The following is a 111268-nucleotide window of genomic DNA, read 5'->3' as shown; positions in this document are numbered from 1 at the left end:
TAACTACAATTTAAAGAATATCAAATTCCTTGCTTTTAAATGATAGAGGACTTGATACTCTCATATTTTACCATCTTTGTGAAGCTCCATGAAATAAAATTATAAGCAATTCTCTTTATATTCCAAAAGCATATCTGCTCTTTGATTACTACCTCTTACCTTTCAAAAGAACTATCTGGACGATGTAAAAAATAAAAGTCAAATAAGCATACACTAAGTTACAACACAGGGAACAAGGAATAATATGAATGGACAGACACAAACACATTAGATATATCTTCAAATATTCTTTCCTTGAGTTTGAATTTCTTACCTGCATCTGTTTGTATCTAGTTATGCAATATACCATACAACATTTTAAAGTGAAAACAAAATGACTCATATACGTACATGTGCAGAGTAAACAAAACTTCAGCCTCCAATTATTGTAATTAAATGTATGTACTATAAGGAAATGTGGATGAAAAGAAAACCAAGCAAAACTAAAGATGGAACTGGTTGTAGGGATGAACTGAAATGTTTGAAAAACAGCAAGAAAAAACTCTACTCTAAAGGATATCCACTGGTAATTGAACCTGCCTTACAGAGGATTTGAATTGTAATATTGGGGAAAACATATCAATTGTTCTAACAATGAAGCTATAACTTCCAATTCCTTCAATATAAACCCAAGACTTTATGATAAGTTAAATGGAAAATTCCCACTTGCCTTGGCTTTCAAATAACATAAAGGGGAGACAGACATACAAACAAGTGTGTTTACAATGTGTATTACAATTGAGTAAAAAGTTTATTATGCACAGCCACTTCGGCGTCATTTTCGAGTTTCGGTTAATGGCTGCTTTCGCTTACCAGTATCCCGTCGTTAACTGGGGACTTCCTGTATACATATATATATGTGTATAAAAGGAAGAGTAAGCAAAGCAAATACACTACAGTAAGGTCTGGTATATGAAGACATAGTACTTCTAATCGCACGCCTTATAGAGAGAGAATTAGCAGAATATTCTAGTAAATACATCACAGCATAGAACCATGCTGCTAGATAAATTTTTAAAACTTACGGCAGTTGGGATGATATGCCTTCTAACTGTAAGTCTAACAAATGAGTGTTAACCAAGTCTTTTTTTTCCATAAAGCTACCTTAGAATGATGTTGGCAAACAAGTTTGATTATTTATGAATGCCTCAATCATTAACGTACTGTGTGACAGTGTTATGGTTACACTACTATTTCATATTTTTCATTCATGATTGCCATTTCGTGGAAAAGTCCACAAGATAAGACTGAGCTGCTGCTGGTTGGCAAAAAAAAAAAAAAAAAAATTCCACACTAAGATGGACATAAGATATAATTCAACTGATTTAAAGTTAACAAATGATCACGTAAACCTGAATGTCAGTAATATAAATGCAATTATCATTGTGCATATAAATTCCACAAAGAATAAAGCACAGAAAAACATGATTGTCTAGTACTCCTTGTGCTTCCAAAGAACCATGGAACTATGAACGTCAGTCAAAGATTCACAGCATTCAATTTTCAACACTACCAACTGCTCCAAATGAAGCTTTATCTAAAAAGCAAATAACTGACTGGGGAAGCTAGTTAAAATAAACAGCTGAAAGTAAAGAGAAAATACAAACTACTCAGTAATTATCAAAGTAATTCAAGAAAGCAATATTACAGCAAAATTGAGGATATGTAACCTTCCCTTGGTTTTTTTCAGGCACTGCAGATTCCTTTGCATCGTGTCGTTTAAAGGTTAATGCAGTAATGTATTACATCTCAAATAGAGGAACCTTCACCGACATAGTACAGATAAATTCATGACAAACTGTAAAATTGCCTGAAATATAAATTTTGTTCCCCAAAATTAACTTCTGTCAACAATTACCCAAGAAGAACCTCAAAACATTTCCCAACCTTACATATAGCATCTAAGACCAATCTCTAAAAAAAAAATACCAGGAATGTTTACCTTTTCAAGGCCTCTCTAAGAAAGTTATTTTCTGTCATATATGTCTATGTGACTGTTAAGCACTCCTACTTCAACCCCCTATACCATTTTCTAACACAACTTGGAGTGTTAACAAAATCACCTAAAAATTTAGATAATTCTTCAAAAAGGGTTTAAAACGGTTATCATTTTGTGTTAAATAATTTACAATAATAGAACTTTGAAAATAAACATGGAAATATCCCTTTTTTATGTCCTCAGAGGCATTAAAATTTGTACCCAAAAAATGTACTCGTTAATCTACACCCAACGACATCAGGAAATCTCTAGTACAGCAGACACATTCCATTTTAATTTTCATATTTTCAGTAATCATCTGTCAATAATATAAACAGAAATTATAATCTACCTGACTTTCTAGATAAAATAATAATCTTTGAAGTTTCTGGCAAATTTTCTTTAATGGTTTCACTCCAAAGATTTGCCATTTGCCGTCTGTTGAAATTAGGAACATCTAGCAAAATGTGTTTGAGTGTCAAGACTGCATTCACCAAATAACCACAGGCCAAATGAGTTAAACCAACTTCAAGACCAGCTTTAACCTCTGGAGTGATACTGAAAACTGTACATATACTTGACAACAATACAGGTACCATAGAAATTGTGCAGGGCTTTTAACCTGCCACTAAAGTAATAATTTTCTCCACTCATCTACTTGGAAAAGTATCAAAGATCACTTCCAGTCTGTCATAGGCATATCTGCTTCAAATCTAAGTCACTGAACGCATGACACAGCTCACGATAACTTATTGATAAGACCAAGAATGATTAACCACAACTAAATGAAAAAAGGAATGTTGGACCAAATACAGTTGTCAACAGGACCTAAAAATGTTTTTTGCACCATATTATAGTATACCTTTGAAAATAGCAATCAGTGCTGTACAACCTCCAATATACATAAGCCAGCAGTGGAAAAATAATTCCAGGAATGACAAACAACAAAGCACTTTCATATGAAACCATCTGATTTGGATATCTAGTAAATATTGAAATCTATACGTACACAGTAAGACTAACAAAACTTAAAATGAGAGCCTCAAAACTTTTATGTAATGTCCTAATTAGTTCTTAATAAAGTTTAACCACGCCACCAAAATAAAAAAAAATCTTAATTCTCACTGCACTGCTGAAGGCCTCAGCCATTATTAGCCTAAATTTCAGCATGTTGAACAACTAACAGCTTATTGTAAACAAATATATATCTTATACAATGAGGACGAGCTCTTATAGTAAATACTATGAAATCCTGATTCCAAGAAATTTGTTGGTGAAATTAGTTTTCCTAATTTGTGCACTGTACTTTTACGTATGTTGTTATTACCAAAAACTATTCTTCAACCAGGCCAAGAGCAAGCATTCTTTTACCTGACAGGCAGGTCCCAAAGATTGAAGCCTGGCCCAAAAATTTAGACCTAACAGAAAATTGATCTTACCCAACATAAAGCTTTCGAGAACAAATTTAATGATCAGGTAAAATGGAAACGGAAAATCATTAGGAAAAATGAAAACCACTCTGAACATGGTCCATTACATATCAATAAACTGTGGGTCACAAGTTTTACAATTTTACTAAGGACACCAGTGACCTAATTTATTCCATATCACTTAGTTCCTCTAAATAGCTATGAAAGCACCATATCCTAAGACTTCAAATGAACTGGACTTACAATCTTAGATTTCTGCAGATACCATTTATCAACACATTTTCTCTGTAAAATCTCTTGAACTAGCAACCTGATAAAAAGAGAACTTTTTCTTAATCTGTATTCTATGAGCCTTGGACAAGTAAGGGAATACGTAATGACAATACTTCTTTCTTGCCCAAAAATTTATCAACAGTGAAAGCCATCTTCCAAAACTGCACCAACCTATACCATTACAAGTCACCTTATCGAGATGTTGAGAATATGATATGAAGAGCTTCATTATCTGTCCGATCAATTATGACCTCCACCCCGCCAACATAGCTTAAGTATCACAGGTAATCAAGAAAACATCTGACATTCAGAATCCTAGAATCTGCAGCAAAATGGACCTATTCACAATGATTTTTCCAAGCCTCAAGACAAAGCTGATTATTTCATGTCATGCAGCAATCGCAAAGTGCACTATATATGATACTCCCAAAAACAATTTCCTAGGGGCTTAACAACTGATCCTTTAAATATATGCTGGTGTCACAAGTACAGAAGTTATCTGATATCAAAGAAAGTAATGAACCACAGTATAAGAAAAGAATATTTGATGGCATCTAAAAACACAAGTATTCTTATGTATCAGCTGTAAAATATGTAACGTGCATCCAGAGGTACAATTAAGTATAGAGAGCCATACTTTAGTCTTAAATGGCAAGAAAAAATCCTTTCTATGTAGCATTAGTGAATTTATGAAATAAATAATTCAGTGTCACACACCCAAAAACCCTTTTAAATAAAGTGGTAAAGAAGTGACTGCTTTCAACACCATAATTCCAAAGTGAATAGCATTCCCAATTCAACAAACGACCCCAAAAAACGTTTAAATGAAAAGTAAACCACAGGGGTACAAAATATCTAAAATTGGACTTACGGTGAAGTGCTTGGAATTCTTTGGCTAATAAAATCTGTAAAGTTTGAGGGAACACAGTAGCATGAAAAATGATTGACTGTCGGAGTCATTATTTTATAATTCACAACCAAATCTTAAATATTCTAACATCTAACTGTAAAATTATGTTGTTGGAGAAGACCAATTTGTACTCATATACAGGATAGGCATGAGAAGCATAAATTATCTTGGGTGATGGATAAAGATAAAAACACAACAATGCTGAAGGCACATAAATGAGAAAAAAAAATTAGCCAAATGTCTTCTTAAATAACCTCTATATCAGGATTTATAAGCTTTTAGTTTGAGGATCACCATATTAAAAGCTAAGTTTCTTGGCAACGTAATGATTTTCCCATCTCTTGAGGAAATTTCTAAAAGTACTACCTGTGAAAAAGAGTGATATACTGTATTCATTTTAAAGTCAAGAACTCATGTTCTGTGTCTGATGCCTATCTTGTAGCAAAGAAAGCCAAGTATAAATGGGTAATACTTAATCTGCCAGTGATGAGAGTTCCTCTGTTAACTTCTAACTTAACTTTTAGAAAACGATACATTACTAAACTTAATGGGGGAATGATGACACAATATTACAGTGAAAAGGAGAAAATAGAGTACATATCCCTCTGTTGCTGTTTTTTAAGGGAATAGCTCTTACTGGTATTGAAACATACTGAGTATACTAAATGGTGGTCATTCTCAATTTTGATGATTGAGACAGATACCTCATATGCACAGTATCACTTAATTTACAGGTACAAGAGATTCAGCTCCTCAGTTTCTTAGGTTTGTCTAGACTTCTTATGAGTCTGAGAACATCCTGTCAGCTATTGTAATGTACCTTGAAAGATATCTCCAAGTTTAAGCAAGGTGAAGACTTGCAGATATAAGCACATTTTATTTTGTGCAGTCCAACAAGATAAGAAAGATAAACTTTCCAGTCCTCTGAGCTGATGTTACATACATCTTAAGACAGAAAATAACTTCACATAAGCAGGAAGTGATCATAAAGGAAAAGTTAATACTACTAAGGAAATTGACCTGACTACCCTTTGCCATCTCGGAAAAAAAAATTTCATCTTAACTGTGAAGAACCATGGACACCATAAAAAAGGAAAAAGAAATGGAACACTACTTGTCTGTATCAGGCGAGGAATGATATTAGGGTGCAAAATGCATTATGAACTACATCAAAAGTTCAACAAGAAAATACCTTCAGTCAATAAAACACAAATAAAACTCTACATCAACCAAACATATGGTTAACTGAACCCCTGCCTGTAGTATGCAACCACAGTTCCTAATAAGAAATCATTATTTATGCATAATGGCCCAATTCCTGCAATGAAAAAATTACTGCACTGAAACTGCAACACTGGGTGCACCAAATAGAGTCAGACCATCGCTAGGCATGGAAGTACGTACATATTCCCAATCACAAGGAATATAGAAAACCAGCATGAAAGAAAAAAAGATGACTTGGAAAAATGTGAACAATAGTACAACTGCAAAACCAATACCTATAGTAGGTTAGGCTGAGTTACACCACATGACTCGGGTAAAGTTAGGATTTTGGTTCTTCCAAAGACTATAGTATATGAAAGCATAGATTCATATGCATGTCTGAACAAAATTACTGCACTGCATGCAATATCTAATGCGAACAATATGTCGGCAAACTTACAGGGCCTATGTACATTACTTATTTACTTAAGGAATGTTAACTATCAAAGAAAAATACCTTCAACGATACATCTTAAAACACAAGTCTTAAAGAGCAGATTTAAAATGGGTTTCTTCCACTATAAATGATATATTAACCCTTAAGGGACAGGCTAAATATATATGAAGCACACCCCTAGACCGGCCAATCTAAGAAAAAACACATCAATGGAAAGAGGAAGATATGCAAATGGACATAGTATATAAAAAATAAAATTCCAAAAATTTTTGTATCCTCCATGGAAAGTTGAAGGTGAATATTTACAACCGTGTACAGGGCCTCTTTTCCAAGACACTCATAAATTTTACCAAGTAATAATTTACAAAATTATAAAATTATAATTACAACTCACACAATATCATAAGAGATAAGAACTAAAATATTTACGCAATTTATACCAAGATTGGGAGATGCCGTAACTATTTGTGAGGTGTACATATTTTTTATAACATTTCTTTGCAAAATTAATATTAGAACTGACATATACTATCATAAAAGCTAAGAACTAAAACCAACAGCAATCCCTGGGTATATTTATGAGCAGATAAATAAAAAAACGTCACGGGATAGAGAAGGGAAATACTTTCCCCATCAAATCTCAAGGCATATTGATCGTCCTGTCCTGTGCTGAAGTGATATGAACAACTTTCCTGCTAAATTCATCCAAATTTTATGGCGCGTAGTATTAATACTCATATGAGCTAGCTCATCCATCACTTAAAACCTGTTATGGATACTCATATAATGATGCCCGTCCATTAAGGGTTAACCTTGTCAAATATCTATTCTCCATATATGTAATTCAACTTCAATTACCAACTATTCACAGCAGACTCAGTAAACATCAGTTTAATTTATCACACATTATGAGCTTTCCCAGCATAATAAAACACCAAAACTACAGCCGGTTTTCATCTAACCTTGAGCAAAATATACCATGGTTTAAAATCTACAGAACCTTAATCTTTGTACTTTCTATTTTCAGCAAAACCAAAAAAAAGTCCTTCAGAATCAAGTTACCATATGGCTTCTCTCACACCAAGAGCAATTCTTTCTAAACTACGTTCACACACATAACTATCACAAAGTGAAAAACTACTATTCCCAAAAAACCTCCAGTTCTATTCTTACAACCAATGACTTTCCTTTCCCACACACGAGCTACAGCTACTTCTTATGTCTACAAGAATCATAAATTGCAATACACAAAAACTTGCTTTCATAAGTGAACCATCTCAAGGCATTCGTGAAATGTAAGTACATTCAAAAACTTAATCTGGATGCGAGAAAGTGACTCACAAAAATTCTTCAAGTATTCTACCACTAACTAATTGGCCCTAGACTAGACACATAATCCTGGGTCATCTGGTTCCACAATTTTTGTGTAATGGGATGAAATAGGTGGCAGGGAGAGTTTTCATTAGGTTTACCTTCAATGTCTCACTAACCATCACGGATGAAGGTTGTGATATTTATTTTTTGATATTCTTTCTGAAATCATATGACAAGAATGGGTCCCATGATTAATAATAATAATAATAATAATAATAATAATAATAATAATAATAATAATAATAATAATAATGAAGTCCCTTTCTTTGTGAAAAATTATTATTACTAATACTACATTTGGTACTATTGGCAACCTGGAGGATTCCAAGAAAATCTACGGAAATAACGCCTTACTTTTTGCCTCTCACAAAAGTGTGACCATGGTCGATGCGCATTGCTGGTTTCCAAGCATTTAGGGTCACCAAAAATCGTGTTAACAATATCTAATCATCAGTGAACCTTACCTCATAATAATTTTAAAATCCCATACTAACTGTATTTCGAGACACCTTGGCTTAGCAGCCTCCTGAAGGGCCTTTGATATGATAATGTGACAAAGGGAAAAGTTAAGTATATCTTAGTTTAACCAGACCATTCAGCTGATTAACAGCTCTCCTAGAGTTGGCCCAAAGGATTAGATGTTTTTACGTGGCTAGGAACCAATCGGTTACTTAGCAACGGGACCTACAGCTTATTGCATCCGAAGCACAATGAGAAATAAATTCCTGATTCTGCATTGGCAGAGTGGGGACTCAAAACCCCGACCTTGAGATCAGTAGTCTAGAATGTAATCAACTCGTCCAACAAGGTACCTGTGACAATGGGAAATTTGTCAAGGTAGATTAATAAGCTTTCTCCCACCTGCAAGGTTTGGGATGTCTGCCAAAAATAGCCATGCTCATTACATTTCAGGAGATAAACACCACAGACATACTTCTCCTAGCTCTTATCTAAAGATATATCTCGTGGGTGTGGCTCTCACCAATAGGTCTGTTAACTAGATGAATTTTGTCTTTTAATGAGATGTAAACTCATCAAGTGGTAGCTGAGAGAGAGAGAGAGAGAGAGAGAGAGAGAGAGAGAGAGAGAGAGAGAGAGAGAGAGATAGAGAGAGAGCGAGGAGAGAGAGAAAGAGAGAGAAGAGAAGAGAGAGAGAGAGAGAGAGAGAGAGGAGAGAGGAGAGAGAGAGAGAGAAACGTATTACCCATGATACTTTAACCTGATCACTACATTAATACAGCTAAGAGCTAAGGGTAATCTTTGGTTTCATGACACTAAGCTAAAATATTCAATCATTACATGGCTGGCCAAAGAATTTGTTTTCAGTAAAGATATTTACATTTTACTTGATAAATTATGATTTCTTTACAATATAATTACTGGATTAAAACATTGTGAACATAATGAGAAAAATTCCTTAGTAAATTTCTTACCAAAGCCTGACGACATTCTTTCCTAGCTGATATTCCGCAGTTAGTGTTAACCTACAATCTCTGCATACAGGCATCAGATCAAGTAGCATCCTCATAAATTAATTGTGAGTGCAACCGATGAAGAGACAACATGGAATCTTTATGGCTCTCTTTTTTGTTACGAGGAATACAACTATCAAACAATTGATTTGATCTTTTTTAATTAACTGCTTAAGATTCCGTATTCCACTACCCTTAATTAAAGGTGATCAGTTGATGTAGTCTTTCAATTTAAGGTGAAATAAAAACAATTTCAATAAGTTCTAAGCAGAAAACTAACCCTGATCTAATTTCCATTATATCTGGATGAAATTTTTTTTTGAAAAAGCGCAACCTATCAGATGTATCCCAGGCCTGCAGTTCACATCGTTATTTACCCAGAACAAAATACTTCCTTACAAAATCTAATAAAATATCTGTTGCCCAGTAAATGATGTATTGCTTGTACATCTCTGAATTATCATTTTTACTTGTCAAGTCAAAAATTACATCAATATTTTCAAATGATAAATAGTTGATCTTAAATGATTTCATAATGTTTTAAAGAAAATCAAGACGACTTTGGCATTTTTCCTTAACTGATGCTTCCAACACCTGACACTAGACCTACATCATCTGCATACCGGAATTGGGTCCTACAGGTTATTCATAAAAAATCCACATGGGTAAATATGAGCGACCAATTCACAGACAAAACAATTAATTAACTTTGTTTTGGTTTGATTAGAACTACACTGCAATCCAACAATAAGCTTGAACTTATCTATTTTTTTTTTTATCACCATAAGGTTCATTATTGCATGAAGTCCTCCACTTATTCCATAAAACAATTTTTTCTTGCAAACCATGAGATCTTATACATCCCTGTAATTTTGTCCTCAAGAATCCCAGAATCATGAGTATTGAATCTGTCCAACAGAAATTAGAACCACTAAGCACAGTCTTAGGCAGCAGGATTCAAAGGTATCAGGGAGAGAACTCAATATGAGATTGAAGTTTTTGGAATACAAAATTTGTGGGTTATAAAAACTTACTAGTACTGTACTGTTTCATCACTACCCAATAAGCATATAAATAAATGAATCTCTATTTAGGTAGGAGGTTGGATGCCTGAAAGTACTGTATATTCATTTACTCCTGTAGGACCCAGAAGAGTGCCTAGGGACGAAAGGGAGTCATAAACCAAGTTCTAAAAAAAAAAAATTTCAGAATATTTCCGTTGATAGGTCCCAAAATGAATTCCTTCTAGTATTATGATCATTAAATAACTTACAGAGACCACTGATTGAATTTGGCATGGTTTGGTACTGTGTGATAAAACCTTTGTATAAAGAGGCCTCTTTACTCCAGAAAAAATTATACTACGTAATAATTATGCTTCCATTCATCACGAGGAAAGGAAAACAAAAGTATCAAACATTAATCAACAATAATTCTTCCTGATAATGAACTACTTACATCCTGGCTAATACAACTAAAATGAATGACACTACAGCGTGTATGTGTAAATCCTTCGAGACAAATCATATATATCAGTGTACTTCACTCTCATTTCTGGAAAAATGCTTCATATGAATATACTGTATGCACATACACACACATATATATATACACTCAACTTCGCTATTACACATAGCTCCATAAAAAACCAGCACTATATTTAAAAAGCTCTATGCTATATCTATATTGGTCCCAACCAATGAAAGCATTTTCGTATTCTTCCACAATCATACAATAAAGCAGGCGCACACAAACTTGGGGATACAACCCTAAATATATCATGTAGAGTTGAAACTGGGCATGGTCAGAGTACGTATGGGCAACCTTCAGTCAATGTCTTTTATACAAATATCTTGTGGTGAATGCCAACATAACTAAGAATCTTTTGCAAACATTTCTTAAGATTTTTTTGGTACTGGAAGTTTCACATTTTGTACTTTGCGTCTCATTCTAGAGAAATTTTGCATAAACATTATTCCCACCGAACTCACATAACCCCGAACGCTAATAAGACGAATCTTCATTGACAGTATCAGTAGTTTGCATTGTTATCTTGTAGGGCACAAGTTTGAACAGCCATGGGGAACTGAAAGCCTTGTCAGCATAAAGATGAATGATATACAAGTCAGCCAGTCTCCAATTGTTTGTTTGTTTGTTTGTTAGTATGGTGTTTTTATGATTGATTGATTGATCATGGAATTTAGGGCATAGCCCAAGCGCAGGGACCTGCAAAGGTCATTCAGGTTTTTACATTGCATGAAACTAGTAGTTATTCAGCAATGGGACCAACGGCTTTACGTGACTTCCGAACGACGTCGAGAGTGAATTTCTATCACCAGAAATACACATCTCTGACCCCTCAATGGAATGCCCGAGAATCGAACTCGCGGCCACCGAGGCGGCAGGCAAAGACCATACCAACCACGCCACTGAAGCACTGCTAGTCTCCATTACACAATGAACTTGTGAAACACAGCAAAAGTAAATAATCATTATCAATCAAAAAGGACAAATTTTTAATCCTTTTGGTCTTAACAATAGGATAATCTTCTTGCGCCAGCTGGATACCGGTTAAAAATAATCAAAGATTGTAAAGGAAGGAATCTGTGGCATCTGGAAACTCATACGTATACGAGGTGGAAGCTGGTCACCGACCAGGCATAGAAAAGGAAGAAAAATGTTAAAACAATAACTATTACCTAACTGAATTAAGTTTTATCAATTAAATTAGAAGTTTTGCCTATGACACAGTCCAATTAAACATGCTTCACCACTTCAGCCATGAACAGATTAGCAAATAAAATGTTAATTGTTTTTCTACAACAAATTACTACAATGTATTGTGTTTCAACTGCCTAATAAGAAAGACTTTCATGTGACCACATGACAGAGGTGGGGTGACGAGTGCAAAGGGGGGGTGGGGGAATGAGGGAACAATAATAGTGGTGAACAAAGATAATAGAAGGAAAATTAAATCTTAATACAAGGGATTCACCTTTGGAAAGGGGAAATGTCAATTTCAACTACTTTAATGGTAGGGAGGACATTTACAAATACAGTAAAATAAAAAAATAAAAACTTAACATTCTACCTTTAATTGATAATTTAGCATACTATTAATGACCTAGTATTGTTCATACACTTGACCACGTTTAAACTGCTTTTATGTACTAGATACTGAATAACCTCAAATGGAAAACTAAAGACACAGAGCAATGGAAGAATGACATAGGACAGGCTGCTATGTAAAGGTATTATTTAACCTAGGAAATAACCTCATTACTACTAGAAAACCATGGCTCAAATCTCTTGAACATTTTACCCCAATAGCATTTATGACCTGCAATGTGATGCCAGAGCTACTTAAAATATGTAGGGCATAAAGAGACAATTAGCAACACCTATAAGGCATATTTTGCAATGTGAAAAGCCACATTTCCTCTGCACACATCTTTTCAGAACCCTAAGGCTTATGTAATCCTAAACTAAATGTTACTAAAGAAGGGACTATATCTAGAGGAAAAAGGTGAAACATTATGATACAAGTTGCTTTTGTGTTAAAACAATAACCTGATCAAAACTAATCTGCGTTCTGATACACCAGCTAAACATATTCACAATTGTTACAAAACGTTTAACTTTAGAACAAAAAATGTGTGTGCGTGTCATAATATTTTTAATCTTATAAAGTCAGTCTAACTAAAAAACATCATTAGATTTCTCCCTACATAAATAATGTTCACAAATGACCTCCATACAGTTAAAAAATATCAACCTTCACTTTTGTAACAAAACTGACCTTTCATATCATTCTTATTTTTCCATCATCATCAGTCAACTTGAAACATCTGTGGATATCCTAAACATACATTCTGTCAAACTCAATGCAAGAACATTACCGTATCAGGCAGTTAAAAAAACGACATCAGCATCCAAACAACTCTTTTAAGGTCACTGTATCTATGGTACATTCAATTCCTTGTCTCAATTTGATGCAAACTGCACATAAAAACAAGCCATTATTATTTATAAGTAGTACTGGATGTATTCTAAAAATTTGCCATTAAAATCCAAAGCATAATCTATCCTAGCATTTTCAGCCTTTCATGTCAACAAAATATATGTAACTGATAAACAAAAAGCTAATTCAGAGAGCAATGAAAAGTAACTATCAAAATCTATTTCAGAATGGCAGTCACTTAATATGACAAATTTTCTAAGACAATTTGTATTTTTCATAGCTACAAACCTGAGGTCTTAACAATAGGATAGGCGCTAGAAATGATCCTATTGTTAAGACCGAAGGTTTGTTTGCATACGAACAAAAAGAGAGTTTAGCAAGACTATCCAACTATCAAAATCCATGAAAACCTGTTGAGTTAGTTGCTCCTAACAAGGATCTACTATGGTTACAAAGCCTATAGCACATGGAAATTTTACCATGACAGGTTTGCCTTTACCAGTTTACTTTGCGATCAAGTGAGAACAAAGACTAAAAAGTTAGAAGCGGAAATCTCGCTCGTTTTTTTTCATACACAATAACAATAACTTAAGAAGGATTCTCACTTCTCATCTAGTCCTTAACTGCAACTGTATACAACAAGTCATTTTAGAGTAATTTACCGGTAATGGAAACAGTGAATGGGTTTAGGATAAAGGGAAATCAGGGGCCACTGAAATAAACAAGCATAAAAAATTATTCAAGCAAGCTAGCTACACAAAGATAAGCTGTATATAAAAAAAAAATTATCCTAGGAGCATTCTCTTTGACCAAAAAGGTGATATATAAGCAAAACGAGGAATTGGCACTGTCTACATTTGTACTATACATTTTTAAGATTGTCTTTACCTTGCAACTTATATTACGATTGCTCATATTAAGAACAAATACTTAAATTTTCAAGATCAAGTTACCAGTTAAGGAAAATTGCAAAATTAATTTTCTTTTTCAAGTAAAATAATCACAATAATGCATATAACACTGCTCTTGTATTGTAAAGATTTAAAAGATTTCAAAACAAATAGCTTCCGTACTGTCTTTCAACCTTAGATCTATGATGTACCCACAAGTTCAGCACAGATGGCATGTACTCCCACAGTGGACAATCTCAAATTTCTCACTTTATACTTGGAGGTAAATATAACTGATGATGGTACAAAGAGAGAAGTGGTCATTCATTGTACAAGTGATACAAGGAAGTCACAAATGTGTTTGCAAAAGACTGGGAAAAGACCTTACGTATCTTTGGAACCCACAGTTGGAATGTACGGGGGACTGGTGAGTCAACTCTGCTTTATGGAAGTGAAGTGTGAATATCAAATGATAAAAATAAAAATATAATAAAAAGATAAATAAGTGTGTCTTGAGATGGTTCAGTCATGTAAAAATAATATACAAAAAATATGATAGGCTTTTGTGGCCAGGAAATGATTTCCAAACCATATGCAAGATAGAGGAGAGTGGTGCAGTGTGCTTGTTGAGGGTTCAACTTATTGTTGATGAGCATTCTGTGTAGTTGTATGGCACAGATAAAGTTTTGGAAATTTTGTGTAGTGGAGGAAGGGGAGGGGAGGGGAAGGGGGAGGGGGTGTAAATCAAAATTCAACGGCTGAGAGTGTGAATATGGCAGTACCTAATTCCTGGTTTTCCTCTTAGACTAACCCCCATCAGGGGAAACAACTTAAATGTGGTAGGGCACTCTGCCTGCAATTGAAAGGTTCATGGTTCAATCTTAGCCTGCAACCCACCAGTCAACCAAGCTGTGAATAAGTACCAACCAGATTCACAGTTTCAGATGGGATGTGACACAGGCATGAGGATAGCATCCACATCCTTACAGAACTCTGCTGTGGACTGGATGACGCCCTTAAGTGAGCTGCTCCCTCTAAACTGGACAAATTGCACATGGTGACAAAACCTATATAGCATAGGCACACATTATACATGCAAACATGTCTGTGTTATGTCCTTTCCATTCCACAGGGAATTACCAATCTCCCTTTTTTTCATTTAAAATGATAAAGAGAAAAATCACTTCTTTTCTAGAGTGCAATATATAATTTTATTAATAAATGATTTAACCAGACCTCTCAACTACCAATCTAAACTCAGGAGATTGTAATAGTTTATTGGCAATGTAATAATGATTTCTTTTCAAAATCTATCTTTCGGCATTTTGAATGTAGTGAACCTTGCCATTTCTAAAAAGAAGCCGTGTATCATTTTACTTATGATTAAATGTTCTTACAATAAAAGCAAGTCACGAGAGATTAACGGTATATGTTTATTTACCAAAGAGCTGACATGAATGTAAATCCAGTACAAAATTAACATTCACACATCAAAGTAATGATGCAAGGACTTGACAAAAACTTGTAACATAACTCATACAAAGAGAAAACAACAGTACATTCACGTGGTGTACGCAGTTCAATAAAGAGGTTAGGATCTTATCCCGAGGCTAAAACTAATCATAAAGCTATTTTCAAGGGCATACACGCAGCGTCCACATTTGTACACTTACACAATCATTTGGAAAATACACCCCTGGAATGCATCCTAAAACAGACACATGCTCCACAAGAATAAAGAATCAAGAAATGTACCCCATGAAGTACTGTCTACACAGTGCTGGGTTTAGAAATGTTTGGGTCATCTTCCACACAACTGCAAAGTATTCATTCTACTACTAGGTAAGAAAATTCACAGTTGCTTCCTTCAGTTGAAGCTGGCAAAATAAACAAAAGTCACAAGAAATTGCCATCTATATAAGATGAGTTTCATAAGACTTCACGTTGTAAGAGATATAAGAGTTGAGGATATGGAAAAAAAATAAAAACTATCATTTAGAAAAATAATTTTCAATGCTAACAAAGATTTATACTACTGTACACTTAATCAATAGACATTTACCCAATCCCTACAAATTTTTAACAAACATAAGAGAATCCATGTATGCATGATGTATATTCATAGGGATTCTAATCTATCCATTTATAGACACATCCAAATCATGAACTTCAACTAAAAAATCAGGTTGTCTACGTACGGTAGATAGCATTTAGAATAACAAAAATACGTATACGTATAAAAAAATTCCTTAAGTGCCACTTAAAAACTTTTTGTCATGGGTCCAGAGTTACGCAGTTAGGAGATTAAACAGTATGGTATTATATTTAGGACTACTATTACATAGTCTGATACTATTACCACTATGTAGGGCATTCTTACTGTCACAGAGATTCCTCAAAGGTTTTTGTCCTTGCAAAAAGGACCGCTTCTTTACTGAATACTTTACAACTTTACAAAAGCTTTGATGACTGGATAGTGTCAATTGTTGAAAGATTCGGACACATTTTTTTTTTTTTTTTACGAGATTTGTGCCTGACTAACTGTATATTAGTGTTCATCTCCCCGATAATTTCCTTCATATTAGACTATTTTCTGTTAGTACCAGCCTTCACAAATGAAAGACACACAGGACAAATGCCAGAAACCCAAATAAGAAAGGAACGATAAGCTGATGCAAAGGGTTAATTTCAAAAACAGGTAATCGACACTCACAGGAATCAATAACGACAAATCAAACTAAAAATGTATATCGGCAGGTGTTCCAGACTTTCTTAGTGAGGAAAATAATAGTACTTTACTTAATAATACAAGTGTAGGCTGAGTTGGACACTCGTTTTCACCCTTACCATAATATGTCTTTTTAAAATATGAGCTGATTAGCAATCAAACAACTGTAATTAAGAAAGAAGTCAAAAAGTCAAATTACAGTATACAGTATTGAGACAATCTGGGACAACATTCTGAAATTGCTTTTATACGAACAAAGCACAAAAAATTATGCAAATCATTAACTTTTCAAAAGCAGTCACAAGAAACTATTTCAACTTTTGCTGAAAACATATATGTACATACATATATATTGCAGTGTTCTGTTTACAAAGAAAAAGTAACATTTTAATTATTTCCAAAAATATGAAAAGACAATTGAAAATCGATCACAGGACCACAAACTCAATGAATGAGGTAATCATGACAGCCAAGGGCATAAAAAAAAGTTTAAAGATTATACCTCTATGTACTATAACCTAATCCCTCTGAAATGAGATAATTTTTGAGCGATTATGTTATAGAATGCACACACCACACTCCAAAGATTAAAGGGCAACAATTTTGTAATAGTTCTGCAAAAATATCAATGATGATAACGTCAGAGAGATTAAGTTTCCATTATGTAATAAAATAATAGGAGAAAAAGGTCTCCAGTTTAGCAACTTAACAGAGCAACGTGATGTAATAACTTTAACTCAAGTTTCATGGAAGAAATCTGTAATTACGTTTTACAAAATTAAATTTTTCGAACCAGGCTCTCTAAAACTATTGAACAGTATTATCTATGAACTGCATTTGGAGAAAGCATAAATTCCATCAAATCAAGGCATCATTACAGAAAATGACTAAAGTCATGATGAGAAAAAGAAGTACTACAGAAGTATAGGTCATTATACTTGATGATATTTTTATATTTTACATCAACAAAATATATATATATATAATATTTATGTACACTTTCTTGTAAACACCTCCACTGTAATAAATATAAAAAAAAATTTTCTTGTGCTTGTGTTCTTTTGTCCAAAAACTTAGAATGTGGAGGTCAATCAATTACCAACACCAAGGACTAATATTGCAAAGGGCATTCAAATAACTTGTTTTCCCCCAACCGTTTATAATCCTTGTGGGACTGGTTTAACATAAAACAAAACAAACACAAACTACTCACTGAACAGTGGTACCTCATTTAAATATATTTATATTAAGTTTTTTTCATATCTAAATATAATGAATGTGACACTTAAAATAAAATTTTTAACAACTGACAATACAAAAACAACCCCATCTCAATATATTATATGGTTAAACATTTAAACATTACTTTCTTTACTGTATAGAATGTTGCTGTGCTTAAAATCCATGTTACAGAAAAAATATCTCTCTCTCTCTCTCTATCATATACAGCTACATTAAATGAATACTTACAACAGAATAAAACTGAAAAAATTACAAAAGCAAAGTATCCTTGCTATGTAAAATGAAACCACATGAGATAACAAGAATGCACACCCTGTGAATCATCCACCTTCACTGGAATAGCTATGCATACTCAAGACCAAACATAACTGAGACCATAATTGCGTATGTGCTTCATATCACCAGACCAACAATTCAGAACTAACTGGAAAAGAATACTTTACTCCATCTGAAAAATCGCACTCAAAAATTCTTGTTGTCATTGCTCCGAAACTCAAATAACATACCTTTGAAAGCCTTAAGGTGTTTATGAGATCACTCTATTTGACATATCTATATCTAATCATTTTAGGTTTACACTGAATTGTCAACACAGTAGATAAAACACTACAAAATCTGACATCCAGACACATAAGACTGCAGGAATATCAAACTAAGACAGCAATGTAAAACAAATTTGCTGCCACAAATTTGGCAAATAATTTCATGGAAGTTTAAGAGCTAATAAAATAAACTATGCATTAATGGCTGCTAAACAGGTGCTCAAGACTGTAGGACAGGTTATTTTACAGGAATGAGTATGGTTGGTGAACAATTAAAAGAACTCCAATGTCTTGTAACTAATTTGTCAAAAATTAGGGTGGGAAAATGACAAAGCTCTATCATTGGGCAGCAGGAGACTCTACTGATAAAACTACGGCAAAGTTTGCTGCGAAGAGAAAATGCTGCCTTCTTGCTATCAAACGTTAAGAGGGGAAAAGACAACAATAGGCGAAGATGTAACAGCAATATCACAGCTGATTATAAAATTATAACTTGAGAGAATTTTTCCAGTAACCCAACTGAAAACAATTAGGATTCCTTAGCTTGTGTGTATATCCCTGTACAACACACACACACACACAAAACAATGTGGTTATATACAGTAGCCCCTTTACACACGTGTCCAAGATCTGCTGACAATGGGAAAATCTAAATGTAATTTTCCATAAGACTGAAAGCTTCAAAGGTTTCCACCTGCCTATAAGCAAGTACATACTATATGATTAAAATTGTTTCCCACACCCAAGCAAGCCCATTTCCAAAGGTGCATTTATTATGCCTTGAGTGTTCTCACTGTCTGCTTTTGTTCCTCCTGTTTATCAGTGTCTTAGCACTAAAAAGCCCTTATGTGCTGTAGTCACATAGTCACAAAAGTCTGAGTTCTAGTAATGATGGTGCTTCTATGCTGATGGGAAAGCATTGATCTTTCTCTCAGTTGGAAAATAAATGTTGGAAAATAAATTTCTCTTTATGATTGAAAATGGAAAGTGAATACAGCAGTTGCCAGGCAGCGAGTTAAAAACGAGTCTTTGATTCATGAAGTGCTAGAGCATACAAAATGATATTTTGTGCTACCTTTGCTGTTATGCCGAAGGCAGGAAAATTACCAATTGAGTTTGAAAAGACTTGAAAAGAGGTGGAAAAGGCATTAAATATCTGGGTTTTGAAAGATATGAATTGGAAATAAACAACAATAGGGTAAAAGGACAGAAGCCTTTTTGAGGACTTGAAAAAGTGTGGAACAGAAGGGAAAACCAAGCAATTCAAAACAAGACAGAAATGGTTGCAAGGGTTCAGAAATTAAAAGTTAAGCTGCTAGAGAGACTGCACCTCCCTTAACTGTTTCTACTCTTTTGGAAAAAGGTGCCTACCAGAACCAGTATCCACAAAAGTGAAGATCAGGTGCCATGCCTTCAAGCACAGAAGGACATACTTATACAAAAGGACATATGTTACAACCTGGCATTGTTTACTGAAAAAAAACCTTTAACATTTCTCCAAACATAAGACTTGTTAATGTTGAGCCGCCGCCCCCCCCACTTTTTTTTTTTTAGTCATCATTGAATACTATTTAATACATGCTAAGTTTCCTTTGCAGTCCTCTGTGAACACTTTGTGTACTGTTTGTATAAGATGATACTGTCCTGATCATAACTGACAGTTGTTTGGGTGTCTACTGGTCTGGGAAAGTTATTTTGCTCGTCAGAACACAGAAGCGACAGGATTTTGCAAGGTATCTCCAGTAAATATGTTTATAAGACTTTTTATAAGTAGTGCTACAAGGCTTCATTTTTCTGACTGTGGATTTTATACGTTTTACTAACTTAATGTCTGTTTACACAGAGGAGTAAGTAAATAGCAAAGTTAAGTTAAAGTTTTGGGGCAGACTAGCATATGCTATGCATCCAACATTGACCTTCACCTACAATTTACAACCTTTCTGACACCCCTCTGAATGTGTTGTTATAAGAAAGTGAGAGATTTCCATACAGCCTTCATGAATTACTATACAGAAACTCTTTTTTTTATTCTATTTATGCTTTATCAATACCTATGGCACCTACTGATGCTGATACAAGAAAAACTTGAAATAATTACCATATAAAAACCATGCAAGAAACTTGTAAGCAGAAAGTGTACACAGCAACGAGAACTTTTCACATTTTCACCGAGTTATGATCATGATGCCTGAGTCCAACTGTCAAACATTGACTATGCTGGACCATTTGGTATACCTTCTTTCCATGACCATTTCCTATTACAGCCGACATCAGCTAAAAAACCACAATACGTTGAAACACAGTCACAACAGTATATTGTACTGTATTATAATGTATCTTTATTGGCAGATAAATGTGTGCCTTTATTAAAGAAATAACTAGGAGCACAATATATTCTGGATAGTAAAGTTCACCCATTAGTCCACAATTTCACCTTGTTTTAATTTAATGTTAGCTCGCTAAAGAAATAATACATCAGGTTTGATGTAGTAAACAAATCTTGTGATTCACATGATGGCATTATGCAAAGAATACGCTACCAGTGTCAAATTAGCAAATACTTTGGAGGTTTTTTTGTTCTATACTCATCTAGAAATTTTAAATATTCAACATAACTATAAAGATGTATCTAATATAAAAACCGATTAGATAAACTAGAAATAGAGGAGTTACGATGAGAGCTTAAGCATGAAGAGGTAGACAGGAAATGTGAAGACTTGAAAACCTATAAAACCTATATTACAAAGCCTCCCAAACTGTTGGGAAAGTGACACTTAAAGAAGGATAGCATTAAGCAGCCAGGGAGCTCTGAAGTCCAATCTTCAAACTGATAATTAGGAAGGGAAAATAACAGCTTTTAATCTCGCAAGAGAACAAAAGTTTGAAATGATTTTATCAGTTGAGATGGCTTGCATTTTCAGTCATGACACATAACAGCAGATTTGAAAGCAGAGTTAACTATCTCATGTCATTCCAGTTGTGATGCTACTTTAAGAAAAAAAAAAAAGTGGAGAGTACATAAGAACGAAACATAATTTTATTGAAGTTGTCATCGAGCCCTACGGTAGGCGGGAGTCCAGTTACAAAGGAGAATTATTTCTCCGGATATAATAAAAATTATTCTATGAATAACAAACACAGTGCATATTAACTTAGGCCCAAATACCTATTTTGCAGTCCTTTCTTTTTCAATCCCTTCAAATTGCAAAATTTTGAATGAACTCTCACCGCCCCTACATGAGTCAAACATGAACACATTTTTTTACACCTTCAGCCCAATAAAGTACTTGGTGAAAATCATTTATTTCTCCTTTTCTTCTTGGCAAAATCCCTTAAAAGAGAAAAATCTACACAATTTTACCCTTTCAGATTAAAGAACAACCACATTTTGTGTCTTGTAAGTCCAGGCATATTGTGTGAATTTTTATAGGTCGTAAGTCTTGATTTGTAATAGAACTGGCCTGGAATGACCATGACCTAAATGACTAAGGTTTCAAGGTGACTGAAGTGATTTATGTGCTTCCACTGCCCAGGGTGGGGGAGAAAGAGGTGCCATTATCCATGATTGAAAGAACTTCTCAGTGAGAGATCATGGTTTCCAAAACTGTAATAGTTAGTTTAAAAGCCAATCTTTCTTAAAGCAAAGCGCCTAAGTGGTACAGACAGCATAGTCAATACTGACCGTGACTCGTTTTCACTGAATATATTTTTTGTTATTTTCTTTTTTTCTTTTCTCAATGCTTTCTCTTTTTAATGTTGATGTTTTCAACGTTGTTTTTCCTACTTCTGGTTGTGTATCTTCATGGAAGTTCAGATTTCCCATGTTCATTACAAACGTTTATTCAAGAACCTATGAATCTTTTAAGTTTGCAAGTGACTAAAGAAGTAAAAATGTTACTGGAATAAAATGCAAATGATGCTTAAATTTATCGCATTCATAATGATAATACCAATAATGATAATAATAACTATCATTATTGCTATTATTAGTTATTTTTTATCACTGCTATTATCAAAATAAGAAGCCTAACCTCTATAAAGTGTGGTATAAAGTACGAACAAAACAAATACACAAAATAAACTTCTATGAAAACTCTAAAATAAATAATATAACATAATATAAAGAAAACATAATAAGGAAATTAGGAAATAATAATACTATATATATATAGTTAATCTAATCCGCAAGAACACAGTGGCTAGACAAAAGCACCGACAGAGAGGCAGCCAATTCGAACTCGCAAGAATTCAATAGTTTATAAAATCCACAGGGGTAAGAATAATGACACAGCAGTAAAAAAATAAGTTGTGTTAATGCACATTTTGCTTAACAAACCCATAAGTGCCTGAACACATCAATCTATCTCTCCTTCTCTATTCTGATGTTTCTTGTCAACTTCACGAAATAAAAGATGAATATGCATAATGAACTTATGGAAACCTACATAAAATAATCATAATACTCAAATTGTTAACAACAAGGAAAAGATAATCCCAAACTGTTTATTTCAACCTCTGAACTATTCAGTGGATAAACGAACACTGACGCAGACACCATCCGCTGCCTCAATTGTAATATTGCCAAAATGCTAAAAAGGGTAAACATTTTTACCTTTTAAATACATAAAACCATTTTAACTGCTAAGCATAGTTGAGCAAATCTGATGTTTTCAGTTTATCCTATGCTTAAAGAATGTTTGTAAATATAGAAAGAAAAAGGGCGATTGTATGTCCGTAAACGTGAAAGTTAGGAAATTACTATACAAAATTTCTTAACTTTTCAAACTTTCTTATTCCTTAAACTAAAACTGCACATTTTTAAAAAGAGGGCCCTTTTCAAATAAAATGAATAAATATTATATTTACCCAATTCTGAACTCCATATCACTTTTATTTCTCAAAGGCTAACACAACATATTTTTTTGCCTTTCCCAGTCGACCGCAGAGGAATGACTGACAAGGAGGGACTCATTCTATCTCTCTGTGGCAAGATATTTGAACTGGCTTCTTCATTTTACAAGCACATTAATGCAGATGAACACTATAAGTTGTTTCAGGATAAAAAAAATAGATGATGATTTACCTCTATGAACACAATATGAAAAAATATTGATGAGATTTGAGTATATTTATAGTTCAGTGTATTCTGTGGTTAGAGAACTTTCTTTAAAAAATTGTGTGACTTTACAATAGTAAATACAAAAGTCGAGAAATTATATATTAAAAAAAATTGTATATCTTTTTCTAACTTTCTAATCTCTTAACCTAAAACTGCACATCTCTTTTTACACAGGGCTCATTACGCAAGCACAAAACTTACAACAATCGATTTTGCCAACTCTGGTTAAAGATTATTTTTTCAGTACAGTATTTAAATTAAATATTAATGTCTGGCTGTTTGAATTGGGAGCTGGTCCTTCTCTCTCTCTCTCTCTCTCTCTCTCTCTCGCTCTCTCTCTCTCTCTCTCTGTGGAATGTTCAATAATTTTCTTATGGCAATTTTATTTCTATTGTACTATTTCAATTATATTTCAGTTCTTCATTACATAATATTTTTCCACAAATTAATAAGTTTTCAGTTTAATTACATATTTCAATTCTTCACTAAATAATATTTTTTTCTCCAAATTAATAAGCTTTCAGTTTAATTAAATGTCAATGAAAGTAAAGTTAGCCGTATCACATCTGGATACCACAGGTAAATCCAGTCAGGGAAGCTAAGCATTACTGGGATTGTGTCAGGTGACAATCAAGATATGCCATACCCTGTCAACACAAGATCCTTGAAGATCCTTGGGACTGGGTGTGGTGTTTGCAAAACCTCATCTTAAAATGTCATGCTGGGGAACTGAAGGCTTACATAGTCTGGAGCTTCTACCTTTCATGGGAAAAGCTTTTAGTAATATGTAATGCCATGGGCCTCAGTGAACTTCTACCACACTTGTCTTTTCTATGCTTGCAATTCCACAGACCTCCACTTGATCTCCAGCCTCCAGTCTCGTGTATCTTACAAGTAGGTCTAGTTTGCCAACTCATTTGGTGCTCACAAGAGCCAAGCTGACACTATCATGTACCATTCTCCTAGGGTGGCATAAAGCACATGTCTAAACCATCTCCATCTCTCCTTCGTCATCAGCATCAATATCCCAGGTGTTGTGACGCTACTTTTAGTTTACATAATCGTTCTCCGTTATTATGTCACGTGCATATGGAACATCCGTGATACCCCTTCAATCACTTTTCACTATATCCTGCTAACTGACACCTAAAATTCCTCTTAAAGCTGTTCTCAAATCGATAAAATCTCATATATACACATAGTTACACTGCCATACTGTGACTCATATCTGCACGGCAATAGAGATTGTAATGACCTATGTGCAGTTCACACAAATCTTGCGTATCTAATTTCCATATCTTATACAGCCAGCATATCAACTTGAAAGACCCTTTCCTCAGCCAGTGTTAATTTATACCTTCCCACATATATACTCTGTCATTAAATTATTATATTTTTACTCAGATTTATCTCGTTTCCTCTCTGAAATTATGACTCATTCTCTTAAACACTGAAATTTTGTGTTACTTTTGCTAATTAAAACAGTAACAACTGCATACCTTACATCAGTTGCTCCCACCACCCTCTGCCCAAGTCTACCAAAAGGTGTCCTTTCCAACTGCCAAACTGCGTACCTTTCCTAACTGGTGATTTCAGTCTTTACCACTGTCTACCTGCATGTATACTGTACAGATGGAGAACTGTAACTCTGCAACATCTTAATTTTTTGCATAATTTCATAAGGTTACTTTTAACATGGGTACTGTGTAAAATTGAAGAGATGCTAACGAGCTGCGACATTTTAAATATGATGTGCAGTTATACAAGCACACTTGAAATGTTATAACAAACTGCAGTACATTACACTAAACATAAGAGAAAAAATATTGTACTTTTCCATCTCTGCTCCATGGAGATCACCCCACAAATACAGTGCTTATATAGAAAACATTTTTGATTCTGACACACTAATGAAAACATTCACTGTCATCAAATCCTTAAAGGTAAGTTACATTAGAGCTTACAACCCTACTGAAAGAGAATTTATCCTTGTTTTAATGAATTTGACTTGAATGCCCTTCATAATTCACTTAAAAAAATCATATTCAAATTTTATCGTATCTGTCCACTTTCATTCAAAACCAATCCATGGATCTTCTACAACTTAGGTCTTTTAACAATTTACCCCAAAATTGAAAAGTGTAGTAAAAAAAAAAAAAAAAAAAAAAAAAAAAAAAAAAAAATTCTACTCCTTTACTGAATAACCTAGAGAGTTTGGTAATTATTAGCAAATGACTCAGAGCAGACTGAATCACCTACAACCATAAAAAGGATGATCAAGCGCTGGGACACTGAAGTCAAAAAGATTCCATGAGTTTCTACAGTATGTGAGAGAGAATATGCATTAAAAATGCAACACTGAATGAAATGACTGTAGGTGCAAGGATTCTTGGTAGTATGAGAAAAATGACGTACTGTAACTCAGCCGTCAGGCATGAAGAAAAATTTCTTATTGCATGAGACATCGAAGCACCTTGTGCAAATGAGAAAAAAATCTTTTGAATGAAGAATCTACTTGCACATCTTTTTTTTTTTTTTTCATGGAAGGAGCAGTAAGAACACATACCACCGTTACCTGCAAATAATATGGATGCTGCTCCTGAAGAAAAGTTGAACACACTCTTATCTCATGTAAGGTGATGACACATTGATGTGCGTCATCCAGACATATCTTCAGTGGCTACAAACACATTAAATGAGCTGCTGGTAGTTGGAGGTGGCTTACAAATGCACTAAAGCCTTGCTCTACGCCTGCTTCTGGCTTTGTGTTACGGGGAGCCAAACGCCCACCTTGACTGAGGCAAAGGTTAGGGACCGGACGACGTGGATGAAGCAGAACGATGATCCCTTCGGAAACTTTCTTCTGTCTCTTGGTCGACCAGTAGCTGATCAACTGCGTTTTGATCCACCATCATGTTCAATTCATTCTCATCTAATCTGCTGAAAATTTCAACACGTTAATTTCACTGCCACGATAAGTTTCATACAATAAGAAATATCATCCAGTTTCCATCAAAGACATGAAAAACAAAATGAACTTTTTTGAGGGTAAGTCTCTCTACAGATTTACAAATGGAAAAATTCACTCAACAAATTACAATTTATTCATAAATAATAATAAACCTACAGTACCCTATCAGCAAATTAGTTTCATATTTAGCAAACTCTTCATAATTGTTAATGGCCCTATAGCTTCACCCAACATTGTCAAAGTACATGGGAACTAAACTTAAGACTTCTAAAATGTCAAAACTTAGAAATGTAAAGCAATAGCTTACACTTTATCATATTACATCTTAAGTCCTGTACTCCTGAATGAAGCTTTCTTTCAGTCAACAATAAATATGAGCAGTATAGCATGTGTTGACTTTAAATACATACCTGTCTGATATACATACACCTGTTTTACAAGCAGATGTTATTCCAAGATATCTGTAGCAATAATCTCTACCTGTTAAACCTAGGCTAACCTCACATTGCCTACTGCAACTTAGCTTAGCTATGTGGATTCCTATCTTGTATGAGTCATTAAACCTCATATCTTCGGCACTTGACCTACCATCAATGATACAGGCCTATTGAATGCATGGTAATTATTTTATCAGTTTTTCTAAGTATGTCTCATAAGCTGGCAAATACAATAACTGATGCTAAAAAAAAACTCATCGGTATATTTTTCATAAAAGTTTAGAGTTGTTGCATCACTTCAACTTCAATTTACAGTTACAGACTTATATAATGTTTTCTTTATACAGTTTGTCTTGCAAACATTCCATCACCCAGCAGCTTGACATAGTTGCAGAAGATAAGATTAAAGACTGCAAGAACAAATTAAAGAACATCACATGCAAGTTACTAATAATTACTGAAATAACAAAATCGCCATTTACCTCATGTTTTCCAATATATCGGATTCAAATGAACCTTGCTCGTACGAGATTACTGACCCAAACATCTCGCTAAAACTCATTTCGTCTTGAAGTAAACGTTCACTTTCAGTTCCTGCCTCATCTGAAAATGAGAAAAATCAAAATGAGGTCATAAAAGTCCAGTAGGTTACTAAATAACAAACCAGTTGATATCCTAATAGATATAAAAATCTAGCAAAATATACCTGGTATTCTTAAAGCACAACTTCAAAGCTCTTACACTACCTTAAGAGATCTCTGAGCGAATGAATTGTCCTAAGAGTCAACCCTACGATCAAATGAAAATCAAAAGAATTGCCATAAGAGTTAATCTTAAGATGAAGCACCCAATAACGAGAGTAATATCTGAAACTTAGAGGAGTTCTACATCAATTTTTTATTATTATGTGGGGAGCAGGCGGCCCCTAACCCCCAAAGTTTCAAGGGACAACTGTACAATATTTGCACAGCACTTTATAGAAACTTGATTCACTCTGCTGCATATACATTAATGAATAATGCCCAGATTGGTTTTAGATAGTAGAAAACACAAACCTGTTACTGAACTTGCAATGATGCTTCAACATACTTGAGCTTTTTTTGCTGATTTTGCCTTTAATTTTGCATGTGGGCCAATAGAAATAAATGTTATAAACTTTTTCATTTATTTCTCATCCATGCATGAAGGTATGGTCAAGGGATAAAATGTTGACAAATTCTTTAAGGTGGTCCACATGATTAAATATTGTGACCAGATAAAATGTCAAGATACAATGGAATTACCTATATCCACAGAATACCTTTTACAAAGATACCTAGAGACAATGCATTTCATCAAGATATCAATACTCTTATTAAAGAGAAACAGGCAATTTCCATGGGAACTTTTACCTCTTCCTGTAACATACCACTAAGTACTGAGTCCTAACAATATGGAAAAATGTAACTGAATTAAAGTTGGTGGTTTCAGGTTATCCCTTACATGCACCCACTAAAATTTTTCTTATACAGGACAATTGACTGCTTAAGCTGTAGGCCTCTCCATAAATTCTAATTATGCATTCCCTTTATTCTTTTTTGGGTAAGCAGCAGTACTGTATACACTCCCAGCCTTACCAATGCCAGATTACAACTTCCTGAAATTGTAACTGTGTAAAATATTTTCTTAAAAAGTTGATTTTACACAATATCCATTGCAACTAGTCCCTAACATACAGTACAGACAGAGCTGCTTACCAGGCATTGTTAGGACGACCGAAGGAATCAGAGTCGGAGTTTGTGGTGTTTGTGGCGTTGGTGGATGCTGGATAGATGGTGGATTCGACTGCGGACTCAGAGGCCCTTGCCCGGGTGACGGTGGATGCTGTGAAGATATGGGCTGGACGGGAGAAGGTGGGTGGTGTGAATGACTGGGAGACTGAGAAATGTGCTGTGGATGAGAGGGAGAGGAGTGTGGTGGATGTTGCTGCTGCTGTTGCCTATGTTGGTGGTGCTGTGATTGCTGTTGTGACTGCTGATGGTGAGTAGATGAACTTGAACTAGTTTGAGGGTATGGAGGCGGAGGCCCAGAGGGTTGGGAATGAGTTTGAGAGTGTGCCTGAACACTTTGTGAGAGATTTTGTGTTATTTGTTGGCTGGATACGTTGGGATAGGCAGGTGGAGGCCCACTTGGACTTGACGATGCTGTATTACTGAAGTATCCGCTACCACCACTTTCTATACTTATCTCCATCAACCTTGTCTACAATTGAGAAAAATATTGAATACATCAAAGAAAGGAATCATCAAAATAAGACATTTTTATAAAAGAAAATAACATTTTACATATACTAACCAAGTAATTACATAGCTGACAGTTCTAGTATCGGTACCTAAAATTCGAAATTCGCGTTAGCGATCTTTTGTTTTGGCTGCAGGTAACTAGTACCGCCCACTTTTGGGAAGAAGAGGACCAACTGAGCCAGGTATTTCAATTGTAACTGACCAAGTAATTACATAGCTGATTCCACATTGACCAGAGCTGGGATACATGGACTATTATACCCCAAACCATTATGCACTAATGAATTAAAAAAAGGCTCACATTTGCTTGTAGTTTCCTTACCCTGTAAGAAAGCTGCTGCAGGAAGACACTGTCTCTGGTTGGCACGCACCTTACATGGTAGAGGCCCAAGGGCAGTTTGGCCCAGGTCGCCTGCTACCTCAGTGGAAGCTTTGAAGCAAAGATTATGATCTAACGCTTGCAAAGACTAAAACATAATGCCACTGCCCAGGGTGCAATACGAACAAAAGACCAGAACAAGAATGTTACCTACACCACAAAACTTAATTCTAACCCTCAACCATAAAATAAAACTGGTGGGTATCCTAATACAAAGTACCCCCTGACTCCCAATAACTCAAAACCTTGATTCAAGGCAAAAAAAAAAAAAAAAAAAAGGATGGAGGGGATGCTTCCTAAGTTCCCTTTCCCAACACCATGCTAGGCACTAATAAGGGGCCTAACATACTGCATTCACTATACATGGTCTCTACTTCTTTTAAAAAATAGTTTGATGCAAACACAGACTTGCATCTCCAAAAAGTTGCTTGAAGAACATCCATCAGGGATAGGTTCTTGAATACTAAGGATGTGGAAGTCACTGATTTCACGCTCCTTTATTTTGAGGATTGGAAGACACTCCTCATCTACTTAAGAATGTGATTTTCTAATCACTTCCCTTAAAACGATCTGATTCCTGACTAGCAGTCAACCTGTCTTGCTTAATACTAGCCTTCCTCTGTCTAGCCCTTGCTAATTTTAATAGATGATAAGTTAAGGTCTTTCACTGCATGTTATCCCATCCCTTACATTCAATAGAAGTCTTAACTACAGAAAAATTTTGCCCCCTACAGTTAACACTAATTGTGTGAGTGTCATATTTAGCAGATGTTAACCTAGTCCTGCAGTCTTTGCTGCAATGAGTGCTAGATATGCTTAGTGTCGGACATTGTTGTTTAGAGTGACACAGGCAGTCCCCGGTTATCGGCAAGGGTTCTGTTCCCGAGGGGGTGCCGATGAGAAAAAACTGACATTAACCGAAGCACAGCAATTTATGATGCCTCTGCTATGTTATGGCGCCATACGGAGCGCCATAAGGCACCTTATGGCGCCAATAACCGGAACTCGGCCTGTCATGGCGCCAAGAATTGCCAATTTTATGATGCTAGACGAGTGCCATAAAACCGGATTACCGATAACTAGGGACTGCCTGTAGTCAAAATAAGTAACCTGTGTTATATTTCTCAATTCTGTTTTAATTTCTAAGGATTATCAACAACCCCTAACTAAGTAGGTAAATGCCAAATGGGTGAAAAAAAGAAAAAAAATTACCTCACCGATTTTCCAGGAAAACAGCCAAGAATTCAAATTTCAAAGCAGCTGCTGACTCACAATCTCATTGTAAACTGGCAGAAACAAATTAAAATACCTGGCTCAGTTGTTCCTCTTCTTCCCAAAAGTGGGCAGGCATAGTTACCTACAGCCAAAAATAAAAAATCACTCCAGCAAATTTTGAATTTTAGCCGCCAATGCTAGAAACTGTTAGCTATGCAATTACTTAATAAGTCAGTTATGTAAAAATTCCATATCTGTGTTAGATTACAGAATTGTATCTACAAGAAAAAAAATTACCTGTTGTAAGGTAGTATTTCCAGATGTGTAGCTATTATTAGACCCAGGAGAGTTATCAATCTGTAAGTATAAAAAAGGTGTAACTTAAATATCACTGACAATATAAAAAATCTCAGCTCCAAAGCACATTTGTCAGAACAAATTAAACATTTAAAACAACTTTCCCCTTACCATATTACACTGCTCAAATTGTTGATTGAGCTGATTGGTTTGTGCGTGAGTGGGATATTCATAGCTGAACGGCGTTTTAGAGAGGGAGACCCCAGGTGACGATGCAGGAGAGGCCTGGGGAGCACTAGGGGATGGCGGAGCACTACGGGAATCGCTAGGACTGTTACTACTGAAGCTTCCTAGTCCCCCAGTCTGTCATGGAAAAGTTACCAACTCTCAATAAAAAAGGCGGCCAATTAAGGATACAATTTACATGTACATGATTATTAAAGAATGTTCTGTGAAAATGTAAAGTAAAATATGTCAAGATATAATACCAATCGTAGTTAACCAAAAATCCTTCTAAAATCTATCTAAATATAAAATACTTTACAAAAACACAGGGTCAAACAATCTTGCCCCACCATACCAATGTATTTTTTGTTCAACTATAGTAATACAGTACTCTGTACCTTCTTCTCATTAGAAATAAAAGGCAAGAAAAATATATTATCAACAATGCTAAAACAAGAATATTGTACAGAAAGAATAATGTTGAAAAATGACACCCTCTCCACTGCAAGACCATACTCTATTCGCAAATACTGACATATTACAAATAAATTTAAAAACCAAATGAAATCTGATCATAAGCAAAGATTACTTTATGTATGATATGAGGGTCACTCAAAGGTTTCAGTCCCACCCAGAATGAAGTGGTAACCAAGGTGTGTCTTTGTACTATAACCCCTTCTGTCACTATATGCAAATCTTCAACTGCCTGCTTTCATCACATAGCATGTGAGGTCCTCTAAAACTCACTAGGGGAACACACTTTCAAAATGGATGCAAATTGGGGTCATAGCAAGAGTACTGGCAGAAGAAGGATAACACCTCCAAAGATGTCTGTGAAGACACGGTCGACAAACTCGAGAAGGGTATCACCATCCACCATTAAGAAGTTGGTTGCTCAACTAATGGGGCAGAAACAGCCTAAAAATAGCAACCCATTGGGATATTCCAGGATCCGCTACAGATGTAACAAGCAGATGCCATTTATAACAATTTTAAATGACATATATTTGGCTGTCCTACAGGCATTAGTGGGCAATACCTTGACTAATATCTTGATGAAGAGCCAAGTCTATAAGATGGTACCAAGAATGTTGACATCAGAACTTCTAGGATCCTTCAACTTATTTCCAAGCTGATCCAGATAATTCCTATCTTCCTCCCTGACACTGGTAACCATGGACGAAGCACAGGTTCACCACACTGAACCTGAACCTGAATTTCAGTAATGGAACACAATGGTTCTACATCTTCCACAAAAATTACATGAAAAAGGTACATTTTGGGATTCTGAAGTTATTACCACAATAAACAACTTGATAAAGAGTATTACTCCATAAAATTATGACCAAAAGCAAATAAAAATATGGTTGCATTTACTATATGACCAACAACGAAAGTTTTTTTAATAGAATAAAGTAAAATTCAACCATGGTCAACTCTTCTATTTAGACACAACTATCTTCACTTGTTACACATCCAATAATGATGTCCTGCTATTCAGAGCCATAAGGTAGACACTACAGTCGAACCTCTTAAAACCAGCATTCTATGGTCCGGGAACTCCTGTGGTTCGGCTTGATTTTACATCAGCCGCCATTAGTTCATTGCACCACCACCCTGATGGCGCCATGTATTGTTTACAACTTCAAGACTGCACTGTGATCGCCGAAATTCATCCATTATTTTTTTCATCCCACTATCCTCTACAATCAAAATAAATCATGAATAAACTAGTAGTGATAACTATGAAGATATGAAATTTAGGACATGAAATGATAATGTGCAGATTCTGAGAAAAGTTTAGTACTGTAGTTGACTTACGATTAGGCTAACTCAGGAATGTAGGCGAAATGTGTTAAATAAAGTACAATAAAGAAAATTATACTGTATAAAGTTATAAAATGATGAAGTTAAAATATATGAGTAATAAAATGATAAAAAAGTGTCAGAACGTAGCCAAGTAGTAAGCTAAGTCAAAAACTAGGCTATTTGTATGTGGAAATACCTTGCAAGACTATGTTTACCTAGACTTAATTTTTTAGGGATGTATTCTATATTCCAGGATCCTCTGTGGTCCGGCAATGGCCTGGTCCCAAGGTTTCAGGATTTAAGAGGTTGGACTGTACTATGAACATACAAAACTGTAATCACATTAAGTGAGCAACACCAAAATGGAAGTTCAAATATATCAGACTGTCGTCCGAAAGATACCATCTTCGAAAAATAAGGAGCCTTCAAAATTCGAGTCTGAACTGGCCTTACCCTCTCCCCTGCTAGCTTATCTCCTTTTTCTTTCCCACTGTTGCCTTCTATCAAAGGCATCAACCCCCATCAAACCTCTTCTCTCTATATCTTCTTCCTTCACTTTATCTCGCCATCTAATTCTCTGTCTCCCTCTCCATCTTCCTCTAACAGGTTCTTTCCCTCTCCCCCTTTAGACAAAATCACCATCTAAACTTATGTGTAACAAGAGAATTCTCTTCATCATTGCAAAGTGGTGCTTAAGTGTTTCCCTTATAAAACATGCCACCTTGGAATGCTAAAACAAATAAGCATATTCTTCACATTATTAAAGCTGGTAAAATTAATAGTCTTCACCCCACAGGATATTGTTTCTATTCGAAAATTAACATGATCGCAATATGTTTACAATTACAGGTGCAGGGGCTATACAAACACACTTACAGAAGAATTCCTATGTAAATAAAAGTATATCAATGCAATACAGTATGCTTTAATTAAAGATATCTGAAATAAAAATCTGACACAAATAAATTAATTTTGCTGAGGATATGCAATTATTACATGAGACTGGTTTATATGGGAGTGTGATAACAGAGAGAGAGATAATAAAACAATGTTCCTACATATGTATAACACAAGTATATACAATCATGACTTGATACTGAAATACCCATCATCATAAAAGTCCTACAAATCACAAGCTCAAATTGTTCAAGCTTTTTGTTTCATCATTTTCACTAAATCACACTTTACAAAAGAATGACCAATGCTAACTCAAAAATGTCTTTCAATCTATACATTAAAAAAACCAGCAAACTACTTACATGCAATGTATGGCAGGGTCCAGGCGAACTTCGTGGACTAAGCTGTGGGCTAACAGGATTTCTATACTCCAAGAAGGAGAGGTGATTCTGTAAATGATACATCCATCACAAGCATTACAATTTCTACTCGTGCACACATGCCAATCTGTGCAGGACATGAGCTGCCTATCATGAACAAAATGCTTCTTTTTGTAAATTCTAGCACATTTACCTGTATTTGTTGAATTAATACAGTGGTGAACTGCAAAAGAAATACAATCTTTAATCTATTCTCAGAATAAAAGATGATGACGATGAAAAGGGATAGGGACTGAAGCTTATAAGCCAGCAGCCCACACTCATAATCAGAAGGATTTGTGAACTTTTAATATCTACGTAATCAAAGAAACGCACGAACTGGAGAAACTCAAAACAAATGCGTGCTTCTAAAATATACGGAAGAGCTCCAAAACTGAGGTTACTGAATTGCATTACGGCCATTCGCATTCAATCATTTCAACACCCTGCAAACATAATAAAAAGTTGAACATTTAGGGTAAATCATTGGCAGGCTGTTTCTGTTCTGACATCAGTACATTACTGAACAAAACACAAATTACATTCAAATGACAAATTTAATGGTAAAACCTAACTCTCTGTTGAGAGACTGGAATAAAAATTATAGTTAGCCCTCCCTCCTGGTTTGCAGGTTTGTCGGGACACTAATGAATAGAAACTGTAAAATAAATGTTACAGAATTTGGCATCCAAAAAATTATTTGTAAACAAAACTTCAATGAATGATTTCCACCAAAAGAAAAAAAAAAAAAAAAAGGGGGGGGGGGGAATTTTCTTTTTTGCCACTGAAATCTGACATCTGAGGCTACTCTGTGTCCTTTTGACCTTAATATAAAATGATAAAGTTACATATATCTAACAATAAAAAAATTTGTTAATCATAAACATAGTGTTCAACTAAAGAAAGGGGCTTGATCCTTTTAATTTAGGTAAGAGGATGCCTCAACATTAACCAATATACTGATGGATGCACAGTCCCTTTTTTGTGGGTATAAACCAACCAGCTGTTGCATTAATTCTACACTGTACTTTCCCAAATTTCATATATTTTTCTAGGAATATGTAATACAGAGCCAATACATACTGTTCACGAACTAAACTCACAAAGTAAATGAACCATAAACAAACAAAAAGAGCCATCTGTCCACAATACACAGCCTGTACTCATGAAAAAAATTATGATCAATTATAACAAATCATTTCCATCTGATGCTTCTTAGAACATTAAACAACATGAACTGACAATAACCAAATGTGATAAAGTTCTGACAATAACGGGACGGGACAAACAAAAAAACAAGAAGAGCTTCCAGAGACTGATCTTTCACTAAAAATTGTCTGGGCAACCTTGACGCTAACAAAACGACAATCAAAAACTATTTTTCATAATGCAATTTGAACTAAGTAGACTAATTTTTTTTTTATATTCTTCACAGTAGGCAGTAAGGAGGGTAACCTTCACAAATAATATAAATGCTACAAAAGACACACACAAAGCAACATTGTCGTTTAGCCTAAGAGAATTTAAAATAAACATAAGAAGCACAGCTACAACACTCACTATACTATATTAACATCAAATGTCTACCTCATAACAGCAGGTTAAAATGCAACGAAAACTCCATTTTAGTCAAATTATACCAACCTATAAACCTAGATAACCTATTAGCTTTGTTTCAGTTTGTCAAATGCAAGCATTTTCTTATCACTGCACAAAGTAAGAAAAGTAATTTGGTCTATTCCTTTATTTTACAGTGCTCTATGTCTATGAACAGTAAGCTCAAGGAGGATTAAAATGTATTCTTACCTTCACTGTCATGAACAAGAAAATTCCAAAATAAATATTTGTTAACTTGTACAAAAAAAAGTGTGTCAAACTATACCACACCTTCCTCTCTATCAACATTCCCAAGATACCTGAATGATGCTACCTCAATATGACATGGTTCAGATAGCATAAATACCTGGGTCCAGAAGCAGCAACTCATCTCTCACATAAAAAACATGGAATTTCTCGACAACTACATTCAAAACAAAGACTGTTCTAAATATGCACAAAACAAACATTGAACTAAGGTACTGTAAAAGCCATGGCTTTCAGTCAAATGAAGGGGGAGTTTCCAAAATAAAAAATATATATATATCATTAAGAAAATACATAATATATATATTATCAAGAAAAGGCAAACTGCATACCATGTAACTTCTCCTTTCCACTGTAAGGCTAACACCAGAGACAGGACTTGTTTTTTCCAGAGAGCAGCCAAAAAACGCTTACTTACCGGACTGGCTGGATGTGAGTTGTTCGGTGACAAGGGCTGACCAAAGATATTCAAGCCAGAGTTGGCCCGATGGGTATCCACTGTTGTGCTACTGTTATCTATCGTCATTCCCTATAACACGTAAGTAGTCACAATTAAGTACCTTAGTAACATTCATATCTTTACTGAAGCAATAATGAAAACCAACACCTAACATTTATTAAACATTAATTGAATATAAGAAGCGCTCGTATGAAAGGTGAAAGGAGAGTTCGTAGCCACTGAGCTTTCGTGTTAATTTCAATACCTGGCGTTACAGTTACAGTGTTCAGGTCTTGAAATACAGATGAACGCTCAGTGTCTACAATATTTCCTTTCACCATTCCTATGAGCGCTTCTTATGTTTATAAGCCATGGGACCATTGTGGTATTGGATGATTTATAGAATAATCTTTAGTTATACAGATGTTAATAGCAGCATCAATAGCCTTTCATTAATCACTAACAAACTACAGCTTATAAATCTGTTATCCACATGGAATCTATTTCTGTCTAGTTCCAGGAAAAGTGACTGAATGATTAGGCTGTCAAAGTGGAAAGGTTAATGATGCCAAAAAATGACAATAAATATATTCAAGGTCCCCATCTGAGTAATGCTGCAAGGAGAAATAAGCAAATTCAACACAAGCTTTCGAAATAACAAACACCCAACAGATTAACCCACATATCAAAGCCTGTCAGCCCACAGAAATAAAATAATTCTCACCCTGTTTAGCCAGTTATATATTATTTTGTTAATTTATCTCTGTTTTCTGATAAAAGATTTCTTCTTTCTGTATTTCCTGTTTGTTTTCTAATAACTGATCTCTTCTTTCTGTACTTCCTGTTATCTTCTGTCATTTCTTTCAAATGAATTACCTAATTGTTGGGAAGCTTAAATTCCAAGTTTTTGGCTCATGTAGACTTGTTCCCTTTATTGAATAGAGTTCATCTTCTGATCAATAATAATAATGATAATAATGATAATAAAAATAATAATATTAATAATAATGATAATAATAATATGTTTTGATAAAGAGGATGGCAGCATCAGTGGAATTCATTTTATATATGGTATTTTCAATTCTTATTATTTTCTTCTCATATTTGCTAATAGCTGATATTTATATTCTGGTTAAGGAAGAGTGAACCAATCAGGTGATGACCCCATCTACCGGCAATGACCTTCCCAATACTACCCTCCCAGTCTCCAGCGTCCGCAAGTGAAGATCAGTGCGAGCATCCACCTCTGGGAGACGGTTTGACTTAGGGACTTAATCCCCTGTTCAGCCAATGAAACCAGGGACACTATAAATACCATCAAGCAACCCCATTCCAATCAGTTCAAGCCCACCCTTCCTTGAATATGAACCGAAGATACGATTGGAAATGTTGGAATTCCGCTACGCCCTTAGACAACGAGAACATCCCGATTTCCAAACTACAATTTATAAACTCTACGGCGACCATACATCACTTTAAGTTATCATATTGATAAGTTAATATCTTTAGAAGACATTTCCTTAACCAAAATATGAACATCAGCCAGCTATTAGCAAATATCAACCCTGATGAGAAGAAAATAATTAGAAGAATTGAAAAGACCATATATAAAATAAATTCCACTGATGCTGCCATCCTCTTTAACAGAACATGTTTGAGAGAGGGTCTCCTTCCTTAAAAAAGAAAAAATAAATATATAAATATATAAATAAATAAATAAATATAAAATAATAATATAATATAATAATAATAATAATAATAAAAATAATAACAACAATAATAATGATCAGCTGCATTGATTTTATAAAAATTCTTTTCTATTCCTCTCAATGTGGCTTTTTCAATGTTACATAGATTGGCGAGTAACGTGCCTATGAGAGGCATAAGGAAAAGTCAAGATTAATTCATTTGTAAATATTACGTATTTCAAAGTCAGTCAAATCTGGCTTAAATTATTTGTAGATTAATAAAATTCTAATATAATAGTATATATAGTTTGAAGGCCAACGTTTCTTCTGGTTTCGACCAGATATTCTCAAGGTTGTGACCTCTGAGTAGACTAACGATGGATTCAGATTCTACATTTATAGTCAGATGTCAGCAGGGTTGTTTGTCCCTGAGCAGAATTTTCATTGGATGGGGCACAATGCTCGTCGTCTATTGGCAGCTGGAAGAGATCTTCAAGCCACTTTCATAAGTTGATGCTCTCGTTGCCTCAATCTTGCATGACATCATGGCTGGCCGAATTTTCATTGGCTGTTACATGCTGCAAGAAGTCACATTGGGTCGGATTCTAGTTGGCTGCTGAGTGGCTGGTATGATTGGGTATGTCTGGGTTAGTGTAGTCTCTCGTTCTGGTATATTCATAATTCAGTATGTTTCTTTGTAGCTTTGTGGGGAGGACTGGCACTTCTTGACTGGTGCTTAAAGAGGGCTTCTCCTGTTGAACAAGGAGAGCCACCCATGAAGTCACGCAACTTCGCACAGTCCAGTTCCGTTGGTCTGCAAGACTGAGGTAACAAGAGCATCAACTTTAGAAAGTGACTTGAAGATCTCTTCAGGACATCCCCCTGCTGATCCCCAACTATAAATAGGGTAGAACTTGAATCCATCGTCAGTCTACTCAAAGCCACGGCCTTGAGAATACGTAACCAGAAGAAACGTCAGCCTTCAAACTATATACAGTACTATTGTTTTAGAATTGTATTAATCTAAGGATAATGTACACCAAATTTTACTTACTTTGAAATAATATTTAAAATTAATCAATCTTGACTTTTCCTTATGCCTCCCATAAGCATGTTACTCGCCAATCTATGTAACATTGAAAAAGCCACAATGAGAAGAATAGAAAAGAATTTCTATAAAATCAATGCAGCTGAAGCAGCAATCTCCTTCAACAGAACATAATTGAAAGAGGGTCTTCTACCTAAATAATATAATAATAATAATAAAATCCATTCATACATTAAAATATCCATTCACACAAACATGCAATGAGAATTCTCCACTCTTCAAACTTGTACAACTCTTTCTTCTATAATCATCTTGTCTAACTCTTCATCTATGCCCTATCTCCATGTTTATTACATTCTCATGTCTTCATCCTGTGACTATCAAATATTATACTCTATTACTATAGCTGCTCCTATACATGGCAAAGCCATCTTAAGAGAGCTGTCTGCTCTCCAGCCATTGAACAAAACAGCTCCCTGAAACGTCAATTGGTACAATAATCTTCCCAGAGTGCTCGAGTCACAAATATCAAAATTTTATGATCACAATTCTTCACTCACCTTCATTTTAAGCTATATAGGAGAAATACAGGCCTTATTTACTAGCACTTCAATTACTTCTTTCCCCTTAATCCAGACTGTTGTTCTTATTTTCTTACTTTCTCATCAATATCGGCTTCATAAGCAATACTTTACCAAGATTATAAAATGTTTGACCTCTTCCTAGGCCTACCATTCCTCTAAAACATCCCACTTCTGCTCAATTACCCAAAGAAAAGATGCACAAAAAGGGCCCTTGCTAAAAAGACAAAACAACTTACATAATAAGGGTACACATGTGTTCACAATTCATAATGACATTCATTGAATCCTGTCAAAATTGAGACAAATTAATACACGCTTCCAGCACTATTCAAACACGGATACTGCAAAGTATCAAAGTATTTACATTTGATTTTGGAAAATCCAACGTAAATAAATGACAAAACAATTACATGACACACCAAACACATCACCCAGTCTTTCACAACTATATTTAGCTTGGCAATCTGACTTGAGATGCAAGCTTGATGCAACATGAAAACACAAACCACCACCCAATGATTTTCTTTTTCTTCAAGTTTGGTATACAGGTAGTCCCCTGTTTACAACAGGGGTTCGGTTCCTGAGACGCGCCATAAGCCGAAAATCGTCGTAAGCCGGAACATCATCGAAAACCGTCAAAAAGCCTAAGAAAACCTTACTTTTAATGCTTTGGATTTATTTAAAATTATGTAAACTGCATTTTTATTGCATTTTTCATCAAAAAACCTTTAAATATTGATTATTTTGCCTTTTAGGTCTAATATTTCTTCCGTCAGATCGGCGTCATAAGCACCATAATTCTGGAACATGTCTCGTAAACCTGGAAATAATTTCTGATGAATATAACTGAAAAGCGACGTAACCTCAGAAGGTCGTAAGCCGAAACCATCGTAAGCCAGGGACTGCCTGTATACAGTGAAAGAAACAAACAGTAGTCATACAAACATGCAATTTTCCTCAGCAATATGTAAGTATAAGATTTTACCCAACTTTAGTTAATTACAATTACATTCTAGCACAGAAGTTAAGAAGATTCCCTGAATTGTCAACAATATATGCCTATCCACCTACCAAAAAGCATATGCAACATTTTAAAAACTTGGATAATTTCCATACAAACATGAACACTTAAAAGCAATGCATTCTCTCCTTCACTGGTAACTCATTTCTTAGAAGTTGAGTGTACTGCCAGTGTACTTACCGGACTGGCTGGATGTGAGCTGTTCGGTGACAGAGGTTGACCAAAAATATTAAAGCCAGAGTTGGCCAGGTGGGTGTCTACTGTTGTGCTACTGTTATCTACAACGGTCATTCCCTGAAACGGAAGAGTTTGAACATGAAAAATATTAACTAACTCTGAAATCGTACATTATCTTCTAAATCAGGATGAATCCCTTAAAATGAAACTTCCACAATACTAAGGTGCTTCACATAACCACAAAAGGCTAATCAGCAACACAAAAATATCCTACCGAGACAAACTAATTCAGTCACCTCTTACTTCCTAGACATTAAGAGCTTCCAATCACTAACCACTTTTAAGTCTATGCAATACTCCCATTTTAGGAACCTTTCATCCATCTTTTATCCTCCTTTCTCTCCACACAACCAGGCCCTTCATCTTTCCTGTCACTGTCACTTAAACATCTTCACATTTCTCTCCATTACATCTTTTTCTTCACAAATGCTAAACAAAAACTCACCTTAACACCTGCAATATTTTTTCTTTCACTTACATCCAACTTTGGCTTTCAATGACACCCACTTTCCATTTCGTACTTTTTCACTTGAACAATGTTACACAACTTTTGCTTTCATTTAATTATCATCTACTACATTTACTCTTAAACCTTCAAACAAATCAGGCTCCTTCACTCTTACAACATTCACATCAATATTCACTGACCTAACCTCTTGTCAATCTAACTCTTGCTCAAATTCCCTTCTTGCACACCCTTTCAAATTCATTTACGGGTATTGACAGCTTCACTGCTTCAATGGCAGTCTACTCTACGAGCTGCATACGTCAACTTCTACATATCCATTCCTTTTTATTTTAGAAATCCGGACATAAACAGAATATCCTTCATGAATCTTAGCGTCACTATACAGGCAGTTCCCAGGTTACGAGGAGTTCGTCTTACAATGTTCCGAGGTTAAGGCACTTTTCAATTATAGTCATCAGAAATTATTTCCAGGTTTACGAAGCATGTTCCAGGGTTACAGTGCCTACAACACTGATCTGGCAGAAGAAATAAGACACCAAAAATGCAAAATAATCAATATTTGAAATTTTGTTTATGAAAAATGCAATAAGAATGCAGTTTACATAGTTTTCAATGCACCAAAAGCATCAAAACTAAGGTTTTCTTAGGATCTTTGACGATGTTCTGGCTTACGATGATTTTCGGGTTACAACGCGTCTCAAGAACGAAACCCGTCGTAACCCGGGGACTGCCTGTATTCATAAAAATACCTAACACCAGTAACCAAAGGGCCACGAGACAAATCTCAAGACCTACTTGCGTTCCAAACTTGTAATAATTGCAAAATCTTCTAATCACTTTCAACATCCTAGACAGAGGCTTCTTTTAATTATACATCACAAACTTCATCCATGAAAATTAATATAATTTTGTAAATGATGCCATGACAATACAGCAGTGATCTGCCTCGGCTGTTAGTTCTAATCACTTACACAAAAGTGCATTGTGAGTCTTAAGATGTCACAAATTGTTGTCATACTCTATGAAAATCAACACAAAAACTTCTCCAACTTATGCTAATAGTTAATACGTACTATTAACATTAATCCTATCATCAAGTATCAATATCAACTATGTCCTGTACATTGTTGTGTATAAAAAAACAACCTTTTTGCAACTGTTTCTAAATTTCAACGTTGTTACATATACACATTAGTAGGAAGCAACAGAACATAACTTCTTATCAAAAGCTGCTACATATCAGTGGCATTTCCCATACTACAACCATTTTACTTCAGTTAACACTGTGATCGATTCAGGACCACAGAAGTGGTACATGGGAGAAATAGAGGTGGCAATTTACAGTATTAGTGTCAACAATTTAATTGAATCATCATCGTCAGTAAAGTTTTTACACCAAAATTTTCACTTTATGGATTGTTGAGTTCTTTCCACTCTTTTGTTTTTTGCAATTTCACCTACTTTTCATCATAGCTAGGTCCTGGGCTTTCCTGCAGGTCTTCTTCGTCCTGCTTCTTTCATTATATTTTTCTAAATAACTAATCCCTATCCATCCTCATAACAAGTCCAAACCATTTCAGTTACAGAGATCTCAATCTCTTTTTCCTGCTACTGGAAAACCCATCTCTCTGCCACTTCCTCGTTCTAAACCAGATTCTGGACATGGACCTTAGCCTTCCACAGTCCCAGCCCTTAAAAAGCTCTTCCATTTTCCCTGTCAGTACCCTTGTCTCTGCTGTAGAGTTGTACAGGCTTATACATAATACAGGATAGGTACAGAAAATATATGGAATGGAGTAAAAGGCACATAAGGGGAAGAAGAAAACCACACAGCTGCACTACCAATTGTTGTTACTTGTCCTTAATAGCAACCACTACCATTCTTACAGAGATCAAAGCCATAAAATCCCAGAGCAGATTTCAGCTATTTCCCGATGATTAGATATCCAAAACGTAGGCTTCCCAACCACAAATAAAAGGCAGGAGCAGGAGGAACCAAGGAAACCCCTCATCTGACAGCCTCCAAGTCATGCGAACATGTTCTCTTTTCATAGTCAGAAGGATAATTATTCAAAAATTTGGGGCAAACCTGTTTAATGTTGACACCCAAATTTCAGTCAACTGCATATGAAAAGTAGAGGACATATATTCCCCCTAGAAATTTTGGCAGAATATACTTTATACATCTGCAATGTAACATGCAAATTATATTTTAGTGCAGTTAAACCTGTTTTCATACGCCTCTCTTTTTGTATGTTTCCATTTTCGTAGACTTTTTTCTACAAAATTCTGTCTCGGTTATTGTACGTTTCCTCGGTTTCTGTACACTCAGAAATGTTCCATCCGGGGCTAGCACCAGACCAGGTCCTGTATTGAGCGCCCAAACAAAGCACCCCACCTTTCATGACTTAATCTGCTTTTGTCTTCAATGGTTTTGCGTTTTTTTGTGTTTTTTTATTCGAGTGCAACTGCTGAATAAGCCATCATGGCTTATTTTTGTAAAAAAGGCGAGAAACACTATAAAATTTAAGAAAAACTCATAGCAAAGTGTTGCAGGAAGTAGCAAGCCAATCTCAGTGAGAAACTGCCTATAACAAGCGCTACTGTTAGTGAATTTAAGGCCAGCAGAGACTGGTTTAAAAAATTAAAAAAACAAATGGCCATACATAATGTGCCTACTTCAGGGATTAAGGACATGTTTGCAAAGTGGAATGATGTAAAAAATTTTGTGGAGAATTATCATCCCAACAAAGTTGTAATCTGTGTCTCCAACATGTTTAATGACAATGCTGTGTTTAACTTTAGACAAATTTTAAAGAAACCCCAGAAACAAATGTCTCTGAACAGTTTTGTTGTGCGACAGGGGTCTAGTAACTCTCAGCTGGTACTAGTGCCAGTAAAAAATGAGGAGGGGAAGTAACCTCAGATAGTGCCAGTAAAAAACGAAGAGAAGTAACCCGAGATAGGCCTTTGACATCTCAAGTCCTTCTGGAGGGAGATTCCCCTTCTAAACAATAACTTGTCCCCATCCATCTCCCCTACTCTCCATCTTCTATACACTAACATGTGTCTTCCATAAAGGTAAGAGTGATGTTAAATGTTTATTTATTCATTTCATCAGTCATTTATATTAATTCATCATTGTTTTCTGTATGTAAAACTGTGTTTATTCCCTATAAAATGCAATGATACAATAATTAAATCAGCACCTATTTCAAGTCATATGGGGATCTGTAATCGCAGCAGCCAAAAACCTGGAACACGGGAATCTCTGAACGCCCGGGCACATGCGTTGAAGAGGCCATGAAGACTCTGAGGACTCCATTACAAAACAAGACACACACACTAGAAACAAACTGAAAAAGAATTAGAAACACGGGAACAAAGCAACCGGCTTGGAAGGAGAGCAAAAGCGTAAGCGTCTACTCTCCAAGGCGGTTAAAGATTGACACATCATGAGGTGTGGTGCATGGTCGCTGACCAACTCCCACCTCATCCGCGCATGAGTTGCCAGTCACAGATTCCTCGCTGTACAATCTACAATCTTTGTTTTAACTGGTTTCCAGCTGGCACAAAGATTTATCCTATTGTTAAGACCTCAGGTTTGTTAGCTATGAAAAATACAAATTGATTAAAAATTTATAATTTTTAAAAATATTTTTGGGGGTCCAGAATGCATTTATTGTATTTACATTATTCTTTATGGGAATTATTGTTTCAGTTTTTGTACATTTCAGATTTCAAAGGAGATTCCGAAACAGATCATGTACGAAAACTGAGGTTCCACTGTAACTCTATCAAATACAGGCGGCCCGCAGTTAACGGCGCAATCGCTTAGCGGCGAATCGGATTCATGGCTGTCGTCAAAAACATTCATTTAAAAAATAAGGCATTTTAAGGTATTTTTATGGCACAATTTTCGGCCAACAGCGCCGCTAGCCCCGTTATGTCTAATGAGTTCATACATTTATAGAAATGCCGTTCAGACCATAAAGGTTATGCAAATGACATTAACAAATTTTATGGAGAGTTATTACATAGGTATTAGGGTAAAATATATGGGTCTGACGCTGTTCTATGCCGAAAATATCGAGTTACATAAGTGTAAATTCAGCTTTGGATGTGTCGATTTATAAATGTTCATGCTTTTACGTTTAAAATGTGTATGAAAATGTATTACGTATAGGGTAAATATGATACAAAGGCAGCTTTTGAAACTGCCCTTCATGTTATCAAATACGATGTTTTTTCATGTTCTTTCTTGTGAGCCGCCGCCTGCCGCTCTTCCAAAAATATAGTTAAAAATAGTGCAAATTTAGCGACTGATGTGTCGATTTTATAAATGTTCATGCTTATATGTTTAAAATGTGTATGAATATGTATTATGTATAGGGTAATTTTATTTCTGTGCAGAAATATGATACAAAGGCAGCTTTTGAAACAGTCCTTCACATTATCAATATGACAATTTGTCGAAAATTGCATTTTTCCTAACTATACAAACCTGAGGTCCTTTAACAATAGGAAGTAGCTAGCGGCAGCTGGAACGGTCGTAAGCTTCGAACAAGGGGAGAACGGTAGTTAACTGCTTGTCCGACAGTCGCGCGGAGGTAAACAAATCACTTTTGCTTTTGGCCCATGCAAAATACGCAGAGTGAGGGGTGGCATGAGGAGGGACTATATGTAAAGGACCTCAGGTTTGTATAGTTAGGAAAAATGCAATTTTCGACAAATTGTCATTTGTTCCGATACGTAATACAAACCATCGGTCCTTTAACAATAGGAAGACTCACTTCTTGGTGGGAGGAATCTGAGTCTTTTGATGAACAGACTGGTGTTCGTCCATCCCTGGAATGCCTCCCTGGTCGTAAGAGCGAGGGAGGGATCCAAGCCTCTGTCCGATTGATCGGGGTGTGCACCGCAGGATCAATGGTCAGACCTCTGGGCCGAGTACTAAGAGAGAGGCAAGCGTATCTCTTCGTACCAGCAAGCAAGAACTTGTTCCTGTTTGCAAGAGGCAACAAAGTATGGGTTGTCTCAAGCTGGCATCCACTTCCTCCCCCTTGTTGGAGGAAGTGGTGGATATACGCTCCTATCCCTAGTGAAAGGGATAGGATGGGGCTCTGTTGAGTAGCTCACCTGCATCTTGTCCTTATCCAGCAGGGTGACGACCGTGTCCCTCTAACCACAGGTAGAGGGGAAGAAAAAGATGGGAAGAGGAGCCAGTCACACTCTCATTCACTCATCCATTCTTACGGTCACACCAGGACTCGATGCTGTTCAGCCTGCGAGGGTCTGGGTTCGCTACACAACGTGTTGAGCAGCCACCACGGGTCCCAAGGAAAAAGATCCAAGGACCTGTGGGCAATATCCCGAAGGTAGAAGGAAGGAAGGGCATGTGGTCTGGTTGGACCAGACCCCTGCCTTCAGTACCTGCGCCACGGAGAAGTTCTTGCGGACAAGGCAGCATCTCCTTCGCATCGAAGGCGGTGAAGTCCATTAGGGAGGGGATTGTGAACGACTCGAACCAATCGTCAGGGACCGAAGGGTTCTGAGTCTTCGCTACGAAGTTCGGTACGAAATCGAGCGTCACAGATCCCATCCCCTGGATGCTTGACTTCGCAGGAGAAGTCATGCAGTTCCTCAGAGGAAAAGAAGGAAATAGTCGCATGCCTATCCCTCTTCTCTACTTCGGTGATGTCCAGTACCCATACTGGTCTGTCCGTTTGCCACGAAGTCTCTCGCATCCTCCTATCCCCATGCAGCGAAGTTCTCGGTAGTGGATAGGACACCGACACTCCATGGTGGGTGTCAATGGTATGGGTACTGTGACAAGCTATTAAAACGAAGTAATGATTGCTCTGTAACAACCGAACTAAGTCAACAGCGTAGTTCGTAACTGACTCGGGCGCTCTGACAGCTGCCGACTGACTGCGTTCGGTAGGAGGCAAGTTGTCAAAGCATCCGAGTAAGTCACGTGACCTTCGCCTTTAAAGGGTTATGCCGAGAGAGCAAACAAATAATGTATTTGTTTGTCACCAATGCCGGACAGCGAGGTGATGATTCTCTTAAGGCATGTGCCCAACAGGCGAAAGTCAATTGCCTTCTAGAGACCGAGGTCCCTGAAGGTAAAACATCTCATGGTTGTTGAATCTCAGCTAAGGAGAAACAACACTATGTACCGTTGAAGACGAAGGTAGATATTGAATGCAACCTACGTCTTCACAGATGAATCGAGAGAAGGATTCTCAAGATTCATAACCTGTGCTTACAAATGACTGAAAACGCTAACCGCTATTTCACTGCTGTCCGGTGAGAAGTCGTAGTTGCAATGAAAGCGGGGCGTTCTTCAGTAATGAAAACACAGGGGAAAGCCGCCTGAAGAACTGCTTCTCATGAGCTGAACATTTGGAAGTAGAGCTGTCAGGTCGGAGAGTAGGCGATGTCTTCTGACACATCTTGTAATTCGGGTTGAACAATGAACAATTGTACACCTACGAATACGAGATATTTTGAAGACAAACTCAGATGTCTGCAAAATCATTCGCATTATCGCAGTGCGATGCAGCGGGAGACTTGTACAGACTTCTGTTACCGTGCGGTAAACAGAAAGATGAAAGAGTCCAAGAGATATCTCTGTTGAAAATTCTCGCAATGTCGAAGGCGATGGAATCTAGCGTCACAGCAGTAGATGGTCCTTCATTATTGCGAGAATCCCCGTTAATCAGAGACCTAAGTCCATGATTGTTGGGCAGAGATACGGTTCGGTAGTCAATCAAAGCAGGGGAGAGAGAGACATACATGACCGTGAATCTCGGAGGCCCAGCTGATACTGAGCTGCTATCTGGCAGTTCAATACGCAGTAGTTGAGCCTGAGCTCTCGCTGACTCGTCATCCTGAGTTGCCAGGTAATCCATTATTCCACGAAGGAATGCGTTCGGCTAGAACTACCGAGCATAAAAGATATGCTCGAGCAATTATATTTAGGCGAAACGAATTTCGGTAAATATAAAAGTTGAAATGGTGTTGTCGTGACAAAACCATAAGTATATAAAATTGAAACTGAAAACTCCTGGGAGGTTGCAGGCAACCCCGAGTTGCAGTTCAATTAGAATACTTCTCTTATAAGTCGCAATCCGTAGATTAACTAGGATATGCGCCTACCCCTCGGACAATTCAACTGCTTAGTAGAATCATGTCGCGAGGTTAATATACGTAGTATATTTGTAGGATTCTGAACAACGATCTCCATCGTAAATTCTCTCCTTCAAGAAAACAAAATAAGGATTGGAGATCGACCACCTTCGATCTCTATCAAAGAGAGTGAAGGAGAAGTCTTCCTCGAAGGAAAGCTTCAATGGTGAACAGAATACTAAGAGGATAGTTCAAGCCAAACTGGATATTCCCGTCCGATCTTCTCTATTCCAGGTTGGTCGCCTACTGTGAGATAGTTTCTTTCAGCAGCAGTCTTCTTCCCAATGCTAGAAATTCCAGGAATTCGAGCATAGGCGAGGTTCCCGATTATCGTGTAACATATCGGGGATTCTCGTCTCGCTCACTTTGGACCGTGGTCTTGCGTAAGTGTTTGGAGATCGTAAAAAACTCGAACACTCTGAATGCGCTAGAAATTCCGGAGAATTCTAAGCAGTCTGCGAAACCCCCCCCGAATTCGTCAAACGATATCGGCTGGTGGTCCTCTCGATTCCCGTAGAAATCGAGAATGGGGCAGGATTCCTCCTCAACGACCGGGGCTTACGTCAGGTAGGACCCGAAGGTCCCCCGGGTAGCGCAGTCCCGAACGTGGGATCCTACAGAGAAATCTCTGTAGGATCCCTCCCCTTTCCCTCGTAGCCGTAAGGAGAGAGGGCATGGGGGAGGAATTGGATACTCGCTCGCCTTCCCAGTGGAACTAGCAGTTGGAGAAGAGTAGGAGCAGCCATCGCCTTGCGGCGATGGCCTCTCAGAGTCTGGGAAAACGTATCGTCAGGAGAAAACGTTTTCCCACGGAGGGTTACGAACTCTCACTGTAGGTAAGGGTCTGCCGCCACTGTGAACGTCGTCTGGGTGGGGCTGATCGACACCTGACAGGAGAGAGCCGATACCGTCCTCCGACTCATTCCAGTCCTCGTCGAGGTCGAAACCTCTCAGGAGGACCGAAGGAGTATTTAAATACGGTGTCCGAAGACACGTAGAAACGCCGCTGTCGCAGTAGAGGAGGTGGAAGTAGCTTGATCGACCGGCCAGAACTGAGAGAGCCTTCTTGTCCGGAGACGAGAGACTCTGGTTCGAGACAGAATCGGCAAGCTCCGATCGCGGCAGACCCACCGTCGGTTTGGGTTCCCTCTCGGGCCCCAAAACGACTCGAGCAGAGACGTGGGCTCTGCTGGTGGGAGCGGCAATCCTTCCGCAAGGTCATTATGCTGACGAATCAGCTTAATGACTTCTGCAAATTCCTCTGTATCTCGGGAGTAACCGCGTCTTGCGGAGTAGGACCGTCCAGTCCTTCCAACAAGAACAGATCCCGAGATACTCCTCCTTCAGAAGGAGGAACAGCGGCAGACCCCTGACGGTCGCCTCCAGCTACTTGCGCGTATGTCCTGGTCGGTCCTAGAACCGTGCCTGGTCCATACGGCGTCATAGCGGGATCGCGAGCGGCGCACCTCTCGCGATCACTCATAGGTACCTCGCTCCTCCCGGTGTAGCCCGAGGAGGTTGAACTGACGCTCCCCCCTAGCTCGCTGGCAGGACCAGCGTGCTTGGAGGGCTGCTGCTGATCGTCAACCCGCGGTGGTGATCGAGCAGCAGGCCTAGCCTTGCCGCTCGCCTGGGGCGAGAGGCTCGGCTGAGAACGTCGACGCTGATCTCTAGCGTCAGGCGAGCTGTTGCTGGTTACCGTCTCCGCCCGGTCCCGATGGGAGCGGCGTCAGGTGACCTGCTAGGCTCGCTGTCGCGGTGAGACCGGCGAGCGTCCTCTTGGCGCGTCGAGCCGCTGGTACCAGCCGTGGCTGGTACCGACGGCCGCGGGGATCCCTTCCTCGCCTCAACCCGTGGCTGGTCAGCAACCGTCACGTCAACCCGAGCAGTCAGCTGGTCGCTGCGAGAGCGTCCACTGGCCTGGCGAGAGTCGTCTGCACGACACTCGCCAGTCTTCTGCTCCGCGCTTCGGTCTTGGCGGCGAGCGAGCTCGGGTGTCAAGACTTTGGCTGGACGGTCTCCCGCGGGAGACCGTCCACTTGGTACTTCTCGCTAACGAGAAGCCGAGGCGGATCCTGGTTTAGCGGCAGAACCGCTAGAACCAGGCGAGGAAGTGCCAGCCGAAGCTGGTACTCCTCTGGTCCCCGTCTTCTTCTCCTTGGTAGAAGAAAAGACGGGCCCTGTTCCCGAGGGAGCAGGAGGACCAGCAGAAGAGCTCCCCGAATCGCCGGAGCGAGACGGGCCCTTAGAAGGTCCCGAAGGAGCCTTCTTAGGGGGGAAAACCCAGGTTACCAGCTGGTCGCTGCAAGAGCGGCCGCTGGCCTGGCAAGAGTCACCTGAGCGTCTCTCAACCAGCCTTCTGCTCCGTGCCGCGTCTTGGCGCCGAGCGAACTCTGGCGCCGAAACTTGGCTGCACGGTCTCCCGAGGGAGAACGTACACTCAGGATCTCTCGCGAACGAGAGACCAAGCCGGAACCTGGCGTAGCGGCATCGCCGCTAGCACCAGGCGAGGAAGTACCAGAGCTAACCGATACTCCTCTGGTCCCCGTCTATCTCTTCCTACGGAAGGGGAGACGGCCCCGCTCCCGAAGGAGCAGGAGGACCAGCAGAAGGACCCCCCACCCCCCGTCCCACCGGGGTGTGGGACGGGCCCTTAGAAGTTCCCGAAGGAGACTTCTTAGGGGGGAAGGCAGCCTTCTTCTTCTTCGGCTTATGGGCCTTAGAAGTCGAAGGGGAAGAGGCAGCAGCAGACGATGAAGACGAAGATGACAGCTTCCTCTTCTCCTCTTCCTCGTCAGCTCACGCAGGACAGTCGTCAGGTCCTCCATCCAGGCCGGAGCCGGGGCTATTGCCGAAGCAACACGGCCTGACTGCACCTGTCCGGAAGGACCTGGGACTGGGGAAGACACACCGTGGGCAGGACCAGCATGGACAGGCTCAGGAACCAGGAGCGACAGGAACAGCAACCAGCTCAGGAGCGGCAGGAACAGCGGCAGCGGGTAGACCCAAAAGAAGGACAGCCAAGCCAAACAGCGGGAATCACATCAGCGGCAGGTACGGCAGGCCCAGCGATCGCCTCGTAGAATCATCGGCAGCCAGCGGAACCTGGGTACTGGCGGCCGGTCCAGGGGCGAGCTGCTGGAACACCGGAAGTCTGGGGCAGGCAACACGAAGAAAACAGGCGGTGGCGGCAACACCCCCTCGGTACGGCGGCGGCCCTAGTAGCGGCAGACGGCGTCACCGACACAGCATGGGGAGTGTAGACCAGGAGGGAGGGGAGCAGCATAAGCGGCCGTGGTAGTAGTGGAGACCGCCCCAGACCTCGCTAGACGCTGCAGCAGCCCGTGGATGCTAGGCACGCCCTGCCGCCGCGGTGGTCCATACCTGTCCAAGGTCGTCTCCCACGGATGTAGCACCCTGCGGTAACATAGATAGATTAGTAAGAGGGGTTCCCTCACGCACGGGGGGAAGACATGCCCCACCCCGAACGCAAGGAAGACCCCAAATACAAAATACAACAAAGAAGCTGAGCGGGGGGCAGGAAGGAAGACGAAGAATCGGATACCAAGGGAGTCGCGGGAGAGCTTTCCGACGACTTCCTGGCAGACCTTCGCTTCCCCTACCCCCGCACAGCAGTGAAAAGTAATATGAAAATGAAACAGAATACTGCCCTTGCGATTCACTTCATAGAACTTAAAGGGGAAAAGATCAATTCCCGGGTAAGAACGGAAACTTGATCCAAATAATATGATGCTATCATAAAATATATATGAAAATGAAACAGAATACTGCACTTGCGATTTCACTTTCACATATAATAATCGTAAGGATCAATTCCCGGGTAAGAACGAAAATTGATCCAAATTAAATTCATGCAAATAAATAAATGAAAATGAAAAGAATATTGCAATTGCGAATCCACTTTCATTGCATTCTATTATACAAAATAAAAGGCTCGTGCCGAGCGCAATCACACTCTCGGTAACGAACGCACAGGGCAAAAATATAATGAAAAGAGTACTTACATTTTTCAATTACACACTTTCGCCCAAAATACATGACTCGGCGCGAGCGCGCCCGCCCTCGGCACCGAGACATAATTCAAGGGTTCAATTCATGAAAAGAGAGGAAATCGCCGCATCTACGGCGATAGCTCCATGTTGGTTCATAATTAAGTAATGAAAATGAAAACAGTGTACTTACAGTTTCATTTTCAAGTCAAACAAACCATTAGTAGAAAACACAATATAAACAAAGCATACGACGATGAAGCGGGCAGAGAGCGATGACGAACACATCCTTCACACCCGCGGCCGAAAGCAAAAGTGATTTGTTTACCTCCCGCGCGACTGTCGGACAAGCAGTTAACTACCGTTCTCCCCTTGTTCGAAGCTTACGACCGTTCCAGCTGCCGCTAGCTACTTCCTATTGTTAAAGGACCGATGGTTTGTATTACGTATCGGAACAAACGATGTTTTTTAATGTTCATTCTTGTAAGCCGCTGCCTGCCGCTCTTCCGAAAGAAAATATAGTTTAAACAAAGTGCAAATTTAGCGATCAATGGGTCGATTTTATAAATGTTCATGCTTGTAAGTTTAAAATGTGTATGAAAATATATGACTTATAGGGTATTTTTATTTTTGTACATAAATGTCATACAAATTAAGGCCGCTTTTGTAACTATACTCTCCATGTTGTCAGAGGATGTTTTTTCATGATCGTTCCTGTTCGCCACTGTTCCAAAAAATGCATGGTGTTATTTTATCAATTATGCATCTTTTCCATAAATCTTTTAAAAAGTTATACTACATTACTTCACTGTATTCAATACAATAATAATGTATGTACTATTCTCATATTATTGTATTATAAAATACTATGGTAAATCTAAGCCAGTATTCTGCGGAGCAGCCAATGTTTTGGTTTGAAATCAGTTGATGGTGAATACGAGTTTGTTTCACCATATTTAATGCAATTCTGAGCGAATTTTCATGCTTCTAGTTAGCATAAATGAATATCTAGATACTTGACTTATATGAGACAAGGTTTTTAGGTGGAAATATGAATTGAATATTATCTCGTTGTGAATGTGAACTATTTTTTTTTTCGTTAACAGATTACATTGGCAGCAGGTTTATTGCGTAAAAAAATTGTGATTCCGTTTGCGATTCTCCTTTATTTCATCGTAATATGAACTTTACGTTATTTATCTTATATCGGAGTGAAACCAACAGTAAAATATAACACTTTGTTGAAAATTTTATTTTTCCTACCTATACAAACCTGAGGTCCTTTAACAATAGGAAGGTACTTAGCGGCAGCTGAACCGGTCGTAAGCTTCGAACAAGGGGGACCGGTAGTTAACTACTTGTCCGGCAGTTAGCGGTAAGCTCGACTGCAAGGCGAGGAGTCACTTTGCTTTAGGCCCAGGAAACGCAGAGTGAGGGGTGGCATGAGGTGGGACTATATGTAAAGGACCTCAGGTTTGTATAGTTAGGAAAAATACAATTTTCGACAAATTGTTATTTGTTCCGATACTTAATACGGGTTGGACCAATACCTCTGACTTCATGGGCTCTTGGACGAAGGCTACGGGTGTCGTCACTGCCAGTTGTCTCGTACGCCCTCCTGATCATCTCACGCAGCCAAAAAGAAGGAGTGTTCTTGGAAACTTCTTTCTTGGTAACCCCGGTGCTAACGAAGAGGCGTTGACACTCAGGCCTGAGGTGCCGAGTTCTCTTCAGATAGCGCCGTAGCGCCCTCACAGGGCAAAGCAGCATCTCATCCGCATCATTATTGGTGAAATTCTTCAGGGAGGGGATCGTGAAGGACTCGAACTGGTCGTCAGGGACCGAAGGATTCTGAGTTTTCGCTACGAAGTTCGGGATGAAATCGAGCGTCACGGATCCCCATCCCCTGGAATGCTTGACATTGAAGGAAAGACCATGAAGTTCCCCTACTCTCTTCGCCGATGCCAGGGCCAGCAAGAAGAGGGTCTTGAGGGTCAGATCCCTGTCTGACGACTCTCGGAGTCGCTCGAAGGGTCTGCAAGTCAGACTCCTAAGGATGAGAGTAACATCCCACCCCGGGGTCCTGAGTTCCCTGGGTGGGCAAGACCTCTCAAAGCTCTTCATCAGGAGGGAGATCTCGAAAGAAGAGGAGATATCCACACCTCGCAGTTTAAGGACTAAGGCCAGGGCGGCTCAGTAGCCCTTAACTGCAGAGACGGAGAGGAGCTTCTCTCGGCGAAGGAAGACGAGGAAATCCACTACCTGCTGAAGGTAGTGGATGGACCACTTCCCCTGGTACACAGCTGCAAAGGACTGTCTGAGGTATCCGGCCATCTCTGTTGCTGCGCTGCGAGAAAAGCCTCTCGCTCGCATGAGATGGTGGATAGCAGCCAGTTTTTGTGAAGACACAGGGACCCGACGGACAGGTGGTACCGTTCTACGTGTGGCTGGCACAGGAGGTTGTGCCAGGGGGAAATTTCTCTCGGCGCTTCGGCAAGCAGAGCCAGCAGGTCTGGATACCAAACAGCCTGATGTCGTTTGGGCGCCACCAGGATCATCCGAAGGTTTGCAGTGATCAGCGCCCTGCTGATCACTTTGCGAATCAGACAGAACGGGGGAAAGGCGTAGACAAAGAGGTTGTCCCACGGATGCTGAAGAGCGTCCTCTGTGGCTGCCCATGGGTCCGGCACAATCGAGTAGAAAACCTAGAGTTTTCTGTTGTGCCGGGTGGCGAACAGATCCACGACTGAGCGCCCCCACAGGTTGAAGAGCCTTTCCGCCACGACTGGATGAAGGGACCATTCGGTTCCTATCACCTGATCCCGACGGCTGAGCTTATCGACTACCACATTCCTCTTGCCTGGAATGTAGCGGGCCGACAGCTCTACTGAGTGTGCTGCGGCCCACTCGTGCACCTGCAACGTCAACTGGTGCAGCGGGAGGGGCACTAGACCCCCTGCTTGTTGACGTACGCCACTACTGTGGTGTTGTCGCACATCAACACCACACCACTGAGTGTCCCACCAGACGGTCCCAGAACTCTTGGAGAGCGAGGAACGTTGCCTTGAGCTCCAGGACGTTGATGTGAAGGTGCTTGTCGCTATGGTCCCACACACCTGCAGTCAGTAACTCCTCCAGGTGTGCGTCCCATCCCTCGGTCGATGCGTCCGAGAAGAGGAGCATCTCCGGGGGTGGGGAGTGCAAAGAGGCACTCCTCTTACAAGGTTCCCGTCGTCCAGCCACCAGGCTAGGTCCTGCCTCACCTCCTCCGTGAGGTACACGGGGAAGAAGGGAGGGTCCCTTGTCTGTGACCAACACTCCTTTAGTCTCCACTGAAGAAACCGCAGGTGAAGACGCCAGTGAGGGACTAGCTTCTCGAGTGACGACAGGTGGCCGATCACAACTTGCCACTGCTGAGCTGGTTGCTCCTGTAGAGACAGGAACTGTCTTACTGCCTCCCTGAACCTGATGATCCGCAAATCTGCGGGGAAGACTTGCCCTGCTGCTGTGTCGATCAGCAAGCCCAGGTACTTCATCCTCTGCTTGGGTTCGAGCTCTGACTTCTCGTAATTCACTACGATTCCCAGATCGCGGCAGAATTCGAGGAGTCGATCTCTGTCCTGCAGCAACTAACCAATCGTCGAGATACCTCAAGAGACGTATCCCTACCGAGTGGGCCCAAGCCGACACCAGCGTGAACACTCGCGTGAACACCTGTGGGGCGGTTGAGAGACCAAAACAAAGTGCCCTGAATTGGTACACCGTCCCGTCGAGGATGAAGCGGAGGCACTTCCTGGAGGATTGATGGATGGATATCTGGAAATACACGTCCTTCAGATCCACAGAAAGCATGAAGTCGTCCTCCCTGATGGAATCAAGCACTGAACATGCTGTTTCCATCATGAACCGAGTCTGGTGAACGAATAGGTTCAAGGGAGAGAGATCTATCACCGGGTGCCAGCCCCTCGAGGACTTCTCCACTAGGAAGAGGCGGCTGTAGAAGCCTGGCGACTGATCCTGTACGATCTCCACAACATGTTTGCTCAGCATGGCTTCTACTTCCTGCCGAAGCATCACGTCCTTGGTTGAGCCAGGAACGTAGGTTTGCAGATGGACCGGGTTGGAGGTGAGGGGTGGCCGAGACTCGAAGGGTAGTAGATATCCCTCCCGAAGGACGTTTACTATCCAGGTCTCCGCACCGTAGCGCTGCCATGTTGCCCAATGGCTCGCCAGGCAACCCCCCACTTCCGGCAGCAGGTTAGGGGGAACGCTGTCCCTAGCGTTTCCCACCTCTCTTCAACTTCTTCCCAGCTCCCCCTCGTGAGAAGGAGGGCTGGGAGGAGGACTGGTGACGGTCGCTCCTTGAAGAAGTTGAAGGCAGTCTTTCCTCTGGGCTTCAATGATGCGATCCTCTTGGCCGCAGAGGAAGCGCTAACCAAACTCTTGGTCTTGGCCGCAGTAGCTCGAGGCTGCCCAGACGCCTTCGAGACTGCCTGGTGTACTAAATGGTCACTGTCGTCAGTGCGCCGTCTTTCCCCCCGCACCGTCCACCATCTCTCCTGGTAAGAGAGAGGAGGAACTCCGCACCAGTCCGTTGCGAAGACCCAGTAGTGGTAGTGTAATTACAGTAGTAATAACATTAAGGCTAAAATTAATTCGAACTTCATTATTATTTTGGCAGTATTCGTATATAACTTCTCTGAACAATGAAGTCATGCAAACGCTATTTGTCATAGATTATCGTAAGTATTGCTGTTTGTTATTGGCGACGAAGCGTAAACGAAATACATAAAAGCATTTTTTGTTTACCTTATATTATCGTCATATCTTCATAATAAAAAGGCTATTCGTGGAGTAATTCCATATCAGTGAAATCAATTTGATCTATGCGAGGCCAGCCAGCTGACAAAATGTACTTACGTATGTGAAAATCAAATTATGGTAGCGTTCACAGCAAGATTATCTTTCGAAATTTTTATAGTACTATTCATGCTACGTAGTAATAATGTTTGGAATATACGTAACATTAATTTTCAATACAAAATATCATCGTTATTTTGGTAGTGAATAATCGTTTAGAATTATCATACATACACTGCATTGTTATGGGTTTGTGGGAGTGATAAAACAACCAAAATAACGTTCTCCTTTAAGTCGTCATATCTTCATAATAAAAAGGCTATTCGTGGAGTAATTCCATATCAGTGAAATCAATTTTATCTATGCGAGGCCAGCCAGCTGACAAAATGTAAGTACGTATATGAAAATCAAATTATGGTAGCGTTCACAGCAAGATTATCTTTCGAAATATTTATAGTACTATTCATGCTACGTAGTAATAATGTTTGGAATATATGTAACATTAATTTTCAATACAAAATATCGTTATTTTGGTAGTGAATAGTTTAGAATTATCATACATACACTGCATTGTTATGGGTTTGTGGCAGTGATAAAACAACCAAAATAACGTTCTCCTTTAAGTCAACGCGTTTAGGAAAAACATGACATAGAATCGACTTTGCGACTTCGTTCACTTTGATATTTTTAACGATACAATAACTATCATTTGTACTACTAAAACCATCTTCACATAAGTAATTTTTCGTAAGATATGTGTTGTTGCAAAAGCTAGCTTATACATAAAAGGCTTTTATAATTAAGTCATCTTAGATATACATATGTACCCAAACTCATTGTGGGGAAATTTACTACTGTTTCCTCGGATATTGAAATACTTTAGCATCATTCAAACACTTTAATAATATAATGCATAAATACTAGGCTATACATATTTACATCATATACAAATACTACATACAGTTATATACACATACTTTTATATACAAAGTTAACAGTTATATACACATACTTTTATATACAAAGTTAATCATATGAGTAGTGATCAGACGACAGCTGTGCACTGGACTACGTACGTACTACTTGGAAGATAAAACAAACAAAAATTTTGTTGTTGTTAGTCGCCGGGATAGATTAACATTTTTCCAGAGATTAAAGAGCTGAATTTTGTTTTGAAGGTATGTCAACCGCGTTAGTAAATAGGTATCATCTTCTAAGGAAATTTTTTTTTTCTCTTCTTTTTGCGGAAGAATCTTCAAGCCATTTTGCATTCAAAGTAATGAGAAGGAATCATTCTATTCTTCATGAAATCAGTAAAATACTTACACTAATAATAAAAACTAAAACTACGTACTGTATGCAAAACACATACATCATCGTTAGCTTCGTGTGTGTAAACGTTCATTCTAAAAAATTACAGAGTAGTATAACTAACACCTGATTGGTTGGTTGGTAGCCATGGAGATCTGTTATCCAATGACTGCCCTCTGCTTCTGTTCTATTTATAGACATATGGCATGGATGGCACTAGGTTTGAACGTTACCATGTTCGTGATTTTCTGACTGCTGACGGCAAAAATTACTCAATAATTTTCTTTATATAATTATTCCTTCGTGAAAACAATAATATAATAACGCGGTTGACATACCTTCAAAACAAAATTCAGCTCTTTAATCTCTGGAAAAATGTTAATCTATCCCGGCGACTAACAACAACAAAATTTTTGTTTGTTTTATCTTCCAAGTAGTACGTACGTAGTCCAGTGCACAGCTGTCATCTGATCACTACTCATATGATTAACTTTGTATATAAAAGTATGTTTATATAACTGTTAACTTTGTATATAAAAGTATGTGTAGATAACTGTATGTAGTATTTGTATACGATGTAAATATGTATAGCCTAGTATTTATGCATTATATTATTAAAGTGTTTGAATGATGCTAAAGTATTTCAATATCCGAGGAAACAGTAGTAAATTTCCCCACAATGAGTTTGGGTGCATATGTATATCTAAGATGACTTAAATTATAAAAGCCTTTTATGTATAAGCTAGCTTTTGCAACAACACATATCTTGCGAAAAATTACTTATGTGAAGATGGTTTTAGTAGTACAAATGATAGTTATTGTATCGTTAAAAATATCAAAGTGAACGAAGTCGCAAAGTCGATTCTATGTCATGTTTTTAACTTTAACGTATAGTGGTATGAAAAACACCAGTGTGTCGTAGCGATGCGTCATCAATATAGTGGTATGAAAATACCACATGGTGTTGTAGCGATACGTAATCACAAAGTACAAATCCTTTTTCCGGACCATCCTCAGAATTTTACGACTCTTCAACTTCAAGATCGATATGGTGACATATATTATATAGTCATACTTATTGTTAAAATTCACAAGTTGAACTGCAAAACATTATTATATTTTGATTGTTATGTACATATATTTTTTGTGTTTTACGGAATGTTTGTTTTGAAAATAATACCTATTAGTGAACATATGGTATTAATTGTCCCACTATTTTATTATAGGTGATCTTAATTATCTCACATTCATTTAACAGTATTATATTAATATTTATTTAAATAAACTGTAATTAATAAATAACAATAATGAAAAACATAAAGGGAAAAAATGTTTTTGCTGCAGTAGTGGTGTTTGTTTGATTATGCATCTGACCTCACATTTCCGAAATCTGAAAAATTCCTAAAACCGAAACATCGGAATGTGTGTGTACTGCACATTTTTTTAAACACGCACACAATGTCTACACATTTACTGATACCCGTTGGTGAAAGACTCAAATTACAGTAAGTACGTATTTATTCCTGATGAGAGAGAGAGGAGAGAGAGAGAGAGAGAGAGAGAGAGAGAGAGATGGGAGGGAGAGAGAGAGCGAGAGAGAGAGATAGAGACGAGAGAGAGAGAGAGAGAGAGTGAGAGAATGTTAAGGACTCCAAGGCATGTTATTTTTACAATTATTTTATTATCTTGGGATTTTTTTTTAATCTTGAGATTTTCTATTAAATTCTCGAGATTAATAAGAAAATTAATGTAACTTGACTAGCATCAGCACACATCTGAATGACTCGGCCATTAGCAGGCTAAAGCACCAACCTTATGAACTTGCATGATACATGAGATACATGACAAAACACAAAACCACTGTTTATTGGTGAAAATTTGGGGGTCGCACGATATGGGAGATTGCACGTTATTCGAGTATATACGGTATGTGATTTTTTTTAGCCTTTTATGGAACAAAATCTAGCAAGAAATTGCCATTCCCAGTTGGCAACACTGGCCTACTCACGTTTGTCCAACTTTTGTCCAAGGTTGGTTTGTTGTTGTCATGAAATGTGGTGTGCGGCGCGTCCTTTAAATTGTACCCATATAAACAAGTTAATTATGTGGCATCCAAAAGCCCTGATTCTTTTACTCTTATGGGAAAAACGCCTAAAGGTCAGATGAAGGTTTTTACGTGTAATATACTATCAACGTGTTGTGACGAAGGGAAGAGATGTTTCGCTGCATACTGTTGGTAACATTATCGTTATTATATTACTGGATTGCACTGCAAAATCGTCGCCATCTTTTATCAACATAGATTGTTGGTGAGTACCCATATGATTTACATAATTTTGATAGTTCTCTTACCACTCATCCTCTCTTTCCTTGTGAAAAAAAAGAGGCCCACCATGCGTATGTAGGCTTCTAGCTGTAATCCCTAGGCTAGTAGGCTACATATGTACAGTAGTACATATACTACATTTTTTAAGGTGCTAAAAATTTAGTACAATAACTTTAAAACTGTCTTGAATTTAGTTTTAGGTGATAGTTGAAAACATATTTGGTGTTTGAACTAAAGTAGGCAGTTATAAACATTGGAATAGTGGTCTTGGGTGGGTTAACTATTTAAGTAGGCAGTTTTAAGCAATTTTTGAGGGGGGTATCAGGATAACACGGGTATTTACTTATCACGGGGGGTTCTGGGCCCTATCCCCCGTGGATAACGAGGCCCCACTGTACGCCGGAGAACCAGGTTGGGCCACAGGTTAGCCATCTGGTGGGCCAGGTAGGCGATGGCCCTACCCCCAGACTGGCATAGTCTCACGAAAGCCGGGTCCCCTTCAGGAGTGATGTTCCCTAAGGAGGCCACGGTTTTCGACACTGCGAGGGACCACAGGTCAAGCCGAGGGACCAAGGTCAAGCCAAGAGACTGCTTGGAATGCTGCCATTACGGTAGATTCCAAGGCAAGTGCCTCCTGCTGCGAGAACCAAAGGTTCTCCGACAGGAGCTGCGGCAGACACACCCCCGGAGTTAGCCTAGCTAGCTCCGGGTTAACCTGTTTGGGCAGCAGAAGGTCCTCTGAAGGCACGTAGAAGCGCCTCTGTCGCGGTAGAGGTGGAGGAAGGAGCTTAGCAGACCTAACGGAACGAAGCAAACCTTCCTGTCCAGAGACGAGAGCGTCCACTTGGCCTAGTATGCTGTCAGCCAAGGCTGATCGCGGCAGACCCACCGCTGTCCTGGGTTCCTTCTTAGGTCCCCAGAACACCTCCATGCCCAATGTGGGTTCGGTAGGTGGGAGCGGCGATCCTTCTCCGAGGTCATTGTGCTGACGAATCAGCATAATTACCTTCACGAACGACCTCTGGATCTCGAGAGTGACTGCATCCTGTGGAGAAGGACCGTCAAGCCCTTCCAACGAGAATGCCTCCCGAGACCCTCCTCCTTCCACAGGAAGAACCATGACAGACCTCTCCTGGTCTCCTCCTACCACTTGCGCATACAATCTGGTTGGTCCGAGGACCGTGCCAGGTTTGTAGGGGCGTGCCCCTCGTGATCGCTCCTGATCGCCTCGCTCTTACCGGTAAAGCCCGAGGAAGTTGAAGGGATCGGAGAGGCAGACCTGACGCTCTCCCCCCTGCCCACCGGCTGAGGGGGCTGCAGGCCTGGTCGAGCGGCTCTCCTGAGGAGAGCAGCTAGACCAAGAACAGCGGCGACGGTCCCGAGCGTCAGAAGAGCTGCTGCTGGTCCCCCTCTCCGCCCGGTCCCGGTAGGAGCGGCGGTCAGGGGACCTGCAGAGTCCGCTGTCGCGGTGGGAGCAAGGCCTGTCTTCACAGCGCGTCACGCCGCTTGGACCAGCCGAGGCTGGTTCAGGCGACCGAGGGAACCGCTTCCTTGCCTCAGCCCGCGAGCGGTCTGGGACCGTCACGTCAACCCCGCGTACCAGCGCGTCGCCGCGAGAGCGATCGCTGGTCTGGCGAGGGTCGCCCGAGCGACCCCCGCCAGTCATCCGCCCCATGCCTGGATCCTGGCGCCGAGAGGACCCAGATGCCTGGGTCTTGGCTGTCCGGTCACCTGCAGGTGACCATACACTTGGTGACTCTCGTGAACGAGAGGCTGAGATGGTACCTGGCGTCGAGGCAGAACCTCTGGCGCCAGGTGAGGAGGTGCCGGTGTTAGCCGACACTCCTCCGGTCCCCGTCTTCTTCCTTGGGGAAGGATTGACGGGCCCCGTTCCCGAAGGAACAGGAGGACCGGCGGAAGTCCCAACCGTCCCACCAGAGTGGGACGGACCCTTAGAAGTCTCGGCACGAGCCTTCTTAGGGGGGGAGGAGGCAACCTTCTTCTTTGGCTGTGGGGCCTTAGAAGTTGAAGGGGAATCGGCGGCAGGCGACAACGACAAAGACGACGACGAAGACGACACCTTCCTCCTCTTCCTCTTCGTAAGCTTCCTCAGTACCAACATCAGGTCTTCCATCCAGGACGGAGCCGGGACAGTTGCCGAAGCAACAGGGCCCGACTGCACCTGTCCGGAAGGACCTGGGGTGGGAGTAGCAACACCACGGGTAGGAACGACGGCGGCAGGAACTGGTACCGGAACTGGTTCCAGAACTGGAGCGGCAGCATACTCAGGAACAGGAGTCGGGGCAGGAACCGGCAGCATCCTCTGCACAGGAGGCAGGTCTAGAGGAGAGCTCTTGGGACACCGGAAGTCCGAGGCTGTAGCAGGAGCGGCAAACCCAAGTGGCGGCGTAGCAGTGGGCATCAAAACCTCCGGCAGCGGTGCCTGCACAGCGGTTGTAGGGGTCACCGTGGCTATGTGCTGAGTGTATACCAGGTGTGGCGGAGCAGCGCAGCCCAGAGTGGACACCGTCGTGGTAGTCGGCCTGTGCGTTAATGGCATGGCCCCTCTCGCCAGGTGACTCAGCAGCCCCTGGACCGTCGGTGTCCCTTGCAGCCCCAAAGAGTACCAGGCCCTTCCGAGATCGTCCCCCGTGGTCAGCAAGTCTTAGGAAAGAAAAGTCTGGTGGGGGGGGGGGGGGGTAGAGTTTCCCCTCGCCCGGGGGGGGGGGGGGGGGGGGGGTGGGGGGGGGGGGGGGGGGGGGGGGGGGGGGGGGGGGGGGGGGGGGGGGGTTTTAGACAGTTCCCAGCCCGAGCGAATGGAGGACCCCGAGCACAACTGGATGTCAGGGTATCTTGCCCCCTCCTTCACGCTCGACTGATCGAGAGAAGAGGGGGAGCGGAGCGAGAAACCTCCCCCGAAGGGGAAGGAGCCATATGAGGGAGCTGAGATGGAGGGAGAAAAGAGGAAGACATGTCCGTAATCAAGGGCGTAGCCGGAGAATCCTCCGACAACTCCTTGGCCAGCTTTCGCGGCTTCTTCCTCCCCCCATAACACTCCCACTGCTCCTTCGACCAAAATATACAAGTATCACGTCTCGGTGCGAGAGCATTCTCGCCCTCTACACTGAGTACAAAAATCATGAGGATCAACCTCTACAGAAGAGCGGAAGGCCCCACACTTACAGCCCCCAACACCGGGGCACAATCTGCGGTTGATAGGGGGGCGAGGGGGTTTCTCCGGCTTTTGTTGTTCCATTTCCATAACAAAATGAAAACAAAAGAAGATACGTACTTATTTTATACTTGCAGCAAATACACACAAGTAAAAGAAAAAGCAAAAAAAGTCTTCACGCAGTGAAGAAAACCAAGCATACGACAGAAGTGGGCAGAGAGACAAAGAGCAGCACGTCCATCCACCAACGCGGCCGAAAGCGAAGTGGCTCCTCGCCTCGCAGTCGAGCTTACCGCTAACTGCCGGACAAATAGTTAACTACCGAACCCCCTTGTTCGAAGCTTACGACCGGTTCAGCTGCTGCTAAGTACCTTCCTATTGTTAAAGGACTAAGGGTTTGTATTACATATTGGAACAAGTGTTCTTTCAAGCACAGTAGTTTTGATTAAAATTTTATCTCAATTTTATGTACGGTTGTGTTTAATGGCATACGTTTACTGGAGTTTTATCCTTGTTGCTGATGCACGATAATAGTCATTAGAAGCTTGGACAGTTTTCTCAGCTTCAGTTATAACTAGGTTTAAATTTAACAGTATATTTCCCGACTGATCTTTGATCTATATTGATCTTTGATCTATAGCAAATAAAGTTATTACATTAAGATATCTCAGTTCTATTCTACATAACGTCATTTATAACAACAACGGTAATAGTGTACTATAGTACGATGATTGAAAAAGAAGCCAAACGGATGTTATCCAATTCGGTTGTACTTGGGGGGGGGGGGTGGGGGGGGGGGGGGAGGTGGGAGAGAGTGTTTCTTGTTCGGTTGTTCATGGCTGTACATATTTATGCAACGAGTATAACGTTAAAACCATACTTTCATCATTCTCTTTTGCTGTTTTTGAACTTATGTAACTAGAAGATGGGATAAAGTTCGGCTATTGTATAATTAGGTTTCTCATAAAATCAGATTATCGTAACTTGAACACTACAGCTACCTGTACACAGTGTAAAACCTTATTATATCTTTACATACTCTAGACACCTAAAGGATTAAAGCTAGGTTGTTTTCACTTTACAGTATTTCTAATACTATAATGTACTGTACAGTGCTACTGTACAGTAAATTCTATAGTACTATACTGCATAAATATAATTTTACTTATTGCGCCATTGCAGGATTACGGCGCCGTTTAGTTGACTGATCTAGGGCGCTGTTAACTGGTCTAGCATTCCGAAAGAAGGTGGTGTGTGGCAGACGTAGACTTTAAAATCGCTTAGCGTCGAAAATCGCTTAGCGTCGGTGGCCAGGAACAGAACCCCTGCCGCTAACCAAGGACCACCTGTATTTGCAGTATTTTTCTATTAGAAATATCTACAAATTACTGTATTTTCATATCAATTTCATGATTAAATGCACTCTTAGTGATCGAATTATTAAAAAAAAACAAGAAGTAAAGCATTTTTAGTGGGTTTTTCTTGAGTTTGAACTAACTAAATACGCAGTTCTGCACATTTTTATAGGTATTCTAGGTACTCGTAGATTCTAGCTATTCATGGGGTTCTAGAACGCATCCCCAGCGAATAAGGGGGTTTACTGTACAAGCAGTCCCCGGGTTACGACGTGTTCGGCTTACGACGTTCCGAGGTTAAGGCGCTTTTCAATTATATTCATCAGAAATTATTTCCAAGGTTACGACGCCTATAACACTGATTTAGCACATGAAATATGACACCAAAGATGCAAAATAATCAATATTTGAAGGTTTTTGGATGAAAAATGCAATAAGAATGCAGTTTACATAGTTTTGAACGCACCCAAAGCATTAACAGTACGGTTTTCTTAGGATTTTTTATGATCTTCCGACGTACGATGATTTTCAGGTTACAACACGTCTCAAGAACGGTACCCTCGTCGTAACCCAGGGACTGCCTGTATTCCTAATTGACTTTTTGTAGATTATCTTTTGCTTGACATTTTATTTTATGTAAAATAAAATAAAAAGTAATGTCACAATACAGTGAACCCACCAGGGGGTGAGTACCAGACCCCCGATGAATAGCTAAAATCCATGAGTACTCAGAACCCCTCTAAAAATGCTTGTAACTGCCTACTTTTATAGTTCAAACACAAGATAAATAATAGTTTTATCAGAAAAAGTCACAAAAATGATATGAAAATGCAGTCATTTGTGAACACTTCTCAATGAAAAATACCACATATAGGCAAATTTCCCACGAATAATGGGTAGATATGGTCTAAAGAGAAATTCATGAATAGGCGAGTCCGTGAATGATGGGGGCGGGGGACTGTAAGGGCTCTATGCAGACTGATACAGAGAAATGCAGTGATTAGAGTCCAATCAAGGGACTACTATCTCCTTCCTCCCTTAACCCCTAAATGGGCAGATACCCTCACATGAGTAGCCAGTTTTGAATGGTGGAAAAATTACCTGCTGGTGAGCATCAATTTTACATGCCATCGATTTGATGAAATCAGGCGGGAAGGAGGTTCCATTACTTCAACAGCCCATAAATTTACTAATGGCAACTTTTAGACTGGCTCAGCTCGCCAATTCTAGGGAGCTCATGATTAAGTTGTGTACTTAACTTCAAGGGGGGCATGTACTGCCTCTCTCTCTCTCTCTCTCTCTCTCTCTCTCTCTCTCTCTCTCTCTCTCTCTCTCTCTCTCTCTCTCTCTCATGATATCTTTTTATATGTTTGCTCATAAATATACCCAGGGATTGCTGTTGGTTTTAGTTCGTATCTTTTATGATAGTTTGCAGTTATAATTGTAATTTTGCAAAGAAATATTATAAAAAAAGCAAATTTACTGATTTTACTTCTGATCTGTTATGGTATAGAGTGAGCTGTAATTACAATTTTACAAAATAAAATAAATTATTAGAAAAAAACATGTATAAATTAATAAAATCTATGATTATCTTCTAAAAGAGGCCCCACAAAGTTTGCCCAGTCTGGGGTGCTGGATAAATATCTTTTTTTAGCCTGGCTCTTAACGGTTAAGCCAAAGTGTGAACGACTGGATCAGTAATTGTTTTATTCCCACTTATTATATGTTGGAATAAACTAATTTTGATTCTCATTGCACTTCTTACTCTCAAAGAAGGCTTATTTCTTTAAAGGACCCCAGTATATAAAAGCATTTCCATACTCATGCTATAGGTTCAATTGTTTTGTAACTGGTCCCAAGCCCCTATAGACAAGGAGGACTGGAGTTAGGAGGACACCCACTAGCAAAACATCTGCCAAAACCAACCATGAGTGAGCTGTTCAAGAAACAAACAGCTGGAGGAGGATCACTCAAAACAGCAACCCCAACTATGGATTAAGCAGGGAATAACCTTAAATAGTTGACCATCTTCCTGTGTGAGCTCTGAATTTTCATATTTTTGTATAAGCTGTGCTTTTACAAAAATAAAACACAATTTCTATACAAAAACAATCATGAAAAGTCTTATTCTGCACCAAATCCTAAAAGACAAAGACACCATTGCAGGGTACCTGATTTTGCTCTGCCTTCTCACTAGAAGTCAGTTGTCTCTGCCAAACAAAACCACCAAGTGTAGGGAAAGGAGATATATATATTTGGGTATGATTAATGGGTTTGCAGACAATTTTCATTATTCATTATGAACCAATTAATTATAAATAACCTTAATTACAATCTACACTTCAGCAAGGGGATACGAGTCATGAGGGCCGAGAATAGGCTGTAGGAACAAAGGTCATTTTTCTCTCTGAGCACTGACAAGGAAAATGAAGTTTAAAACAAGGCATGGCCACAGAAGGTTAAGATTCCTGGTCAGAGTAAAGTGAAGCTAGAAAGAAAACCAAGATAATTAAGACCTGCATTAAGAATGGATGAGGAACAGTTCATCAATAAAAGGAGTTGGTATGAAAGTAGTAGTAGAGGAGGGGGAATGGATGAGGACCTAGACCTGATGAGCATTTTTAAAAGTGAAAATCCAATCTAAAAAAGTTTTATGATGATGATTCTTATCTGTTGGGTTAGTTAACCATTTATATTTTTAAGCTGTTAAAACTGCTACTGTGAGCTGTCATAATCCATAAAGTGATGTAGCATTTAAATAAATCACAAAATACAAAAATTATCCATGAGCAGCTACCCCTTTTTTGGTCCCAACTATTTCTCTATGTTTTGTCATAAGCCCCTAGATAATATGTCATCCAGACTTTTTTGGTCAATATTTTATGGAAATTTATATCATAAAGAACTCTCAAAAACCACTAATAAATATAGTTCTTTGTCATAGAAGAGTTCTTTTCCTGATTGCAATTTTCAAAGCTAGTTCTAATAACCCGAAAAATAATATTGTTTCTGCAAGGCCCCAAAATACCCATGAATTCTCTGCATCTTTCTTCTACACTTAAATACTTGTACCAACACCAGCTCAAAAAACACAGAAAGTAAAAACATGATTGTCAATCAAACTAAAATCTATAATCAAATAGCACTTCACCTAAAATTGTACCTCAAGACAAAAGTGTGTCTATGCATTTTGCATAAGAGCCAAGAAGCAAGCATTAAAGCAGCTGCAAAAGACAAGGAATAATAATAATAATAATAATAATAATAATAATAATAATAATAATAATAATAATAATAATAATAATAATAATATAATAATAATAATTGTAAATTTTTTTCCTCATTTGTTTTAAAATGGAACAACCTTTTTTAGACAACCTACAACCCAATGAATTACAAACATGCTTTATAAAAAAAATGTAACTAAAAAAAGTTTGCCGTTTCTGCCAAGTCTAAAGTAAAAAAAAAAAAAAAATAAATCACATTGGAACTAAAAATCAACCAGAAATGGATCTATATCAAGATCAAAATAAAACTAAAACGACATTACAGTACTAACCTTACATTTATGGAGGTAGCGTGCATTAATTACAGTAGGGACAGACAAATGATTCTGAAACAAAACACAGGCCAAAGAAAAAAAACAAACAAATCACACAAGAAATAAAAAAAATACATACACAACACATGCAATATAAAAAAAAAAAAAAGGAAAGATGTGATTGTGACGTTAACCATGCACAAAGTACAAATCTGTGACTAAACTCATATACTATCTAGCATTACATTTCTTTGTTGTCAAATTGTTAAAATGTAAGGGAAGGACATTTGTACCATTCTGCCCAGCTACAATTCCATTGCTTCTGATTTGACAAATCTGATAGTGATCAAGGGTTTTTAAGTCTTTACTCAAAATAGTACAAGTGATTTATGATAATGAACAAGTACAAATAAACAAAAGGAAAAGCAACTGGTTTGACAGTAAAGTTAAACCTTAATATAAAAGGATGCAGACAAAATATGTACAGCAAATATACTAATAAAGCATCTTTGTAATCAACTAAAAATAAATCATGCCCACAAGTATATCTCCACTTGCCAATATATATGCCCACAAGTATATCTCCATTTGCCATCATAAATTTTCAAAAACCTAATGTCCATATGAACTTTCATTCTTTGCTACACAGAACCATCAAAATACAACTATAGGATCACACAGTTTGCACAATCAACATCATAAAATCTGCAAAATGCTTCAACTTTCACCTTATTCTTTGTTCCACACTGTCAATAACCTAGTGACAATTACATTTACACATTACCTATCACCAACTCTAGCTAAGGACATAAAGACACAACTGTAAAACACTCAGGAGGGCAAAGTTTGAGAAGTCGATACAAGGGCATTAAAATTTGAGTGTTTTCACAACTACTAAGAATATGAAGACTGGCATACCACATTTAGATATAGCGAAATCATCAATTGAAGTACTAGGGACGAGAACATAAAAGCTAATAAATATTTCTAACAATCATTATTGTATATATAAAAAAAAAAAACTGTTTCATAAGTACAAACACTGAAGACTTTCATGAAAATCTAAACTGCTGGTAGACAGAACAGACAAACAGGAAAAATGTAAGTTGAAAAAATGAAGCAAAAGCTGGATAATTGAGACATCCCCAGTTAGATAGATCCCTGTGAAGTTTACTTTGTTTTCAGAAAATAACGTTATTGGAAAGAAACATTTTTTTTTAACTTTTACACACAGTCATCATTGGAAAGCTAAACTTCCCATGTTACATAGATAAGATGGCACTCCTTGAAAAATACCCATATATATTTGATTTTACAGAAATTTGGGTATCTGGTTAAATGCATTTCTTTTCATAATCCATATCACTGAAATAAAAAACTCATAAACAAAAATGTTCTTTTGGCTCATCTCAAAAACTTACTTTTGTTTTCAAAACATTCTCGTGCCTTTTCATAATCCATATCACTGAAATAAAAACTCAAACAAAATTTTCTTTTGGCTTGTCTCAAAAACTTACTTTGTTTACAAAATATTATCGTGCCTTTGTATGATAAGAATTACATGCAACTTTAAAGGAAATACTACTTCCCACAACTGGTAAATAACTTCATTACAGAAAACTCTGAACACCCCAAAATTGTGAAATTCTGAAAATTTGCAAAAAATTCAAGTCAAAACCAATTATTTTGGAATAATTGGTGACTGATATCTGGAACTTTTCTAATACAAAATTTCCATTGAATTCATTTTTTGCTGCACATTTACCTGCAATTCCTCCAACTTCCTTACAAACCTGGCCCCCTTGGACCCTCAAGCGGACTAAATCAAACTCCTCCAATGACATTTTGCTAGTGGAATGCTCAGATGAAAAATCTTTGAGGGATTTGTACACTCCATGAAAAGAAATTCTAGCAGTTATGGTTCATGAATGCCAAACTGGTATGCCAGTTATCTTTATCCACTGCAGATAGTCTACCTTCCTTTACAAGGGAAAGTGGGCATGGTCCTGGCCTTGTGTAACGTAAGGGAAACTGAACTCCTACACTTGAAACCTCAGTTCCAATTTAGCAGATTTCCTCCACCACCAATTTCATTCAAGCTGCATCATTTCTCTGCCAGTGACTGAATAATTGGTTGTTGTCATACATAAATTTTTTTCTCTCATACATACGCTATGCTTTTCATGTAGTTTCATTATAATGAATATGAGAGAGAGAGAGAGAGAGAGAGAGAGATGAGAGAGAGTGAGAGAGAGAGAGAGAGAGAGAGAGAGAGCGAGAGCAGAGAGAGAGAGAGAGAGAGAGAGAGAGAGAGAGAGAGAGAGAGAGAGAGAGAGAGAGAGAGAGAGAGTTTGCTTTGCCTGTTGGGGGATGTCTCATTATTCAGCGAACAAATACTAATAAAAAAAAAGGTGGTAGTTAGCAATCAATCTAACTCGGGAAAATGAAAGACTACCATAAAGCATTAGCTGGTAGTTTGTATAAACACAGAAACCATTCCTCTCACTGAATACCCAATTGGTTCATGAAAAACACAACACATTAACATCAGAACTAAAATCCAATACAATGACATGAATCTTGAAAAAAATGTGAAATGTTTTCATAAGGAGACTTGATCTTGAACGAAATTTTGTCAATTGCAGCTAAAAATGCTGAGGTCAGGGCAATCCACAAAATGGCAAGCTAGTGCCTGCAATGGAGTAAGCAGTACAGAGCTAATGTAGCAGTGAGGCAATTTAAATATCCATAACGACTTACTTTACTTGGAGTGTGATGTGAACCACGATTGGGGTATATTGTTTGGTATGGTTTTTGTTTCTGCTTTCTGTTGAGTGACGGCGATGGACCCGGTGAGGTGCCCCTTGGTGAAGCTTGTCCGCTACTATTGTAATGGTCTTTCAGGCTCCCTGCTGTAAAGCCTGAGCCTAAACGAGGTGACCCTGCTGTTAGATTCGCTAAGTTCTGTTGAGAGAATATTTATTTTTAAAAACAAGAGAAACCAATACAAAGTTAAAATACTTCTTTTTACATAAACATCAAGTGTCAAATTAAGGTTATGGAAAAATCTAAAACAATTCCCTCATACCATGGTGACTGACAACAGTAGAATTGAAGGTAAACAGCAACAAAAGTGTTAGAAAACTGGAATGACCTCGATATGCTTTTCAAAATACCGAGAAACATGCACAAAAATATTTTAGTAATCACTAGCTCTACAGTCAAAAAGGGACGGGGCTTTTAATGCAGAGACTGGGAAAACCTCTTTCACTGACAATGAATTTCTCCACTTTCATATAGTAAGTACACTATTATCAAGAGGTTTAGTTCCTCATCCAATCCGTTTTTGATTTGGCTGACTTCTCTATTCACAAAACAGATATGTACAAGACTGTCCCTGACCTACAATCCAATTCCAACGGCAATGAGTTCTAGCTTGTTTATAATGAAGCCTTACTCTTACTATGATCATACAGTACACAAGATATCACAATGGCCACAATGTAGGTTCTGAAGCAAATCACAGCATCTACCTTACATTATGTACAGGCATATCTCAGCACTGAAAGGATCAGCAATCCTTGCTTGTTAGAGCAACTTGCTACCCTTCCAAATCCTTCCAACATTTGGGAAACAGAGGCTGCATAGGCTGCATTTTACAACGTTTCTAAATATTAATATCACTGAACTCATGTGTTGTATGGAAGGCTGCCACTTCATCACTGGAGATGTAACACAAACTGAATATTTGCACATGTCCAAGAACTAATTTATCATTCAAACATCTCCAACAACTAATTCTAGGTATATGTTGGATTCGCGGGTCAGGGTTCTCCTTGTTCAAGCCGCAAGTTTCCTAACACTAACCCTGCCACTTATGTAAACCGAAATTGGGAGGACACGACAGTCTGCTACATGATTTCGCTCTTAAAATGGGAAAGTATCTGAGGAGGCAAAGAAGGGCAAACACAGAGGACTAAAAAATATATAATCTTTCGTATCAGTAACCCCACATTTTGGGGGAAATCTTGAGTCTATGTATGACCCTAGAGTCACAAAATGCCAAAATTACCCTAGGAACCTTTCTTTTACAATCAAAACCTACACTATCTGAAAAACAGCTCAAGAATATATATCAGAAATGCCGCACATGCATATAAATTGATTGAATGTGAGGAAATTAATGTCTTGAGATAATTTCTTTTTTATTTTTAAAGCAAGATCTTTTCTTTTCTGTACTTCCCTTTACCTACTCTTACTTCTTCTTAATGAACATCATATTCTTTGGAAGCCTGAAATTCAAGTCAACAGTACCCAATGAGTAGGGTCCATCTTCTAAAGCTCAACTAATCTACCTTGGTCACCTATATAATGTTAAAACTTTGATATCGTTGGAACTCACCACTGTATCTGTATCAGGAAGAGGAGGGTTCATGGGCTGAAGATATTGTACCTGTGTTAAGTCTGGGAGAGACCCAGTGTTTGGTAACTGACCCACCCCCCCTCCTCCTCCTCCCCCTCCACCAGCTACACCTCCACCAGGGCCAGCACCTCCAACGTTGTTAATGGCAGCAGGAATTGGAATATTAGGACTTCTTTGTATGTGGTTTATCCTGTGAAAAAAAATGCAATAAGATCTATATCAGGTTTAAACAATGATATATATATTCTTGCATTTTAATATATTTTTACCTATTTGTTAATTTACTAAATTTTTTCCCTTTTTGTATAGGTGGGGTCTCTTCTTTCTGTATTTCCCTTTGCCTCATCTTACTTCTTAATGAACACCATATTCTTTGGAAGATTGGATTTCACGTCAATGGCCCGTGGGCTTGTTCCATATGAATAGGTTCCATCTTCTCAATATTAATAATAATAATAGTGTTAAAATACTTCGCACTCTATGAATAGATACCCTCATGTTGTTGATATTTTGCTCAACTACGAAAGTCATCTATGGTCTATGTCTATACACAGTTTTGTTAACTTTACTGATTTCCAGCTGGCACTTTGAGATTCATCCTAATGTTAACACTGAGGGTTTGTTTCATATATAAGCAATTATGATTGACATAGCATCCAAAGATGAGCAAAGGCTACTTTGTATACTTTCACTCCTCTCCTTTTGATTGTATAGATATTTCTATGAAACTTCCAAAATCCATCACTGGACAAACGCTTCTAAGACTCTTCCTCCACAAATTATGATTGACATAGCACCCAAAAATGAGCAAAGGCTAATTTGTATGCTTTCAATCCTCTCTTTTTGATTGCACAAAAACTTCTAAGACTCTTTTTCAACAAACTATGTCTGATACAGCATCCAAAAATGAGCAAATTCTGACTTACGTCGTGCCATCTCCTGGGAGTGTAGTTTCACAGCCTGACTTTGGTCTGGGCTGCAGTTCATGAGTGTAAAACTGCATCCCAAAGCCTTGATCAGTTCGCATTTCTGCTGGTGCTGAAACTGTAAGTAGAAAAAGTAAATGTCACACTACTAATATGAAAAGTTGATTGAGATTGTAAAAACCAGAAAAGTCATATTGATTGCATCACCTCATGGAATGATATATGTAGTTAGTAATTTGACTGCCACTGATAATGCAAGCACACCTCTTCCCATATAACCTAGGCTAAAAGCATTAATGCTAAAATCATTATGTAATATAATTATAAATGAAAAGACACCTAAACCATATTTTATACTAATTATGTACAGGCAGTCCCCAGGTTACGACGGGGGTTCCGTTCTTGAGACGCATTGTAACCCAAAAATCTTTGTAAGCTGGAAAATTGTCAAAAATCCTACGAAAACCTTACTTTAATGCTTTGGGTGCATTAAAAACTATGTAAACTGCATTCTTATTGCATTTTTCATTAAAAAAAATTTTAAATATTGATTATTTTGCATATTTGGTGTCATATTTCTTCTGCCAGACCAGCATTGTAGGCGTCGTAACCCTGGAAATAATTTCTGATGAATATAATTGAAAAGTGCTTTAACCTCGGAACGTCGTAAGCCGAACCCGTCGTAACCCGGGGACTGCCTGTATAAGGAAAAATCACTGGGTTGTAAATAATAGTGGAATTTTAATGGCAAAACACTCAACACTAACAAGATGCATGAATACATACTCTAGGAAAACTTTCAATGAGTGCCAGAGAAATGAAAAATGAGGATCATGAAGATAATGAGAATGAATACCACTCTCTCAACTGACAGAACTGGTCCTGCCAAAATGATGAGTCTAAATCAGTATACAATAAAAATCACATGTCATCCAAGTCCCATCTCAGAGATAAATCTTGGGTTTTCTGGAATGCTCTTACCCAACAAAGGAGACTATTCAAGAGGTCGTCTGGTGACGCTTCATAACACCACAGCTATCTACAACTTGAAGGTTTAAGAGTAGTCTCCACATGAAGAGAACTTTGATAGCAGATCCTAACCTAAACACGACATAGAGGGGCTCCAAATATCATGCTCTGCACCTTCACAATTATGCTGTGGCATGATGCATTCAATAATAAAGTTCCCCAAATCTAACCACAAAAGAACTATGGGGAATGCATACACTTCTCAAAATATGCACAATTATATAAACATTTTGTTAAACGCAAAAAATCTATCCAACTGAATGTTACTAACTCGCTGTTCCTAGAAGACTGCCGCAGGTCCAATCATTCACGGCCTACATTCTTTGTGATGACGTCATGGCATGTCACGTGACGTACCACGTGATACATGCGCACAGATTGTATAACGAATATACATATACAAAATTAATCTTTTATTTAGCTGCATATCTTACGTTATATGCAGAAACACTAACACTCTCCCCCTTCTTTCTTTGTCTTGGAAGAAGAGTTTTAACTGCTGTCGTCTCCATTCATTCTCTGCTGACCGCAGCACGTAGCCGCTCGGTCGACGCCCCTCTCTTTGTCAGACAGTCAGCAAGTTGCTGTGATGTATCTACCCAGACCACTTCCGTAATTTCACCACGTTCTAGCATGTCTCGCAAAACAGCTATGTCAATTCTCAATCTCTTATCTTCCACATTCTTGTAGGAATGAAGAGCGTCAACGAGGCTTTTATTGTCAACGAAACATTTTATTTTCATGCTCCTACATACAGAAATTTCGCACAGAATTCTAGCCAGGTATACTGCAGTCTCTGCACATTCCAAAAGCGCCATTGTTTCAGCTGATAGGGTGGACTTGACCACTCTTCTAATTTTTCTTGTTTGCCAGAAGACTGGACATCTCTCCATATCATTATCCCGTAAGACAATCACGAATCCTCCTTGTGATCCATTTCCTTTTAAGTTGGCAAACGAGGCATCGGAAAAACACTCGAGGTGACACTCTTCAAGATTCCTCATCCTTGGCATATACAATTTAACATTATCAGTCTTTACTCTCTCTATGACTTTGTTGAGTCGCATTAAATCTGACACTGTTGCATTGCAACGTAACCCACTTAACTCACACACGTCAAATGAAATGTCCGGTCTGGTGTGAGTAGCAATCCAGCTTAACTGTCCAATCATAGCTCTATACTCTGATTTCTCCGAGTCAGACAGCTCTGCAGACTTCACCGCAGCCCGTTGTCTACTCACAGGTATTGGTTTCAAGGTCATTGCATACTGAAACTGGTCAAGAGCTATGCTGCCATTCTTGTTTGATACAACATTTATTCCAACGTACTTGAAGGCCTGAGCTCCCTATGGTGAATGTCTCTCTCAACTGATCAATCACTTGTCGCTTAAACTCTGGTGTTCCTGCCCACAAAAAATCATCGACATGAATGCACACCACTCCTTCAGCTTTGCCGTCACGTAACCAAAACAGCGCCGGATCAAGTGTACACACTTTAGCTCCCAGATTTAGCAGCAGATTTTTAACACTCAAATACCACTGTCGAGTGGCATCACACAAGCCGTAAACAGTCTTCTTTAACCTCCACAGCTTACCTTCATCAAACTCTGGTGGAGGACACAGGTGTACAATTCTTTCAATCTTGTCCCCCTGCAGGTATGCTGCTTTTATATCCATGGTGTGGCAGTCCCAGTGACGTGTAGCAGCCAGTGACAAAGCCAAACACACCGCCTCCTTGGAGCACGTAGGAGAATCTTTTTTCAAATCTGTGCTGTCTTCTTCAAAACCTCTCGCAACTAAACGAGCTTTCACCACTGGTTTTGTTAATTCCTGCACACCCTTACTATCTTTTTCTCCGATGTTGCCAGAAAACACTCTGTTTAACGTAGATTTCATATCATACGATACCTCTGCGATTGCTGACATCACTAGTTGCTGCTCACTGTCACTTAAACCACATGATGCAAGAAGCATAAACGCCATTACGGGATCAGGTAGTTCCATTTCTTGTTTCTTGAACTTAAAGTATGTGTGCTCAAACTCAGAAACGAACTTCCTTATTTCCGTATTCTCTGATCTTCTGAGATTATACAACTCTTGAAAGGCCGCAAACTGCCGACGCCCTTTTTCAGCAAGAAACAAACTGTCAAGTTTTTCTATGATAGTTTTCACACCATTTTCTTTTTTTAGATCGCTTGTCTTCAGTTCCGAGGTTGCCACTCTGGCGCGCCCTTCCAAGGACAGGTGTATAGCTAGTGCTTGTTTGCTCTTCAGCAGTTCGGTCAGTTCACACCATATGTCTATGTCCTTCTTCCAGCTTTCATATGCGCTTTCATCACTGAACTTAGGTGGCCACTTGCTTGACGCCATTATGATCTCTCCAACCACGCTCTGCTACCAGTGTTAAAGGCAAAAAATCTATCCAACTGAATGTTACTAACTCGCTGTTCCTAGAAGACTGCCGCAGGTCCAATCATTCACGGCCTACATTCACGTCATGGCATGTCACGTGACGTACCACGTGATACATGCGCACAGATTGTATAACGAATATACATATACAAAATTAATCTTTTATTTAGCTGCATATCTTACGTTATATGCAGAAACACTAACACATTTGATAAGAATTAATGATTACTAAAATTCCCAATCAATACACAACACAAATAATAAGGAATGAATACACTTCAAAAATTAAACAAAAAGTAAAAACAATCACTAAGCAATAAAGAAATGATAATGACCAAAGATGGACTCAATTAAAAAAATTAAAAGCCAAATTGTAGTTTAAAAAAAAGGAATGGTCAAAACAATCCAGTGATAAAGCATGAAAAATAACTGTGCAATATCAATAAAACTTCCAGTTATTGAAAATCAATAAAGAAGTTGTTACTGAAGTCATCTGTAACATAAATTTTGCCCAAAATGAAATGAACAAGAACTCTCCAGACATATGAGAAATGGCAATTAGTACTTCGTGACTGAAACAAATGACAGCACAGGCAGTCCCCGATTATCGGTGGCATTGGTTATCGGCAATCCGGTTTTACGGCGCTCGTCTAGCAACGATAACAACTGGATTTTCGGTGCTGGCATGCGCCAATCCTCACTTAACAGCGGCGCTGACAACTGGGGATCAGCACTGTTACCACCGATTTTCAGTTATTGGCAATTTTCGTTTATCATCACATCGGGAATGGAACCACCACACCGATCTGGGGACTGCCTGTAGTCACAACAACCTTACCTGATGCCAATGGACCAGAAGGCAAAATATACTTGTAGATGTACAAATTCAGAAATCAAATCCCAAGAAAAGATAAGTACTACTTCAAAACGCCTGCTAGGAGTGAAAAGTGGGCCCCCTTATTTGCGTTCTCCAGATTCACGGACTCATGCATTCGCGGATTTCTCTCTGGACCACATCTACCCATTATTCGCAGGAAATTCTCCTATTCGTGGTATTTTTCCATGAGAAATATCCACGAATTCCTGCCTTTTTTATCAATTTTGTCATAAAATGCACTTTTCACGATAAAATTACTAAAAAAAAACCAGGTACACAAATTTTTAGTGGGTTTTTCTTGAGTTTTAACTAACAACATAGGCTGTTTTCAGCATTTCTATAGGGGTTCCAACTATTCGCGGGGGTCTGGTACACATCCCCGCAAATACAGGGGGACCACTGTATTCCTCTGGTGTCATGCGTTTCTGCATACATCCAGTTGGTGGGAGAACTTGACAATGAGGCGGCAGCATGTCTAACACCTTGAGTAGAAAACTGAAAGGGTGTTCTAGGACATCTCTTTCTTGACCTGGCCTGTGTTGACATGAAGTCTATGACACCTAACCTCTATGAGACGAAACGTTCAGATAACTATGCAGTGCTTGACGGGACCCTGAAGCTTTCCAACCCTACCAAGGAAGCCAAGGTCATAAGGAAAACTGCTCACAAGTCAAGTGTCCTGGGAGATGATTGACGCATGGGGTCGAAGGAGGTTGAGAGAGAATATTCAGTGCCAAAGTAAGGTCCAAACTCAGTACCAGAGTAAGGTCCCAAGTAGGATATCTGGGTTTCTTAGGTGAACATGACCGCTCCAAGCTCTTGAAACACACCAAGGATTCTGAGGGCGAAGAGAGGTCCTCATCCTTCAGACAAACTAAACACAAGTAAGCCTTGTAGCACCTCACCAGTATCAACAGAAGGAACCTCCTCTGTTCTGACAAACATTCAGAAGACCTTGTCTACTGAACAGGAACTCTTGAGTGGAGAGAAACCCTTTGATGTCACCAATCGCAGTAGCAGAGGGTTCATCTCATATATGGTTGACAAAGATCCTCTGAATTAATTAACAGCCTTGCATGAGAGTCGCTGCTTTGCAGGAAAGATCTTCCGTCCGTACGAGATATACTGAATGTAGGCATCTCTCCACAAGAAATTGGCAAAGATTGAGCTAGGGAGGAATCTTTCTCGTTTACTCAGCTTGGGGTTATGGAGCTTCTAGGATTAACCAAATACTTTGGAGCTTGCCAACGGGAGTTGCCCTTAAATCCCCCCTCTGAATTGTCCTGGCCTCGGCAGCCGGGAGCATGGAGTGTACAGGATAACCAAGTCCACAACAGAGTTGGAGTTGAGTGCAACTTCCTCAGACTTTAGAAAATTCGAGGAAATGTGTTCAGCCTCTGAGAGAATTCCCAGAAGGAAGAAGGGAGTCTTCTGCTCCAACAAACAATTCTGGGACCATGAATAGAAAGCCTCTAGTTTCCCGTCAAAAAGAAGAGGTCTTACATAGGTCCTTTCCAAGTAGACACAGGAGATAATAGGATAACCCAAGGAGATGTCCGATGACAATATGCTCAGATGTCCTGACAAAATGCTCAGCACAGATATGTTCTAAATATACTAGTGTCAACTTGTACATTGTCAAAGTAATTGCACTGTAGACAGGGGAAAAGTCCTTCAGCTGGCCAGGAAACGTGCATCTCCAACAGAGAAGACATCCTATGAGGTGACCCCTTATGAAGACATACAACCAGTATGCTACTCATTGGAGGAGACGGCCTACGACTAAGGAATCACCATAGCGACATTCCTGAGCAACATATCACAGCGCTAAAACGTATCTTTACTAGTGCAGAGACAAGACCACATACTATACATTACTGTACTGATGTGATGGAAATGGGCTGAATATAAGTATAACAACACTGCGATACCTTGGAGCATGGGGCAACATACGCTACTCGCTTACCTTTTCCTATATGACACAGGGACTATACAATATGAAAACTCTTCATGACATTATCAACAAGACATGCACTACTTTACAGTTTGTGTAGTCTCGGTGTTAACTTCACAACTAGATTCAGAGCAGAGTGAAAAGGACAATCTATTCTCTGTTAAATGTAAAATGTCACTTTTATAAAGTTTGGACCAAACTTGGCCCATTATCATTTTTTCACTTTGCCTCTGCTAGATGAAAGTAGTCAGTATTCTTTTGCCTACACAAATCTATGTTTATATCGTAATAATAAAGTAGCAGCTAATTATTGTAACAAAAGCAGAATAAAGTGCATCATATCAATTTTCCTTGATGCAAGGAAAGATGTCTAATGCTAATTCAGTTTTGCAGTAAAAAGTACAAAAATCTTACAAGTTACTAGCCTTCATATCAAACAGATTACTATAAAAAAATTATTATAGCATTAATTGCATAGAAAGCCACAGCAAAGCGAGCGAAAGCAAAGCAAAGCAGGCAGACAGCAAAGCCACAAGGATGAAATACAGTAGAGCTAAGTACTACACTATATAGTACAGTTGAACATCTTAAAACCGGCATTCTATGGTCCGGGAACTCCTGAGGTTCAGCTTGATTTTAAATCAACCGTCACTAGTTCACTACGCCACCACCAGGGTAGCGCCACGTATTGTTTACAACTTCACGACCGCAAAAAATATGCCATATCTCCTTTGTTTTTATTAAAATAGTTGTTAGTAATGAAAGTATGTGAAGTCAAGTATGTTTTTTACATTAACCTTAAAGGAATAAATATATTTTTTAAAATATCCATTTAAAAAGGCTCTACCAAGTCAAGACTTTTAATCTAAACAGCAAGATATTTGGCATGCACGAATTCCTTACTCTGTACTTGAGATAAGTGATACAGTTTTGATAATTTCTTTTATGTAACTGTGTATTCACTTATTTGATATGCCATTATTTTTTTCATCCCACTATACTCTACAATGAAAATAAATGACGAAGAAACTAATAACGATAAATATGAAGATACGAAATTTAGGATATGAAAGTCACTGATGATAATGTGCAGATTCTGAAAAGTTTAGTACTGTAGTTGACTTATGATTAAGCTAACTCGGGAATGTAGGCTAAATGTGTTAAATAAAGAAAACTAAAGAAAATTAGACAGTATAATGTTATTAAATGATGAAGTTAAAATATATGAGTAATAAAATTATATAAAAGCCGTGTCAGAACAGCCAGGTAGTGGGGTAAATTGGAAACTAGGCTATTTGTATGTGGAAATACCTTGCAAGATTCGGTTTACCTACAGGCTTAATTTTTTAGGGACCTATTGTATACCCAAGGATTTTCTGTGGTCTGGCAATGGCCTGGTCCCAAGGTTTCTGGATTTAAGAGGTTGGACTGTAATACATTTACAACAATGAAGAGGGTAAAAAAAATATGACAAAAGTGAATGTTTACAATGAAGAAAAGGGTAAAAGAACATGGCATGTTGTGAGTAAATGTTAAAAATAATGCTAGTCAATGTTATTTAAATCTGAAATATTCCCTCCCTCTCTCTTTCTCATCTTAATTACAGTGAATTTGTATGTCAAAGTGGTCCCTTTCTTGAGAGATAATCCACTTACTATCTCCAAGTCCCACTGTTTCCCATTCATATCGACAAGGCTCTGAATAGTTCTGCGCCCTGGGAAAAATAAGCTACCGATTCAGTTTCAGACCAATCCAAGTTTTCCTTGTAGTGACTTATACAGTGGACCACCCATATTCGCATCCTCAAGATTCGCCAACTCACCTATTTGCGGGATTCTCTATGGATCATATCTAGCCATTATTCACAGAAAATATACCTATCCGCAGTATTCTTCACTGAGAAATGTTTACTAATTACAGTATTTTCATATAATTTGCATAACTAAATGCACTTTTTGTGATAACACCATTAAAATATTCAGGTATAAGTATTTTTTGAGGGGGTTTCTTGTGTTTGAACTACCAAAATAAGCAGTTCTAAGCATTTTTAGAGGAGTTTTAAGTATATTCAGGGATTTTAGCTTTGCGCAAGGGGTCTGGCATCCATCCCCTGCGAATACAGATGTCAATTGTACTACTTCCATTCAACACACCTTCAGCTGACCTCTACGTAATCCAACCAATCTTCTCTCAGGTTAGGTTCCCATGTTTTGTTTGGAGTGACACAGACTTCCATTTATCACACATTTGTTTAGTCGCCACTATAGCCACGTAGTTCAGCAACCAAAAATGCTTTCATCCAAATGTCAAAAAACTAACACTATCAATTTCAATCTGTTTGAATCTGTTTGGTTCCCCAGACACACATTCCTGTCCAGTATACCATCCACTTAGGGTTATAAATCAAGTGTCCCAAAGATGAAATATATGACTATGGATAAAGAACTGGCAATAGTGGTATAAACACTGATGTGACAGTAAACTAAGGTAAAGACAGAAAATCTAGTAATGGTGTCTTGTCAAGAATTAGAAGCAAACTTTAAGACTTACTATTTGTACTTTATGCTGGTAAACATTACAACAAAAGCAAATATTTTTCCAGCAAAACTGTTAGAAAAAAAAATAACTGTGCTCTACAACAGAATAAAAGATAATCTGTATGTGTACATGTAGAAAGGAAGAAAATCTACAGAAAAAACAAGCAATATCAAGGACATCATACGAAATCTACAATTCAAACACACAAACTACAGATAAGAGATCCCCAGTTACAACACATTTGACAATCTGATATCACTTCTCAGAGTCTGCAGAAATGCTGAAGCAAAGAGAAGCAAGCGCACCTTTCCGATTGCTGACGACCATCTTGCCTTGAACCAAATTTTGGTGAAGTGACGAATCCGAGTTGGAGCGAGGGAGCACCTCGGGTGGAGACAACAATGGCGAGGGGTAATGGAGACGTGGCGAAGTGCTTAAATTCGAAGTGTGAGGGTGATGTCGGACTTGGGTGGCCGTGGAGGTCCTCTGATGCGGGGTGCAATTGCTGCCATGATAAACTGCTTCACGCAAATCTTGAACTTCCTGCACGGCTCCCTAAAACGTTAGAAAACTAGAGTTAAAGCCGAGTACATCTTCAAAACTTTTTTCTCTTTTATAAAATAGAATTGTAAACATCAGTCTAACAGAACACTAAGACAAAATGTGATGCAACCAAACAAAAATACTATACCCAATCATACCAATCAATACAATATTTATTGTGATAATAACACTGATAAAAGGAAATAAGACCCAAAGTATCTTAATCAGGCACTGTCTAACTTGAGTATTTTGTGCTTTGATTTACCTAAAACCGCTTGATTTTCCTAAAACTGTTCTCAAAATTCAAACTTTTTGTAAACTCACCTTATGACCTACTCGTCCTATGACCATACCTTTTCATGACTCAAAAATGTTCAAAACTCACATATGTTTTCAGATAACATAACATTTTCCAAATGTTTCTTCTCGTCATTACATGTCTATTCTTACCATTCTTAATAGCACAACCCCTTTTTTTGGTAAAGTTGTATGCAAAGAGTTTTAACATTAGCAACTGCACAACAATTACTTTCCTTTTCAAGGCATTTTCATTGTACATAAAATAGACAAATTTTTTAAAGTTGAACTTAAATATTTTTAATGACTCGACAATAAATCTGTGAGCGAAAAACTTAGTTTAAATGCTAAGCAATAAAGCTATGTTCAATCCAAAAGGGATGAAAAATTTATGGAAAAGTGTGACTCAAGAGCCAGTTTTCAATGACCAACTGGCAAAATTATTAGGGAGAGAGGCAGAGTAATGCACACTATTACTAGTTGAATATATTTTTACTTCTGACTTGTACAAAAACAAAAAACCTGTAATTTATGGATTCTTTTCATATTTCCATCTCCTCTAATTTGAAAAAAAAATACTACAGATGTATGAGAAAAGTGAATATGACCTCTGACGGCTGGAAAGTAGCTAACCTACACAAAAGCATTTTCAAATATTTGTACTGCTTACTGCTCAGTAACCACTCACAAATTATCATACAGCCTTTTATTTCGGGGTGGAAATTATCATACATTTTTAATTTGGGGAGCAAGGGGTTGGTATGAAGTCTGATGCTTGACTGTTGAGTGAGTGAACACCTTAATGTTAAAAGAAAATGAACTGCAAAAATATCATGACCATCTGTCTCTCATCTGGAATTGTTTCATTTTTGCCTTTTTTTCAGGCATCATTTCATTTTTTTTTTGTCTTTCTTATGTAAACATTGCTTCAATTTTGTCTTTTCTACATAAAAGTTCAAGTTTTCTCTGTTATGGACAGAAGAATGCAGCACTTCCAAAACTAACGCTTCAGTACTTACCTCACAGTGACAATGAAAATAAGCTGTTCGAAATGACATTGTGCAAATGAAAAAATGCACAAATCTGAACCTCACTATCTACAAGAACAAATCTACAGTAAACAGTAAGCCAACATGGAGTCCAGGTGCACTAGAGTAAAATTAAATACAACAGTCATCATATATACAAAGGTGAAATATATAAGAATAAATTAAACAATTCCTTAAACTATGTTAAAGAAATATACTCAAACTAGGAAGAACACTAAGGATAAAGCAAAAAAAAGAAAGGTCACCTACAAACATAAAGACAATGAAAAGAACACATATATGATTGTTTAAATATTTATTAGAACTCGAAGATTAGTACTGCTGGAAGCATGAACTAGCATCAAATTGTGATAGATGTGTGTCCTTGTGTGTGTGTGTGCGTGCGTGTGTGTGTTACCCACATGTTGCGTCAACACGACTGTACAAAAATGTGCTATTGCTATCAATGAAATAATAAATCTTGAAAATTAAAGTCCAAACTAATCATGCCTGGACTACTGTAAAGTGTGAAATGGAAGAACTACAAGTCACTGGAGGTGCAGGAAATGTCTACAATGCTAGACACTTCTTCCACCTTCATTGAAAGCTCACCTCTTTACCAATACTGCACCTTTCAAATTTTTGTCTTGCATGCACTCTCTCAGTTCCTGGATGTTAAGACCCTCTTTCCCAATACATATTAAGTTTCATTTACCCTTCCTTTGCTACATCTTCCTCTCCTTCCTACCAATACTTATGATCTGTACATACTTTTTACCAACTTCTTTTCTTTGACTCTTCTGTAATCATAGGCAGTCCCCAGTTAATGACAGGGATTCCGTTCCTGTCCGAGTGCCGCTAACCAAAAATCGTCGATAATAGCACTAATAACACGCTTAACAGCGCCGTTAAGCAAAGATAGGCGGCGAAAATCCAGTTAACGGCATCACTAGACAAGCACCGTAAAACCAGATCACCATTAACCAATACCACCGGTAAGTGGGGCCAGCCTGTACTCTGGTTCATCCTTTCAACTACACTAACCCTTTATTCAGTTCTACATATCTCAATGTCTAATCCTTTAAATTCTTCTTATATCACAAATACTAGGCAAACAATATAGTATCTCCAATGCTTCCACTTTCATTCTTTCCTTTGGAATCAATATCCAGTCGCATTTTTACACCAACACAGTCAATTTTGTGCTGAAAAAACTATGACACAAATCATTTGAAACATCTAAACATTCAACTGCTCTCAACAACTTACCCTCCATGCCCACATCCTCAACACTCTCCCCTTTGCATTTCTCTCATTTGCATCAAACTTCCCTAGTTCCATGTATGCTACACTTATGCTTTTCCCTTTTATGGTAAAACTCATATAACTTTCTTCCCTATAAAACCCTCAGTTCTTTCCATATTTAATCTTACATCGTTTGTCATACATTCTCAATCAAATCCTAAAATACATTTCTCCAAGTTTAATAAGCAGAGGTATGCACATATATTTATTAGACCCTCTTCATCACCTTTACTGACTAGCCGCCAAAATACCATTTACTACCAATATACAGAATATGTACTATATAGGACCCATTCCCCTATGTACCTTTCTCCACACATGTCCTCAACTCTCTCTTATCTTCAAATGAGAAAAACTTAATTTAATATATTACACTTTTCTTTTGCACATAAAGTAAAGTGGACCCCCTGTATTTGTGTTCTCGAGATTCGTGAATTTCTCTATGGACCATATCTACCCATTATTCATGGGAAATTCGGGCATTTGCTGTATTCTTCTATGAGAATTATCCACAGATTACTGTATTTTCATATAAATTTCATGATTAAATGCACTTTTTGTTAAACTATTAACAAACCAGGTATAAGCATTAATCATTCATTCAGTAAGGGTACAGTACAGTGGAACCTCTACATACAAAAGTCCCTACGTACGAAAAATCCTCATTCGAAAGGTAAGGTTCCATATTTTACTACATATGTACGTACATGTACATACAGTATTTCTTGTACCCTGTACACTAATACACTTTATTTACAGGTAATCACAGTTATGTTAGGTATTGAATGGTCCAAATTGTTGTATTTCATTGTTTATTGGTCAATTTAGCTTTATTATAAAATCTACTGTGGTGTTTTTGTAGGGCTTGCAACGAATTAGGCAATTTACATGTAAAAAGTAGTTAGATACAAAAAAATCAGGTTATGAAGGCCGCTTCGGAACGGATTAATTTCGTATCCTGAGGCACTACTGTATATGGAGTCATTCCTTTTGGCACAGGTGGTAGAAGAAAAAATGTCACAAAATCAGCAAAAGAATCTGATTTAACAGCATCACTGTATTATTTAGATTAGTGACTGCTATACTAGTAAGAGGACCTAGACTCACATCGATGCTGACTGGGAGAAACTTGCCAGGAGTGGCGGTCAGAATCCCACTTAAGAATACTCCACTTAGGTGGGACATGAACTTCTGGTGCAATTGAGCCTCTGGGAAAAGACAGATTAAGAAAATGGAAACTGGGAAAAAGAATGTCTTCTAGCCTGGGAAGATGGAAAACATATCCAAGACAAAGAATGGAACAGAAGACAGGACTTTGGCCATTGGGACCAGAGATCATTCAGCCCTGAAAGGAAAATTGAGAGGAGAACAAAAGCGTCTGCTCTCCAAGGCAGACAAAGAAAGACTGACGCATCACGAGATGCTGTGCTTGATCGATGACCAACTTCCACCTGGTATGCACATGAGTTGCCAGATCTCACAGATTCCTTGCTTTACATTCTTTGATTGTTTTAACCGGTTTCTAGCTGGTGCAAGAGGATTTATCCAATTGTTAAGACCGAGGGTTTGTTCTGCATATGAACAAAGGAGCATACAGCACAGTGGGCATCAAAGGCATACAATTAGGAATAGCAGAAGCCTTCGGCACAACTGACGGAAAAGTTGGAAGAGAAGATGTGGCAGGCAATGCCAGGGCAGGACATCTTGCACCAGAGCAGTCAAAACCATAAGTGGAGTAGTAGCAAGTGTAGAGGGAAAACTTGTAAGTTAACATGAAGAAGCAATAACCCTGCAACCATGAATAAATATCAAAGCCAAAATGTTTTCCAGCAATTCAGCTAGACCAAGTCCACCAACAGCCCCTCAGGCATAATGCGTTTAGACTGGAGGCAGTACCAAAGGTGCAGACATCAATAAGTGTAAGAGAATTTTGGAGTAGAAAGTACCAATACTTTCTCTAAAAATATTGCAACAAACAGTGTAAGCATTTTTTTGTACTGATACACTGTACTACACTAAAAAACTGTTAATGACAAATTTCCACATAATGTAAACTTCCATCCTCCTAACAACCCTTGCTTAGCAGACTATTTACACAATATGTAAAATAATGACTGATTACTCAGCTATTTATTCCCATTCCCTGCACAATTCAGCCACCATCTTAATGCTGCTCAGATGGTCAATCTATATTTCTGACACGTATCCCAAAACCATTCTTCTTCGTAAATAAGCATCAAATATGCTCTTCAGTGGTTAAAATTAATTAAATAAAAATAGCTCTCTAGTTGCATCAACATGTTAAAGCCTAAGCAACAAAGACACAGACTGGACTTGACCAACTAATATCCAACATCTTTCAAGGTATCATTCTTCTGCATTATCTCATTGTGTTCACATGTACTCTAAGCTGCTGTCCCCAGTTTTGTTACCTATATTTTGTTTGTTTTTTTATGCTATTCATTCATCCACTCATGATTTTAATCCCAGTTTTGTCTTCAAAATCATTTGTTTGATAGTTTCATCCTCATTCCAAAAGCTTCTGATGGTTGGAGATCACGGCTGCTTACTTTTCCAAGGTCATCCACCCTTCTTCCAATAAGTTTCTTTGCTTCATATGGCAGCGATGGGTGCTCCAGTTCCAGGCTCTTTGCTTTGGTCTTTGCAAAGCTTCTCAGGACTTTGGTTCCTGTGGCTGCTTTGATAAACTTTCTAGGTATACTTTGATAAACTTTCTAGGTATGCTTCGATAAACTTTCTAGGTCTTTGTTGCTTTCAGCCTACCTAGACAATTCAGGAGGCACTGAAGTGGCATTTGGACATTTTCTTGGCTTTGTACCAGTCTTTTGGCCTACAGATCAAATTGCAAGAAGTCAGACCAGTGTCCTTCCACAAAGTGGCGTATCCCAAAATGAGAATCAACATCATCTCAGAGATGATACAGTCATCAGGAAACAGGATCCACTGCCTCCAGAGCAACATCCAAGGCTTCCTGCATCATCTAAGCCCACAGCCAAATTGTGGCAGCTTGCTCAATGGTCTTCTCATTCCCCACAGCCCATTCCATATCCACTACCTCCAGCTTCATATGGCATTTTGTTGATAATCCTGTCCCGGTATTATCAGTTTCCCACCAGAGAAGATACCGTAGGGTTCCCCATCAAAAGGTGTTCCTCTAGTTCCACTGAATCACAACCTGTTGATATCTATGGACACCTCGATTCACAGCTGGAGAACCTGCTTATTGGATTTTGAAGCTAAAAGTATGTGGTTGCCCAAAGATTAGTGAAATGCCATCATCATTTTGGAGTTCACTCCATATTTGTGACTCCTTTGTCTGGTTGCTGTATCAGTGTCATATCAAACAAAAGCTGCTGCTGTCTTGCATATCAGGAGAACCAAGTGGGGATACAGTCAAAGCCCTCTTGTGTTGGTAGATGGTAGAAGAGAGTTGTGTTTGGGAATAAAAGCCCAACATTTACATAGTACTGCTGTTCATCCTAGGAGTTTGCAAAGCATTGACAACTACACTCAATAAAGTCACATGTTGCCTCTGGTGTGGCCCCTCTGCTTGAACATCTACAGAGCAACTGGCAGGTGTGGGGGATGAGCCTGCTGCATCTGTTTGCTACATCACTGAACAACAGACCATCACCATTCTGTTCTTCTAGCTGCTTGAGTTGTGGATGCAATGCTGCAAGACTGGGACACTCTCAACATTTAGGCACTCCCATTTTACTTAATGCTTCAAGTGCTGATGATGTTCTTGGGCTTTGACAAGAAGCTGTTTCTGGATCTGGACATAATCATGGACACCCCTAGAACCCTTCGACTTTATTCTCACTCTTTTTACACCCATATAGAGTAGTTCAGTTCCACCTTCATATACACCACAGATGCTGGAAGAAGTTTTTTGAAGGATGCAGGAGCAGCTACCACCACCCTTTGCAGAGAAGATACTGAAGAGAGTGGGCGACATTCATTGCTTTGTGTGACAGCCTATTTTTCTATTTGATGTAGAACTAAGGAGAAAGCAGATAATCTTACACCTGTTTTCTTATTTAGGCCAGCTGACCTCCAAATATTCAACCAAACCTCAGGGTTCGTATCTAACTTTCGTTTTGCACAGCCTCACAGGCCCCCTTCTAAGCCGTCGTCTGATGCCTCCTTATACAAATTAAACTTTTGTTGACCCTTGCCTCTTCTAAAAGTGTCAGTGAGCTCTATGCCTTGGTTAGGAAAATATCCCATCCCAGTAATTCTGTTCCACTGATTTCTCCTTGCTCAAAAATTTTCCTGACAAGATCCAGTTTTCCGAAAAAAAGACACCATTGTGGCAAATTTCCTATTTCTGCTTTACTATTTTTCTCCAATAAAGACAGCCCCTTTTGTTCTCTCTTAGCCATCAGGTCCTATCTTCCATCCTTCTCCCTTTGTGCTTTCGTCATCACTAACCTTATAAATTTATTCTGAAGCTCTCTGGCCTTCTTGTGACATTAGGTTACAATCTCTGATGAACATTCACTGGAACCAAATGCCATTGCTAGAAATGTTCTATCTCTTGGGAAGGATATGGGTCATTCGTATTCAACTTCTTCAAGGTACTCAACAATCATGTTTTAGGAACACATCAGAAACACATTTTCCAGAAGTCCCTGTGTTTTGAGTCTCGTGTGGCTGATGAATAAAATGTCCTTGAAGTTACAAGTCACTATTTCCTGTACAGTTACTTTACCAGGAATTCCTATTTAGCTATGAATGCACAAACTTTGTTTTAAGACACCTGGATTCCACTCAGACCTCCTAGGAGAAAGTCAGGTTCTTGATCTTACAGTCTTATCTTTCCTAATTCATTTTCCCATCATTTATCTTCATTATCCCACCCATACTGTGTATCAGGCTATTTATGATTAACTGGGTTTGCAATAGGCAAACAATGTTTTCATATGCCGAAACATTTTGCGTACTAACCCATTAATCAAAACACGCAGTGCTTTCCTCCCATCCATGCATTTCTGTGCCTGGGGTCTAGCATGACAGACTGATGCCTTGGAGGATGCTGAAAGGTAGTCTAAGACTTGTGCAATGGGTCTTTACCTTTGAGATTTTATCAAGTTGACACAACTGGAGAGCTACTTGCACGGACATAAAGCTATTTATGATTAATGGGTTAATATGGGAAACTTTTGATTGTAAAAATATTGTCATTAAGTTTGCTGGCGGTGAACATCTGCAACTATTATCACTGAAATTTCATAGGTCAAAATGCATGCAGCTCACAAACCATCTAAGGTTAATACTCAATTACATCAGTTAACAAGATGTAAGATAAAAGTTCTAAAGATCTATGCAACAGGTATTCACTGCCAGCCCAAAATAAAACATTCTATATCTATGTACGTTTATAAAGTATGGTACGTGTATTATTATATGTAATGCTGTTTGTATGTATAAATACTGTATTTGCACATATACAGAAAGACAAAATCAGCAGTGGGGATCCAACCCTGTCCAAAATCCAGCATACAACACTGAAAAAAGAGTGGGAGGCAGAGATATGGTGGTTAATGACATTATAGTAGTGCACTAAGAGGTACAGTCTGTCACATATACTAAGGAACTAATGAGTATGCCAAGGGTGGAGTTTTGGAGGCCACTTTTATCTGCATTTAACTTTTTAACTAACATCAAAATGAAATAATCACTGTTTCGAACGCTATAGTAAATTCAAATCACCCGTGCATCCCTTACGATGCTCCTGCTTGGCTGTTGATAAGCCAATCACAGGACTGGGAACTCTAAGTCTCTCACTAGAGTTCACAAAGGCAGGATGTATGTCTTCCCTCAGGAGAGATGGAACATACATACATCCCACCTATGTGAACTCTTGAGAGACTGAAAGTTTTCAGCCCAGTGATTGGCTTATCAACAGCCAATCAGGAGCGTCGTAAGAGACTGGCTTAGGCACCAAATGCATGGGTGATGTGAATCTACTACAGTAACACTAAAAGATAACCTGATGCTTCTTCTATCATAAGTGAAACCAGTCCTTGATACAAACACCTGAATGACGTCAAAAATCAGAGCTAAAACAACAATAACGGGATAATTTCCTGAAAAGGCCTTTGAACTAAAAACTTACTTTAATGAAACACTTTACCAAACAACTGAGACAATTCTAGACAAAATTTGATTTCAAGTGGATAACTAGCACAAGCCAGAGTTAGAGAATTTTACACGATGCTGCAAAGAACTTTCAGTGCTGCATACAGCATGCTGTGTAAGGCACACTTGTAGGAAGTTCCCTACAAGGATTTTTGCTAGAGCCTTATTATCAAATAATCCCCATTTCTTTAATATTGTCAATACTAAACAAAATAAAATATTCACATCGTGCGAGTGACACATTACAAAACCCAGGCACTCCATCTATGACATACAAACTAGTTTCCACTTTAGCATCGCAGACTTAGGTGAGTAACCTACAGATGTTATTTTCCATGAAGGTCTACAAAATTAAGAATAACTTTACCTGAAGTGAACCTTGGTGGTAGTATGATGGCCCCCTACCCTGCTGTAAAGCAAGGAGTAATTTTGTAATGAAAAGCTCTCAAACCTGTACAGTTTATGAAGGGAAGTAGTTCACAGACACTTAAACCAAAGGGAGGACTTTAGGATGCTTTTTAAATAATAATAATAATAATAATAATAATAATAATAATAATAATAATAATAATAATAATAATAATAATAATAATAATCATACTCAATAGAATAATAATAATAATATTAATAATAATAATAATAATAGTAATATAATAATAATGAAAGGATAAAAGCTACACTTAAAACTTATGAATCTACATTAAAAATACACACTTCTCCTTTTTACATAGGCATGAACCAACCTTAAATACTGCTTTAAAACCACTAAGCTATCATCAGCTAAGGAGCTTTACAAGCAAACAGAGACCATCCTAACTGAAGGTGGCCAAAAAGAGGACATGCAGACAAAAGAAACCTGTCTCTACTTCAGTGTAACTGGTCAACGAAGGCACAACACTGCACTTAAGGCAACAAGTGAAGAACAAGTACAGACACCACCCTATTTACGAACACTCAACTTACAAACATTCAAGAGATACAATGAATGGGATCGCAATGAAAATAGTGTTCGTAGCTCTCCCCCTCTGCTACCTGCATGTTCAGACTTTATTCTGCACACTTATTCTATAAAATACAGTACAGTGTACTGTATAAAATGAATTGTTTTAGGATGGAAAAACGTACAGAACTGTACGTATTGACTGTATATCATACTGTGCTTAATAGACGCGACAAGTACATTAACCAACTTGCATACAAACAGCCGTCCGGAACGTAACTTGTTTGTAAGTAGGGTGTGTCTGTAGTTCAAATTTACCATAAACATTAATCTCAAGATCATAATTTTTCTGAAAGATCGTGAAATACTGACAAACGGTTCTTACCAAGACTTTTAACTACTACTTTGGCCACCCTGAGGTAAGAAAGTTACAGAAAGGATTGCTCATGCTCAACAATTAAAACCTTTCTCACTATAAAGTTTATGGAGAGAGAGAGAGAGAGAGAGAGAGAGAGAGAGAGAGAGAGAGAGAGAGAGAGAGAGAGAGAGAGAGAGAGAGAGAGAGAGAGAGAGAGAAATTACTGATTAACTGTATAATGTTTTAGTTATTAAAAGTAAAAGACAGGATACATTCAGTGGCTGGGGAAGAATCTACCATAAAGGCCCCATTAAAAATTTACAGAGCACTAGATTTTTCTGCGACAATGGCATACACTGATGTCATTAAGCAAGGTCGAATAAGTATTCATGTTACAGACAATACAGTACGTACTATAGTATGTACACTGTATTGCCCTACTCTAGTGTAACACAAGTGTATACCCTACTCATAGCTACTGCTCATGAAGCTTGTACTTCATTTTCATGATCTTATAGCAGCATGAAACAGTTTCCAAGAAACAACTGGATATGTGTACTACATGCAAACTATATTATTCAAAATACTGTAGTTTTCTAATTTAAATTTAACGTATAATGAAAGTCAATATAAATGTTCCTTATAATTTTGAATAACTACATTTTGTAATATGTTAGGATGTTAAAACACCAATACAAATCCATTTCATGCGTTGCTCAGCCTTCTTATGATTGTTGTTTCACTGTCTCTTTTGCCGAGTGCATAGAATTTCACCAGCATCCACAAGGTGCCTTCTCTTAATCAGTAGCACTAATCTTGTGGTCTGTGAATTTTCTAGAAAGCCACTTTTGTGGTTATGTTATCTTTTGCCAAATGGTTTATGGGAGGTAAGAGTCTAGTTCTAAGTACGTATATAGCAGATTCACATCAACTGTGCATTTGATGTCTAGGCCAGTCCTTTACGACGCTCCTGACTGGCTATTGATAAGCCAATCATAGGGCAGGAAACTCTCAGCCTCTCGAGAGTTCACATAGGCAGGATGTATCTTCCACCTCTCCTAAGGAATATGTACTTTGGAAAGATGTATCCCTCAGGAGAGGTGGAACATATATCATGCCTATGTGAACTCTCGAGAGAGACTGGGTGTTTCCAGGCCTGTAATTGGCTTATCCACAGCCAATCAGGAGTGTCACAAGGGACTGGCCTAATATCGGATGCGTGGCTGATGTAGGGTTCAAAGTTTTAATTTCCAAGAAACCTTGGAGAGCACTGGAGAAATGGATATAGCCAGTATAACTTTAAAATCCTAGGCGACAAAATCAGTATTGAATAATTTTCACCTGCCAGGAAAATCTGTGAAATGTAGAGCACTAAAATGTACGGAGTTGTGGGAAAATGACCACATACATTTCTTTGAGAGAAACTGAACTGAAATATGAAATTAAGGCTATAAAGCCAAGCACTAGGGTTTGAGAGAGAGAGAGAGAGAGAGAGAGAGAGAGAGAGAGAGAGAGAGAGAGAGAGAGAGAGAGAGAGAGAGAGAATCTAGTTTTAAAATAAAAAAATTTCAATAAAGCATAAAGTTGAATCAATCATAAGCTTTATCACATCTAAAGCAACCTTGACAAACTTGATAATATTAAGATGCTTATAAAATGCTGTTACTACATTTGCACATGCTCATACGGTACGTATGTAACGTAACAGTATTCTGTATTTCCTCGCAACTCTCGAGACTGAGCCCACGTACCGGCAGGTTGATGGAGAAGTCCGGCAGGGAACCCCCTTGCGGAGGTCTCGGGGCATGTTGCTGCTGATGTGGGTGAGAAGGGTGTTGCTGAAGATGGTGGTGTTGCTGCTGTATCTGTAGGTGTTGCTTTGGCTGGGGTGTTGCCTTCGGCTGCAAAAGACAAGCACATAATTAACAGAGTATTGAGAACAATTCTACTCTACTCTCCCCAACAGTTCTTTCTACATCTGTACTATTTCAAATAATGAGGTGTCAAAACAGAACAGAACATAGACTTGAAGTCAAAGACCAAGCACTGGTTCCTATGAGGTCATTCAGCATAAAGAGAAACTGACACTAAGAAGGTTTACTGGTGTGACAGGAGGAAAACCTTGCAGTTGCATTATGAAACAAATAGCTAGAATCCACAAATAGTTGAAACCCTATAATAATATTTAAAACTGCCTATTTTGTTAGTTAAAACTCAAGAAAAACCCACTAAAAATGCTAATTCCTGGTTCTTTTAATGGATTTATCACAAAAAGTGCTTTTTATGATGAAATTGATAGAAAAAAAAATGGAATTTGTGGATAATTCTAGAGAAATCCGCCAATATGAGAATCTGCGAATGCCAATAACGCAAATATACAGGGGGTCCACTGTATGACTTCAGGAGCAGAGAAAGGAATGAAAGTGATTGGAGCTACGGGCCAAAAGGACACTGCAAGGACACTTAGGTAATGCCTACAGTGCACCACATGAGCAGCACTGACAGCACTAACTGCCCCCCCCCCCCCCCCCCCCCACACACAGGAGTTTATCTTGTCTACAACTAAAATGTGAAATAGTTAGCCTAATACAGTTATGAAATCTTCTGATCTCAAAATCCTAAAGCAAGGAGCAAATTTATTCCTGCTCTCTGCCAATGTCTCCTGAATATCAGGTGCATCATTTTTATTTGATATTTCCTCATATTGATTTATTTATCACCTTTTCCTGTAACTTCTCTCTCTCTTTCTGCACACTGACCTCCCTTTGGAACCCTCTTGGATTTATCTTCTGACACTACCTATAAGAGGTTTCAGCTGAAGTTTAAAATGAAAAAAAAGGACCACATACAAAATAACCAAAACATTGAATACTTAGAAAAAAAATAATAAGACTTTCTTTTTTTCATAACAGTAAAAGAAATCAACAAAAATAATGGTGAAAATATTAATAAAATTTCAAATACAGCACAACATTTACAAATAACACATGCAATTAAATCCAAATATTGAAAGGATGTTAAGTGCAGTTTATTTTTATTAACAATCTAGTACAGTGGACCCCCTGTATTCACGTTCACCGGATTCGCGGATTTCTCTCAGGAACGTTTCCCCGCATTATTCATGGAAAATTCACACATTCGTGGTATTTTTCTATGAGAAATATCCACCAATTCCTGGTTTTTTATCAATAATATCATAAAATGCACTTTTTGTGGTAAAACTAATAAAAAACCAAGTATGAAAATTTTTAATGGGTTTTCTTGAGTTTTAACTAACAAAATAGGCTGTTTTAGCGTTTTTATAGGGGTTCCAAACATTCGCAGGTTCTAACTATTCACGGGGGGTCTTGTATACATCCCCCGCAAATATGGGGGACCACGGTAGTATACAATTTGTTTTAACTACATTTTAATAATATCCTCTTGAAAAACCTCACTAATCTCCAACTAGACCTATAGCCCAAGCCATAAAAAATCACAGATTTAAAAGTAAATTGTATTTTTTCTACTATACAAACCTGAGGTCCTTTACATTTGGAATAACTTTACGGCAAAGCTGAAACTTGAACAAGGTGGTTAGGCAGTAACTACCGTCTGGTAGGCGGGTAGACCTGACTGCCTGGATGTAAACACTCCATTTTGCCTTTCAGACCAGGTTTCAGATTGAGAGGTGGCATGAGGTGGGCATTAATATAAAGAACCTCAGGTTTGTATAGTTAGGAAAAATACAATTTACTTTAAAAATCGTGATGTCTTCCTACACGACATACAAACTTTCAGTCCTTTACATTAGGAAGGATCACTGATTGATGAGAGAAATCTGAGTACCCTACCTCTGACAAATTGATTGGAGTATAAGATATGCATGATCAAGAGTCAGACTTCTGGGACTTTTCGAAATAAGAGAGGAATCGTAACTCATCCGAAAAAGGGCTGGGAAGGATATTTGGAGTTGGAGGCATTAAAGCAAAGTTCTGGGAAGGATTTGCATTATTACCCATCTCCTTAATCCCTTGCTAGAGGAAAGAGTTGGATTGCTTCTATGATTCTGATAAGAAAAATAGAAAGGAAACTCGAAGAGGTGTAGAAGGACGAGGAGGGGGAAGGGGAAGAGGCCAGTCACTTGGGCATCCTTCTCACTTCTACAACTGCACAGCATTGACAAGATGCAACTTGTCCCCTTGAAGTGTGGCGGAATCACAAGCTCAAAAACAAGCTGCAGAATCCCCCCCCCTTATACCTAATCAGTCCCGCTGCCCAACTCACCCCAGTCACACTTCCTACTTTACACTTCAGAATACAGCAGGACAATTGAACTATACCTACACACAGAAAAAAAAATTAAATACAAACACATGTACTTACCAACTCCACCAATCCAGATACTCCTGGCTATCCTGTGCTGTCCGCTGGTTGAGGTCACAGAGATACCAACCACAACCCACAACCAAAACACAAACACATGAAAAAAAGAACACAACAACAAAACTGGAACACACCCAACAACACAACACCCAAAGCCACAAGCCCACAACTCAACAACAACAAGAAACACAACCACAACCTAACAACAAAGCAAACAACCAAGGAACACAACCACAACTTCACACATAACAACAAAAACTCAACACCACAACAAAAGACCTCTGCACAAACAACGCAAAAAGGCAACACACACACCCACTAACAACACCAAGAAGTCCACAACAACCACAGGCACAACAACTCTAAGCAAACAACATCAAACTTAGCAACAACTAAACAACAACAAAACAAAACACAAAACTCAACCAATTTCCAATGCCTTCAATAGAGTCCTCCAACACTACTACCCATCACCAGCTCTCACCAAAGACTGACTGAAAAACTACTCAAAACACAGAACTCTGATCTCTACCAGCAGACAACCCAGCCAGAACTCACTAACAACCAACACAGTCGTTAACTATCCATACAGCAATTACACCCTCTCTCTCTCTCTCTCTCTCTCTCTCTCTCTCTCACACACACAGACGTTGTCAAATGGAACTCCATAACTCCTCCATAGAAGGAGCCGGATAAGCAAACCCAACTTGTTGAGTATCCACCACCAGTCCAATGAAAAAGGAGTTCCAAGGCCCCATCTATCTTTCAGTTCGACATATTCTTCTGAGTGTGAAGGAAGTACCAAGCCACTGGCCTTTTGAAGGGTGATGTTAAGAGTGAACCATGCAAATCGTCTATATTCTTCGCCAATGCCGGTGAGACGAGATACGGTCTTAGAAAACAAAACTTTGCCTGATGATTCTCGCTAGGTATGTGCATGCTGGACGAGAGTCAAATGCCTTCTAGAGACCGAGGTCTCTATGATGGAAAGACAGAGAAGTTTCTCATCAGTAGCTGAATCTTAACTATGGAGAAACAATATGTACTACTTTAGTGGATGAATAAGGTGAATGGGAGAGAAGTCAACTCTCACGATACTGATCATAGAAAAAGTCCCATCAATGACACCAACCAGCGAATGAAGGCAGGAAGTCTTTAGTCGTGTAAACATAGGGATTGCACTGCCTGAAGAACTGCTTCTTGTGGGTTGGATCAAGGAGAAACTCTTATATTTACCCTGGAAGCAGAGCTAGTCGGGCGGGGAATAGGTGAAGTCTTCCGTTATTCATCTTCAATTCAGGGTGAACAAAGAATAACTGAACACCTTACAAATTAGAAAAATGTATATTAGGAGACAAAACTCAAATTGTCTGAAGAAAATAATTCTAGGTCATCGTAGCGGCTGATGGGTCAGGTGCAATGGAGTAGAAAACTACAGACTTCTGTTATACCATAGGGTAAACAGAAAGATGATGATAATGAGTCTAATGAAACATATCACTGTCTGACAATTCTCACAATGGCAAATATGTAGTACAAGACATGAAACTTATGTGAGAATACTGAGCCAACCAGAGACGTAAGTCTGTAATGGTCGGGCAGAGAGATTTGAATTATGTAGTTGTTAACCCTCGACAGAGGAACTATACTAAGATGGACAGAATCTCAGAGAGAAAAGCAGAACTTTGCTCCCCGCCTGACTCCATATATATTGAGATGCCTGTTAGTGGCTGGAATGCATTAGGCTTATAGAGCTACTGAGTGCAATAACTTTACCGATACAATCGAGCACCTGCATGTTAACTGATATGTGAGGGCAAGAAATGCTCTTGTTCAGTGATAATGCCAACCCTGTGGTGCTGTTGGTAAACAATACCACTGGTCGTCTCGAAATCAAAACCGGAAACTCTTGGGAGCCCCGAAAGGCTGTCCTGAGTTTCAGGTTAATTAAGAGAAGGTACTATTCGTCTCAGTTACATACCAGAAGTACTAACTTACAGGTATGCGTCTATTACTCACAAACATACGTTTCCAATGGAAGACGGCCGAAAGCAAAGTGGAGTGTTTACATCTGGGCAGGCGGGTCTACCCCACCTACCAGACAGTAGTCACTGCCGAACCACGTTTTTCAAGAATTTAACAGCTGTGTTCCAGCTTCGCCATAGAGTAATTCCCAATGTAAGGACCAAGGGTTTGTAGTATATCGTGCAGGAACAAAAAATTCTTGCAGAAGAGAAGGCAGATCTAGATGAATCGATAAGACTGGAGAAATTCCTTTGAAAGGAGGCAGAAGAAATTTATCTAGTGGAATACGATGCTTGTCTACATTGTACTAAATGAGAAGGAGAGGTACAGAAAACAGCTTTCCCAAGCTCCCTCTTCTCTGCCAACAAAGTCTTGATCTTGGTGAAAGCCTTCTTTAGAGGAGGAGGACAGCACCATCCTAGCAGCCCTGCAGATCCTGCAGGCTATCGCATCATAAATGCTGATCCTAAAGAAGTTGGAACAGCTGGAAAAAAAAAATGCAGCATAACATACAATATCTCAGGAGCACTTAGAAGTTGGTTGTTCCTGTTCTAAATCTTCCTCATCTGAAGAAATTGAAGAAGTAGCAATGTCTGGAGGGTTCTGTGCCGTCGGAGAAGGCTTCTGAAGAAGGCTCAAAATACTATCGATCCGTCATTGAATGGGTCCTAAAGACTGATCCTCTACCAACTGCTAATCAACATCCGTCTGTCCCGAATGAGGGGGCAAATGGCATTCGGAATGTGGCAATGCACTCTTTTCTTCTGGTGCTTACTGAGTGGAAGCATGCACTGACACAGGTAAACCTACGGACTGCGTGTGGGGGCGCTGGACACCTGGACACAGACATCTAAAAAAAAAACCATTCAGCAGAAGCTGAGCATTCAGATATTGAGTGCTCACATACTGGGCATTCGAATACTGAAATTTTAAGCACCGGTCATTCTGATCTTTCTCGTTTTATTGACACACAATAATTATACAATGAGTGGCGTTCAGCCACTGAGAGCTCAGGGCCTGGATGTTCAAATACTGGGTGCTCAGACACTAGGCACGCAGATATTCGGTGCTGTAACACTGAGAACTCAGATGTTTGGTGCCCTAACAATGAGCACTCGGACACTGCGTTCAGACACGGGTGCTCGGAGACTTTCTTGGAATAAAAGCGTTTTGGAACTGCATATGGATGTTTGGACAACTGACGGGGGCTCTCCCAAAAACTATGGGAAGGGAACAGACTGAGCTCTCATTCCTTAGTCCGTTTACGAGATACTGGTGGTGAATCGTCTTCTGCCGATGCACCAGGCCTTTTCAGTGGCCTTGAGACACTAGAGTAGTGCCTACGGCACCCTTTATACATACAGATGTCAGAATCACTTGAAGAAAGAGCATGAACATCCACAGGGACGCCTTTCCAACGGCCATCCGACGCGTCCTGGGATTAGTGTTCAACAGGCTCATCTGGCGGGGTCAAACCCCACTGACCTCTCTTGGACTGCCAGTTTCCTTCCTCCCAGGGGAAAGGAGTTTAGAAGGGACCTTGGTCTAGGAGCATTGGTAGAACGGATAGCCACCTCCTCCACTGCACTAATACTAAAACTATTCACTTTGTTCACAAGGACTTTCAGCGAAGTCACAATTTGGGCAACAGTGTTCACTAGCAGACCTTTTGGTCTATCCACACCTTGAGACGAAAGTTGGAGGGCTTGTCCTTGGTGAAAAAGCAGCCAAATGTGTAGAAGGTAAAGTAATATTAAGATTATCATCTTTAGGTGAACTCACTTAACTAGAGACCCTAGACTCAGTTCTAGCGGCCGCTTTCCTATTCCTGTCACATTTGAGCTTAGATAAGAGTTAAAGAGCAAACTTGTCCTCTACATATGCAACACATAGTATGGGAGTCATATTTCGCAAGAGTCAGTATGTATTGCTTAGCAGCCTAAGCTCCAAACCCTGGATAAACTAGAATCTGACATAATGCAAATAAAAAGTCACAATCGGTAATATGTCAAAGCTAATCTAATATAATTAGCTACCAAAACAACTAAATACGTCACCAAACCAGCAAAAAGCCACAACCATCAAGTGAACCCAAGAATTCTAAGAGCGGTTCAACAACCATGTAACGTCGTTAACCAGCAGAAACAAATTGACTTCTTCAGTTTTATTATACCTTTTCATTCCCAAACGTGGGTAGGACTATTTACCTACACCCAAAACAAAAGAGCGCCACTGGGAATTTTGAAATTTGTCAAATTTTAAGCTGCTGTAGATTAGAAACTCATAGTTATGTAATTCCTTGGTAAGTTAATTACATAAAATATAAACCAATTTATCCTTTGAATTTCCAATGTCACCAAATGAAGCCTTGCAAATAACATTAGCCTACTCCCGATTCTTAATATGTATCATTAATAAATAAATTTTCTTTAAAAATTAAGCATATATATTCAGGTGTCTGATGAGTGTTGGGAGTGTCAAGTTTAACCCTCTCACTTGCAAGAAGGGGCTGTTCAAAGTGAATCACCACTAAACCAATTCAATCAAATGAGAAAATCATGCAAATTTTTCCTTATTTTTCAATCTAAATCTCCAGCATTCAAGCATGAAAACCGAATTAATGGTGAAACTGAGGACTACCACTGAACCACTCTGGTTTGGTAACTAACAGTTTACATGCCAAGTGGGCCCCTAGGGGAGCAACATAAAAAAATAAACAAAAGTCAAAAACATAAACAAGCCGCAATACTTTTTCTGGTCAGTGACAGGCAGAAACCAAGCCATGGTAGAACACTTTAGTTTTACTAAATTTACAGCAAGCAACAACAAAAGATTACCTGTAGCTTAGAAAGGAGTGCATTGCACAACAGACATGTTTTGGATCACCACAACTGAAAATTATGGGTTAAATTTGCCTTAGAGCATTAGCAGTAAATTTCAGTCTAGGTAAAAAGAGATGGATTTGGACTTGGAAAGCTAAACTGGATGACTGTGCTCAGGTTCGTCTTTTCTCTTTACTAATAACTCTTCCAAACGTTAGCAAAACACAGAGGGAATAGTCTAGCTAGGTCAAACTTGTAATGTCATTTACAAGTGAAACTAAAATCAACTCTGTTAAACATGAAGACTACTGTATCCCTCTGTTTCAGTAACCGCCAGTTTTTGGGCAAAACGCCAGCCCCTTGGGACAAACATAAAACATAAACAATCAGTAAAAATCATAAACAAAAACACCATAATCATAAAAATGTAATAATAGACATAAATAAATGGTAAATAAAAGACAGTACATATTCCAGTTGGCGTCTGGCAGGACAGTAGGCTGCAATAGGGCCGTAGTCTTCCATTTTCCTTATCGTCAATCGTTACCACTTACGTTTGATTTTTAAGCCTTTTCATATTGTTTGTTAATTTCAATTTTCTTATCAAAGCTTTTTGGGTGCCTCTGACAATCAGTCAACTCAGTATTCTCGATAATCACTCTAGGGTTAGACTGATGCGTTGAATTCATGTTGAATTAGATGATTCATTCATGCTGCATTATAGCCTCACGTCAAACAGCGTTAATGTTACTATGTGTACCATAGGATAGACGCAGTCCAGCGCTGGACTGTAATCAGCATTGGGTTAGGTTAAATTGCAACAAACAGGGAGATTAACGTCAGGCTGCGATAAAATGCTGTGAATTTTGATACGTCATTGCGCACATTCTCATCATCACTGAAACTGGGAAGGCTTCCCTAAGGTCGCCTTGAGGTAGGTTAGGTCAACTGGCCAAAGGTTACCTAGGCTACTTTTCCTTGCCAAGTCTACGTAAACCAAGAAGTTAAGAGGTTTGAAACTCTATTTATCGAGTACGTTTTCATTTCAAACGCCTTAAACGAACCGACAGTGGGCCAGACTCGTCGACCGTATGCCGTGGCTATCTCCTCTAGCCTAAGGCTGTCCAATCAAGGAAACAGGAACTAGGTTCAATTCAGGTGACATTTAGCCACAACCTTCGCGTGAAAACCCCCAAAACAATAGGATACACGACGACCTGACCCCTGACCGGGATAAACGCGGGTGACCTGGAAGAATGGGCGGGAAATTAAGGAAATTGTGGTCATGATTTGGACGAAAACAAGAGAGGGGATCGAGCGAGAGTCGGGCTCTGCTCCTCTTCCGCCGCCCGATTCCCCCGCCCCCGACGAAGGAAGAGGCGTGACACGTACCGCTCTCGTCAGCCCTTGGACATCCGTCATGATCTGTTCGAACTCGATTTTCCCCTCCAGTTCCCTCTGCTGTAACAGAGCGATCTTCTCCTGGAACTTTCTTGGGCTTGGCGTCGCCATTTTCACGACGAATATGTTTGTTATGTTCCAATATTTTTTTTTTACGTCCGCGCTCCTTCTTCAGAAGGTCTCTTAAAATGCACTACTTTCTTTATCTCTCCATTATTTCCTCATTTTCCACCGGAAAAATAATATCCTGACGATTATTACTCATTGAAAAAAAATTAATTATTTCTATTTCCGCAGCGTTACAGATTTTTGTTTTTTCAAGTAATTAGGCGACTGAAATGCGTAATTTGAAGAAAAAGGTAAAACACAAAGCTCTGTTGCTATGGAAATGTTTTGGCAATTAGAATTAATGTGCATTCTTTTTAAACGATCGTGAATGACGAAACTGACGTATCTCCCAGCACTGGGGAATTTGAGTTTTTGTACGCGTTTCTCAAGGTCACATATTCCCATTTTCTTGATTAGGTACATTAAGTCATCATCAAAGATGAAACTCGCTTGCAGCAAAAACAAACAAAGTAGCCACAATTGTCATTTTTCTCTCTCAACAGCTGAGGAGTTACTTGGACTAATTCTGCAGATATCGCCAGAGTCGTTTTGTCTCTGCCTGGTGATAATAAAGATGATAAACAAACTCCTATCGCACATTTCGCAATGTTGTTGTTTTTTTTTTAGTCGCAACGAAGAATAGGAAGAGAAACAAGGCATTTGCTGGTGTTTGTTTTTCCTATTCACTCTTCGTTAGTTACTGTAGGAAGAAATAGTGTAAACACGTCAATGTTAACTCTCTTTAAAGCTAATGAAAGATATAAAATTAATCTTAACACAAGCGTACACAAACAAATTTGCGCGCGCTCGCGCAAACAAACGCACATACGAGTACATGCAGAGTATGGTGGTGTAAATTTATTCTATGCCTCTGGCCATTTGGTGACCTTCACACCATTGCAGTGGAGACTGCTTATACTGTTTCATTTCTCGGTATTCTGCGAAATGGGATTTCTGACACTCCCCTGTTAAGGACTTTAAGCCGTCTATCTGATTTTTATCAGATATCTATGTACTATAACTGTTTCTTTCGCGACTTGTTTTCCAGCGTTCCGTTGACAGAGTCCATTATATATTAGATAATCACTTCCCAGTTTAATCCCTCTTAGTTTTTAATTGAGATTCCTTAAATGGTGAAGGAAACTGACAGGAGCAAAGGAAATGACCTAAAGGTCATCTTGAAAGGTCCCCTCTGTACAACTATTGTATCCCGAGGGTATCGGTCTACAAGTTCTTACAAGACACAGGTATATCCACCCAGCCCTGACTCACCTGTGCACTTTGCACTTTACATCCGTTAAAACGTAGGGCGCTCTGCAGTCTGCAGCCGCATCTGTAGATCTGTTAGGGTTCAGATTTGTTTTATTAAATACTTTTAATTATGAGTTTTCCCCTGGGCGAAATCCTTATTATTAAGTGTAGTTAAGAGATTTATCTTAGCCCACTTTTTTTTCGTAAAGGTTGCTTCTTGAATTTGGCTTTAAAAAAATCATTTTATAGGTTCTAGTTGAAGCCTGCTAACTTTCTCGCTGTATCGATTCTGCATCTCTCCTCTTATCCTACAGTTATCATTTATACTTATGCTTAAAATCTAACATACAAAATTAGTTATGCGCATTACTCAATCATCCTTATTAATAATATTCATTGCTCTATCTTCCTCATTTCCATTATCTTCGTAACTGTACTCATGCTAACATTTACTCTCAATCCTATCCTGTGGAAAGCAATTTCAGGATCTTGCTGGCCTATTTATTAATTTTTCTAACCTTAGTAACCCTAGTCCGTACTCTCTCACCAATAAACACCAATAATTTCAAAGTCCTTTTATGACCAGTTTTCGTATACACAACTTCTAACTTTTAATTAACTTATTTCTTTTCAGTAACTCGTAGCATAATTCTCTCCGTGGTCATGAAGACAAAACATGTCCTTGTCTTAGTGCCACCTTTAAACTATACCTAGTGTCTCTCCTGTCTATATGGAACACATGCTTCACTTCCAAGTCTCTTTAATTGCTCTCTACAACTTATTTTCTGCATCGCACATCCCAAAAGCCCCTTATACAGCCTCTGATAATTCGATCTTCAAGTCTTTTCGAACCTATAGCTGTTTCACAAACACTTGATCCACACACCCTATTCCTCATCTAAACACTTTTGCTCTTCCCCTATCGCTAGGCCTACCTACTAATTCATTATGTCTTATTTTCTCATCGAAAATTCTAGCTTATCCCTCCCTGATTAGCAATGTAGTGTTAAGTGCATTTCCTAGATTTCTGTAATACCTGTAAACCTTTACACAAATGTAAACATATTCGTATCATATTTTATATTTTTCGCTATATTCCACATTCAGCCAACCTTAAACATAGCACCCCACCGACCCTGGGATAAATACGCTTAAGGCAGCACATCTTAATTAGCCCTTTTGAGATCCAATCTTGATCATTTACATTTCTCTCCGCTTTCACTTCCTTTTCAATATAGAATTTTTCTTTTCGTGCAATGTTCTCGCTCACTTTCTGCTTTCATGACTTGCTTGCCTTCTTTCTCTCTCTCATGTATTCTTGATTGTCCTCTCATTCCTCCCTTTATTACTTGTCCATAATCGCTTCTGTCGAACCTCGATTTCTTTGTCACTAAACTTCTTACTATCTCACCTCTTCCCGCCCATGTATACTTATAATCATTCCTAGTTGGACTTCTTCCACCTTTGCATCTTTTAACTCTTAGCACATTTTTTAAATTTTTCATATGCTATTTTCACTTCCTTCTCATGAAAATTAAGTATACACTCAGCCATTTTCACTGTTTCAATCAGACTCAAGTTTTGCATCAACTAAACAAACAAACCTTACTATGAACCTTCAGCTCAAGACCTAGTGTATCATCCACCAGTTTCTCCCACTGCACATTTTCACAAGATTTCAGTGTCATATTTCACTCCAGGGACACCAAAGCTTTCAACAATGCCATCTCTTTGTCTCACTTACATTTTTGCATTGAAATCACCTAGCACAACCAGCGTTTCCTACTGAATTGAATTGAATATAACATTTATGCTAAAGGCCAAGCGCTGGGACCTATGACGTCATTCAGTGCTGAAACGAAAATGGCAGGAGGAAAACCTCTCAGTTGCACTATAAATCAATTGTTAGGAGAGGGTGGAAAGTAAGATAGGAGAAAAATAATACGAAAGGAGGTACAGTTAAAGTAATGAAAGGGGTGGCAGCTAAGGGCCAAAGGCACGCTGCAAAGAACCTTAAGTAATGCCAACAGTGCACCGCATGAGGGTGCACTGACAGCGTTTCATATTTTCCAAACTCACCTTGGACACTATTTACATCAGGATTGGCGTGATTTGACTCGAGGATGTAAGTTAAACCTAGAAGATGAAGCATAAAAAAGTATTAGCTACCTGAGCAAGGCCTGCATCTCACGGGAGTTATTGATAGCAGGCACAGAAGTATGAGGCAGCAGCCCAGAACGCCTTTATAGTATACCCTCGAAAAACAAAATAAAAATCCATTACTCCACGTAAAAAATGGTCTCACTCCCCCATGAAAACATTTCTGGGGCCAAATAGGCTCATGGAGTCATTGAGAACCTGTTTCCCATCTTTCAGCTTGGTCAGTGTTGTATTCAAGAATATTACCTACTGTTTCATACTGATGATTGGTGATTTTGTTTTGGCTCATCATTCCTGGTAATTCTGGTTCCCAATCCTTTATGCGGTCACTTGGTGATCTTGCGGGAATAAAGTAGTACTTAATTGCCGATGGAATTGGAATATAAAGTTTAGGCCAAGTGCTGGACTGTGAGGTCATCCAGCGCTGAAAGGGAAATAGAGAGGAAAAGGGTTTTAAAAGTGCAGCATAAGAAACACCTAGCAGTTGCACAATGAAAGCTGATAACCCAGATTTTTCGGTGCCGGTACCAAGACTTATGGACGTTAACGGCACAAGTTATATTTATTACCCTTATGATACTCCAGGTTACAGCGATTTTCGTCTTACGGCGCACATGATGCAGATTTTTGGCATATGGCTCAAGATGCTTTGGGTTACACCGATTTTTGACATATGGCTCAAGATGCTTTGGGTTACAGCGTTTTTTTGGCATATGGCTCACGATGCTTCGGGTTACAGCGATTTTTGGCATATGGCTCAAGATGCTTTGGGTTACAGCGGTTTTTGGCATATGGCTCACGATGCTTTGGGTTACAGCGATTTTTGGCATATGGCTCAAGATGCTTTGGGTTACAGCGAATTTTGGCATATGGCTCAAGATGCTTTGGGTTACAGCGATTTTTGGCATATGGCTCAAGATGCTTCAGGTTACAGCGAATTTTGGCATATGGCTCAAGATGCTTTGGGTTACAGCATTTTTTGGCATATGGCTCAAGATGCTTTGGATTACAGCGTTTTTTGGCATATAGCTCACAATGCTTCGGGTTACAGCGATTTTTGGCATATAGCTCACAATATTCGGGTTACAGCAATTTTTTGGTTTTGGAATATAAGCTCATAAAATGGCTTTGGTTACAGTGTTCCTTGGCATATGGCTCATGATGCTTCGGGTTACAGCAATTTTTGGCATATAGCTCACAATACTTCGGGTTACAGCAATTTTTGGCATATAGCTCATAATGCTTTGGGTTACAGTGTTCCTTGGCATATGGCTCATGATGCTTCGGGTTACAGCGATTTTTGGCATATAGCTCACAATGCTTCGGGTTACAGCGATTTTTGGCAGAACCCCCGCCGTAAACTGGGGACTGCCTAACCTTATGTTATGTCTACAGTAAACTGTGAGGTGCACTGATGGCACAACTCCCCTACATGATTTATTCAGTGTTCTTTCTGTTAGTAGAAAGGCACATTTCCACAAAAGAACATGATAAATGGTGGACCATTAGGTATGGGGTTTCATTATTTTTGCAATTCTGTTCACCAGGGGTTTATACTTTCTCTTTTATATTAGTATATTTTTTGGACTGTTATCCTGATTGTTTGGTTGGTCTTGTTCATAATACCATTAATTTAAAGTTTAGTTCTTGACTTTTGTTTGAAGAGTTGAGACAATTAACATTTCAGCAATGGCTGGAATGTTATCTTTTTTTTTTTAACCTGAAATTAGGTTGTTTACTTTTCTCCCTTTCAAGGCACTTGTGGTTTTCCTCACGACTGATGATGGTGTGACCTCGTCAGTGTTTTATATAAATAAACTTTCGGTTTGAAATTTTGATCTGGCTTATCAGTCTTAGACCTTTTGTCTTTGATGATTTGTCACTACGAGGTACCCCCTTGGATATTCTACCATCAGTTTCATTAAACTCCACTGCTTCAGAGAATTTGTGAATGTCATTCTCAGCTACTGGTATATTTTCCTTTTTGTTGAAGCAGTGAATTTTGGTGCTGGAAATATCCACACTTGTGCCTAAATTACTGTAACACCTAAAGGAAATTTCAACAGTTACTGAGCCCTCTCACCTGTCACATGATGTTAACACAATGCAGATATGTACTTCACACTTAGGCAATGTGCCTTCAGTAAGTTGTTCTTTACCATGTTAAATGAGTAGTACTAGCTAAGAATGGGACTTGCTACAGTCACATCAGTTGTGGATTATGGAACTGTAGACCACCATAATTTCCTGTAATCCTTTCTCCATTGCTGTGTATTTCTATTAAGTGACTGAAGTATGATGAAAGATAATTCAGTATTACTCTTTCTATTTTTTCAGTGCACTTTTCTTGGGTATCAGTCTAAAGAATAGCTATAGTCTGTCAAACACTCTAAGACCACCAGGGTGGGGTGAATAAGAATTTCCTTGTTGACAAATGTTTCATTGTTATGATAAAAGTACATATGGGCTAAGATGAGCCTACTTAGTCACATTTTTAAAAACTGTACCTGTGTTAAAAATAACTTAAGTAAACCATATATTTCCATTGGAAACCTTTAAAAAAAAAAAAAAAAAAAAAAAAAAAAAAAAAAAGTGGCATAATTTTTGACCTGTGCAGTTTCCACTACATGTGTCAGCACAGGGCATTTAGAAGGCCAGTGGTCACTTTACT

At 38.8% G+C, this 111268-nt stretch overlaps 1 protein-coding gene across 7 annotated transcripts; it reads right to left on the bottom strand.

Moving 5' to 3' along the window:
* Nucleotides 1-15401: 15401 nt before the first annotated feature.
* On the bottom strand, nt 15402-105228 carry LOC135221123 (CREB-regulated transcription coactivator 1-like). 7 transcript variants are annotated; one of them, XM_064258945.1, is made up of 16 exons: nt 105070-105228; nt 96217-96366; nt 93535-93576; nt 84135-84384; nt 75020-75137; nt 74073-74283; nt 72431-72634; nt 69689-69742; nt 41373-41486; nt 36831-36941; nt 34493-34579; nt 31371-31562; nt 31200-31259; nt 28763-29267; nt 27509-27629; nt 15402-26558 (listed from the first exon to the last, which is right to left on the bottom strand). In XM_064258945.1, the coding sequence occupies exons 1-16, from the start codon at nt 105187-105189 to the stop codon at nt 26426-26428; spliced, it is 2472 nt and encodes an 823-aa protein (XP_064115015.1). In that variant the 5' UTR covers nt 105190-105228; the 3' UTR covers nt 15402-26425. The 7 variants fall into 7 exon arrangements, with proteins under 7 accessions (XP_064115015.1, XP_064115016.1, XP_064115017.1 ...); XM_064258946.1 differs by having other exon boundaries at nt 15402-26555; XM_064258947.1 differs by having other exon boundaries at nt 84162-84384.
* Between the last annotated feature and the right edge of the window lie 6040 nt (nt 105229-111268).

This window comes from Macrobrachium nipponense, chromosome 2, assembly GCF_015104395.2.
Source record: "Macrobrachium nipponense isolate FS-2020 chromosome 2, ASM1510439v2, whole genome shotgun sequence".
Taxonomy (NCBI): Eukaryota; Metazoa; Arthropoda; class Malacostraca; order Decapoda; family Palaemonidae; genus Macrobrachium; species Macrobrachium nipponense.
This window is presented reverse-complemented; position numbering and strand designations above follow the sequence as displayed.

What these genes read in the sequence shown, in the direction of transcription:
- LOC135221123 (XM_064258945.1), bottom strand. Translation starts at nt 105,189, where the DNA reads ATGGCGACGCCAAGCCCAAGAAAGTTCCAGGAGAAGATCGCTCTGTTA. An exon ending in ACTTCTCCATCAACCTGCCG is followed by an intron (nt 93,577 to 96,216) that starts GTACGTGGGCTC and finishes CTTGCTTTACAG; the next exon opens with CAGGGTAGGGGGCCATCATA. An exon ending in AATTTGAGCAGTGTAATATG is followed by an intron (nt 31,260 to 31,370) that starts GTAAGGGGAAAG and finishes TTATACTTACAG; the next exon opens with ATTGATAACTCTCCTGGGTC.